The 121,896-nt window shown below is 42.2% G+C and overlaps 1 protein-coding gene across 1 annotated transcript; it reads right to left on the bottom strand.

The window, feature by feature from the left end:
- Window positions 1–7,593: 7,593 nt before the first annotated feature.
- Window positions 7,594–52,160, bottom strand: VPS4B (vacuolar protein sorting 4 homolog B). Its single transcript, XM_065398061.1, has 11 exons — window positions 52,020–52,160; window positions 46,229–46,340; window positions 42,041–42,191; window positions 39,767–39,834; window positions 34,347–34,466; window positions 33,651–33,807; window positions 31,344–31,492; window positions 31,089–31,170; window positions 28,182–28,401; window positions 18,838–18,978; window positions 7,594–9,178 (listed from the first exon to the last, which is right to left on the bottom strand). Exons 1-11 carry the CDS (start codon window positions 52,041–52,043, stop codon window positions 9,077–9,079), a joined length of 1,326 nt encoding a protein of 441 aa, XP_065254133.1. The 5' UTR covers window positions 52,044–52,160; the 3' UTR covers window positions 7,594–9,076.
- Window positions 52,161–121,896: the final 69,736 nt, after the last annotated feature.

The raw sequence follows: 121,896 nt of genomic DNA, 5'->3' as shown, positions 1-121,896 counted from the left end.
TTCTATCAAGTCCAGAAAAAAAAAACTCTTGTAAGTAAATATTATGCAGCCAAAGTCAATTCACATTTCAGTCTTTATTGCAAATATAGGGCTGAGTATCTTTCCCAGCCTCCATAGAAGCACTCCAGCTTCTAATGGTCTAATAGAACAATTTACCAAGGGTCATGGTGGATTCTCCATCCCTGAGAATTTTAAAATCAAGATTGGATGTTTTTTCTAAAAGATCTGCTCTAGGAATTATTTTGGGGAAGTTCTCTGTATGGGCTGTGTTATACACGAGGTCAGACTAGATGATCACAATGATCCCTTCTAGCCTTGAAATCTATGAATTCAAATGTTACCCTGTCCATATGTCCAAAAAATACAAGTTTTTATTTTGCAATTCAAGAATATTTAGGAGTACTGTGTAAAATTATATGATATGATGGTGGGTTTGTTTTATTTCTGTTCCCCACTCATGTACTCAACAGCAGGCATATTTTAGGATCAGCTTAATTATGAAGTTTTATGGGGATTTTATGTTTGTTTTCTCTAAGTTTCCCAAGTAAAGGCTGCATAACCAAAAACATCTTTGTAGGTGGATCTCTGATTTTTTTTAAACATTGATGTTTATCAGCAATATATTTTAAAAAAATCCATTCTAGAAATAGCTTAAAATACCAATAAACAATGTGGGGGTTGGTTTCTTTGGTTTTGTTTTTCACCTGAGGTCGAGTGTCTAGAATTTCTCTTACAACAGAATATAGGAAAATGTATTTGAAAATTTCCTTTCTTGGAGTAATGAAGTCCACAGATCTATGACATTGTGTACTCTGCTCCATGCAGCCCTGGAGGCAGATCAAACCTGTCAATCAGAGGCAGGGAGGTGTGGCTTCACCACTGAGAAACTGCCAGTTGAGACACTTCCATAGTTTATGAAAATTTAAGCGCGCTATATCAGTAAGGAAATTTAAGTATTAAGACTACATAGAACAACCCTTCTGCAGAGCAAGGAATTCAATTAAAAATTTGAGTGCCAATTAATAATTCAATATCTTTTCCCAGTTAACAGCCCATTCAGGGTGTGTTGGGTCTGTGAACCTCATTACTCCAAGAAAGAAAATGTTCAGATAATACACAGATACATTTTATTTTTCTTCGAAGTAAAGTCTACAGATCCATGACATTGGGATTTTTATAGCGGTGTCCACTTAGAGGGGAACTATATGCTGTTATGTATATGTGAAAGGGGATAACCCTTTCCTAATAGTTACTGGGACCCTACAGTGAGGGGCACCTGTCTAATGAAGGCAGCATCAGACTATGACTGGATGTCCAGCTTGTAGAATTTTGAAGGTGACATGAACAGGTGACCAGAGGTGGCTGCTTTACAGATTTTTTTTTCTTGTATGAGGCATGTGATCCTTCAAACTAGGGAAATGTGGTCTACAATAAATTATTATAAGGTGGGTGTACAACTGATTGAAAGACCACACTCAAAGAGTAGGTATCAACGGCTCACTGTCAAACTGGGAGGGCATATCTAGTGGGATCCTGCAGGGATGAGTCATGGGTCCAGTACTATTCAATATTTTCATTAATGATTTAGATAATGGAGTAGAGAGTATGCTTATAAAATTTACAGATGACACCAAGCTGGGACAGAATTGCAAGCACTTTAGAGGACAGGATTAGAATTCAAAATGACCTTGACAAACTAGAGAATAGGTCTGAAATCAACAAGATGAAATTCAATAGAAACAATGCAAAGTACTACACATAGGAAGGAAAAAAATAGATGCACAACTACAAATAACTTGCTAGGAGGTAGTACTGCTGAAAAGCATCTGGGAGTTATAGTGGATCACAAACTGAATATGAGACAACAATGTGATGCAGTTGTGAAAAAGGCTAATATTGTGGGGTGTATTCACAGGAGTGTTGTATAAAAAACAGGGGAGGTAACAGTCCCACTCTACTCAGCACTGGTGAGGCCTCAGCTGGAGTAACTTGTCCAATTCTGGGCACCACAGTTAAAGATGTGGACAAATTGGAGCAAGTCCAGAGAAGAGCAACCAAAACAATAAGTTTAGAAAACCTCACCTATGAAGAAAGGTTAAAAAACTGGTCATGTTTAATCTTGAGAAAAGAAAAGTAAGGGGAAGATAGACCTGATAATAGTCTTCAAATATGTTAAGGGTTATTATGAAGACAATGATCAATTGTTCTCCATTGTCCACTCAAGGTAGGACAAGAAGTAATGGGCTTAATCTGCAGCAAGGGAGATTTAGGTTAGATCTGAGGAAAAACTTCCTAGCTATAAGGGTGCTTAAGCTCTGGAATAATCTGTTAATGGAGGTTGAGGAATCCCCACCATTGGAGGCTTTTAAGAATAGGTTGGACACCTGTCAGGGATGGTCTACTTTTACGTTATCCTGCCTCAGTGCAGGGGGCTGGACTAGATGACCACTTGAGGTCCCTTCCATTCTTACACTGCTATGATTCCATGAAGCTGCCATGACTCTGAGGGAGCAAGCTCTGATATTGGAAGATGGAGTTACGCTTTTTGATTTGTATACTTTTGAGATACAATATCTCAGCTACCTGGAAATGGAGGATTTCAAAACCTTGTTTCCCTTTGATGCTGGATAATAAAGCATAAACAAAGCATTTGTTCTTGCGATCTGTGTTAATTATATACTTTGAGTGCATTGCAGCCATCCAAAACATGCCACAATTTCTCTCTGGAGTTTGATGGAGCTGGACAGAAGGATGGAAAACAAATTTCCTGTGCTCTCTGGAGCCTGGAGTTATTCTTTAGTATGAATAGAGGATTGGTTCTGAGTACCACATTAGCCTTAGGGAACATACAGTACTGAAGTTCCAGGAAAAGAGCTCCTAAGTCAAACACCCTGTGAACAGACATGATTGTCATTTAAAAAAAATGTTGAGCAAGTAGAGAAAGATTTTCATTAATGGTTCAACCGGAGGGCCTGTAATGGCACATTGGCACTAAAAACTAAGGCCCATAAAGGAACTTTATGCATGTCAGGATAATGTAGAAGCAATGCTTCTCTTGTAAGAAAAACACTGGACATCTGGGTGAGACTAAATTCGCTATTTGTTTACTGCACAAAAGATGCTAGACAAAGCAGCAACTTGATCTTTGAGAGTCTGAACTGCCAGGTCATTTTGAAGAAATTTGAGAATCAGTGGTACCAATGCACATGGGGAGTGGAGGAGGAAGGTGAAACCCTTGTCCTAGTACCAATGGTTAAAACTTGATCAGGCCTTTGAGTATGCTTAGGAGATTTATTTCTGGGAAGCTAAAATTGTGGATATTAACTCCCTGAATAACCTCTTTGCTTAAGAGACTGTTCAAGAACCAGGCAGCTAGGCTCAGACTGTCTGGATTTTGATGCATGACTGGCTCTTGTATTATCTTAGAGCTCTACCAAATTCACGGCCATGAAAAATGCATCACGGACCATGAAATCTGGTCTCCCCCTGTGAAATCTGGTCTTTTGTGTGCTTTTACCCTATCCTATACAGATTTCATGGGGAAGACCAGCGTTTCTCAAATTGAGGGGCCTGACCCAAAAGGGAGTTGCCGGGGTGGGGGTGGGGGTGTGTCACACTATGGCCACCCTTACTTCTCCGCTGCCTTCCGATCTGGGCAGCGGGAGAGCAATGGCTGTTACCAAGGCACCCCGCTCTGAAGATGGAGCCAGCAGCAGCGCAGAAGTAAGGGTAGCAATACCATACTGACACATTATATTCACACTCATTAGCATATTTTCATAAAATCATATGGAATGCAATGTAACTGGAATATGCTTCACGCAAAAGGTCTCTTGGAAGGTATCATTACAAAGCTTATAATCTACTGAGTGTGTTGATCCTATTTGTATGAATGTATCATTCTTGTATCTGAAACTAGGAATATAAAATATAACTCTGCGGTCCTATTGTAGTTATTCAAAGTGTGGGCCATTCTTGGTGGTTTAGAATCTTGATGGCTCCCATCAACTAGGACAACTGACTGTAGATGGCTCTGTTTACTTGCAAGCCTTCCTGTGAGTCAGGCCAGGAAGAATGAAGGCTTGGGTCTCACAGGACATGTGACCATGTCACCTGGTACTGGAATCCATTTTAAACCTGGTGCTTTTCCATTTGGAAGGAGGAGTGGGGACCCAAAGAGACAAAAGATTCCCACCTTGTGCCAAAGGTATATAAGGAGGTGGAACAGAACAAAGGGGCTGCAGTCATGAGAAATCCCCTAGCTACCACCTGAGCTGGAACAAGGACTGTACCGGGTAAAGGCGTCTAGTCTGTGAAAGAAGCTTATTGGAACATCTCTGAGGGTGATGTTTCATCTGTAATCAGTTTCTTAGTGTATTAGGCTTAGACTTGTATGTTTTTGTTTGATAATTTACTTTGTTCTCTCTGTTATTACTTGGAACCACTTAAATCCTAATTTTTATATTTAATAAAATCATTTTTGCTTATAAATTAACCCAATGTAATTAATTCCTGGGGGAGCAAACAGCTGTGCATATCTATCAGTGTTAGAGAGGGCAGACAATTTATGAGTTTACCCTGTATAAGCTTTATACAGAGTAAAACGGATTTATTTGGGACTTGGATCCCATTGGGAGCTGGGTGCTAGAGACAGAGCACTTCTTAAGCTGTTTTCAGTTAAGTCTGCAGCTTTTGGGGGACGTGGTTCAGACCTGGGTCTGTGTTTGCAGCAGGCTAGCGTGTCTGTCTCAGCAAGACAGGGTACTGAAATCCCAAGCTGGCAGGGAAAACGGGCTTAGAGGTAATCTCAGCACATCAGGTAGCAGTCCCAAGGGGTTTCTGTGACCCAACCCGTCACACGTACTATGCCACCCTTATTTCTGTGCTGATGCCTTCAGAGTTGGGTGGCTGGATAGTGGCGGCTGCTAAGGGCCCAGCTTGGCTGGCAACAGAAGTAAGGGTGGCAATACCATACCATACTTCTGCACTGCTGCTGGCAGCGGCTCTGCCTTCAGAGCTGGGGTCCCAGCCAGCAGCTGCCGCTCTCTGGCCGCCCTGCTGTTGCTAAACCAAAGGGCAAGGACCTGTATTGGAAATGTTTTGCTGCAAAATCAAAGTTTAGGAAGTATCTGGGAGACTGTTGAATTGGTGTATGGAGATTAGCATCATTCACATCTACTGATGTCCTGCAGTCCCTTTTATTGATGGCAGCTAGTGTGGATTTTAGTGTTTCCATCTTGAATTTTGATTTTTCTTTTCAATGGATCTGTTCATTTTCTTGATGTCAAGAAGCGCTCTGTAGCTTGAACTTTTTTTGGGGGTGGGGAATGGGAAAGAAGGAATAATATACAGCAAGGCCTGTTTTTCTTCTGAAGAGGTGGGACAGGTTCAGTTGCTCCCATTTATAGGAGATTTAGGATGGCTGTCTGCATGCCCCGATTCCTCCTCAGGCAGAAGCTCTTAAGCTGTGCAGTTTTTTTTTTTTTTTTTTAAAATAGGTTGAGCAAGACCATACTTGCAATACTGTCCGCCCACCTTATACTTGTGAAAGCATGGGGGGGCACTTAGGGTGTCAAATGACAATTCTCTCTTATTTACTTATTCTTGTTGGCTTGATGCCCTCAACAGTTTTCATGCCCAAAGGAGGGGGCTGCGCTTATGCCTGGCTGGAGTTGGCTACCTCTGAAAGGCCTTTATAGAGAGGAGGCCACTCTTTCAGGTAAAAAAAAAAAATTCTCAGTTAGAAATAAGTCCTTGACCAGTAGGGAAAAAGGCCTGTTTATCTTCAGTGGAGCCACCTGGATGAATTTTGATTGGTGCACAGTAAGGAACCTTCTGGTCTTATAGAATGGGATAGAAGAAAGAAGGGGCAGGCCAAGAGGTCCATCAGTGCCTGCCAGTTCTTCCAAGTCTGGACTGATGTCCTTCTTATTTCTCCATAGCTATCTGCTGTGGGAAGGACATAGTAATGAAGCATGGCAACCTGCAACAGAAGCTGAGAGCAATAACCAGGACATTAGGGCCAAGTGACCCACAGTGAGAGCTGGGAATGACAGCCCATTACCACATGGCAACCTGCTGCAGCAACTGAGGACAACAGCCCACTGCTTTCCCAATCTTTAGGTGTGGCACAATGTCCCAACCCCACTATTACAGGGTACATTGGGGATTATCTGCCCTGTTTCCTCTTACCTTCATAGAGTGTGTCTCCTGAATCAGACTCTTCAGAAGATGAATGGTGCTATGTTGGGGTGACTAGTGGGGTCTGAACATCTGTGAAACCTTTTTTATGCCTCATCTTGGTTCCTCCTCCTCAGGAGAAACATTTCAGACAGATGGTTCCCTGGAGGGAGGGGGATAGGGCCCTTGTGGTTTCTCTTTCCAGCAGCACTCTTGCCAGCATAAAACCCCTTTTTCTCAGGGCAAGGTTCCAGCTGGGGGCTTCCCAGGGTCCCATGCTTTGTGTAAAGGAGATCCCTGGACGTGGCCTGGAGCTAGGCTGACGCCACCTCAGGGACACCAAGCTGAGCCACTGCAGGGCTGGGCAAGGGGCCTGCTGTGCAATGGAGGAAGTGGGTGGCCTGCTCTCTTTGCTCTTTTTCTAGATCCCCAGTAGTAACTCCCAGCCCCTGAAGCCATGCGGCAACGGATCTGTGGTCAACAGACATGGCTATGGGCAAGAGCTCCAGGGGCTGGGCAGGAAGTTTCCCTGGCCCTTTGCTACTGTGCTTCAACCTACCCTCCCCCTCACAATGGGTAGGGGAGAGGGAAAGGAGGGATCAATTGCTTGCTGGTCCCAGGAGGGTTCCTGTCGTCTGTGCTAGGCACAGGGGATTTTTCTTACAACAGACCTGGCAATTAAGCCTTTTCTCCCTTCTTTTTCTTTAAAATTTGCTTTGAAGTGGGTATGGGGGAAACTGGACTGTCTGCCTGCAGCTGGAGAAACAGATGAAATTTGGCAATTTCTCAGAGATGGAGCCACACTTTCCCTGCCTCTGACTGACCAGTTTGGTCTGCCTCCAAGGCTGCATAGAGCACGCTACCCAATGTCATGGATCTGTGGACCTCATTACAAATAAGAAATGCAAATTGATAACACTATAGCAAAAGTATTGAACACAGAACACTTCCCACAACTAAACAAAGTTATTGATTCACATTTGAAATATGTCCAGCAGAACACACTTAATGAAGAGATTACAGAAAGGTGAATTGATGGTAACCCACAGTATGCTTAACACAGGTCTCTGCACTTCCAAGATACATCTCTGAGAATCACAAGATTGCACTAAAGTCTCTAGTTTGAATTTTGTCAGGTTTGTAAATATTTGGAATTATGCACACAGACTGCAATGTGAGACAAAGGCACAACTATTTCATTGACGTGAATGATGTAAAAAGGAATTTGGGTGTATACTATACAGTTAAAGGATACTGGAAAGGAAATGAAGTTTCAGTACTATGTGGATTATAAGAAATATCTGAAGATTGCTTCTGTGTAATAGTGCAAACTGTACCCATGAACTGCAGTAGAAAGTTTGTCCAGGACCCCCTTGAAAATACTGAAGGAATAAACTGAGTATAGTTGTTGTACTATGACATTTTACTTCATTTAAGTACAGCAAATTTCACCAGTGCTATGATTTATACAGTACACAAAATATGTACATAAAAGAAAACCAAACCCATCAAAAGGTGACCATAGAATATATCTACGAAATGTGCAAATTTCTTTTTTAATGCAAGTTTGTTTAAACAAAGCATATGCAGGGATAGAACTTTACAGTAATAATGGAATGTACAGTATTCTAAATACCTCAATGATCTTTCATATCTACTGTACAGTGCAAACTTACAAGGCACAAACTCAATGCTGACACTATAGTGTTGTAAGTTACATTCAGGCACATCTTAGAACCCATACTCCTTTAGAAAAAAATCACGGGAAGTAACATGATACTACTATTGTATTTTGTTTAGAGAGGTATTTTCAAAATCTTTAAGCATTACATTGATACATGCTATGCACTGTACTAAAGGAGGTACTTAGGACAATTTAGCCCATCATCTCAAAGTTGTAGTTTTTTACTACTCCCTCCCTAAATTTCCCAGGTTCTGAAAATAAGATCACAAGTTAGTTCCAGAAGTACCTCACTTACAATATTCAAAGACTGGTTATACCTTGCAGGCCTTCGATTATGTAATCTTATGCAAGTACTCTAAAACATTCTATATATTTGGTCAAAATTCCTGCTGAAAGTAAATCTGGATTAAAAAAAAAAAGTCAGTGAAGAACTTTCTTCCAAGATTCTTAAATTTAGTGAGTCTTTGCTAGATTGCACAGTGACAGATGTCTATCAGCTAATAGAATTAAAAAACAAAAGTTTGCTGTTTAAGGCAATAATTAAACACAGCATACCAGAAAAAGAGCCAAGTACCAGTTCAATATCCGTATTTATCATAAGTACTGGCCATTACATAAGTTCAAAATATTAGCCCCCATCACAGTGTTCTTTGCTTACCTATTTCACAGGACACGTACATCTGCAAAATCTGATTTATTAGCAAATTTTTATGTATTTATCTAACTGAAAAGAAAGCAATTAATGTGCAGGCTAATTGACTGACATTTAGAACACTTGACAGTTACACACGTCCTCTCCCACCCGCAAAAAGGTCATTTATTGTTGGGCCCAATGGGACTTCATAAATAATTTATAGCCAGGCCTACCAGATATAGCCTAAAATTTAACATTTAGTAAAACTTAACTAATCTTTTAAGAGATTTCTAATATTTAAATACAATTTACCACATCACTTTTGCTTTGCCATATGATCCTAAAATTATACTCTTAGTATTACCTCTCAGTAGAAGACATTTAATAGACATTTGAGGAAAACAATACAATACAAAAGCTCAAAGGGTCTTTGCAAAGATATCTTCTATTCCATGTGCAAAGTAAGAAGGAAGTGATTTTTTTTCCATTGGCAATTATTTGAAATGCCATCAATAAGGAGGCAAAAATACCTATGAAAGAGAAAACATAAGGTGGAGTGTTCCATGACTGTCTTTGGTTTAGCCTTCCTGACCAAAGTCTTTTGTAAACTTCGTTAATTTTTCCAGATCCTGTTCATTTACTGTTGGTTTTGTGCTAGCTAATGACCTTAGCATATCAGTCTGTCAGAGAAAAAAAATAGTACAGATGAATATATTAAGAACATCAGAAGTATTTTCATAAACATAATATTAGCAACAGTATCACATCCAATAATCTTGCTACTAATATGCACATTTGAAAAAAATCATCAACTGGGACAGCCATGAAACATGGAAGTAACAAGTTACATTTATAAAGTATAAATGACCAAAACATTTACGTGCATACTTTCCATAATATAAAATATGTGGTCAATGAATAAAGACAGAGGTATATCAGTGACATTTCTAACAGTGAAACCTTGGCCAGTAAAATTTTTAGGTTTAACCTGCTCCAGTAACCAGCACACAATTTGGTTCATCATTGCTTCGTGGAAGTGAAGAATAACTTCATATGATGGGTCTGTCCACTGTTGCTCACTATCATAAGTTTAACTACAATAATTTAATATAAGGGGGAAAAAAATCAGGCGTTCTCAAGTACATGCCATGGTAAATACAATAGAAGTTGAGTTGGTATATAAAGCTAATATTTTATAACTGATATCTAGCAAAGTTTAGCTATTCATGACTGATAGGCAAACCCTCTCCAATTACCAAAAACAGTTTTTACAAGTCTCAAAAGGCTAATATCTGTGGCATTTCAATTCAGCCAACCACCACTATAACACACTAGATTTTCCTAAACTTTTGCCCGTTTTTAGCAGCCTATATCTATGAAGCCAGAACCCTAGAAATAAAAACTACTTACTAATATTCAGGACAAAAAATTGTAGTTTCAATCCTACGTAGTACTGAATGACTGGAGTAGGTACATTACAAAACCGTACTATTAAAAAAAAAAAACCTGCCAAACACATGAAACATTAACAGGGCTATTTTTTAGACAATGATCACAAATGAACTGACAACAGATACTACTCTTTAAAAGGAATCAACGCCTGATCTGATTAACTAGAGCTGATTTCTAACACTGAAAGACAGAAACATTGGATTGTTGCCAGTGAAGAACTTGGGTTCCTTAAATATGTCCAGCAATACCAGCTGTAACAATCTGGGTCCAGAAACGCCAAGGGGAGAAAAGGAGGTTACTCACCCTGTGCAGTAACTGACGTTCTTCAAGATGAGTGTCCCTGTGGGTGCTCCACACCAGGTGTTGGTGCGTTCCTGCACCTTTGCTCTGAGATTGTTACAGCAGTACTTGTACCGGTCACGCACGTGCAGCGTCTGGCCCCCCCCCCCCACTCTGAGTGTACCTTAATAGTACGCATGCGCGACCGGTCTCCTCAGTTCCTTCTCTACAACGGAGGCTACCCCAACTCCAAAGTAGAGGGGAGGAGGGTGGGTAGTGGAGCACCCACAGGGACACTCATCTCAAAGAAGGTCAGTTACTGCACAGGGTGAGTAACCTCCTCCTCTTCTTTGAGAGATGCTCCTGTGGGTGCTCCACTCCAGGTGACTTAAAAGCAGTGTCTCTCAAGGGAGGTAGGGACTTCAGATTTGATAGGAATGCAGTAGAGAATACAGCTCTGCCTAATCGTGTATCAAAGAGAGGGCCTTGAATAAGGGCATAAAGCTTAACAAATGTGTGTTCAGAAGTCGAATGATGTCAGCCAGAGGAACTTTGCGTAGAAAAGCCACGGAGGTAGCCACAGATCTAGTGGTGTGAGTTCTGATGCCGGCTGGAGGCGTAACTTTCTTTATCTGATAGCACAGTCGGATACACTCAGAAATCCAGTTTGAAAGTCTCTGGGTAGAAATAGGTGTCCCTTTGGAGTGCTCCGCAATGGAGACAGTCTAGAAGAGTTCCTGAAGGGCTTGGTTCTATCCAAATAGAAGGACAAAGCCCTGCGTACATCTAACGTATGCATTGTGGATTAGGAAAGAAGGTTGGTAGGTGTATCGGCTCATTGATGTGGAATGATGAATGCACCTTTGGAAGAAATTTGGGGTGTAGTCGGAGGGTAACCTTGTCCTTAAAAAATAGTGTATAAGGTGGGTCTGCCATGAGAGCCTCTATTTCTCCTGCCCGTCTGGCGGAGGTGATTGCCACTAAGAATGCTGTTTTCATAGAGAGGTGTAAGAGGGAGCAAGTGACTAGAATCTCAAATGGTTGTTGAGTTAAGCAGGATAATACTAAATGAAAGTCCCACAGAGGGGTAGGAGGTTTAATGTCCGGGTATAGGGATTGGAGCCCTTTGAGAAAACGTTTGGTGATTGGATGAGCAAAAACAGAGGTATCGTCAATCTTTTCATGAAAAGTTGTAATAGCAGCTAAGTGGACTTTGATGGAGCTGAAAGAAAGGCCAGATTGCTTAAGATCTAATAAGTAGTCAAGTATGGGCAGAAGAGGTGCAGAAGTAGGAGGAAGTGGTTTAGTTGAGCACTACTGTGTGAATCGCTTCCACTTTTGGAGATATGTGGTGCGAGTAGATTGTGTTCTGCTATGTAGGAGCACTCTTTGAACCTGCTCAGAGCATGCTAGATGATTTTGGGAGAACCATGTAGGAACCAAGCTTTGAGATAAAGCATGGACAGAGGTTGGGGTGAAGAAATCAGCTGTGTTGCTGCGATACGAGGTTCGGAGTGAGGGGCAATGAAATCGGTGGGCGAATTGACATTCTGGTGAGGAACGGAAACCACGGTTGTCTGGGCCACAACGGGGCAATGAGAATTACCGTGGCATGATCTGTCCGCATCTTTGTCAGAACTCTGTGGAGAACTGGTACTGGGGGGGAAAGCATACATTAAGTGTTGAGCCCATGAGATCAGGAATGCATCTCCTAGGGAATGGTTGCCCAATCCCGCTCTGGAGCAAAATTCGGGACATTTCTTGTTCTTCACAGTCGCGAAGAGGCCCAGGGTTGGATAGCCCCAAACGCGGAATATATTGTGTATGATCGTGTTGTTTATCTCCCATTTGTGATCCCAGGGAAAATGTCTGCTTAGTTTGTCCGCGGTGGTATTCAGGGCCCCGGGAAGATAGGCGGCTGATATCCAGATGTTGTTCGCGAGGCACGCCAGAGCTTCATGGCTTCTGTGCAAAGCGAGTGAGATTGAGCCCTTCCCAGCCTGTTGACACAGAACATGCATGCGATGTTGTCTGTCATTATCTGAACATGTTGGTTCTGAATGAATGGGAGGAAGTGACGGCAGGCATTGCATATGGCTCGCAGTTCTAGGACGTTTATGTGTAGGGAGGCTTCGGTGGAAGACTATAGCCCCTGGGCTGTATGGTGGGACATGTGTGCTCCCCATCCCGTGAGGGATACATCAGTAGTCATTATGAGTGATGGGGAGTCCTGGAGAAAAGGGACTCCTGAGCAGAGGTTGGAGGGAACTGTCCACCATTGGAGGGAGTCTTTGACTCTGAAGGGTATGGACAGAGGCTTGTTTAGAGTGTATACGTTCAGTCTGTAAACCGTGGCCAACCAAGCTTGGAAGGCACCTCATGTATAGGTGTGCATTTTTGACCATGAAAGTACACGAGGCCATGTGGCCTAATAGTTTCAGGCAGTCTTGTGCAGTGACCTGGGGACTGTTGCGAAGTTTTGTAACCAGGAGTTTTATGGTGTTGAAATGATCAAGCAGGAGAGACACTATTCCCATTCTGGAATCGAGATGCGCTCCTATGAACTCCAGTTGTTGGGTAAGAGAGAAGATGGATTTGTTTTTATTTGTAGGCCAAGGGAAAGGAAGCAAGCGACGGTAAGCTGCGTGGATCGAAGAGCTTCGTCAAGTGTTGAGGCTTTGAGGAGACAATCGTCGAGGTAAGGAAATATTATAACCCCGTTTCCTGAGGTGGGCAGTAACCATGGCTAGGAGTTTGGAGAAAACTCGGGGGGCGGTAGATAGGCCGAAGGGCAACACTCTGTATTGAAAATGTGTCAAACCAAGAGTAAAACGAAGAAAACGTCTGTGGGAATAGTCACATGAAAATAGGCGGCCTGTAGGTCGAGGGCTGAAAACCAATCACCCTGCTCCAGTGCTGGGATTATGGTGGTGAGGGTAACCATTTTGAACTTTTGCTTTTTGATAAATTTGTTTAGCCACCTGAGGTTGAGGATCGGTCGCCATCCCCTGGTTTTCTTTTCTGTTAAGAAGTAACGGGAGTAGAAACCTTTCCCTCTGTGTTGTTCGGGCACGATTTCCACTGCCCCCAGTTGAAGGAGATGTTGCTCTTGAGAAGAGTCCCTGAACAGGGACAGGGAGGGTGGGTGGGAGAGAGGCAGGAAGAGGAAAGGGATGGAATAGCCAATTGTGACGACCTCTAAAGCCCACTTGTCGGTGGTAATATTTCACCATTGATGGGAGAATGGGCGTAGGCAATGACCAAAAATCGGGGCAGGCGGTGTAAGCACTGAAGTGGAAATATTGTTTTCTATACCCTCAACCAAGGCTTCAAATTCGCTTAATTAGTTGGAGGGAGTTGAGATGCTGCTGAGGAGTTGGGACGGCGGCGTTGGTATCTGGGTCTCTGGTGTTGCTGTTGCTCATGAGATCTATGGAATTGCTGGGTGTATGTGAGATAGCATGGTCGCTGATAAGGCTGATATCTATATTATTGCCTTCTAGTCGTAGGGGTTTGAATTTCTAGAGACCGGAGAGTTGCCCTGGAGTCCTTCATAGAGTGGAGTACGTGATTTGTGGTGGAGGCGAACAGTTTGTCACCGTCGAAGGGGAGATCCTCAATGGTACGCTGGACCTCCCGGGGAAAGGGAGAGGATGAGAGCCATGACCCTCAGCGCATCTTGACTGCTGTGGCTGTGGACTGTGCCGCAGTATTGGCCACATCAAGGGCAGCTTGGAGAGCAGTGCGGGAGAGGATTTGTCCCTCGGAAACTATGGCTGTAAATTGTTTCTTTTCTTCTGGAACGTGCTCAATAAAGTCCATGAATTTATTGTAATTTTTGTGGTCGTACTTTGCTAGTACAGCTGTATAATTAGCAATGCGAAACTGCAATGTGGAAGAAGCGTATACCTTATGTCCGAGCAGATCTACTCGCTTACTGTCCTTGTCGGAAGGGGTGGAGCGGGGAAACTGGTGTTTGTTCTTTTGATTAACTGCATCTACTACCAGCGAGTTTGGCGCTGGGTGAGTAAACAGGAATTCCGAGCCCTTGGAAGGAAAAAAGTACTTTCGGTCTGCTCTCTTACAGGTAGGCAGGCTTGCAGCCGGGGTTTGTCAAATTGTCTTGGCAGGTTCTAAAAGAGATGCGTAATGCAATTCTAGAAGAAGAAGAAGAGGGCTGCAGGATGTCAGTTAGCTCATGCTGCTGTTCAGGGACTTCCTCCAGGTTAATTCGTAGCTCATTGGCAATTCTTTTAAACAGGTCTTGAAATTTTGAGAAGTCGTCCGAAGACATCGGGGGGGAGGAGGAAACAATGCTTCATCAGGCGGAACAACTGGTTCTACCAGGTTAGAGACAGACTGTGCTTGCTCTTGCAGTTGTGACAGGGCTGCCTGGTGTCTGGAGTCAGTGGCAGGGTCATCAGCTGGTGGTACCAAGCCGGTCTCATGCCTAACTACAGTGGTATAATGAGTGTGGTCGCGAGTATAAGGAGCCCATGGAGCCCAATACTGCCACTGTGGTGGGAAGGACATGGGTAGTGCCATCCAGGGGTTCACGCCCCATGGGGCAGGACCCTCAGAGTAGGACCAGGCAGCTTTTCTATGACCTCTCTTGATTGGGGTCTGTGGACGGGAGATCTGATAAGGTGAAAATTCTCCCTGCAGCCCAGATTCCTCATCACTGGAGGAAAGCTGTGCGGACCTTGTCCAAGTGTCCGGAGAGAAGTAGGTGTTAAGCCGGGGTGACTGCAGGATAAGTGACACCAGGAGGTCCCTTGAGTGTGTGAATTGTGGTGCTGCAGCGCCTCTGTGAGTGGAGGGGTGTGCGAGAGGAATTTGTTGTGAGGAGGGATTCCTCTGCACCCGTGTCCTGAGCGTTCTGTCACTGCCGGCTAGCTCAAAGGCTGACGGTGCGAGAGTGAGAGGAGCCTGCAGGGGGGTCAGGCAGGCTAGTGTGCGTCGGCACTGCTTCCATTGCGGTGCCGAACGGTGCCGTGTGAGAGGCAAGCAACTGAAAGCCTGAAGCTTCAGCACCGGAGATTAGTGCGACCGTAACCACCGCAGCCGGAGGAGCCCGGCGCATCAAAGGTACTCAGCCGGGGGAGTGTGGGGAGGAAAGCAGTACCCGGAGAAGGCTTATCCCTGCCAATACCCTTTGCGGGTGAGAGAGACTGATGGGTTTTTTTTAAGTTTTCTTTTGTCTCTTTGTTGCGGTGTACAGCAGAGTCAGAGCCCGGGTCTGAGGGATTTTTGCAGCAGGAGTAGTTTTAACCGCAGGTCCCTGTCTTTGCTTGCCCTGGATTTCAACTTGCTGCAGTGGGCACATTTTTGGGGGATGTGGGACTCCCCCAAACATTTAATACATTTAGAGTGGCCATCTGAAAGAGGGATGGCATCATTACAGTTAGAGCAGCGCTTAAAACCTGGAGAGCCAGGCATGTCGGAAGCGGCTACGGTGACAGGAACAAAAAGGTTTTCTTTGTTTTTTTTAAGAAGAGAAGAGAAGGGAAAAGGATACCTAACTAATACTGGTAAGCTAAACTAAGAAAGAAAAAAGTTGAACAAGGGAGAGAAGAAATTCTCTAATGAGTCTGCTGAGCTCCATCTCAGGCCGGGGACGGTAGAGAAGGAACTGAGGAGACCGATCGCGCAGGCGTACTATTTAGGAACACTCAGAGCGGCCGGGGGAGGGGAGGGGGGCAGGCTCTGCGCGTGCGTGACTGGTACAAGTACTGCTGTAAAAATCTCTGAGCGAAGGTGCAGGGACACACCAACACCTGAAGTGGAGCACCCACAGGGACATCTCTCAAAGAAGAACAAAAGGTTTGAACCCTCAAAATAAGTAGTTAAATCAACTGATTGCATACAAATGTTACAGTACTATAAAAATATATCAAGGTCTTATGAAATCTTGTAATGTTCTAAACTAAATCATTAGGAGATACATACACATTTTCATGTATTTGTATATATAGAACACTGTGCTGCAACTTCAGCCACACTTTACAGTAGGGTGGTGAGCAGGCTTCAAGTAACTATCCGTTGTCCATCCCAGGAAAGGACAACAGTGGACCATTACAGTTAATGGAAAGTCTCTGAAATAACTCGAAGTTGAAAAGAACACAGTGGCTCCCCAACATCAAATCAGGAGGAAATTTCACAACTGTGATTAACCATGAATCATCACGGACTGAGAGAAAAAAAACAGAGAGAAAAGGAAAACCCTTTTATAAAACAGGCTTGGAACTGAGCTGAATCCAGAAGGTGGGGGACAGTCTCAAGGCAGGAGGCTGTTTGTGAATGCTGGATCCCTCCTATAGTTAGGGGGTATGCTGGGAAACTGTATTAAGGCAATAGGTAACTTGTATTAGAAAAGGGAATTTATCTGACTTAGAAGTGTAAAGGCTGAGGTTGTGTCATCATGTTTATTTTCTGTGTGAGTCAGATGTTTGCTTTCCCTTACTATTTCATCTTTGATCTGTGGATTTTCTATTAAATACAACTTTTTGTTCATTTTTGTCCCAAACAGGTCTCTGTTGGGCAAATTGTGTGGCATGTGTGCGCCATGGTGACCTGGTTTCACACCTTTGGGGGCAATGAACCACAGGGGAAAGGTTTAAGTGCCTGGGAGGACATATTTGGGGAGATGCAGGACTAGAAGGGTTGTTGGTGTCACCTTGCAAAAGAGTAAGTAGGCTAGTGAGAGCCAGGGTGACACCTTATGCTTGTGGGCTGACTACTGGTATCAGGGATCTGAACCATAGCTGCACAGTACAGAGGTCCCCCAAGTACTAAGGCAGGCGTGACAGAACCCTTTACAGGTCTGGGTAGTCTACAAAGTGTCACACCAGCTCTACATAGTACCCAAAAGGTAGACAAAAATCCTGTTAGACTATCAGATAGAGATGCAGGGCTAGACTTGCAAAATTGGGTGTGCACTCACATCTGTGTATGACTAACTTATGCAAATACCCTGAAGGGGCACAGATACAATATGGCTAGTGTTAATTTTTAGTTTTTGTTTGTTTTTGGAAAGGAGATGGAGAAGCATTGAAACCTAAGTAAAGAGCTAGTTTCTAAAAAAAGTTAATTCCAACTATAGAGGCTTTCAACACTAAAGAATTGTATCAGAATGGATGGCAAAATTAGACTGGTCAGTTTCACATAGAAGTTCTGATACAGACAGTAAAATGCAAGAAGTCAGACATCCATGGTGAAAAATAGTATAGAATATTTAAAAACAAACTAAGAGAGCAGGGTCAAACACACACCCAGAACCATATAAAGTTCTCTGTAAGTACAGCAAATAGACTCATGCTACAACTGGCTACTGCTTTCAGAACTCCCTAGTCATGCCAGAGATGCCATCTCAAAGGTGTCTGTCATTCAACTGACAGCTTATAAATGCGTGATTGCTTTATTTTTTTTCCCTATTTTTGAGATGAATGGGTAATCATAAGAACCTGAGGTGGCGTCCTGCCCAGTAGGCAACTGGTGCCTTGGGGCTAAATCCTATTTACTCTGAGATAAACCTACTACAAATTAAAAGTCCCCCAATGCAGATTACTTTTACTCTGAGTAAAAGTTGTAGCTAAGATACCCCAGTTAGTGCTTTTAAATTTCATGAGCACTGATGATCTGATAAAATCTTTCTTTCACTACTTGAATAGGTACAACATGGCCAGTGGCAGCTCAAATCTCTTCCCAACTCTCCCTCCAGCCAAATATACCTATATCCACTATTTTGTATAGATCTGGTCTTGCAATTCTTGGAAAAATATGGCAGCAATAAGTGTCCTGTAACAGATTTTGCTATATTGATTGAACTGAAATCGAGTGAGCCAAAGACTATGATCTGTTTTAGAAACAGGAGAGAATTGTTTCTCTACACATAATAAATGTATTGTATGCTCCAGACTAAAAAAAATAATTATTTTAAAGAGACGAGTATGGGGGGGGGGGGGGAGAGGAGAGGGGACCCTCACACACCTTTATGCAAAATCCACTGAAACTACCATTATATACATATATAATCACTTGTCACAAAATTGTATTTGGTAATAGGAGTTTTCAGCATTATTTTCAAACTGTAAACACCAGCCTGCAGTATAACAATTGACTATATTCTCTCAATACACCAATACAATCCTGAGATTCAGGGATGACAGTGATGGAAAAAATCAGTGATAACAGAGGTGAGGAAACGGGTGTTTGGGTGGTAGGGACCACTGAAAAGCAGGGATGAACAGTGGAGGAGCCACCTGGTAGGCTACCACACAATTAACAGCTGATAAGAGAAAGGTTCTAGCTGCATGTCAGCTGATGGGCAGGATGAATACAGGGAAGCTGTAAGTCAGGGTGGGGAGAGTTGGCTCTGTATAGCAAAAAGGGCTTACAATTGTTGAACAAACTGTACCAGACTCATGACTAAAATAGCATGCTGGGATTAACTGAGTGCTGATGGGTGTGCTCAGCCCTTCTGAAACCAGGCCACTAATTTAGGTGCCTAACTTCAAGCACCCACGTGTGGAAAACTTTGCTTTAAGATTATGATAAAGTTCTATGAAGCATGAAGAAACACATTTCGTAATAAAAACAAAATTCTGACCATGGAAACAACAGGCTCCAACAGCTTATCCCCTGGGACATCCATCCAGGTCATTTCAATGGCATTAGGATCACCTGGGGAGCACGGAGTAAGCATGTCTTCTACCAAAATATTTGGGTCAGTCAGCGATGGTGCTCTTACCTGGAAATAAAAAATAAATAAATAAATAAATAAAAAAATCATACAAGTGAAGCATTCTAGAAAAAAAAAACCTTATAGACCACAGACAGAAGATTAAAAAAAAAAAAACCAAATGCCAATCAATACATTATTTACTGCAGAAAGTAATTAATGTTGAGAGAACTTTTCACTATTTACTATGCAAGGAGTGGGAGAGGGGAAAGTTATTATATTCTCACCTTCCAAAAGGTTCTCTATTGGTAAACCACCTGTTAGGTCTTATGTTTTCAAAAAGTGTTAATATTTACTAACTACAGTTGACGCATATGAGATTCTTGACAATTGAAATAAATTTTGGCCTTATTTAAAAAGAGTGCCCTCTTTTTAGTCTGACTTCCCTCCCACTAGTAGGCTCCACTTTCTTGCTGAAGTCCTGTGAAACAGAAGCCAGATCTTTTTTGACCACAAGGGTGGTGGCAGCAACAGCTGAACATAAAGGTCACTTCACGGAAATCTTATCTGTGGCTTTTTTGGGGATTAAGGTCTAAGTTCTTGTAGATGACTAATCAGTGCCAAAGAAGTTGCTTCAAGCGCTTCTGAGAAGCAACTATACGAACCTATAAACTGGATTAGGGAAATGCTAAGAGTGCCAAGGGTTACAGCTAACACCCTTTCCACTTTCTGGTAATAGTAGGGGCAGATCACCCAGCACTATCAGCCTTCCCATAACATCTGGATAGTCATCCTAGAGTGCATAGCAGATAGGAAATCCCCACAGGTCCCTTGTAAACATTCAGCTACTGCTCCACAGAGTCTTCGGAGCCGCTTTCCAGCTCCTGCATTACAGAACTTGAGATGGAAAGTGGGGCCATCTAGTGGGAGAAAAAAAAGTAATCTTTAGAGGGAGCACTGATCCACAGCCCTAGTATAATTTTTCCCACCCTTGTGCGGAATGAATTTTGTTATGTGCACCAATGTGGAGGTGATGTGTGACGCATCACCTCCATACTGGTGCACATAACAAAATTCATGTGGCGGGGTGGGGCCAAGGGGTTTGGAGTGTGTGAGGGGGCTCAGGGCTGGGGAAGAAGGCTGGTGTGTGTATGGGGGGGAGGGCTCTAGGGTGGGGCTGGGGATGAGGGGCTCAGGGCTGGAGCAGAGGGTTGGGATGCGAGGGGGTGAGGGCGCTGGGTGGGGGTGCAGGCTGCCCTGCCCTGGGGCTACAGCGGGGGGGGGGGGGAGAAGAGAGAGAGAGCGCATTCCCCCCCAGCAGCACCTGGGCTGGGGGGGAGAGGCGCCTCTCCTCGCCGCAGCAGCTCCAGCAGGGCTGGGCTGGGGTAAGGGCTCCTCTCCTTGGCCACGGCAGCACCGGCAGGCCTGGGCTGGGGCACCTCTCCCCAACCACGGCAGTTCCAGTGGGCCTGGGGAGGGGCTCCTCTCCCGGGCAACTCTGGAGGGGCTGGGGGACCTGCGTGGTCCTAAATAGCCTGCTGCGCGGCTATGCAGCTTACAGGGCAACCAGCTGTCGATTACTCGCAGTTAACTCATGATTAACTCAAATTAATTGCAATTTTAAGCGCACTATTAAACAATAGAATACCGATTGATATTTATTAACTATTTTGGATGTTTTTCTACATTTTCAAATATATTGATTTCAATTACAACACAGAATACAAAGTATACACTGCTCACTTTATATTATTTTTCATTACAAATATGTGCACTGTAAAAATGATAAACAGAATGCAGTATTTCAATTTACTTCATACAAGTACTATAGTGCAATCTCTTTATCGTGAAAGTGCAACTTACAAATGTAGATTTTTTGTTGTTACATAACTGCACTCAAAAACAAAACAATGTAAACTTTTATAGCCTACAAGTCCACTCAGTCCTACTTCTCGTTCAGCCAATTGCTCAGACAAACAAGTTTGTTTACATTTATGGGAGATAATGCTGCCCACTTATTTCCAATGTCACCAGAAAGTGAGAACAGGCATTTGTATGGCACTTTTGTGCCAGCATTGCAAGGTATTTACATGCCAGATATGCTAAACATTTGTATGCCTCTTCATGGTTCGGCCACAATTCCAGAGGACATGCTTCCATGCTGATGACGCTCGTTAAAAAAAACAAACAAACAAATACGTGTTAATTAAATTTGTGACTGAACTCCTTGGGGGAGAATTGTATGTCTCCGGCTCTATTTTACCCGCATTCGGCCATGTATTTCATGTTATAGGAGTCTCGGATGATGACTCAGCACATGTTCATTTTAACAACGCTTTTGCTTCAGATTTGACAAAATGCAAAGAAGGTACTAATGTGAGATTTCTACAGCACTCGACCCAAGGTTTAAGAATTTGAAGTGCCTTCCAAAATCTGAGAGGGACAAGCTGTGGAGCATGCTTTCAGTAGTCTTAAAAGAGCAACACTCCGCTGCAGAAACTACTGAACCCGAACCACCAAAAAAAGAAAATCAACCTTCTGCTGGCGGCATCTGACTCAGATAATGAAAATGAACATTCGTCCGTCTGAACTAGTCATCAGCATAGACACATGTCCTCTGGAATGGTGGTTGAAGCATGAAGGGACATATGAATCTTCAGAGTATCTGGCATGTAAATATTTTGCAACGCCAGCTACAACAGTGCCATGAGACCAGCTGGTCTCACTTCCAGGTGACATTGTGAACAAGAAGCGGGTAGCATTATCTCCTGCAAATGTAAACAAACTTGTTTGAGTGATTGGCTGAACAAGAAATAGGACTGAGTGGACTTGTAGGCTCTAAAGTTTTACATTGTTTTATTTTTTAATGCAGTTTTTTTTTTACATAATTCAACATTTGTAAGTTCAACTTTCATGATAAAGTTTGCACTACAGTACTTGTATTAGGTGAATTGAAAAATACTATTTCTTTTGCTTTTTACAGTGCAAATATTTGTAATAAAAATAAATATAAAGTGAGCACTGTACACTTTGTATTGTGTTATAATTGAAACCAATATATTTGAAAATGTAGAAAACATCCAAAAATATTTAAATAAATGGTATTCTATTATTGTTTAACAGTGTGATTGATCACGATTAACTTTTTAAATCGCTTGATAGCCCTAGTTTATACATTATTTCCACAGTCATATATCCAAAATATATATGACCAAAGTTAACTTACTAGGTTTTTAAGTAGTGTAACTAGTGCTGACAATGCTATTTTACATTGTCATTTGTTATATTATACATCCTCAGTAATTCAGAATACATGCAAACTGCTTTTAAAGTTCAGGGATTTGGGGGGAATGTAACTAATGAGTCTTATACTTTTGACATATTTACCAAACAAAATATTCGTCTGCCTATACGTCTAAATAGACTGTACAATTTTCAGAGCAAGGAATGGTTTACTCTGCATTGGTACAGCACTTAGAACCTATAAGCCTTGATCAGAATCAGGGCCACACTGAGCTAATATAATACGAATAATTAATAAGGGTAAGCTTTTGACACCCATGATTAAGGTAACTGTATCCCAGAAGGCACAACAGAGCAGATAGGCTAAGCTTTTCCTGAAGCAGCACTCCAGAACACAGGTAAAACATTTGAATAGAAACAAGACTACAGGTCCTGACCATCTGCCATTGTGCTGCTCTATAAACTGCAACAGTACTGTATTATTCGATGGCTCTCTGGTACCCAAGTTAGAACAAAGTTGTAGATCTCTGTGACCACCTCAAGAAATCTTATTCTTTGTAGCTTGATGCTAACAAGATAAAAATGCTAAAGAGGGTCAAGTTTTAGTGCCTTTTTCTATGATATGATTGGATTGAAAGTTTATCCAAGATGTCATTTAAACACAAGTTAAGGTATATTTTAAAGTGTTCAGCAGATAATTTCAGACATCCCCACCAGACAAAAACCCTTGGGAGATTCTCAGACGGAAGGTGACTTTATGTAAAGTATAATACAGAGATTTTATGCTGCACCAGATAAGAGACTTGTTTTCTAAGAAACACAACTGTGGGACTGCTTTTATTGCTGCTTGACATCAAATTTCTAAATCTAGGGATTTAAGCTGAAACTACCAAGCCATCAACTAAGCTTCCTTTACCAGTATAAGAACTGTGAATAGTAAATAGTATACTCTGGACAGTTATTACCTAATTCCCTTCAAGGCTGTAGATTTTTTTTTTAAATCTCATACTGACTCAACCTGTTCAAGATTTGGAATAAATTATCCTCAGTATTCCCTTGTGCAGTTTCCTCGAGATGCCAGTGTAATTGATAGTTGGTCTACTGGATTTCTCTCTAGATCAAGGCATTTTGTGAATTAGGATCCCACAGGATTTTTCTTTTAAACCAGAGGTTACAATCAAACAAGGAGCAGTAGTAAAAATCCAGCAGAAAGACATTAGGCTTGCTGACAGATTATTAATATTTCCCTTCAGGAAGGCAATATACCAGTCAGTCTTAAAATAGATGGTGGATAAGTCCCTGCTTAAGAAACCTTTCCTGACACTGACAATATCACTAGTTATTCCCTCATTTCTACTCTTTTTAGGGAAGGCTATGGAGAACACCGGGATAAAGCAGAGTAGATCGGTAATTTAAATCACTGATTTAAATCACCAATTTTAATTATGATTTAAATCAGCAAGCAGGAAACCTTGATTTAAATAATGTTAGAAGTCTTGTTTTACATTTGTACTTTTTATTTTCCTAAGGAGAAGTTGATTCTCATTGGCTAGTGACCATTAAAACAAGTTGATTTACAACTAAATAGAGTATTTACACAACATTTTCTTTTTTTGCTAACCAGGATATACTATATATGGTTACTGAAGGAACTATATAGCTTTACTTACATTTTATTCAGATTCTTAACTTTGTACTTTTTTATTAGGCTAGAAAATGGTGACATGCATTTCTCATTTATTAGATTAATTTTTATGTTGTCAAGCTATATTTAGAAGTTGGATTTCAATTAAAAATGAACTCCGTATTTAATTTTAATAGTTAAATAAACCTACCTTAAATGTGCTTGATACATGAGAAAAAACAATTATTAAAACTTGTTTTGCATTTGAAACTAACATTCTGATTCCAGGTGCTTAACCAGTAACTTTCATCAGTTTTACTTTAAGCGGTACCTGCTGGAATCTTAATTTAAAATAAATAAATAAATAAATAAATTAGAGTGACAGTTTAGTTCTTAACATAGGTCATCATAATTTCACATTTAAAATAGTTTTGTTTTAAAAAGGTAAATGCACTTATGTAATTTATTTTTAAAATATCAATGTTTATCCACCATCAGGATAAGGCATTTCCAGTTAAAGCTGGAGTACAGCAGTCAGGCTGTATCACAAGAAAAAAAGCAGTTGATCCCTTAGGTTAGCAGTCTATCATGGTGATGGAATCTAAATAGGTTCTCCTGCTCATTGTCAGATCTGTTAGCAGCCTTTGGTACTACTGACCACTTAGCTGCTACCATTCCTGAAAGAACTAAATGTGGTTCTATTCAGGGTTTAAGGCTACTATAATGGTCACTGTTAGGCATGAACAAATAAGAGGTCAGGGATGAAGTGTGGTCTTTATTAGAGAAGGAATGGGAGTGGAGACCAGGGTTCTATTCCCATCTCTGCCTTACACTTCCTTTGTGACCTTGGGAAAATAATTTTGGGTCTGTTTACAATCCACTGTGTTACCTAGTTACAGCACAATTAAAATGTTTAGTGTGGCCTGGACCTAGTATGTTGCAATGGGTCACATAAATCAGTCTAAAATCATGTCTGAGGCCAGTGCATCTTACACATTTTAACTGTGTTCTAATTAGGTGAGGGACAACTGTGTCTTCAATACAATTTTTGTAGTGTACATAGAGCCTTAATAGCAGTGCTTCAATTTCTTCATCTGTAAAAACAGGAATATCTCTCTCCTTGCCATAGGTGTTGTGAGGCTGAATCTGTTACTTTGAAGGCGATATAGGAGGAGAACCCTAGCGTCAACCAAAAGTAATTGTAGGAGTTCAGTTTAATTTAGGCTCTACTAAGAAAACTCACCATGTGTGAATTAATTTCCATCTAATACACCTCTACCCCAATATAACGCGATATAAGGCGGGTTCGCATACAACATGGTAAAGCTCTGACACGCTGTTCTGAGCAGCGTGTTAAGGGTGCCGGGCCAGTCGGGGGCCGAGGAGTTGGATAAGGGGCAGAGGGTCTCGGGGGTGGTCAGGGGCTCCCCCCCAGGGTCTGGGGGGCAGGAGCTGTGGGAGGGCACTTTTGGGGGCCCCGCAGTCCCAGAGTGGCCCAGGGGATTAGCGGGGGACCGGGAACAGCCCGCTCTGCTTCCCTCGCCCCGGCCCCAGCCGTGTCGCTCGGGGGAGGAGGCTTGGGGGAAGGGATCCCCCCCGCACTCACCAGCAGCAGCGGAAGCAGAGCAGCCCTGCCCCAGCCCACTCCACTCCCAGCCGCAGCGCTCCGCTTCCCGACGCAGATGAGTACGGGTGGTGTCCTTTCCCCAACCTCCCCGCACTCACCGATGGCGGGAAGCGGAGCGCCATGGCTGGGAGCTGGCGGAGTGGAGCAGGCTGGGGCCAGGCTGCTCCGTTTCCTGCTGCTGCCAGTGAGTGCCTGTCAGGGGGTGGGGGTGTGGATAGGGGTCGGAGCAGTCAGGGGACGGGGAGGTTGGGTAGGGGGTGGGGTCTTGGGGGTGATTAGGGATGGGGGTCTCTGGAGGGGGCAGTCAGGGAACAAGGAACGGGGGATGGGGGCCAAAGCAAGTTTGATATAACACGGTCTCACCTATAACACTGAGATTTTTTTGTCTCCCGAGGACCGTGTTATATCGGGGTACAGGTGTAAAAGTTTTTCTAGTTTGAACAAAAGACACTACCCTCTAGGGTGACCATATTTCCCTATGCTGAATATGGGACACCTGGTAAAATTTCTCATATTCAAGCAAGTCCAACGTCAATCAATCAGAACTATGCAGTACAAACATTCAAATTAACATCAAATTAACAGAGCCCCTGTTAAAAAGAAATCCTGTGTACTTGGATTCTTTCTATTTAGCTTCATATCTTTAAGGCTTTAGGGTTCACATGGGGAGAGGTGACAAACACCCCCTCCCCCCCCACAGGGAGAGGTGACACACACATTCCTGTACAGAGCGTGAGTGTGTCCGAACCAACCCTCCCTGCCCAGCGCTCTCCATCCTCCATGCCTAGCTGGGCCCCTGGGACGGACCTACCTCTCCCGGTACCTGGTGCCGTGTCTTTCTGAGGCAACATGTGGAGGGGACATGCAAGGTCACATGCCCCCCTCACCAGATTTCTGCCAGGATTCACCCCAGAATGTGGCCAGCAGCAGCCTTTTTGCTCTGTGTAGGAGGGAAGGGACAGGAGCTGCTTCCAGCTGCAGGGGAGAAGGAGGGGGGGAAGGGATGACCTGGCACGTGTCCTTGCAGAGCTCATCTCTTCTATCCCCCTCCCCTGTGGCTGGAAGCAGCTTGTCCCTTCCTGCCTGCACAGTGTCAAAAGGCAGCTAACACTTCCAGGCTGCTGTGGGCCACCAACATAACCTAGTCGCCTCCTGTCCACCAGCTACAGTGCGGGCAGGAAGGGGTTAAGCCCTAAGGATGCATTGTTTAACATGACTGCTGGCGCTTCAGTGAACCCAGTCAGAGAGGTGGCTCAGCAGGGGAGGATGCCTAGAAGACAAAGCAGCCCCGTGCTCCCTGGGGGCAGGACCCAGGGCAGGTAAAGAGGGTGCTAAGCCCCTGCTCGGGGGGGGGGGGGGGGGGGAGATGCTGTGGAGCCTATAGGATCGGGGCGTGAACAGGCTGAAAAATCACTCCCCTCCACCACTCCAGAGTTAGTTGAGGAGCGGAGAGGCTTCCCTGTGCCAGCGCTGTGCAGGGCTTTGGCACATGCAGGGCTTGGCTCCTCCTGGCCAACGCCCTGGGCCGGAAGGTCTTGGGCTTTCCCGGGGTGCCAGCCCAGCCAGAGGCAGTGGGGGAAGGAAGGAGCCTGCCGGCCAGGCTGTTGGTAAGCTAAGCATTCCGACGAGGGGGTTTCCGCACAGCACTGGGAGCGGGATCCGCCCTGCCGGGGGGGGGATAGGGAGGAGCAACGGGGTTGGGACAGGGGGTGAAGAGGCAAAGCAGGGAGAGGACAGCGAGAGGGGGAGAACGTAAAGGGCCAATGGGTGGTCATCAGAGATGACACAACCGGCCATTGCCTGCCTGCACTCACCAGCCACCGCAGTGCACAGCCAGTGCCGGACAGAAACAGGATTGGGAGGGGTGGGACCCTGCTGGCAGAGAGCTGGCATGCAGCGGGGGCTGCACTGACAGACCAGCAGGGGGAGCAGCCGGCCTTGCACGCTGCAGCTTTGTTCCGCCACCAACCTTGCACACTCACCCCCCATCATCGGCCACTGGACCCTCCCACTCACCTCTGGTGTATTTGATATAGAAATCCTTGCAAGACAATACACATGGAATCCCATTGCAGTTTTTAAAGTTCTTTCATTGTACCGCTGCGTGTTAAGTGCTAAGACAGTAATCCACAAGATGTTAGGTGTTGTCCAAATAGTGAGATACAGTCCCTGCTCAGAGAGCTCAGGTGACGCCATCAACTTAAAAAAAAGTCACTCAAAATATTTTTATCCATTATTGTCCCAACTAACCCCTAAGATTGTCAGAGTTTAAAGATGGAGAAAAGCCTTTATTTTTTCCTGTTTATTTCCTTTGCAGATTTTTCAGCAATTGCCATCTGTATAGGTTTTTCTTATAGCAACAGGAAAGAGAAATACAATAGGAAAGTGCAAATATAAAAGCCTTTGCCAATTCTCATGGAGCTCAGGGAAGACGTTAACACCTGAAGTTAGCTACTTTTAACGTGGTTTTAAGTGGATGGTGTCCCTTTAAGCAGCAGTCAGAGGAAATTTGTCAGAGCCAGGAATACAAGTTACAGACTCCTGGATCCCTGTGCCATGCTCAGACCAGTTCTCTGAAACAGAGCTAAGAGAAAAGCTCTTTGTCCTAGCATGTACATTCTTTTCGTAGATTAAAAGCATATGAAAATTCACATACAAGTAACATTAACCAACCACAAGTTAAAAGCTCAATTGCCAGAAATCTCAAAATAAAAGGAGATTTGAACTCTAGAAACTAAGAATTGGAAATTCTGCAACTTATTTTTTTTACATACTTACTTTCTTAAAGTGAGTGGCTGATTGCACTTTCCTAACAGGCTGCATCAGTGCATCGCGGACAATGACGCTTATGTCAGCACCAGAATAGCCATCAGTTCTCTTTCCAAGCTCTCGATAGTCTGATTCTGTCAGGCTGTTTGGGGTACTCCCAAGGTGAAGCTTAAACATAGCAGTCCTACCGTGGTCCTCAGGCAAAGGAATATGAATACGCTTCTCAAACCTTAATTTAAAAAAGCCACAAACACTGACTCTTGCAGGTACTTGATGGAAAGCAGTTCATGCAAATCGACAAATGGTCTAACAGAACTAGAAAGAATAAGGAAGCAATCTGAGCATTATAGCTTTAAGAATGTGTGTGCATGTGAAGTGAGAGTGTGGAACATTAGCACTGTTTATTTTATAAGTATGCTAAAAAAAATACTGTAATATCCATAGTAGCAAACACTAATTAAAATTACATTCAGACTATTATAACCCCATTTCTTCATTTTCATGACTGAGAAATCTTCCCTTGGGTTTGAAATTATCCCATGCTTGCGGCATGTCTACATGGAGACTTAGTGCATGGCAAGTAGGGGTGTCAATCTACAGTGCACTAGCTTGCCACACACTAACTGGTCACATGGACCCTGCTACCATGTAGTAGAAGTTCCATAGTGTGCTTTATGTCTGAAACAGCAGTACATCAAAGCATATTATGTAACTTTTAGGCTCCAGCTACACAGCACAGATGTGATTCCCCTGCTCATGTACACATATTTGCACTAGCTCTCATCAAGCTAGCCTGACTATAAACAGCAGCGTAGCCATGGTAGCACGGGTAGCGGCAGTGGAGGCACAGCTTAGCCATGCAGCGTATGTACCCCACCTGAAACTGTAGGGTGAGTCCTCAGCACAGCTAAGCTGTGCCTCTGCTGCTGCTACCCATGCTACCATGGCTATCCTGCTGTTTATACTCGCACCAGCTTGGTGAGAGCATGTGTACACAAGCAGGGGAATCACACCCCTTGCCTGTAGAGCAGATGTGCCCATAATGCATGGTAGTAGGGTCCACACTGCCAGTTAGTAAGCTGTAGATTTACACCCTGGTTTGTTGCACACTAAATCTCCATGTAGACAAATCCTTAGTCACAGATGACAGATTTTGTTTCTAGAAGGAGCTCAAGGGACAAAAATCCCTTCAATATTTTTGAGGTATGGAGTGTTAAAACAGCTTTTTTGCTGAATTAACCAAAGTATGGCTGAACAACTTGACTCCCCTCTATTAATAACGTCTCTTAACTTTACAAAGCTATTTTAAATAAAGTTAATCAACTGAAATGTAACTTCAGGGCATGTTCAGTGAGACTCTGCTACAAATTTTAGTACCTCAATCAAGCCTTCTTCCTGATATGGTATTACTAGGAGGCTTTTAGAACTGCAGTTCTCCCTGACAAGCACAGTGACTATTGTTCTTAGACTGCTGGGATTATTTCCCCAAAATGCATGCATGCAAAGCACAAGGTATTCTCATTTTTCAATGCTGGAAAAGTTGCCACAAAATATTAGCTAGTGCAGTGGTTTTCAAACTTTCTTTCTGGCGACCCAGCTGAAGAAAATTGTTGATGCCCATGACCCAACGGAGCTGGGGATGAGGGGTTTGGGGTGTGGGAGGGGCTCAAGGCTGGGATAGAGAGTTGGAGTATGGGGGTGAAGGGTGCGGGGTGGGCCCAGGGATGAGGGTTTTGGGGTGCAGGAGGGGGCTCCGGGCAGGGTGCAAGCTCTGGTGTGGGGATGAGGGGTTTGGGTTGCAGGAGGGGGCAGGGCTCTGGGCTGGGGGTGCAGGCTCTAGTGTGGGGCTGGGGATGAGGGGTTTGGAGTGCAGGAGGGGGCTCCAGGTTTGGGGGGGAGGGCTGGGGCAGGGGATTGGGGCACAAGGTTACCTCAGGTGGCTCCTGGTTAGCGGCGCACTGGGGATGCTAAGGCAGGCTTCCTCCCTGTCCTGGCATCGTTGACTGCACTGCACCCCTCGAAGCGGCCAGCAGCAGGTCTGGCTCCTAGGTGGAGGCGTGCAAGCGGCTCCGCGTGGCTCTCGCCCGCAGGTACCGCCTCCTCCCCCCTGCTCCCATTGGCCAGGAACCGGCCAATGGGAGTGCAGAGCCGGTGCTCTGAGATGACGAGCCATGGGGCAGTGCACAGAGCCCCATGGCTCGTCATCTCCCCCTCCCCCCCACACCTAGGAGCTGGACCTGCTGCTGGCTGCTTCCGGGGTGCAGCGCAGTGTCAGAACAGGTAGAGACTAGCCTGCCTTAGCCGGGCAGCACCGCCAACGGGACTTTTAACGGCCCAGTTGGCAGTGCTGACCAGAGCCACCATGACCCAGTGCCTTACATTCTGTGACCCAATACTGGGTTGTGACTTGCAGTTTGAAAACCACTGAGCTAGGGGGTAGGTGGTGCAATAAGTCCATGCACCAGCTCTTTACCATACTTACAGAGACCAGAAAATTAGTTTCTCTATTGAATCCACTTCAGCCTAATTGCCATTCTTTGCTCAAAAAAACCTCAGGACTAGACTAAGTAGGTGTTTTCAACTGAGGTAAATCAGAACTCTGTGTATGTGCGAAGAGGGAGATAAAGGGGCAGAGACCTACATGGCACCTGCATATATTGCATGTAACCAAACACTGGCCTGACTGGTATTATTTAAGGTGACCACACATTCAGGATCTACTGTAAAGGAATTGGAGAGTTTTCCAGTGTACAGATATTCAGGTCTCCCATACAAGGTAGTTAAAGCAGGATTCCGAACATTCACAGATTAAGCCACCACCTAATCACTAGTGAATTGAAAAAAAACTAACGCTCTGTGCTGTATGGTGTGAAGTTGCATATTTTATAGGACAATACATGTTTTGTTATAAGTTACCTTCTCCTGATAGCAGAATCCAGAACCCAGGGTATGTTTGTAGCTCCCAAAACCAAGATTCCTTCATTGTCTACACCAACCCCTACACCAGAACAGGTAATATTTAATAATGTAAACACTTTTATAAAAGCATTTTAAAACATCTTGAAAAAACTACAAATTATCTTCAGTAATCTTATCCAAACTGTGTATCAAACAAGCCAAAATTGATATTAATTGCTTTAATTAACTGTTCCTTAAAGCCATTAATCTTACCTTGCATCTGAACTAGGAATTCTGTTTTAATTCGTCTAGCAGCCTCACTTTCATTCTCACTTCTTGATCCACACAGAGAATCTATCTCATCAATGAAGATAATAGAAGGTTTGTTTTCTCTGGCAAGCTGGAATAAGTTTTTCACTAATCTAGAAAAAAAATTAAGTTATCTTCCATGAGAAGACAGCAAGTCGATATTATTGTACTGCATCATATCAAGCTTACCACAGGATAAGGAATCAAGGTTCATAATCATGATTTTAAGTAAGCAGTTGAGGATCCTCAAGAGGCAAAGTTCTTTAGCTCTGTAAATGATGCTTCACTCTAATCAAAGTCATCTGGCAATGCTGGAGGGAAATGAGGACTATAAAGTATAGTGCTTCAGACATGTTCTAGCTAGTGAAAGATCTGTTTATGTTTGCTTTTGGTCCTTTACAAGCTGGGCAGAACACATGAAGAAACAAATTTATTGTTCTGTTACATATTAAATGTAATCTAACCAACTCAAGAGACTTTGAAAGAGTAAAACTGAATAATGACTTCTGTGTCTGGTAGCACATTAATTCTCTTTAGGTGAAGGAAGTAGCCAGAAGGGTTGATATGCCTGAGATATTACACATTTTCATATTTATTTGTTCAGGAAAAAATTTGATTAATATAAAAGTTGATGCCAATAATTTAAAACAGAGAAATCTTAGGGTACGTCTATACTTACTTCCTGGTCCGGATGTAAGCGATCGATCTTCTGGGATCGATTTATCGCCTCTTGTCTAGACATGATAAATCGATCCGGGATCGATCCCGGAAGTGCTTGCCGTCGACGCCGGTACTCCAGCTCGGCGAGAGGAGTACGCGGCATCGACGGGGGAGCCTGCCTGCAGCGTCTGGACCCACGGTAAGTTCGAACTAAGGTACTTCGAATTCAGCTACGTTATTAACGTAGCTGAATTTGCGTACCTTAGTTCGAAGTGGGGGGTTAGTGTGGACCAGGCCTCAGGTAAAGCTCTGAAAAGTGACTAAAAATGGTGTCAAATACCAGGTCTGTCTCTCAAATTTGTTCCGTTTACAAGTGAAAAAATGGTGTTTTCTAATTGCCAAATAAAAGTCAACCTGGGGTTTTTATATCTTTCCTGCTTTTCCATCGCCACCAGTAACCCTGACTCAACGGATATGAATTACAGGAATATTTAAAGTGCACCCCCCAAAGCGGCCAGCAGCAGGTCCAGCTCCAGTGTGGGGCTGGGGATGAAGGGTTTGGCGTGCAGGAGGGGGCTCAGGGCTGGGGGTGTACACCTTTAAGAAGCAAAAATAGTTGGCCAATATTTACCATTTTTCTCCTTTGAAGGTCACTTTTAATAAATCGCCCAAGTTTTGTTACAAGACAGGAGGGAGAAAAATGATCCTCATAATAAAGGATCCACACCAAGGACCACATATAGTGAAGACCCTCTTTTCATGCACAGCTGTAGAAGAGAGTCAAGGTTGATGTGGGGAAGAAACTAAGTTTCCTGTCCTTTTTCGGTTTATTTTAATGAGACATATATAATACAGCCTGCCAGAAATTTTCCAAGAAAAGTGCTGGTTTGTGAACCTGAGATGTTTCAGGAAAAGTTTGGGTTTTTACAAAACTTTCATCAAATGACTGGCAAGAACCTGACTGGCAGACTGCTGGGTTTGAGTCTGCAGCCCCATCATGTGGACTGCCCCCCCGCCTGGGGACCCCTGGCTCTAATTAGGGCTCAGCCCTGTAGCATGGAGCCTGGAAGCTCTGAGAGCCATGGCTCGAGCCAGTGCTCTCAGGGCTACCAGGTTCCCTGCCGCTGAGCCAAGAGCCTGGAAGACTCTCGGGGCATCTGGCTCCCCAGGCTGTGAAGTCAGGCTGCCCAGGAGCTGCCGATCCTGTAATCCCCAACAGCTCCAGAGCGAACTGGACAAGAATGATGTCTGTTCACTCGGGAGCTGCCAGTGATCTCTGGGAAAAAATATTTCATTACAAAAACACTACGTTTTGACATTTCCAAAGCAACATTTTTTTTTTAATTCCCCATTCATGGGAAATTTCAAAACACTGAAATTTTTCAAAAACCTGAAATTATGAGTTTCGGGCCAGCTCTAGTATACAAACTACCTCAAATTTTACCTACTTTTGAAAGCATCATGAAGTTGTGCAATTATTTGAAAAAAGAAAATAGTAGTGATTACATTCTTGAACCTCGGCTGACAGTAGATTGAAGTGTTTCAGAACCCAATAAAACCATTTAGTATTAAAAAAAAAAAAAAAAAAAAAAAATCAACTGAGCTACTTACTTTTCACTCTCTCCTAACCATTTTGAGACAAGGTCAGAGGAAGATATTGAGAAGAATGTAGAGTTGTTGGCCTCTGTTGCCACAGCTTTTGCCAAGTAAGATTTTCCTGTTCCTGGTGGCCCAAACAGAAGAATTCCTCTCCAAGGTGTTCTCTTTCCTAAGAGAGTTATATATATAAAATAAAATAAAAAGAAAAGGACTTGCCTGAAGAATTTTGATACAAGGATCAGTTTGGTATAGAACTTGGTAGAAAAATGAACCCTCATCCAAGCTTGTGAAATTCTTTATATATTTATTCACTTTTGCAGTTGAAAGAAGTTAGTATCTGTTGTATTTACATCATTTAGATTCATATATAACTTGTCGCTTTATTAATAAACGATACCAATCATCAGTTTTCCAACGTTAACAAATGTGTAATAGAAATGCAGCTTATAATATCACTGTATTTAAAGTTATCCTGTGAGATGAGTTGTTCTTGAACCAACCTCTCCTTTCTCCCAATACAATTCCCCCAACTGCTCCCACCATCTCAGCATATACAACCCACCGGACTATGGAACAGAAACTCTTAGAGGGCAGCTAGACATATATCACCATGATGACAGTGTAAAACACTTCTCACACCTCGCCAGCCACACCTCTCCCCCAAACTGCAACCATTAGGACCAAGAATGTATATTTAATTTATTTCACCTGTAAATAGATGAGGAAATTTAATGGGCAATATCACTGCCTCTTTAAGTGCTTCTTTGGCTCCTTCAAGACCAGCAACATCACTCCACTTTATATTTGGTCGCTCCATAACAATGGCACCTATAAAATAAGAGATCAGATAAACTAGGAAGGTACATTCCTTTCCAAAGAGCCTCTGCTGTCATAAACAAGAATTAAAATCTTGGATCCTGTTCACATATGAACTGCTGCTCGTCAATTCCAGCATGGCTTCCATGAACAGACTGCAGCATGTACAGATTTCAGCAATGTTTAACCACAATACTTAAGCAGGGTTCAAGTTCTGTTGTGGCTAACTAGAGTTAGACCAGGAATTGGCCAGCAAGTGCCAGTTTCCTAGGGACAGAACACTGCTCTTTAACATCATTTGGTTGTGTGTAAATAGGCATTGCCTGCCATAGTCCTCTAAATCAGCCCAGGTAGTTTCCGCAGAATTTAAGCTTCTATTTAAAATAAAATGGCTAGCCCTTATGTAAAGCAGTGTGGCCCAGGGGACAGAGCACTTAACTGGGATGACTCAGACATGGGTTTTATTCCTGGCTGTGCCATTGGTCTACTGGGTGACTGTGGGCAAGTTACTTCACCTCTCTGGGCCTCAGCGTTCTCATCTGTAAGATGTGAATAAAGCCTCCTTTGTAAAGCACTTTGAGGTCTACGTATGTAAGAGCATATTGGGGCCTTGCCTAGACTATAAAAAAAGATGATTTTTTCTCCCTCTCTCGAAGGATTAAATGGACTGGATTGATCAGGAAACAGTGAGTCCCAAAGGCCTTTAAGTGGGGCTTTTCCACTTAGGTGACCTAAAGACTGAAATTCACTGCTACCAGCCAGTCTGTATATTGATGACAATGCCCAGATTTGCTAAATCATATTGCTATTACATCTTGGATCCTGGTAAATATCCACAGGATTAGGGAAATCCCAAAGGCCAACATTAACTAACATAGATAAGAGAGCAAAGCTAACAGGAAATGCCTGTGGCAACACTGGTCGGTGGTGAACATGAAGATTAGCAATTTGAAGGATACCCAAGAGTCAAGATAAGAGTTTAGAGAAATGGCCTAGACAATGGTGTGAACTAACTGGGTTCTTTTGTTAGTTTGGTGAAAACCATAAAATCTGAAATAGGTCTCAAGTCCACAGATTTTTGGAGCAACAAAACAATTGAAAAGAATCCTCAAAACACAAGACTTGTGTTGACTCCCACAAAATAACAGGTGAGTCAACACAGAAGTGTCTGTTTGAGATATCCAGTTTCTTGAAATAATTACATTCATGTGGGCTGGAACTGAAACTCCATCATCAGTGGGCAAGGGTATAAAATACTAATAAACCCCAGACAGCAATCTCAAACATCCTGCAGTCATTTTCTCTCAAAATTTTAAAATATAAATAAAACCTCTGTTCCATAATGATATTATAAATGGGATTGGATCTGAATGTAAAAGGTACTAAAAGAGCATGATACTTGGTTGTAAATTGGGTAAAGTAGCTCTTGAAACTATACAGCTGAAAAATCTTTTAGGTGAGAGGATTTGACGTTTAAGCTCAAAAAGCAAACAGAAAAACCACGAAAGAGAAAGTCTTCTTAGATTCATAAACATCTTTATGTAGGGCAGCTCCAAATAATTGTGCATCATTGAAGAGTAATCTAACAACACTGGATTTGGAAGTTATATTAGTTTTCCTATTTTTTTCATTAATAACTGACATCTCTGGCAAAGAGGCTCAACTTATCCAGAGCAGGGTCACAAGATAGGCAAAATATTTTGCCTAAGGAGAACTCCTGGGGAATATATTTCAAAAGGTTCCTGAGATCCTTCTAAAAAGAATTTTTACCAAGAAGACCGAGTAAATGGAAGTATGAAGGACCTGATAGCTGTCGTAAAGAGTCTCAAACAGCCACTTCAGTTTTCCAATCTGCAGGTTCAATAGGAAAAATAAACACTACAGCTGAAAGGGTAGCTTTATGGAACAAAAAGGATATAGAGGATTCCACCTTGTGAGAGATGGCAGAGGGATACACCTTTTCCACAAAAGGTGTTAGAGATTTGGAAGTATCAAGCATATGAAATTCTCATCAATGAAAGACAAAGCTATTCAGAGCAGTTGCTGTAGCAGACACTTTTGGGGATCAATTTGATCTGGAAGAATATCCAGACTTTCTGTGAAGTAGATTGTGCAAAAACAGTCAAGGACAAACAGCCACAAGAGAACAGTAAAAAGACAGCTGCAGAAAACTCCCAAGGTAAACAATTGTCCACTGCTGCTGAAAACCTTACATGAAATAAAGCTAGGAATCAGAGCTTCCCATTTGCAGGAAAATAAGATATCCTACTATAAGAAAAAGAGGTGCAAGCAAATAAAGCTATTTCAAAAAGGAAAAAAATGGTCTCCCAAAACACCATACAGCAGTGCCAGGCCTCTCAGAGTTCAAGCATTTCCACAGGAAAGAGGGGCAGTTCAAGCTCTTCATGTCTACGTGCTCCACAAGGGCACAATCTGGAAGCTCTTGCAAGAATCCCTGGTGGCAGTACTCCCACCTCCAGATCACAACTTAAGAGCAGACAAATCTAGAGTTCCCACAGAACAAAAGACTGCTCAGAAGAGCTTCTTCTAGTTTTTCTAACCAAGCTCAGGAATTTCACAGACCTGACCTGCCTTGAAACTCTATGGGTCTGTCATAACTATAAAGGGAAGGGTAACAGCTCTCCTGTGTACAGTACTAAAATCCCTCCTGGCCAGAGACTCCAAAATCCTTTTACCTGTAAAGGGTTAAGAAGCTCAGGTAACCTGGCTGACACCTGACCCAAAGGGCCAATAAGGGGACAAGATACTTTCAAATCTTGGGGGGGGGGGGGGAAAGGCTTTTGTGTGTGCTCTTTGTTTTAAGGGGTTGTTCGCTCTTGGGACTGAGAGGGACCAGACATCAATCCAGGTTCTCCCCATCTTTCTAAACAAGTCTCTCTTATTTCAAACTTGTAAGTAAAAAGCCAGGCAAGGCGTCTTAGTTTTACTTTATTTTCTCAACTTGTAAATGTACCTTTTACTAGAGTGTTTATCTTTGTTTGCTATACTTTGAACCTAAGACAGAGGGGGGTCCTTTGAGCTCTTTAAGTTTGATTACCCTGTAAAGTTATTTTCCATACTGATTTTACAGAGATGATTTTTACCTTTTTCTTTAATTAAAAGCCTTCTTTTTAAGAACCTGATTGATTTCTCCTTGTCTTGAGATCCAAGGGGGTTTGGATCTGTATTCACCAGGAGTTGGTGGAAGGAAGGAGGGGGGAAGGGTCAATTTCTCCTTGTTTTAAGATCCAAGGAGTTTGGATCTGTATTCACCAGGAAATTGGTGAAAAGTTTCTAAAAGCTTCCCAGGGTAGGGAATGGTGGCAGCGGACCAGAACTAAGCTGGTAGTTAAGCTTAGAAGTCCTCATGCAGGCCCCTACATTTGTACCCTAAAGTTCAAAGTGGGGATACAGCCTTGACAGGGTCCTTCTTACATGTTTGGGACCCTCAGAATCTCTTAGTTTTCACCTGCCTCAGAGTATAAATTCTTCCACAGCATAACAACTATACAGGAGAAGAAGAAACAAAAACTGCATAAATGGACCAAGAGGCCAACTGCCAGGAATTAAAATGAAGTCTGTGCTAGACTATTCCATTGTGAACTGAGTGCTTAAAGTGTTTTAAACACTGTTGGGGGGAAAAAAGGGGGGGGGGGAGGGAGATCAGAGGGGTCTAGCACCGCAATGGATGAGATTATATTAAACCTACTCAGCACATTTAAAAGAGTTGCGCTGCTAAAAGGTAAAATAGGCCTGGGGTATATGGAAAGATTAATAAGTAGTCATGGATCATAGTTTTACAAGATTCACTAAGCCATTTAGAAACAAATCTCTCTGATTTGGTCACAATGATAGTACCACACAGTGCATTACAGTCTTGAATGACCAAAATGGATTAAACCCTTCAAAGAGAATCACTACTCACGTCAGCATGGAAAAATATAATCTTAAACTTTGAAACAATCATTACCCACATGTATTTTTTTTTCCATATTCAAAATGCCCTGGGTGCTCTTCATACCATCCTGGGCCAAAGAAATATCAAACAGCATACTGAATGTTCAACTTCAGATTATTATAAGTGCCTTGAATCACAACAGACTACCAGTGGTTATATAAACACAGACAGAGATTTAGTAGTACGTATGAATGGAAAGCCTATAATCAATACACAAAGATCCTTTGGGGCAGACTACATTATTAAATCTGACCAACAGCTATACTACACAACAATAAAAACCCTGAAGAATGCTACAGTCAGCTGATGACACATTGATTACAGGAAATCTGAATGCTAAAGTGATGATCAGAACATGACAAAATATGTGGATTAGGGAAGATCAGTGTCAAGGTCACTGGTTCTTTAACATTAAAATTTCTCTGCCAATGAATTTCTTCAATAATAAAAAATTCAGCTGGAATTCTCTAAATCAGCTACACAGAAAAGCCAAATCATTTTTCCACTGTGTACAAAGCTATTGTTTTCTGCTACATTGAATCACTGACTTCAAGCTCGATTTCAAAACATAGAAGACTCATCTCAGCCAATCAAGAATGATGTGCTGAGATAAGAGGAGAAACCCCAAATCACTATCCCCTCCCCTCCCAGATGGGCAGTGGGCAGAGCATGCCAAGAGAAAGGGAGAGAAGAGTGTCAACAACGGGACTATTAGCTGAACAAACACCAAGAAATACATAGGTAAAACACTGTCCTTTACATAAAAGTTTGAGAAGCAAGGGAAACTCGAACAGGAAGGAAAAGAGAAGTAGAGGATATATTCTGGCCAAACAAAAATCAAAACATCTCCCCTTGTGGTGGGGAGCATGGACTAAGTGGCTGGGGGAAAACTATTAGTGATCAGAAAGATCTAGGATCAGTAAATTAAGTCTTTCAGCTATCCTTTATCTATTTAGATTATAAACTTGTTGGGGCAGGGACTGTCTCATACTAAGTGCTTGTGCAATGTCTACCATGACCTGAGTCTCTAGGTACTAATGATAAAACTATAAATATTCGTTTGGCCTCAAGGAGCTTTTCCCCTTTGGATCAGTGTTCTCTCCGGGTGCATGCAGTAATTCCGTCGCATGTTAGAATGGGGATCGACGTAGACAGGGATTACGATACACAATTTAATAAAATCCAGACTATCCCAAAGATTAGTTTATAGAGGAATTTCTATGTATTTAAATACTCTGTGGCAAGTCAATCCACAGCTCTTTTGTAGACCAAAAAAAAAAAGGCAATTTTGATCTGTTGGTTAACAAGTCACTTGATACAATGATTTCTTTAAAAAAAAAAGTTTCAGAACTACCTTGAAGTTGATTCTGCAGTTTCTTTTTTTCAGGATCATCAGACTCTCCTTCCCCATCACTGTCAGTCCTAATTCAGACACAAGTAATAAGATGTTCAACTACAAAGAAAGCCACCTGTCTTACACAACAAGACAAACAATTTTGTAAATGGAAACTATAGTCTACCTCACACCTTCCATCATTTTGGTAGAGATATTCAGGGAAATGTGTTTTTTACGTTTTATAACAGAATTCTGTCGATTCTTTGAGGGCCCAACAGCCCTGTTGAATGAGGTCATTTTATTTTTAAAAATCACATGACAAAAATATAAAGCCAAGAAGTGTCATTCTAAGCTTCATATAAAATGTGATTTCTTCTTTAAAATATTTTTGACAATTGTAATGAAGTATGTTTTAATAAGTTTTCCTATGGAGTTTTTAATGTTTCCATGATTTTTAGAAAATATTTATGGCCTAAATTCCACTTTTACTGTTTTTAATTAGATTTATTACAGGTACAATTGTCCTTTTTTCAGTGCAGGCAGATCTAAGCAATCCTCTATATATTTGGAGCAGCAACTGGAGTTACTGGTCAGATCCAGCTAGTGCTATGTTCCTCTTTATGCTGCTCTGGCAGAAGAATTAAGAGAAGACGTAAGGGAAATCCATGGTTTGTGAAAATGCAGCATAGAGGGCATGCCATATGCATAACCTTACAGCCATCCTAATAAGCATGTGGAACATGGTGCAGCTCTGAGCTTTTACAAAATAAAAAAAATCCCAAACCAACTGTTGCTCAACTGACCAGTACTATAGCTAGAAAGGGTTCTGGCATGTGTGTATTGAGTTTCAGGGACAAGCTACATTCACTGAAAAAGCAAACTAGAAAGCTTGGCAACAAACTGTATGCAGTATAGTTGTAGCGAACAAAGCAATCACTAGGTCTAACCTATCAGTCCTCATTCTCAAAGGAAACCTGCACATTTTCAAAAGACAAGCCTGGGAGCTTAAATTCATAACACTGCTAGACACCAAAAATCATGGACAGAACAGAGACACTGGATTTATGGCTAATTACAACAATCTGTAACCCACTAATCCCTCTTTTTGTCCTATGACTGTGAGATGTTAATGGGCTACTCTACCTAAAATGGTCCCTTAGAACATGTGCTAACTACTTATGCTAAACAATCTGTTCCACCTTGCATTTAGCTGTGATGCCCAAACCTGAAGAAGAGATCTGTGTGGCTGGAAGGCTTGTCTCTCTCATCAACAGAAGTTGGTCCAATAAAAGATATTACCTCACGCACCTTGTCTCTCTTGCAAACAGTTTAATAACTGAACATAGTATCAGTCCATTTAGAAGACTTAAAAAATAACACTGAAAATAAGATTAGTTCCTCCTCCTTACCATCAGAGTTCAGGAGACATTTTTTTCCCTGCAAGTATTGAAAACATTAGGCATCTGAAGCAGAGCACTACACTGTCTGCTGCATTAGGGTCCCCTGAGGCCATCAACTTCTGCAGAAATAATAAGGATCCTTGGATTCTGATATGGGAGAAGTGACAGTAACTGATTTTCACATGTGATATACTGCAATGTGCAAACTGAATTTAGTTACCAATCTGAGTCAAGTACAACTTTAAACCCGCTCTACAGATCGATTACAAGCCACAAACGAGGAGTTTTTCCTGCAAATCACTTAAATTTTACTGCAGTTTTAAGATTCAACGAAGAAATAAAATATTAGGTATAATTGTAATTATCTAGATATCCAACAAATACTGTTGCCAATAACAAGAATTGGGTGAATAGAAATATGTCTAGATGGTGCAATGGATTGGGAACGTGATATAGAGCTTCGACCTCTCGAGCACATGTTCAAAACTGGCCCAAGTTATCAGTGGTTTAAATCTAGTCACTGGTGCTCTGAAGATCTAGATTTTAAGTAGGTAGGTGTCCATGTCATAGGCCACCACAGTTGTCATCCAGCAGAAAGGCTAATGACCTGCTAGACATGAGTTAATTTACTTGCATGAGAGTTACTGCAAGTGGATCTTCCATGGTAGGGCTAAGGCATATTGGTAAAGAAACATAGGAAAGCTTGTAGTATTAGTATGCATGCTGTCCATATTGTTTGGTTAGTTATTGTACTTCAGTATTGCTCATCTGATACATTTTACACGCATTAAACTTACTTAAAATGTTCTTTCAAATATTTAACTTTCGTTTCAGCTGAGTTTGGAACATGAAAAATATTGCATTTTGCTTTACCGTCTCCAAAAAAACATACCCTTTTTCATCAGATGGACCAGACTCTTTCACTGGCTTTGCTGGAGCTTTCTCTTTCTTTTTCAAATACTCCTTCAGTTTTTCTGCTCTGTCCAGATATTCTGTACACTTCGTTCTGATACTTTGTTTTGCTTTATCACCCTGTGCTTCATCTAAAAAAATTGAAAAAACGGTTATGCTTTACTGGAAGCCAAAATACCACATAAATCAAACAGAAAAGGGTCATAATTCTGTCCCAATTTTAATACTAAATTTAATAGAATAAGTAAGAAAATAGTGTGTAGTAGTTTCTCCAGTCTCAATGAAGAAAAAGTAAACTGAAAACCTCCGACCTGCAAGAATCCATTATGTACTTAGTGAATGCTTCAAGAGGCATTTAGATGCTTATATTGCCAATATCCACCATATTATCTGAGCAACAGCCAACTATTTCAAGACAGCTATTTCCTTCTCCTGTAGGAGAGAAAACTTGATTAAGCTAACAGGTTTTTGCTTAAGATCCACTTTGAACTGGACTCTCTATTGAATGGGAAGCCAATGCAAAGAGCAGAGCTCCATGGTGATATGTTCATTGTGATTTGTGTTGCTAAGCAGATGGGCTACTGTGGTTTGTATCAGGTGGAGCTTTTTCAAAGCGTGTGGCTTCACTCCTAGTTATGAGCTGCAATAATCAAGCCTGCAGATCACAAGTGTGGCGGTCACTATGACCAGATTTGTACTGATAGGATGGGGTGCAACTTTAGGGCCAGTTGTGGGTGTTTTGGATCCCATAAGTATACGATTATCCAACAGCACTGAGATTAAAGGACAGGGTTATAGACAGAACGGAGGGAAAATGCATCTGATAATGGAGAAGTGTTAGGAGGCGGCAAGTTCTTCAAAGCTCTTCCTTCTTCCTACCAAAATCACCTCAGTTTTACCTGGGTTCAACTGTAGCAAGATGCTTTCATTCAGGTGCTGATTTCACCCAGGTATTGAAGTTGATGGTACTCTTAACAGCAAAAGTACACGAGATGTTGTACTGTGCATTGTCTAATGTTAACCTACCAGCTATCCCAAAAGCTTCAGACAGATGTTGAATAATATAGTGGAAAGTGACTGAGCCTTGTGGGATTCCACAGGTGGGGGTTTTAGAAGTACAGGATCAGTTGACTAGGACAACATTATGGATTTGGTGTGAAAGGATCCAAGCCATTTCAGGGTAGTTCTGTTCATCTCAAAGCTTCTTGTAAGCAAGCCAGGAGTACTTGGTGATCAACGGTATCAGAAGGCCATCAAGATTAAGATGGATGCCTCTGGCTTGGCTATCAGCAGGAGGCAGCCATCTCTGCATCATTACTTGACCTAAAGCCTGATTGATTGATAAGGATCAAGGATACTGGTAGATGGATAGCTTCTTGATTAGCTTGCTTAAAAAATGGATGTTACTGGGCAGTAGTTTAAGAGATCACTAGTGTTAAGCAGTGGTTTTTGTTTATTTACATTGTATGTTCTCAGCCCCCTTCTGCAATCTTCCAGTTTCTTAAAAAAAGTTGTTGTTCACATTGAAAAGGAGATAGGCATAAAATCTGACCAATCTTTGCTCTGTGTAAGCTCGAAAGCTTGTCTCTCACCAACAGAAGCTGGCCCAGTAAAAGATATTACAGTAACTCCTCACTTAACGTTGTAGTTATGTTCCTGAAAAATGCGACTTTAAGCGAAACGATGTTAAGCGAATCCAATTTCCCCATAAGAATTAATGTACATGAGTGGGTTAGGTTCCAGGGAACATTTTTTCACCAGACAAAAGACTATATTTTATATAGATATAGATACACACACACACACAATAAGTTTTAAACAATTTAATACTGGTACACAGTGATGATGATTGTGAAGTTTGGTTGAAGTGGAAGAGTCAGAGGGTGGGATATCTCCCTTACTGCTAAATGATGAACTAGCAATTGGCTGAGCCCTCAAGGGTTAACTCTCTCTCTACACAAGGCAGCAGGAATGGAGGGAGATATGCACATTTCCCTTAAGTACACTGCCTTGTTAATTAGATCAGCTTGCTGATAGGCAGCTGCTGCAAGCTCCCTCCCTCCTGGTCTGTCCCCCCTGCTCTATGGAAGATGGGGTAAGCGGGGTGCAGGAGCAGGGGAGAGGGGGACACCCTGACATTAGCCCTCCCTCTTCCTTCCCTCCCCCGCACAGCAAGCAGGAGTCTCGGGGAGCAGCTCCAAGGCAGAGGGCAGGAGCAGCACATGGCAGTGGGGGGAGAGACACAGCTGAACTGCAGGCAGCTACTGCACAGGGAACTTAGGGGAGCGGGGAGCTGATAGGGGGAGCTGATAGGGGGCTGCTAGTCCACCCTGGTTCCAAGCCCCCACCAGCTAGCTGCAACGGGCTGCTCTTCCTGCAAGCAGTAGACAAAGCAGGTGGCTGCCAAACGACATTAGAAGGGAGCATTACACAACTTTAAACAAGCATGTTCCCTAATTGATCAGCAACGTAACAACGAAACAACATTAACCAGGACGACTTTAACTGAAGAGTTACTGTACCTCACCAACCTTGTCAACCTTAGATGGCACATTAATAGTTATTATTGTCCTCCTTTTCTCTAATCTATTAAAAAGCATTTCAGGCTACACAACAAGAGGCATGCACACTTTACTCTATGTATTAATTCCCAAAAGCGTGCCCAGCATTGCAGAAGACACATTCTCTTGCCCCACAGAGCATAAATTATAGACAGACACAAAAGACAAACAAAACCCACACACAAACTGCCCTGAATGATCAAAGGGAAGTTATTTTATATTTTAAAATTATTGTATATGTAATAAGTATCAGGGGGTAGCCGTGTTAGTCTGTATCTACAAAAACAACAAGGAGTCTGGTGGCACCTTAAAGACTAACAGATTTATTTGGGCATAAGCTTTCGTGGGTAAAAACCTCGTTTTTACCCACGAAAGCTTATGCCCAAATAAATCTGTTAGTCTTTAAGGTGCCACCAGACTCCGTGTTGTTTTTGTATATGTAATAGTACATCTAACGTGGAGTGAGTTTGCATTGGTAGACTTGGCAGAAATAACACATTTTAAGGTGGAATTTAACTTAAAGGCATTTCCTTGCACATCAAAGGCAAAGGCAAGAATTCAAGCATAAGAAGCAACAGAGAAGGAAGCATGAAGACAACAGTGAAGGAAGGCTGTAAAGGGAACTGTAGACAAGGTATTAGCAGAAGAAAAATGAGAGCATAAATATCGGCCTAAACTACACATCAGGGGTTGGCAACCTTTCAGAAGTGGTGTGCCGAGTCTTCATTTATTCATTCTAATTTAAGGTTTCGCGTGCCAGTAATACATTTTAACGTTTTTAGAAGGTCTCTTTCTATAAGTCTATAATATATAACTAAACTATTGTTTTATGTAAAGTAAATAAGGTTTTTAAAATGTTTAAGAAGCTTCATTTCTTCATTGGTCCTGCTTTGAGCAGGGGGTTGGACTAGATGACCTCCTGAGGTCCCTTCCAACCCTGATATTCTATGATTTAAAATTAAATTAAAATGCAGAGCTCCCCGGACCAGTGGCCAGGACCCGGGCAGTGTGAGTGCCACTGAAAATCAGCTCGCGTGCCGCCTTCGGCACGCGTGCCATAGGTTGCCTACCCCGCTACACATGTTCATTTGTGCAGAACCTTTAAGATAAGCATAAGCAGCTTGAATTTGATAGAGAAATTGTTTCACCAGCAAGAAGAGACAGTAACTTCTGTGGGGTCACTACACAAAGATTGGCTTTCCAGATACCACCTGACTTTCCCTACATAAAAAAGGAAATACTTAACCCTTCCCTCCCTCCACTGGTCCCCCCTACACTGCAGCCATCTTGGAACTTTCTGAAGAAATCTTGCATTTGTAGCAGGATTCCTTTCTAAATAGCAACAAAGTGGACTATTTACAAGATTGGAGCAATTGGCGAGCATGTGCATGGTGGAAGAGACACAATATGTGCCCTTAAATAAAAGTATAGCTGGCAACTCTCATTTGACTGTTTGAGAGATTTAGTATCTTTAGACAAAATACTTATGGATGCTTAACATGGTGAATATTTTGCATTTTGGTTCTATCAGGTAGACTGCTATAATTTTATATAATGTAGCTTTTAAAAAATTGCAGCAAATAGCTAGCTAATATACCAAGTCTTACATTTAACTACATGGAGAAAATACTGCACAGCATGTTGGTACAAGCGGAGTGCTTCCTCATAGTTTCCTGCTTTGTCTTCTTGCGCTGCCTTGCTAGCAAGATCTATTGCTTTCTGTAAAGCAAAAAAAAAAAAAAAAAAAGTGATGTGATTAAAATGACAACTATTATGCAAGAGTACTGCAACATCAGAGTGATAATTTAAGCTGTTGCACTGAAAGTTGATGCCTCACCTTTACAATACTATGCAAACAAGTTGAAGGTAATTGATTATAAATTCATTGGGACTGTCCTTGTACAGCCCTGAACATAGAATAATTAAAAATTGCTAAAATATTATTAAATTGTGAATATTATGTAACTAATCTGCCAGGAAACAGGATCTCTTTTCATTTTGTGGTAATGAGACCTATTTCTAGAAGTATTGAAATAAAACTCACTGAATACATATGACCACCTGATGGTCACATTCATCAAAGGAACTCATGCTCATCTTCACTGATAATATGCAACCAGTCTTCTTGTAAACCCCAGAAGAAGTAATTAACCCAAAACAATACCAGAGGTACAATTATTAGTAGACATGTTAAATTTATATATAATACCAAAAAACAGTTCTACTGCAGATTGAATAAAACTATCGTGCATTGAATTGAGTGTACTCTTCCATTACCAAATGAAAGAAAACATACTAAGGAGAAAAAAAATCAAGGCTCCTGGCAGCAGCTGGGCGATACAGGTCTTACCAAGATTTTTATTTTGCTTAACTATATCATGTGACTAAGTAGAATTATGCTTTCTGTAATGGTAAGTCTAAATGAGTTTTAGCTGATATTTATTGTTTTATTCTGTGCTGTTTTCTTTTGTATGCCAAACAAATGTTTGCTTTTAAAATATAAATTGTAGTAACTTATTACACGAGCATGGCCTAAGCTCCACATAGGACTCCTCCATGCACTTATTGCTCACTGTGGAACCAGGGTCTTAAGTTGGAGCAACTGCTGTTGGGCGTCTCAGGGAGAAGGACTGAATTCAGAGTGGACTTGGAAAATATCAAGGACACAAAGCTTTGTGTGAGAGTTGGCTGAGATCAGTGCGGACACAGAGCCAAGTGACCCGAGTTCCCAAGTCTGGATATATTACAAAAGTGATTAAAAATAACCCCCACACACAAAATGAAACCACCAAATGAAACAAAACATTATGCCAATTTATTTAAACAATATATTCTAGGTGGAACAGTAGTGACACAGAGTTAAAGGCACTGAAGCATTTCTACTCTAAATCAGTTTTCAACTGCCTGCTGCTTGAGGAAGTTTGACCTAAGAACCTGATATTAAGATCTGATTGGAGTACATTCCTATTTTTTTAGTCTGAGCTAAAACAATTCACTTGTCTCAAAACATGAAAAACATTTCCTTTTATTAAGAATGAATGCAACCTTTTAAAATGCTCTAATGCTGACATAGCTGGGGTAGGAAGAAGAAATCTGACAAGAATAGTTCTTACTGATAAGAACTTTTCAGTGTTCTGCAAAGTCATACTTCACATGAACACAATTCAAGGTTTTGCAGTTAAACACTTTAAAAGCAACATTAGAAACAATAGTAAGCTGGCACGTGCTGAGATTGTGACAAAGCTCTTCTCTTAAGCTATTAAGGGTGTACCAAGCCATTCATCAATTTCATGTACACTTTGCAGAGTTTGCACTATATGTGACAGTGACACACTAAAAAGGAAAGAGTGCAACTCCTGAGGATCCAGGAGAAGGACTCTCCTATGAACTTTTTAAGGTGCATGAGTTAGGAGGCATTCTAGTGGGGTCTAGATCTTTTCCTGTTTAAAGAGCAAAAAATCAATTAAAAAGTCTATTTTAAATTAATGTTATAGTTACACAGGTAAGCTCTTAAGGAATGAAATGCCAAAGCTGAAGTTGCATGCGCTACCATAACTCTGCTTCCCTTGTGCATGTGTTGCAAGACAGTTTATTACATATTCACAGTATTGTCTACAGCTAAGTAAAATGCTTCTTGCTAGGTGTGCAGTCAATGATGGAGGACTCCACCCATCTCACTTCCTCATAGATCTTTCACAGAAATGCACTCCATGAGTTGTTTATACAAGATGCCATACATACATACTTAAAATTATAAAATATAATTTGAGAAATACTGTGTGCATATGATAGTATGTTCATAAGGAGCAGAATCAAGGTTGCACATACAACCTTACCAAAGAAATGTCAAAGTTAAGGAGGGCTGGATTCTACAAACATGCATGAATAAACTTTATTCATACAAGTCATCCCATTAATATCAATGTCACTACCTGCTTGAATAAAAACTAACTCACATTTAAGAGTTTGGAGAATTTGGCTGTAAGAGCTTACTGGTGCAACTTTTAGGCCCTTTTCCTGCAAAGACTTATGTGCTTATCTATATGTACTGTGAGTAGTCCCTATTAAAGTTAATTGGACTATTCACAGTAGCAAAGCTAAGAATGTGCATAAGTCTTTTCAGGATCAGGATCTTATTTTCTTTTAATGTAGTTTGGCAGAATACAGAATGAGTTTAAAATCTATTCTACTAGGGTGCCCTAGTACAAGACGTCCTAATTCTTTCCAACATATTAAAATACAAAAGTTGTGAAAATAAAAAAAGCTCCTTATTTTTAAATGAGCTGAAAAAATAATCTAATAGAGAATTGTAGATACAGCAACAAACTGCAAATTCATGTCTTCATCTGAACAGATATTAGCAGTAAAAAATATTTTTGCACTAGGCAACAATCAGTATCTGTCTACAGTACTTCTACAGCTAACTTGAAACCAACATGGCTACAACAACACTGCATACAACTTGAAATCAGTCAATTTAGAAGCATTTTTATTAGTATTTATATTGCAGTAGCACCTAGAGGGTAACAAGGTCAGAACCCCTTTGTGCTGAGTGTTGTACTCATATAGAGGAAGTCAACAGTGTACCTTCAATATATATCTGTAGTACATAAACCAGAAGTGACAGGCAGAATCCAGCACTTCCAAATTTTTATTAGAGATCTCTTATGTTAATTGAAAAGATGTATGGAGAATCCACACCATTCTCAAATTTAATTTTATCTTCATAGCTTAAAAATTTCTCAGGATACACTATCGAAGTCAACTGTTACTAAAAATCTTTGGTGAGGCTCCAACATGATTGAGCCACTGCAATACAAATAACTGATAAAACCTGCATTATGATTTGAGATTAGTTCTGGGGAAAAAAGATGTAATGTAGCAGTGCCAAATATTTATAACCAGAAGTTTAGAGTTCAAGTAAACATAACTCTTTAGTAGCAACAATTCTGTATTTCAAGGATTCTGAATGTGGTTCTCACCTCTTATAAAAAGGTTACTTGAAGTGGGAAAGAAGTATGGCTTTGTGCCATTCTTTATGCATGAAAAACTTTTCAGGCACTTTTTACTTTTCTTCCCTATTTGTGTTTTTTACTTCAGAAACAAAAGGGGGAGATTTGCTTTTGAATATCTCCCCCAGTAAGAAATTTGCTGGAAGTCTATCTTGGAGGACTCAGTTGTAGACTGGAAGCTCTTTCAGTACAAAACCTCAAAAAGTTGTAAACAGTCTGAATGACAGTAATTACGCCTCAATTAATCCAGTTTCATATCCTTAGTATCTCAAGAGTGTCTTCCAGGAAAAAAGGGCAAACAAGGACTGAATTCCTAACAAACAAGGAGGAAGTGGCCTTCAAACATTAGAAAGTTGTATAAAAGGGCATTTTTTTTGTCCTTTCCAGATTACCTAACAGCTATCATTATATTTGTGCATGGAGAAGGGGAACAGATTATTGGATGATTTTACATTTCTAAGTATTTAGAATTTGATTTTATTTGGCTCACATCAATATAAAAATGTAACCACTGAACCGCTAACAATTTACTTAGAGTAACTATACACCTATACAGTAAATGTTACTATATTCAGTTCTCTCATACACAGTTATTTCTTCTGCTAACTGTACTAACAATGCGATCACACTGATCATGGAAACTCAGCAACAAGGCTGTTTCTAGCAGTTTCAAATACAGTATGCACTTGTCCTTGGTCTCTTGTGAATACATCCATGTCAGGATTTGGGCTCTCTCTAACATATCAGACAAAACAAAGCGGATACACAGCAGCAGCACCAGTAGGGATCTGAAGAGAAGTAGCACAGTATCTTTATTGTTTGGCTTGGTTTTGACTCAATGGCACTGGAGCAAAGACCTTTTGGTTTCAGGTAGATTAAACTAAAATGAGCTTGTTTCAAAAGGGAGACCTTTTAAATGGTGAGCCACCAGGTGTGAGAAAATTTTTGAATCTTTGTCTCATTAAAACCATGAGCAAAATCTTCCATTCTGGGGGGGTATGTGAAAAGACCATCTGTTAAAGCAGATCCCCAGCCAGAGATGAGGTTGTGTTACACTCCTGTCCTGCTCCTATCAAACAAACAAAAATCTACACACTTCATTGGCCACTTCTGAAACCCACTTAAATTAGCCTGAAACTCTGACAATGGGCCTATGCCTCCCCTTTTATAAACACAGGAAAATAATACAGAAACATCATGTTAGACTGCTGGAGAGTCCAGAACATCAATTTCATTGTGGCAAGGAAGGCTTCTACAAAATATTCTCTTAAGTGCTATGATAATACAAATAATAGTGAATCAGGAAAAAAAAAAGTCTGTGGCAGTGGGGGAGGGGAGAACCTAGGGCCTGATCTGCAGCCAGTTTTGTCACAGTGTAACTATTTCAGTGACAGGTGTGATTTTTTTTAAACCAAAAAAATAACAGGAGTACTTGTGGCACCTTAGAGACTAACAAATTTATTAGAGCATAAGCTTTCGTGGGCTACAACCCACTTCTTCGGATGCATAACCAAAACCACCTTTATAACTGATCTAGCATGAAAGCAGTTATAAGTGTGTTTGTTACCACTTTAACAATACCAGTACTACTTTTGTGAGAAGACAAGGAGAAAGGAAGCATAGTGCAAAAATAAATAAAATAAAAAAGTGACTGTGCAGCCAACAGAGCAGAGGGGATATTAACAATTACAGATCTCTCCTACTCCAATCTCAAATATATGGTAGCATGTGGGATATATGCTTCTACAAGTTATGAGAAACAACTTAAGACTTAATTGAAAAGTGAGGAGGTAAATAAACCTATGTGCTACCCTGGGAGTATGGTAAGAGATGACAGTGAACATCAGTGTACGTAGCCACTGAACCAGGACACTAATGAAAAATGGACAGAGGGGATAAACCCCCAACCAGAGCAGACATATTATAACTGCTTTTGACAATTTGTTTAAACTCTGACAGAGGGTGCATTTTAAAAACAAATAAACCAAGGTATTTTAAAGTCTTAATGTAGACAGGACAAGAGATGCTTTAACATATGTTGGCTGGATGAAGATCGCCCTGGCCACCTACCAAGTGTAAATTGCCCCTTCTAACTGTAGGGATTGACGAGAGGTTGGGTAAAGCGACACAGTTTAAAGTAAACCCCACGCTTTTTATCCGACTCGAGACAAACCTCAAGATACACGACAGAAGCCGCCCCAACGGGTGCCGGGAGCCCCGGGCATTTGACGGACGCACTAGGGAAGCTCCAGCACCCAGGGGCCGCACCCCACTTCCTCTCCCCCCCACCCCAGACAAACCCCTCGCTTCCCCTCACCCACCCGAAACACCGCCCCCCCCCGCAGCAGGACGCTCTGGGCGGGGCCCCGGCTCCGCCTGTCTCCACCTGCAGGTTGGATGTCGCGGCCATGGTGGGGGACGCCGCTGTGTCCGGTCTCTGGAGCTGCTCCCCGCTGCGGAACCCACTGCCCGGACCCCGCGCTACTTCCGTGTCCAAAACGCCGCCGGGACTCCGCTCCGCTTCCGCTTCCGTCCAGCGCCCGCGTGACTGCGCGTGACGTCACGCAGCCTCTCCCTGGGCGGAGGCTGGCAAGGCGGTGGGAAGGGCCGGGGGGACCTTGTGCGCAGGAGCAGCCCCTCCCCCACGCCAGTTCCATGAGTCGCTCCCCGCCGGCAGTGGGAGCGCCGAGGTGCGGCGGGCCGGAGCCGGCTGCCTGCCTGTCAATCAGGGCCGCGCGCCGGCCGCCTCACGGTCCCCGCTTAAGGGGCCTAGTAATGGCCCCTCCCTATATGTCACCTGCCCCCTGGGTATGGGCCCCTGGGCCCTGGACTGCCTTCTGCTTGCACGCACAGCGCCATGCACAGCCGTGGCTGGGGCACTGGGAGCGTCCCGCTCTTTCGACCCTTTTGTGACCCCCCCCCCCCCAGTCACCCGATGTTTAAAACTGGACTGTAAACCACTTCCAAGCTGGCCACAGGGTTTTCTGTTTGGACGTACAGTGCCTAGCACAGTGGTGGGTGCTATGAAATCTTAGTGCTTAAATGGGGCTTTTGTCTAGGCTCATGGATCAGTAATCAAACTGACCCATCTGCACTCCAAGTTCCTGCTAAACTGAGAGAGGCTAGGGTTGCCAGTTTTTCTTGGAGGTATTCCTGGAGGTTTCATCACATGACATAATCTTCAATTAAAGATTAATATTTAATTCCTGGAGATTCCAGGACATGCCTGGAAGGCTGGCAATCCTAAGAGAGGCTCACATCCCCACAGGTATTTGGGTGCCCAACTCCCATTGAAATCAGTGCGTGCCTGAATACCTTTGAGGATCTGGGCTATGGAGACCAGGCTAGACCCCTGCCTCTCTGAACTCCCAGTCTCAGTAGCCCATAAGGAAACAAGCTTTTCTGTATATGACAGAGGAATTGTGGCTTAGTGGCAGTACTTCCGTAGTACGCTGTCAGCTGTGAATTTTTATGCAGTGTTATAGCCGTGTAGCTCCCAGCATATTGCAGAGACAAGGTGAATGAGGTAATGTCTTTTATGGTCCAGTAAAATATATTATCTCACACACCTGATCTCTGTGTTTCCTTGATCCAACATGGCTACACTACTACTGCATACAACAATGGAGATAATGAACCTTATCATCTACCATGGAAATGCCACAACATGAAGAAAAAAGAAGCAAAACTTAACTGACATCTACTTCCTGAGCAAATGCAAGAAACAAAACATCCTCAGTGGTCTCACCATCTATAGCCCTCTGATCTTTACATACAACCAGAAGCTAGTCCAATAAATAATATTACCTCATCCACCTTGTCTATCTGTGAATTTGGGCAGAAATTGTCAGTATCAAAGGGTGTGAAAAATGAAGCATTGAGTCAGTATAATACTATTTGAAAACCTGAGGTTGAATCCTCAAACTTTTCTCAGGCAGAACTCATTCACATTCAGTGGGATTTGTATCCACATGAGAACATAGTAAAAACATAAGGGTTTCACAGCTGATTTTTAAATTATTTGAATTTATACAAATTTTAAATTATGATTGCCAGACTCTTGCCATAGAATCCCATGTTTAGCAGCTAGTGCACTATTAGTTTTGATTTAAGGAAACTCCTTCCTTTCCCCCCAAAAAAGCTTTAATTTTTTTTGGAAGGATTGCCTCTGGCTTTCACATCATCTGATTTGTATGTACCATGAGTGATTAATGCTGTTTATTTACAAAACCAGTTCTTGATGAATTCTGTTTTGGTTGGGAGCAGTCACTTCCCTGAGCTGTACTAATGAAATAGAAGCTAATATGGTATTCCTCATATTAGAGGAAATGACTCATAGCAAGTTTCAAATTATAAACCAGTTTTGAAACGTCAACCTACTAGTGCTAAATTAGTGTCATATTTTATCTTTCCTGATATTAGTATAATTGCATTCATTAATGTCACAATGAGTATTTCAAGAACTGTTCAGTTAATTCATAGCTCCCCTCTCCCCACCTCATAGTAATTTAAACAAAATTATTAGGTGATTTTCTAAAGTTTGAGAATACCAAATGTATAATTTTACAACAAGCAATTTTTCTGTCTTCAAATAGTATCCCAATTATTGAGATATTTATTTAACTGCTACCTTTATGATAGTAATGCCAAAAACTATTGCTGGTTAGTATTTATTTATAGAGTGCTTGATGTGTACATAGAACTTTACAAGTATGAAAAAAACATGGTTCTCTGGGCCAACGGTATCTAATTGAGATAATTACAAATAAAAAAAGGTAAATGCAAAAGTGGGAAGAGGAGACAGCACTGGCAGGCTAAGATAAAGAAGTGGGTTTTAAAGACATATTTGAAAGAGGAGAGAGGTCATTTGACACCTAGGAAAACATAAATGGTGGTACAAATAATGAATATTATATTGACTGAGCAAAGGAGGCAAAGTTTCTGCTTAGAGGAGCGTTTGAGCAGACAGCAGGGTTGGAAGGATGGGGGAAGTATAGTTGTTAAGGGTATATTAACACTTCAGTAACAAAAATGACTGAAACACCCCTGACCAAATGAATAACTGCACTGACCACCTGCAATGGAATCCACTGTCTAGTTTTTAAACCAGCAGCATGATAACTTTGAAGGTGTGGAGTGTAAAGGTGTGAGATGTGATGGGGCTGAGAAGAGATTTGATGGAGAAAAAAATCCTGTGGTTTAATTTATATTGTCCATTTCTAGCTCATACCTGAAACCACACAGTCATTTTTACTTTATGTCCTCTCCACCAGGGAATACCTCAAGGCTATGTTTTTGGCCCTCTTCTCTTCACATATCTTTTTCATTCAGAATAGTTCATTCAGTTCGGACCTTGCTTCTATGTAGATGATACACATCCTATCATATCCCTCATCTCTCACTCTTCGCCCCTCCCCCATCCCTGTATCTCCTGTTTGTATGGCTCTGACTGTCAGATACTACTTAGATCATTACTACTTCCAGTGGAATGTTTCTGTCACTAAAGCCCCTAGTTGTTTCATCTGTACCTATGATTTTAAAATTTGTATTTGTAACATTCTAATTAGCTATTAGGTATTTCACTCAATCATAGGTCTAAAACATTTGGGGAAGTCATGACACACACAGGCATGTAAGTGATAATTGTCTCTCCAGTCATAGCAGACATTCATGTGCAGCCCTGGAAAGACAATCAGCTTCCACAGATTTGATCCATAGCATACACAAACACCTCCAGAAAGACCAGTAAGCCTCTTAAAGATCTTCCTCATCTTCCCTTTTCCCAGCTAGCTGGGGTTGGGTCACTGGATCAGTCTTTTCCTGGCTTGACAGTCTAAGACTCATTCCATATTCACTCTGTCCTCCTTTACACAGTCTATCACCATTTTCTTGGCCATCCCTTTGTTTTCCATCTGTGAACTCTAGTCTCAAATGCCTCCCTAATAAGATTTCCTTCATCTGTCCATACCATCTGAGCCTCCTCTCTTGTACCATCTAAAGGATACTGCAAACCTTGGTCTCACTCCTGATGACATCATTCTGCATATGGTCCAGTACAGTCACTCCCTCACTGCTCTCAAACATCTAATTTCAATGGCTTCTGGTTGTCTCAAGTGCCTCTTTGGTTGACCATGTTGTTAATCCATACAGAAGAGCTGGTCATATCATGGTTTTGTATAGTTGTCCCTTAAGTAGTCTGGGCATCAGTTTATCTTCCATCACTCTACTTACCTTGCACCAGACTTCCCCTGTGCTCAGCAGCCTTACTTGCAGTTGTTTGTCAATTTCTGCTTTTGCAGCTAGCAAGCCCCCAAGGTACTTAAACTCAGAAACCTGATTTAGGTGCTGGCCTTTGATGTTGATATTAATCTGTCTTGGTTTTGCACTAGTCTCCCATATGACTTTAGGTTTCTTTTTGAGGCCATAGTTTATTAGTTCCCTGTTCGAGGCATCAGTCGCCTGGACCAAATCTTCCTCACTATCAGCCCTAGTGCACAGATCAACTTCATACCACCTTTCATTAGGATTTGCTTACTTATGAAGTCCAGCACAATTATGAATAATAATGGACTAAGCGCTGATCCCTGGTGGAGCCCAACCTTTACCTTGAAACCCTCCATTTCACCGTAGGGCATCCCCACTTTTATCATGGAACCATCACACAAACCATCTGGACAAGGTCCTCCAGTACCTCACAGAATTGTAACAGAGGCACTAGCAGTTACCTAAGTACCTTGTAAAATGTCAATTCTCCAAACTGAGGAAAGCTTGACATTTCACTCCAGCTTCTTTTTTTACCATCTGTCTAGCGATGAACGTACTGTCGGTTGTCCTTTTCTAAATCCAAACTGCTCCTTTCCTAAAATAGGTTCCACTATTTGGTGAAGTCAATTATCTATGATTCTCATTAACAGTTTCATGGAATGGGACAGCAGCTTAATTCCTCAGTACTTCAAAAACTCATGTATTTTCTCCATTCTCCATTCTCTTGGGATTTCCTTCTCTTTCCAGTCTTCACACTTGACTCAGATGAGCCAGCATACACCAACCTCTCTCTAGGCTTTGATAATTTCCTCTGTGACTTTATCCGGACCTGCTGCTTTTCCAGGTGCCATCTTCAGCAGCACTGCCTTGACGTCTGCCTCTGACAGATCATCAACATCTTAATTATTGGTTCACATGATGGTAGTGTAGCATATAAACGGCCTAATTAAATAGACCCTCATAGCATTTTCACCATTAGTTTCATACCATGTCTCCTGTTACAAGCAGTCTGCCCCTGCATCATTTACAAATGGTAGGTTCGTGCCATCTTCTTTCCTTTTGTTTTTTGGATGTAAAATTGCATATATTTTCATTTTGGAAAGTTGAGGGCAGTTGTTCAACTCATATACAGCTCATCTAAAGCTAGATTTCTTTTAAAGATAATGGGCAAAATGTAGATCTTCCTTGCTGGGTCTGATGATTGACTGGCTGGTGGAGAACTTTGGTTTTGCTGATGTTCAGTGTTCGCCCTAGGCTTTTGTAAGCTTCAGAGAAGCAATTAAGGGCTGTTTGTAGATCCTCCTTTGAGTGTGCAACTACAGCATATCATTTGCTTACTGGAGTTTGGTTATTGTTGCCGATATTACTTTAGTTCTGGCATGGAAAATGTAGAATACTTTGCCTATCTTGGCAGTCATCTCTCACAGAGGGCAGACATAGATGTCGAGATTCAGTACAGAATCCACTGCGCCAGCCTTGCCTTTGGCAGACTGTCTCACCTGTCTGCCTTTGGCAGACTGTCTCACACACATTAGACTTTTAGTTTATAAAGCGGTGGTAATCCCAACTCTCCTCTACAGCTGTGAGACTTGGGTGACCTATAGAAAACACCTGAAAAACCTTGAACGCCAGCACCAGCACTTTCTTCGGAAGATCCTCTATATAAAGTGGGAGGATCATCGCACTAATGTCAGTATGGGCTGGATGAATGGACTATAAGGTGGATAGAAAGCTGGCTAGATCGTCAGGCTCAACGGGTAGTGATCAATGGCTCCATGTCTAGTTGGCAGCCGGTATCAAGCGGAGTGCCCCAAGGGTTGATCCTGGGGCCGGTTTTGTTCAATATCTTCATGAATGATCTGGAGGATGGCGTGGACTGCACTCTCAGCAAGTCTGCAGATGACACTAAACGGGAGGAGTGGTAGATACGCTGGTGGGTAGGGATAAGATACAGAGGAACCTAGACAAATTAGAGGATTGGGCCAAAAGAAACCTGATGAGGTTCAACAAGGACAAGTGCAGAGTCCTGCATTTAGGACGGAAGAATCCCATGCACTACTACAGACTAGGGACTGAATGGCTAGGCAGCAGTTCTGCAGAAAAGGACCTAGGGGTTACAGTGGAAGAGAAGCTGGATATGAGTCAACAGTGTGCCCTTGTTGCCAAGAAGGCTAATGGCATTTGGGGCTGTATAAGTAGGGGCATTGCCAGCAGATCGAGGGATGTGATCATTTCTCTCTATACAACATTGGTGAGGCCTCATCTGGAGTACTGTGTCCAGTTTTGGGTCCCACACTACAAGAAGGATGTGGAAAAATTGGAAAGAGTCCAGCGGAGGGCAACAAAAATGATTAGGGGCCTGGAGCACATGACTTATGAGGAGAGGCTGAAGGAACTGGGATTGTTTAATCTGCAGAAGAGAAGAATGAGGGGGGATTTGATAGCTGATTTCATGTCCTGAAAGGGGGTTCCGAAGAGGATGGATCTAGACTGATCTCAGTGTTACCAGATGACAGAACAAGGAGTAATGGTCTCAAGTTGCAGTGGGGGAGGTTTAGGTTGGATATTAGGAAAAACTTTTTTACTAGGAGGGTGTTGAAGCACTGGAATGGGTTACCTAGGGAGGTGGTGGAATCTCCTTCCTTAGAGGTTTTTAAGGTCAGGCTTGACAAAGCCCTGGCTGGGATGATTTAGTTGGGAATTGGTCATGCTTTGAGCAGGGGCTTGGACTAGATGACCTCCTGAGGTCCCTTCCAATCCTGATATTTTATGATTCAGTGTCCTCACAGAAGCCAACATCTTCAGTGTTGATGCCCTGATTATCCAGCACCAGCTGAGGTGGAGTGGGTACTGTGTGCGCATGCCTGATAGACGCTTACCAAAACAACTGGTGTACGTCCAACTCACCAAAGGAGAAAGGAAACGTGGAGGCCAAAAGAAACGCTTTAAAGACACCCTCAAGATAACATCAAGAGATGTGGCATCGACAGCACACACTGGGAGACAGCAGCCCAGGATAGAGATGATTGGCAAAGACTTGTCAGAGAGGGAACGTCCACTTTTGAGAAAAATCGCCTTGCCCTGGTCACAGAAAAAGGTCAGAGAAGAAAGGAAAGATAAGTCACGCAGTGATCGCGGCCCAACCCTGTCTTCCAACACCAGCTGCAATGTCTGCCAACGAGCCTGTGGCTCAAGGATCGGACTCCTCAGTCACCAAAGGACCCATGAAAAATAAAACCCGTGAAAGAGATCATCCTCAACCTTGAGGGATTGCCGATGATGAATGGGCCAAATCCGGAAGTCCTTAGTCAGTTATTACGCATTGAAAACTCTCATTGAAGTCATGAGTTGGTTTGCCTGAGTAAGGACTGAGGGAACACTGGTTTTGGGTCACCAGTTCCAGGGAGCTTAGAGCATCTGATTCAGCATATGTCAAAAGACAAAGGTGCTCATTTGGCGTGAGACATAAGTACAATACATGGTTATTGAGCAGATCCCATTATTCAAGTTCACATGTTATCACACTCTTCTCAGAGTCCATATTAATATAGTTAATATTTAAAATTAATTGTATGTTTATTATTATTTATTGGGGTATTACCATAACAACTAGTGGTGTCAGCTGAGACCATGGCCTCATTGTGTTAGGCACTATACAAACACATTGTTGAGGCCGGTGTTACAAGGTGGCACTGTTACATGTAGACTTCCAAGTTTCTTAGTGTGTAAGTAAATGATCAGTCTATTTAGTTGTTAATTTTTATTATGCAAGGTTCTGTGCAGAGGCAGTGGCCCTTGGAGAGGGATAGGAGTTGTGAAAGCAGCAGGGAGTTGGCTCTCTGTCTTGATCTCTGATTGGAGTCAATCCTTGAGGCAGAGTTGCTGTCTGGGAACCAGGCATTAGTGTTGAGCTGAGATTCAGGAAACAAGGGACTGCCTGCATGCTGTTTGACCACCTTTGTTCCTGGACTGGTGTATATGTATAAATAAAACAAGTTACACTTACAACATACCCAGTATCTGTGTCACTGATTTTTCCTCCACTGTGAAGCTGACCTGCAAGGGCCCAGACACCTGCTGCCAGCAGGTAGAGGGAGATGGTGTGAGAATGGGACACTGGTGTGATATGAAGGGGCAACAACACAGTAAGAGACAATTCTTGCCCTGACTAACTTGCACTATAAATTGGCATGACGGAAAGAACATGGGAAAAAGAAACAATGTTCTCCGTTTTATAGATGATGAACTGAGGCACAGAAAGTCACACAGGAAATCAGTGGCAAAATTACCATACCTTAATCACCAGACCTCCCTTCCTTCCCTCTAACTTAAATTGTGGTTCACTGGAGGAGGGATGTTGACTCCTCACTGGTCTGTAATCACCACCCATGTCCTTGGAGATAAATAATAATAAAGAAGTAGTTGGGGTAGATTGTGCCTGATAGCAGGGGTGAAAGTAATATTAAATTCTTACCGGTATAGGGGCATGACTCTGGGCCCCCGGAAGGGGCGGGGGCCTTGGGCGAAAGGGGCGGGGTGTTGGGCAGAAGAGGTGGGGATGGGGGTCAGCCTCCCCCAGCCAACCCATCCGCGCTGCCTGGCCTGTTCCGGCCGGGGCTCCAGTGGTGATTTTAAAGGGCCAGGGGCTCCAGCCACTGCTGCGGTAGCGGCGGCGTCCGGGAGCCCCGGGCCCTTTTAAATTGCTGGCCCTGGGGCAGCTGCCCCTTTTACTCCCCCCTGTCGGCGGCCGGGGGCGGCGGGGGGGCAAAAGGGGCAATGATGTTAAAGCACTGCCACGGCAGCGCTTTAACGTCCCTGCCCCTTTTGCCCCTCCCCCTTGGTCGGCGGCCCTGCCAGTAGGGTCCCTACTGACAGGGCCGCCGACAGGGGCAGCACTTTAAAGTCAGCTGCATATGGGCCGGTACTGGCTTCTTACCGGTATGCCGTACCGGCCCACTTTCACCCCTGCCTGACCAACATTTGTGGTGGGGTGGAGCCTGAGAGGCACAATCCCACCCACAGCTCCCTGTACAGAAGGAACGTGTGCTTGCTGCACCATCCCTGCTCTTCTACCTGCCTTCTTAGGACATTTTCAGTGTTACTAACTCTTGCAATTTTATCACAATTATTAATTATTATTAATTATTATTTATTTTAAACAGCTTATCATGGTCTCCAGATGTCTGACAGCATTCTTGCAAACTTTTGCCCTTTGTCAAAACAGGTTCTATCTCCCATTACTTTCTAAAGCCGCAAGCCACCCTCAGCAAACATGTGCAGAATCAAAACCAAATCTGGGCCAAAATAATGTTGAGTTGCTTCTATAGGAGCACTAGGGGCCTAAGGACCCTTTGAAGACACTATTAAAGCATGGAAGGGCCACTTTCCCAAGAGCCGTCTGATCCTGTAGGCACATCTCCTGCCATACGGGTGGCAGAAATGCCAACTTTGCTCTGAGATTTTTAGGGATGTTTATGAAAAAGCTTAGGAAGGAATTAGAGGTTGCCTGGACCTCTCTCTCACCCCCTCTCCTCCTCATCCCTCCATTCTCCCCACACAAATTGAGACCTCTCCCTCCTCCCCTCCCCTCTCTGTCTATGGCCAAAGGCAGGAGAACTGGGCCCTCTGGGCTCTCCCCTCATTGCACTCATGATCCTCTCACACCCACCCCCAAACAGGGAAAAAGGGAGGATTGGCTCTAGGAAAGATGCCCTTCTATGCTGCATAGGACCCTTATTTGCCTTGGCCAGTCCAGCAGGATCCACATGGGGCAGTTAGAGCATAACACCCAGCCTGTGGTTTGGGCAGCACCCCAGCCCATTCAAAATCACAGCAGCTTTCCTCCTATCAGATCCTCACTGTGCAGTCTGCATGTGTGCCACGGGCCAGTGGAGAAAAATGCCTCCTCAGCCACAGTGCTATTTGCTGTGTTCGTTGGACCCAAGTGATGGTGAGTGACCAGATCATATATATGTGATACATGTGTGCTTTTAAAATTAATAGATTTAAGCCTGAATTGGTAATTTCATAATTACGTGGAAAATCGGCTTAATTACGGATAATTAAGGACGGTTGGCATCTCAGGGATGGGGAGGTTCCCCAGTGACTGTGAGCTTCATGATGGGGCTCAGGAAGCTCTGATTTCTTGTGGATCAGCCAGTAGATTCATCATCCAAAGGGTGTTCAGATGTCCTGTTGCATCCCAGCTCTGGCCTGCTCATGCCACTTTCAAAGGCTTGTTTCTAGGGTATTAATGCCAAGTAATACCTGGTACAATTGGGGGGATATGATCTTGATCTCAATAGTGTCCTTTGTCTTTGAGTCCCCTTCCTGGGCAGCAAAAAGCAAACTAGGGAGCTGTTTTAAAACAAAGAAAATATATATTATAAAAACCTCGCCCCACGGTTTGACTAGTACTCATTCCTGGACAATAGGAGCTGGGGCGGGAAGGGGGGGGGAGAGGCGGTGCCTGCAGGTGACAGCCACGCGGAGCCGCTTGTGCGCCTCCACCTAGGAGCTGGACCTGCTGCTGGCTACTTTGGGGGGGGGGGGGGTGCAGCACGGTCCGTGGTGCCAGGACAGGCAGGAAGCCTGCCTCTGCACCCCAGCTGCACCGCTGACCGGGAGCCACCCGAGGTAAGCCCATGCCCCAACCCCGCACCCCAGTCCCCTGCCCCAACCCTGAGACCCCCCAAACCCAGAGACCTCTCCTGCACCCCAAACCCCTCATTCCCAGCTCCATTGGGTCTCGGGCATCAACTGGGTCACCAGAAAAAAAGTTTGAAAACCACTGCTCTAGGGAGTGAGGTTTGGCAGGTGGGAGTGGAGAATTTCTAATACAAAAGCTACAGACTTTCATTCCAGGCTAAAGAAACTACGCTCATAACAGAGAGTGAGATGTTGGTTTTAGGCAGTGAAAACAGGGACCGTTTAACACTTAGGGCAACATTTTCAAAGGACCTAAACTGATCTCTAAGTTATACACAATCACTGGTGCAAGCCAGTGATCGACTCTGTAGCTACAAATGGCATTGGTCTTTCATTTGCACACATATATCCCGTTTTCAGATATGGAGTCTATCATTTGCACATAGCAATGACTCTGCCTGCAGAATCATTCATGCAAAATTAGAGGGCTTGTTTTGAAAATGTGGTTGTCAGTGTGCATTTTCCCTGTGCATTTTTAAAAATAATTTCCTACACATCCATGTATTAACGTATTTCAGAGCCTTAAAAATTCAGTAACAAATACACATTTAAAATAATTTTGCATTTAAATAGTTTTAGAGTATTTATTTCATCCACAAACATCAGATTTTGTTTTATTCACTCCGCTGCAGTATTTTTGTAAATGTGCCTATGGATCATTACTTCTTATTCCTTTGCCATTGTTGAGCCAAATCCTGACATCCTTATTTTTTACTCAGTCCTTATTTAGGCAACCTCCCATTGACCCAGTAAGTACTGAGTAAAAATAAAGTAAGGACCTCAGGATATGGCTGGTTGCTTCAGATAGATCAAGTCTTATTATCATATACTGTTTTTTAAAGCAATCAGATATCTTTCCCTCTATGCCTCTTGTATTGTAACGATGCCATCTTGTGGTCAAACACCATCATATTTTGCTGTTCATTTTATATACGTATATATCACACAGTGGGCCAGGCTCATCAATATTTTGATTTTTAAAAAGCCGTTTGATCACCTTCTACTTTTGTACCTTAATATCATGAAGAATCTTTAAAATAAATTCTGTCAAGCCCTAAATCTATTGTGCAAAAAAGAAAAAAGTGAGACAGCAAGAGGAGGCTGCAACATGTCATGCATCTTGTGTGACAGTTGTTTTTTTCACTGGACAATGCTGATTTGTCAAACTATTCGTGGGAAAAGATTGGTTTCAACGAATCTTCCACTATAAATTTTTTTGAAAAAAAAAAAAGTTTAGAAACGGTTGAAACAAGGCCAACATTTTCAAAATGAAAAGTTTGTTTTCCAGTTCAAAATGAAATTTTTGTTTAAAATTTTAATTAATGTATACTAAAGAAAACGTTAAAGTTTTTAAAAAAGGTCAAAATCAAAACAAATTGAAACAAACTGTTTTGATTCATCCAATCTGATTTTTTTTTCCAGATTCTTGGTTTGCAAAAATTTTTGAGATTTCAACTTGTCGTCCCAGTTCAGGACAGGAAAAGATTTCAAAATCTTGTAAACTCTCATGGCACGGGAACACTATTTCCCACCCAGCTCTAACAGTTACACATCTGGTTCTATCACATCCAGCTGAACTTCAGAAAATCAACAGCCATTCGCCTGCAATTATGCCTTCCCACTGTGTGAAGCTGGAGTGACACCTACTGAGCAAGCAGCTCTCTGCCTTTTCTCTGGCTGCTCCCACAGCTGGATCACAGCCAGGAGAAGATGGAGGTGATGGAGGTAGCAATGGCAGTGGCAACACCAGAATCTGCACCATCAGAGGAATGGCCCAGTACTGATCTTGGTCTCTCTCATCCCTCCTGTCAGCCCCCATCAAGCACCCACCCATGTGCCTAGGTGCCCCATATGCTGCAGTCCTCATCCACCCACCAGCAGTCCCAGGCACACAGCAAACATACTTAATAAAGTTCCCACCATTCCTTGCTACTCAAGCACCCTTCTAGCCAAACTTCCCTGCACCCAGAACCCTCCAGTACCCCTCCAGACCCTCTTACCTCCCCTACCGACAGGGGTCAAGATTTGTCCTATTTTTACCAATATAAGCTGATGGTTATGGTTATCTGAACATTATCCCATTAAATGTTTTGCATGTAATGTACAGGGGGAGCCGCCCAAAGCCTGGCAGCTGTTGTGGCCATTTGGAATTTGTTAAGAGCCACTTGGTGGTGATCATACACCTGCATGCAAGCAAGTGAGCTAACTGAACTTCATCTGTGCCCCAATTCGAAAGTCAGATGATACCATGACAATTTACAGTGGCCACCGGTGTCTAACACAGTGCAGCATTTCCCTATTCTTAGAATATAAAATAACTGTTATCTTAGATACCACAGTGTAGTTGAGGCTGAAAGTCAATCAGGAACTCCTGAGTTCTAACTTCAGCTCTGACACTGACTTGCTCTAAGGTCTTGGGCAAGACCTGCGGCTAACAACATGCTGATACCCAACTGTATATCACGTTCTCCACCGATGCAACCACTGCCACTAAAAAGATGCTAGAATAGCTGAATCTAAAAGTCTGTCTTTAGAAGATACTAAAAAAACCTTCCTCTTTGGCAAAACTTTTACACCATAACAAGAACGATGCTCACATTAATACCTCTTCTACCTGCCCGCAACAACACCACATTTAATCCCTGCCAAACCAACCCACCACCAACCTTACTCCAAACCTTATACCTTAAAAAGAGAGTACAGACAAAGATTCCATGAAGTCTGTTAAAGACTTTGCTGCAGTGCTGCTAATCCATGTTACTTGGGCTATGGCTACACTACAGAGCTTAGAGTGGCGCAGCTGCACGTCTGTGGTGCTGCTAGTGCAGATGCTCTAAGTCAATGGGAGAGAACTCTACCACTGACTTAATTATTCCATCCCCTGCAAGCGATGGTAGCTATGTTGGCGGGAAAAACTCTCCTGCCGACATAGCGCTGTCCACCCCAGCGCTTAGGTCGGTGTAACTTGCGTAGGTGGGTGGCTTATTCACCCCCCCCGAGAGACATAATTTATACCAACGTAAGCTGTAGTGTGTACATAGCCTTGGAAAGCACTCAATACTGTGGTGATAGGTGGCAGTATAAAACCTTAAAATAGCCATACAGATGTCTTCCACTACTATTACAATAGGCCCCATAGTGTCTATACAATGAAGGTGTTATTTCCTACATTTTGGTGTGAATTGTGCATTTCTTTGGCTTTGTCACTGCCTTATCAGTGTTTAGATGAGTTGTGTTTGTATTTTGAATGTACTAATACTTGAACTTTTTTTGTTTGTAATAGAGCTAGGTGACATTTTTTGGCAAATATTTTATTAATTGAAAAATGCAGTTTTGGGTCAACTGAAACTGTTCATGAGTTCAGGTAGAATTCAGTAAGAAGTTCGGACAGAAAAAAAATGGATTTTTTTTCTGGGAAATTTTCTAAATGAAACATTTTTACTTTTCATTTTGAAATGACTTTTTTTGGTGGTTTCACTGGAAGTGAAATGTTTCATTTGACCTGCAACAATTTTTATTTTTTTTTCCCTTTAGGTGAGTAAAAAGAGAAAAACTGCCATTTTGGGTTGACAGCACACACTTTTTTTCTGGACTTTTGGGTTCAGCTACTGCTCTAGCATATAAACACAGGGAGGCCAAAATATGAAAATGTTTCAGCAAATGGGTGTGATGAGAAACAGCCCTTGTAATACTATACCTTTGACTCGAAAATACAAGATTTGGCAGCTATTGTAGGATAACAGTACCACTGTATGTCAATATAACTTGAAAAAAGCATAGTAAATCTTTGTAGGTAGTAAATCAATGTTACCTGACGGTGAGAAAGAAAAAAGAATCAAAGATACAAACAAGTGAAATTAACCCCTTTCTTTAGTAAGTTTAAACAAGTGTCAGTGGGTCAAATTCATCCCTGATATAACACCAGTGAAATTATACCAGTATAAATTCTGAGAATCTCCACTACAGTTAATGGAGTTTTACACAGATGTAATTAAGAACTGAATTTAGTCCAGAACATCAGTAAAAGAGGTTGAATAGATAAATACAAAGCAGGAGTTAAGGAATGTTGTGCAGATGTTCACATGATCTTTTGACAGAATGCAGCCACAAAAAGGTTAGCTCTTTTGGTTTAGCTTGTAAACTCCATAGGCCAGGACTTTCCTGCACGTTTGTACAGTGCCTAGTGCAATAGGGGCCTGAATCTGACTGGAGCCTTTTTTATTTTTTTACACTATGCTACTTGAATACAAATAAAATAAAATCACTGTTAAGAATTTAAATAAAATTTACTACCTGATAGTTGTTTGGCCTATATGAAGTGAGTTTGGTGATCTGTAACCAATTCCTCATCACAAATTTGTCTCACAGTTGGCACTAATTGGCACCCTTATTGGCAGTGCCAGTACTAGCCCATTGGGGCCCTAATCAGGAATATTTTTGGGCCCCCTCCCACACAACACATAATAAAAAGCGAATAGCCGTCTCCCCCAAGCTGCTCGTGGCACTAAGCAATTGCATAGTCTGTTTAGGCCTAGCGCTGGCTCTGCTCAGTGGCAATCTTTATAGAAAGGCCAAGAACAAAACTGGGATAGAGACTGAACTTTCTGGTTGCCCTGAGGGGTAGTTCCTCTAGAAATGTGAGGAGGCACATTGTTTGGAGAGAATCATGTTTTCTGGAGTTCCATTCTTTCTTTCTGCAGTTCTCACTAGATTCACTTAAAAAAATTAATCCAAGCCTCCTTTTCATACTGCTTCATACAAATAATCTAAACATCTCAGTACAATTGAGTTGAATAGTAGGATTCTTATATTTTGTGGTGACACTGCTAATGCATACTTGAGTAAGCAAACATGACTGGAGGTGTGAGTTGATTCATTGTTGCTCATTTGGGATATTCAGTTAGAAAGATTTTGTCAAACACAGCTGCTGACTCCTCCACCATGTGGATTCTGTAGTGTACATTGTTCAGTTAAGTGCAGTAGTCTGTTTTTCTTCTTGTCTCTTTTTCTTTTAAAATATCTTTACTAGCATCTCTTATTCAGTTGGGAGCACTTCACAGAGACTAAAAGTCAGTCTTCAGTTTCTACAAAAAGCATTTTTTCTGTTTTAAAATGCATATTTATAAAACCTGTTTCATATTACCCTCATTTAATATTTTGATGACCTGTAGAACCATTGGAAACACTTATCTAGGGACATGGTGGATTCTCTGTCACTTGCAGTCAAGACTTTATATCTTTCTAAAAGCTCAAACAGAAATTCTGGGCTTGATGCAGAAATTACTGGGTAAGATTCTGTGACTGGTGTTATGCAGGAGGTCAGATTAGATGATTATAATGATATTTTCTGACCTTAAAATCTACGAATCTATAGAGCTAGGAAAATCTTATTTGTGGGGTTCTGCCTTCAGCACAAACCAGGGTCCACATTCTTATCATAATACCACGACCTTAAGATGTACAGGAATACAGCTGCAAACAGAAAGACAGTCATGTCCACTTAGTCTTTCCATAAATAGGTAACCAAATCCCTCTAGACAAATTATGGAAGAAAAATTGTACCATTGAAGCATGCAGTGGAATAACTACCTAAGCTGTTTTAGAACAAAGAGTCCCTTTGAGCCGGTAGGAGGTGGCACACTGTCCTAACACTGCTCTGCTACCTCATCAGTTTCTGCAGAATTTAAATTTTAATTAAAAAACCCCAAAACATTTCTAACCTTTCTGACTGCAAAGAAAACCCTTTGGAATGACTGAGTTGGGAATAAATGGGAAAAGAAATGAACCAGATGCTTGGCTCTACTATGAACCCTTTGAACCATTTTTCTTTCAAACTAGTACATATTGTGTTGATTCCTTGGATCAGGTATCTTAAGGAATAAGGGCCTAAATCTGCCCTCCGCTCTATGCGTGCAAAAGGCCCTAAGTACAGTTTGGGTATCTGTGGGGAAGTGTGTAAACATGGAGAGGCCATGAGGGTCTCTGCAAGCCAATGCAGTGCTTCTCTCCACAGTACTGGAGTAGTAGGGGTGTATCATCATGGGTAGGGCCCTACCAAATTCAGGGTCCATTTTGGTCAATTTCACAGTCATGGGATTTTTAAAATAATAAATTTCATGATTTCAGCTATTAAAAATCTGAATTTCACGGTGTTGTAATTGTAGGGATCTTGACCCAAAAAGGAGTTGTGCGGTTGTCACAGGGGTATTGTAGGGAGGGTTGCAGTACTGCTACCCTTACTTCTGCATTGCTGCTGGCGGCGGCACAGCCTTCAGAGCTGGCCAGTAGCTGCTGGCCAGGAGCCCAGCTCTGACGGCAGAGCCGCCACCAGCAGCAGTGCAGACGTAAGGATGGCATGGTATGGTATTGCCACTCTTACTTCTGCACTGCTGCCAGCAGAGCTGGGCCCTCAGTCAGCAGCTGCCACTCTCCGGCTGCCCAGCAATGAAGGCAGCAGCACAGAAGTAAGGGTGGCATGGCATGGTATTGCCACCCTTATTTCTGTGCTGCTGCTGATGGGGCGCTGCCTTCAGAGCTGGGCACCCAGCCAACAGTCGCCACTCTCTGGCCACCCAGCTCTGAAGGTAGCGCAGAAGTAAGGGTGTCAATACTGCAATCCCGCACCCCAAAATAACCTTGAAACCCCCTTGCAATACCCTTTTGGGTCAAGAACCCCAATTTGAGAAACACTGGTCTCCCCCCATGAAATCTGTATAGTATAAGGTAAAAGCACACAAAAGACCAGATTTCATGGGGGGGAGACCAAATTTCATGGTCTGTGACGTGTTTTTCATGGCCATGAATTTGGTAGGGCTGACTGAGTAGGTAAGTGATGAGCAAGTTGCTACTCCAGCTACTACTTTGCAGATCCATGTGCCCAAACCCCCTCTAGGAGGCACACAGAGGCCCCATTTCTGTAGTAAGATTATTAGTATCTACTCAACCAAACACTTGTGTAGGAGCAGGATTTTATAATGTCCCATAAGAATTAATGTATGATTTGATTTCATCTTGTCAGCCACCCTTTTTGAATAGCAGAAAGGAATGACAGACCAGAACAATCCTTATGACTGATTATGGTCACCTTTTTGTTTTAGGATAAGTTATAATGTCTGCTATGGTTTCCTATATGTATTACAAATTAGGCACTCTAGTTAAATATACATTTCTTTGTTTTAAGGTTTTAGTAAGTAAGAGACAGGATCTTGTATTGTATCTGTGTTAAGGAGATTAGAGGAAAGTTGAGGGCCTGAAGCCCCAATGTGAATTGTTTTAGTTATAAGATTTAGCAAGGCTTGATTTACAATGTATTCTGCTAAATATACAATACTGCTGTCTGTATACCTTTGATGGTCCTGTGATGGTGTTGCTGGTGTAGATATGTGGGCAGAGTTGGCATCGAGGTTTGTTGCATGGGTTGGTTCCTGAGTTAGAGTTGTTATGGTGCGGTGCGTGATTGCTGGTGAGAATATGCTTAACGTTGGCGGGTTGTCTGTGGGCGAGGACTGGCCTGCCTCCCAAGGTCTGTGAAAGTGTGGGATCATTGTACAGGATGGGTTGTAGATCACTGATGATGCGTTGGAGAGGTTTAAGCTGAGGACTGTAGGTGATGGCCAGCAACACCATCACAGGACCTAACCAGATCAGCTACAACATCACCGGCTCATTCACCTGCACGTCCACCAATGTTATATATGCCATCATGTGCCAGCAATGCCCCTCTGCTATGTACATTGGCCAAACTGGACAGTCACTACGCAAGAGGATAAATGGACATAAGTCAGATATCAGGAATGGCAATATACAAAAACCTGTAGGAGAACACTTCAACCTCCCTGGCCACACAATAGCAGATGTAAAGGTAGCCATCTTACAGCAAAAAAAACTTCAGGACCAGACTCCAAAGAGAAACTGCTGAGCTCCAGTTCATTTGCAAATTTGACACCATCAGATCAGGATTAAACAAAGACTGTGAATGGCTATCCAACTACAGAAGCAGTTTCTCCTCCCTTGGTGTTCACACCTCAACTGCTAGCAGAGCACCTCACCCTCCCTGATTGAACTAACCTCGTTATCTCCATACTGATTTTACCTGCCTCTGGAGATTTCCATTACTTGCATCTGAAGAAGTGAGGTTCTTACCCACGAAAGCTTAAGAAGAAGTGAGAAACTTGGAAAGACCAGGAGACAATCAGAAAACATCCATTGTATCCGATGCTAAACATGTTAGCAGCATTGACGACCTCAGAGGTGAGGCAGGCACCCCTGAAGGCAAGACAGCAAATAGGAGATAACGATGGGAAGCTCGACAATAACCATCAAATGATAACACCACTTAAGGACTAATGATTACAGGATGACATTGCAAAATGCATGGACTCAAATGGGAATTTACAACTATAAAGCTGGGGTGTTTTGCCATGGAACTCTGGGTTCAGTCCTGCAAAGCCTCGGAGCATCGGATCGCGACCGACAAGAGCCCAGCTCCACACTCGTGCTCAATCTAACTGGCCATTAGATTGACTCGAGCTACAACAGACTGGTAACTATAAACATCACTGGCAGGACTCTGTGTGTGTGTGTATGTGTATGTGTGTGTGACTGAAAAGCATATGCTAACTGTTGTATTTTCCATAAATGCTGTGTATTTGCCTTCCTGTATAAAGTTCCCGTGTGCTTTGTATGAGCATAACACTTGGTCTGGAAAAGGGAAGATTTCTTCTTCCCTCCCAATCCCTCTTTGATCTTCTGCTCAAAGCCCTTTTAATTGAGTTTTACATGGGGACTGGGAGGTGCCTGAATTTGGGACTAGTAGTCCTTTTCTCTCTCTCATTAGTCAGAACATTCTTAGGAAAAAAATCTTCATCTAAAGCAGGAGAACTTTTAAACGAGGTTCAGTAACACTTTCCATGTCATTTTAGCAAATCTATAATCCAAATACAGATACGCTACAACCTCTTCCTCATTCAATACACTTCTCACTGGCAGTAGGTAGGCAACACATCCCTGCTCATTATTTCATCTCCTTGCATGTAGAGTCACAAATCACTAGCAGCCTGATCCAAAGGCCCTTAAAGCCAATAGGAATCTTTCTATTTTACATTGAATTAAAAATCGACTTCTCTCATGAGTTCTTGTAGACCCAATCTCACACTTCCTAGCTCCTCTTTTCAAGGTATCACTTTTTAAATGTTACTGTAAAATATGTTAATTCACTGTGCAGTACCTTAAATGTCTTCAGAAGGTTTCCCAAAAAACAGTAACAGGGCTTGTTGCAATGCAGAAGAAATGAAGACAGACCTGTATCAATAGTTTATCCACCTACTGAGTAAATGCTATTGGGGGTGGGGAAAAAACCCTGTCCAGAAAACATTTGTTATCTAGATCCATCACCAATTCCTTGTGCTGTCTTTTATAAAATTATGGAATGGCAATGTCCTATAATGGCTAATATAATACTATTTCAAGTACATTTTGTGGTGGAAATTTAGAGATGCTGGGATGATTGGGTAAGATCCTCAGCTGGTATAAATTGGTATAGCTCCATTGACTTCAAGGGAGCTACACCAATTTACATCAGCTGAGGATTTGGCCCCTTATTTATAAATCTTATAAATCTGGGAATCAAGAATAGGTTCCATGCATAACTTTTAAATCTGCTGAGTATCTGATTATATAAAGGTGAATGCATAGGGTGTGTTCCTTAAAGTAAAACTTCAAAGGACAGAGTGTGATTTTTGTTGCCCTTAACAGACTTGTCAAGTACCAACTGCAGAAGCAAGAAACAACATGCACACACCTAGCCCTGCCTGCATTCCTAAAACGCAAATTCAAATGAGAAGTTATTTGATTTTTTTAGTTGGTACCTTTTGTAGAGAAAAATTACAAGTTTATTTTCCATTTAATTGACAGAGGAAAGCCTTATGACTAGAAATGAAATCTAAGCAGATTTTGATGTTATAGTATGTGACTATCAATTGTTTCTTGTATAAGAATTTATGCAAAGCAATTGTGATAATCAATCCAGTAACACCATCTGAAAAATCAGATACTGTAAGATCTTTGAATAAAATAAAATACTGTACCATTTTTTTGTGAAATGTAGACATGGCCTTAAATTGGAGTGTTGGCTCCAAATAATGCCTGCCCTTCCAAATATACACACTCAGCAAGAGAAAACTGAACTCCAGATTCAGACCAGAACTTTGTGATTCAGGCCCATTTTTAGTGAAACATTTAATAAATATTGATGCTAAAGAGTTGTGTTTTTTTTAAATTACAGATATTCTGGAAACAAAATTATACCAGAATTTGTTGATTCCCCCCCCCCCACACACACACAAAAAACCCAACAAACAACAACTACTTGGGAAGGTGTATTTCTACATCTAGGTTAATCACTCAGACATACTGTAACTGCCTGGATTTTGGACTAAACTGACTCATCAGTCCATAGCTTTGCTGATGACATTGGATAAAAGAGAGGGGGGGAAAAACCCCAAACCCAGAGCATACTAAAGAGAGAAGTGAGGGAATTTGGATGTTAACTCCTGTGGACTGTCTTCTAATACATCTATCAACTCATCTTACCTCAGACTATTTAGTAACTTATTCTGAAAATGGGTCAGCGATGCCTCACCAACAGCTGTAATTTTCTGGTATGCATATGTTCAATTCATGGCTTGAATAATAAATATTTAACAAGGGGTGGGGCAGATGAGACTTTTCTTTCCCTTCTGTCCTTGCTTCTACATATTGTATATTAAATTAGTTTCTACAGTTCAGGTTTAGCTCCCACTAGTTTCCCTCTTTACTAGTTCAGAATGGTATTGTTGCTAAGGCACAAGATTGGGACTCAGGAAATAGGGTTCACTTCCTAGCTCTGCCATAGACTTTCTGTGTCACTTTAGACACGTCATTTATGGCCTAATTTACAAAAGAGCTCAGCTCCCATTTAGACACCTAAATGCAGTGGCTAGATTTCCAAAAGTGTTCAGCATGCAGTAACTCCCATTGTTCTCAAACGAAGCTGCTTGATCTTGGCTCTGGAGAATCTAGCCTCAATTGTGGCTATTGAGCACAGTTGAACATCTGTCCCCTAATTTCTCTGTGCCTCAGTTAGCCACCAATAAACTGGGGAAAACACTAGCTCCTGTCTCTCACCTTTTGTCCTTCTTATCTGCTTAGAGTGCATGATCTTCAAGACAGGCACTATCTCCTCTCTTACTGTGTGTATGGACAGTGCCTAGTACAATGAGGCCAAGATGTTAGGGCTTGTGGATGCTACTATGGTACAATAATAATAATCAGCTATTAATATTTATAAAGTGGCATGTGCCCATTGCCTGAGCCTCAAGGCACTTACAAAAATTAAGAATACAATCCTATATTTATTATTATGCTGCCAATCTAATCTCTCATATTTACCACCACCACCAACAGAGTAAAATGCATACACCCAGAGATAACACACTAAAGAATAATGTGGCCACTCTTAACCATAGAACCTTCCCTACCAGCCTGTCTCAGGCAAAGTCCTGAATGAATAGAAAAGCTTTTCATGACACTCATGATCTTCAAGACAGCCCCTCACAGAGTGCATTGCTTTAGTCCTATGTCATAACAGCATGGATAACAAGCCAAGGTCCACATCAGAAAGCAGAGACTGCAGTCACCCTGGTAAAAAAAGCATAGATGGATCAAAATACTCATGGCACTGAAACCATACATGAGTCCAAGGCAAAGAAAGAACCAAAAGTAACAACATTTAATACCTCCTTAATAAAACTTGTGTGGAATAGGAATTAACCCTGCTTCACTCTTACATTATTCTCTCCAAATATCACCTACCTTTTTTCTGGACGTAGTAGACAGTTTGCTCTCATCTAAGTCCCCATTTTAGCCTGACACTACAAGTTCAAGGTTCATTTCCTTCTGGAATTAGGAGGACATGTCTTAGTGCTCAGTGCCTCTCCTGATTGAAGACATCTATTTGCAGCTTGTTCTGATATCTCTTTCATAGTTTTAGCAGCTTGTATAGTGGAGGAAGAGATTAATACCAAGTTTATGTGACAGGGAATTTTTATCTTGTAGATATGCGCTATTTTCCTTTATATTTTGATTTCCAGGTCAAATTGCTGTACTACTTCCGCATGCCCTTCCAAATTATTAGTCACCTCTGTCATTTTATCAAAGCACCTAATTTAGTGACTGACTTACATAGTGTAACCCACACACCTCCTGGGTCTAGTGTTCTGTCCCATCTAGTGGCACCAAGACCACTTAGAGAGAGATTAATGAGTCTGCTCTACAGCCTTAACTAAGAGCCTTATGGTTTTTAGCTCATGCAGTAGAGGCTCATGCATTGAGCTCCAGAGGTCTGAGGTTCGATCCCGCCCGCTGAGACCAGGTTCTGTCGGTGTTACAATAGCACCAAATGTGTGCTAGGTACTTAGACTACCAAATGAAGAGGATTCAGTCTTTGGACAAATGTTTAGATTGATTTTTGCATGTGGAACCATTTGCCTCCAGTTTGCCAGATCAAAGTTTGGTTCTGATTAAAAGTTGTTGCCATTCAATAGCTCTTTGGTGTCCGGTGTGCAAGAAGTTTCAATCCTATTCTTATTAGAGGCATGTCTTCCTCACAATACAATCACAACTGGCAGTCTCAGCAGAGGCATCAAAGCTGAATGGGCATGAATGCTAAGAGCTCACAAGAAATTTTTTGGTGGCCTCAGAGTGCGGCCACCAACACTTGTGGTGGCCACTCTGACAATTTTTCCTAAAATACTTAATTAACTTTAGGAAAAACAAATAAATACACACATACACATGTCCAAATCATAATTTATTTATGTAGGTTTTTATTGCAGACTCAATAATAAAAATAATGTACAATTGTCTCTATTCTTTACTGGACCTAACCAGAACAGAAACAAATACGGTGTTTTGCATGTTCTTGTCTTGTTGTTGTTGTTGTTTCTTTTGCTCTTTTGGTTACTTTTTTAAAGACTTGCTAACTAGTAAGTCTGTTTCTGTGAAAAGAGATATTTGTATGTTCGTTAACACTGCTTTGCTCCCACTCTCCCCACAATCACTGTCCAGGAGGCTGTGGCCGCACGAAAAGCCCCTGGTGGCTGCATGCGGCATGGTGGCTGCATTTGAGAAACACTGCACTAAACTATCCTCCTGTTCTTAAAGGTAGTCATTCCAGAACAGTGCTTGGACATCAAAAGGCAGGTTTGTAAAAATCTAATTGCTACCCTCCATATTATATTTGTCTGTGGCTAGAGGACTTCAATCTACATGGCCATAGGTGGGCAAACTAAGTGTCCAGCCCATCAGACCCTTTAATCCGGCCCTCGTGCTCCCACTGGGGAGCGAGGGTCGGGGGCTTGCCCTGCTCCATGCCTGCTGTGGCTCCACGCGGCTCCCAGGAGTAGCGACATGTCCCCCCTCTGGCTCCTAGGCATAGGGGCAGCCAGGGGGCTCTGCACGCTGCCCCTGCCCCAACCGGTGGCTCTGCAGCTCCCATTGGCCGGGAACTGTGACCAATGGGAGATGCAGGGGCGGCGCCTGCGGATGGGCCAATGTGCAGAGCCACCTGGCCGCGCCTCCGCATAGGAGCCGGAGTGGGGACATGCTGCTACTTCTGGGATCTGCTTGAGGTAGGCGCCGCCCGGAGCCTGCACCCGTGAGTCACCCCCCCCATGCCCCAACCTCTTGCCCCAGCCCCAATCCCCTTCCCACCCTATGAACACCTCGGTCCCAGCCCGGAGAACCGTCCTGCACCGCAAACTCCTCATCCCCAGCACCTGCACCGCCAGCCAGAGCCCTCACCCCCTCCTGGACCCCAATCCCCAATTTCGTGAGCCTTCATGGCCCGCCATACAATTTCCATACCCAGATGTGGCCCTCAGGCCATAGGTGCTAACAGTTTAGGAAGAAGAGAGAAAAATAAGAGGGTTAACTGTTTACTATCATGTTTATGTCCTTTTCAATGCAGCTGTAGGTATAATACTTATAGGAGATATTAACATTAAACAGGGATCAGCACCCTTGTTATTTGAGGAATACAAACCACATGCACAACTGGAGATTTAAACCCCCCTTCCCCCGCTATTTTTCTTATAGACGTATTTTTTAAATTTAGTTAAAAAAACAAAAAGCTGGCAAATCAAAGTAAAACTGTAAAAATCATTTTGTATAAAACTGACTTCCTTGCAGCACCCTTTTAGACAAAAGTCCCAATTGGATTACAAGACACTTTACATTTCAGGATGGGCTGTACTAAAGTGTACACTAAATTGTTTTATTTGCTCATCAGTTCAGTTCATGGGTGAGTTATCCTGTACCTAAGCCCAGCTATCATTAATAGGGGTCAGGCATGCTAATCCCCTGAACATCAGTGGGAGAAAAAATGCCCCCTAAGAATTGATACTAATAATATTTCACATATACAGAATACTTTCCATCTTCAAAGCATTTTACAAATATAAAGGAGTGAATCTTCATAACATCCTGTGCAGCAGGTATACACAGTATTATCATCTCCATTTTACTAATGGACTATGTTTCAGAATTGTCTGAAGATTTTGCTGAAGTAAGGGTTGGAGAGAAAAAAGTTTTTTTGTCACAGCATGTTGGAACAAAGCTCTCATGAGGTGTTCTGAGGGAGTGGCAGGGAGGGTCTGTCAAGAGATCACTAGACTGGAAAGCTGAGTAAATAAATGAGCAAACAGTTATAAGGTTACTTCTTACATGCAATGAAAAATACCCCATCTACCACTTTATTAAATAAACCTATATACCCCTTGTGTGTATCTGTTGACTATTAGTTCCCAATGAAGCATCAGCTCATGCTCTTGAAAAAACTCCATGGAGGAGTGCTCAATGGCTATGTATTAAGCCTATCAGCTATCTCAAACACATCATTTGGTAAGTGATGACAAAGTGAAAGTGGAAAAAAAACATAATTGTAAAATAACTTTGGGGTGAAGAAGGTGTGTGCCACTGTACATTTTAAAAATATGGTAGAACTGTTTCTAAAATGAAAACTTTTGGGCTATTAAAGGTGGGAAAATTACCTGGAAAAAAGACTCATCGGAATATGACAACAAATTATAATTCTAGTCTATGCTAAGTTTTAGACTTTATGTTTAAAATGGTTTCACATGACATTTCCACTCCTCCAGTGCCACCCAGTTTCTTTCAAATTGTGTTTTTTTCCTTGTCAAAGGAGTTAAATATGAGCTCTCGAATTCATTTGTGGTGGTGTTGTAGCCATGTTAGTTCCAGGATATGAGCGAGAGAGAGCGAGAGAGAGAGAGAGGGTAGATGAGGCAATAGCTTTTATTGGACCAACCTCTGTTGGTGGAAGGCACAAGCTTTCAAACTTCACAAAGCTCTTCTTCAGGTTGGGGGAAAGGAAACCAGAGTGTCTGAGCTAAATACAAGTTGGGATATATTGTTAAGCATGAGGGGGCTGTCCCAACTTGTATGTATCTCAGACACACTGGTTTCCTTCCCCAGACCTGAAGAAAAGCTCTGTGCAGCTCAAAAGCTTGTGCCTTCCATCAACAGAGGTTGGTCCAATAAAAGATATTACCTCATCTACCTGTGGTAGTTGTAGAAGGTGGTGGAACCAACCATTCAGTCAACAGAGTGAGAAAATTTGCTAAGAAAGAGCCAGCAAATTTTAGTTGGTGTCCCCTGCAAAGATCAAGTAAAGATTTCATGCTAGTTTCTCTTGCTTTTTCCCTTCTCCCTGACAGAGCAACATTTAAGGCTATTCAAACCCTGCTCCTGAAACCACATATTATTAATATGAAGGTGCCAGAATTTCACTGCCATGCTAGCACTAGCACTCATATCATGGAAGCTCTGCATATCCATAGGAGGGAGAGGGGGATATTCCACCTAACCCATGTGATATCAGCACTAGTGTCATATGATTACATCTGTAGATTCACAGGCACCATAATCCCAGTACAGCCTGTTGGTATCATAGTAATTGCAAACATAGTAAATTCCTCATTATTATTAAATGTATGCTAAATAACTTATGTATTGATTCTGCTAACTTTAGAGGGTTTTGCCAGGGTTTTGAAGTGGATGTGAGTTTTGCTGTTGATTTCAATGGAATCAAGATATGGTGCATGGAGCCTCTCATCCGGAAAGCTTCCAAACTCCTTCAAAATGGACCACATTCTATAGTCTTTGGAAGTTTTGCCTTAATAAAGACTGCAAGCTTTGGCCTTGGATCACTTGTGCACTCTCTGAGTGGAACCCAGTACCTACTGCCTGCAGCAGGCAAGACTATATTCTAATTTCGCAATAATTTCTCCAATGGAAACTACAAATAGATATGTAATGATATTATACTGGCTAGATCACCAAGTTTACTATGGAGAATGTATATTTTAGTACAGGGGTGCAGTTGTCTTTAATTTATGATAATGCATTAAGTGTTTGCTATGTTTTTCCATACACACAGAGCAAATGTATTTGCAGTCAGAATGCCTTTTATTTTACATTAGGAAAAACAAGAAAAGGAGCAAAGCTTTGAGAGAGCATGACTATGTTTATGTGTTTGTGGGTGCTGCAACAAGTCTGAGAGCAAAATGACTGTTGTCTTCACACAAGGGGAAAACAAAGCAAAGGTTCCATAGCTTCGTACAGCATGTTTGACTGGCAGGACCTTTTAATTAGCTTCTTTAAATACACGACTTACTTTTTCTCTGTTATGAAGTCACCTGTCATTGCAAAGTGAAAACACTTTCCATTTCAATCTCTGGGTAAGTGACGGAAAACAAATCCCTTGTCACTTTATGGAATTCAACAGGATTTCATTTGGAGGGTTTGGGTTCCAAGAGCCTCTTTGGGAGCAAGTATTGCTAATTAGGAGTTCACAGTGTAGGCTGTTAATCAGAGCAATGTGAAAAATGAAATGTGAAACGGCAGCTTCATAATGTTCCTCTCAGCTTTCAAATTCCGATTGTGTCTGAGTACATATAACATTTGAAGTGAATGGAAAGAAGTTCTCCTTTTTCCTATTCCTTCCCTTTAGACCAGTGGTTATCAAGCTTTTGTACTGGTGACCCCTTTCACATAGCAAGCCTCTGAGTGCGACCCCCCCTTATAAATAAAAACACTTTTAAATATATTTAACACCATTACAAATGCAGGAGGCAAAGCAGGGTTTGAAGTGGAGGCTGACAGCTCACGACCCCCCATGTAATAACCCCGCGACCCCCTGACCCCCAGTTTGAGAACCCCTGCTTTAGACAACTCTAAATGTCAGAGTTTCAAGTCTGAAAATAGACTTTAATAATTATTTTTAGTCATTTTTTCTATTGCAATAGCACCCAATGGTCCCTGTACATATGGCCACATTGTGCTATTAAGGTACTAACCTGTACTGGAGGTGATGTGGAGCTCCACTGCCTCAAAAGAAGCTTAGCCATTGTACCACAGAAATACATGATGTATCCAGGAGCTCCTGGGAAGCACAGGTGCATATGCTCCCCTCTGCGGGCAGCTAGATCTGCTGGTCATTGCAAAGGTGTTGGGGAAAGGGACCCAGGCTTTGCCTCCAGAGGCGTAGCGAGGGCCCTCCGACCGGAGGGGGCCCCGCAAGGAAGAGGGCCCCTAAAAGTGGCAAAATAAATACTGCATTCCAGTTTCTGCATTGTAAGGGACCCCGCCCGGACATATGTCCGGAGGGGGCCACGTTCGGAGGGGGCCACGTTCTTTGTTGCTACGGCCCTGGTTTTCCCTTTAAAAAGGTGATCAAAGTTTATGTGAACCCCTCCAGGTATTCAATAATTTCAGAAAGCCTGATTCTAGTATCACTTATACGTATAAATCTGATATTACTCTAAACGAGTCAATGGTTTTATAATGGGGTAACTAAAAAATAACAAAACAAAACAAAACAAAAAGAACAAAACAAAAAGAAAAACCAGGCCCATAGGCCTTACCCTTCATGTGTAATGGATTAAATTTTTCTGTCATGAGTTTGTTCTTTTTTCTGTTTTCACAAAACATGCAATACACATCAACTTCACTATGGGAAAAATGTTCCTGAACTTCAATCTATTGGGGAAATGCCTGAAAAAAACACAGAAATCACCTCCCAGAATCTACACGATTTAGACATTTATGCTCTAATACGTCTGTTGTCTATAAGGTGGCACAGGATTCTTTGTCGCTTTTTACAGATCCAGACTAACACGGCTACCCCTCTGATACTTGACACCATTTAGACAATTTCTGATGTAAATTTCTTAATGAAATGATTGAGTTCTATCTTTCTAGGCTTTTATACAATATGATCAATGCAGCTACCTGACCAACTGAATGATCCCTTAAAATTGTAGGATAGTAAAAGAGGAAATTAATTCACAAAAGAAGACCAGGCATTTTAACTGCTTTTATTAGACCATATTGATGCATTTAAAAAGAGCCTTGCAATCAAGTTAATGTCATTTCTCCCAAATCTGGGGTGGCAGTCTCCCCTTTGCTCTGTTCTCACTTAACAGGGACAGGAGCAGGGGCAATCCTTCTCTTGATGGCTCTCCTGCCATTCCTCTTCTTGGAAGGTAAAACCACAGGCTGATTTAAGTGCAGGACTCCGCCCTGAGAGATGGTGACACCTCCCAGCAGTTTCTTGAGCTCTGAGTCGCAGTGAATGGCCAGCTGCAAGTGCCGTGGGGAAATTCGACGCTTCTAGCTGCGTGCAGCGACTTCCCCAGTGATATCCACAATCTCATGAGTCACTTATTGAAGCACCGCGGCCATATATACTGGGGCTCCAGCTCCAATACGGTCTGCAAATTGTCCTTTGCGGAGCAATCTGTCTATGCGACTGACAGAGAACTGCAGCCCAGCCCGGGAAGAACGGGTGATTTTGGCCTTAGGGTCTTTTGCGGTTGAGGTCTCACCAGAGTGCTCAGACTCAGACTCAGACTCAGTCTCAGACATGCTGCAGACTTCTAGTGTTCCAGCAACACTTGGCTTGACTTTCTTGGCTTTCTTTTGTTTTCTCTGCTTGGTTTACCTGAGTCTTTACTCAGGAATTGGCCTGCCTAGCTTTTTTCTTGACTTGCTTGGCTTCAGTGGATGTTTCCTTGCTTGGTTCCACTTGCCTGTGTCTTTCTTTGCTTGGCTTGCCTGACTCTCTTTCCTTCTGTTCCTGGCTCTGTTCACTTGGTTTTCTCTCTCTTATTTTGCCTTCTTTGATTTCTTCCTGGTCTGGCCTGATTATGACTGGCCTGACAAAGTGTGGCTTGGCTAAGCCACCTCTTGAAATCACCACAGTAGTATGCTGACCCTGTCTGAGCCTGCAGCCTTTTATAACCTCAGTGCAGACAGAGAAAACATACTTTCTGATTGGTTGTCTGAGAACCAATGGGCAGCTACTTCATTTGTTACCCAAGCCAGAGGGGATATGTCATCCTTTTATGACATCATTCCCATTGATTCACCGTTTGTGTTGGATTTTTAGTCAGTGATATCTGCTATTAGCAAAACTCATCCTGTAACGGCATGAAATAGGCTTTGGTTACATTTTGAAAATTAGATGCCTTAAATTAGGCACCTAAATAACTTATAAGTGGCCTGATTTGAAGAGGAGCTGAGCACCCACAGCTCCTGTAGATTTCACTAGGAGTTTTGAGTGCTCAGCACCTATGGAAATCAGGTCACTTTTAGTTAGTTGCTTAAAAGTGGGTTTAGGGGCTGAAATTGAGGCATCCTAAAGTTTGAAAATATTGGCCAGTTTCTCTGGAGCCCTTAACTTGGTGATGCTTCCCGTCTCTTAGAGAACCCTCATGGCACCCAAGCCCATGGTAAGGGTTCTTTGCCATTCCAGAAACCCAAGTGTTCACCATTTGTCACTCTCAGGTTTGATTAGCCGCTTCTCTTGTTCGTGAGCTATTTTCTGAGACCGGTTTAAAAACAGCATCTGGAGAGAACCCCTCACATCAGGCCAAATCCATTGTGTGATGTTGCACTCTATATGATTTTATGAAAATATGCTAATGAGTTAAATATAATGTAACTGGAATATGCTTCATGCAAAAGGTCTCTTGTAAGGTATCATTACAAAGCTTATAATCTACTGCGTGTGGTCATCCTATATGTATAAATGTACCACTCATGTATCTGAAACTAGAAATATGAAATCTAACTCTGAGGGCCTATTGTAATTATGCAAAGTGTGGGCCATTAATGGTGGTTTGGAATCTTGATGACTCCCATTAACCAGGACAATCGTCTGCAGATGGCTCTCTTTTACTTGTAAGTCTCCCTGTATACCTGTGTGCTGGCAAGTGGGTAATGTTTTCCCTTTCAAAAGGTGATCAAAGTTTATGTGAACCCCTCCAGGTATTTAATAATTTCAGAAAGCCTGATTCTAGTATCACTTATACTGTATAAATCTGATCTTACTCTAAACGAGTCAATGGTTTTATAATGGGGTAACTAAAAAATAACAAAAGAAACCAAACCAAAAAGAACAAAACAAAAAGAAAAACCAGGCCCATAGGCCTTACCCTTCATGTGTAATGGATTAAATTTTTCTGTCATGAGTTTGTTCTTTTTTCTGTTTTCACAAAACATGCAATACACATCAACTTCACTATGGGAAAAATGTTCCTGATCTTCAATCTATTGGGGAAATGCCTGAAAAAAACACAGAAATCACCTCCCAGAATCTACACGATTTAGACATTTATGCTCCAATACGTCTGTTGGTCTATAAGGTGCCCCAGGACTCTTTGTCGCTTTTTACAGATCCAGACTAACACGGCTACCCCTCTGATACTTGACACCATTTAGACAATTTCTGATGTAAATTTCTTAATGAAATGATTGAGTTCTATCTTTCTAGGCTTTTATACCATATGATCAATGCAGCTACCTGACCAACTGAATGATCCCTTAAAATTGTAGGATAGTAAAAGAGGAAATTAATTCACAAAAGAAGACCAGGCATTTTAACTGCTTTTATTAGACCATACTGATGCATTTGAAAAGAGCCTTGCAATCAAGTTAATGTCATTTCTCCCAAATCTGGGGTGGCAGTCTCCCCTTTGCTCTGTTCTCACTTAACAGGGACAGGAGCAGGGGCAATCCTTCTCTTGATGGCTCTCCTGCCATTCCTCTTCTTGGAAGGTAAAACCACAGGCTGATTTAAGTGCAGGACTCCGCCCTGAGAGATGGTGACACCTCCCAGCAGTTTCTTGAGCTCTGAGTCGCTGTGAATGGCCAGCTGCAAGTGCCGTGGGGAAATCCGACGCTTCTTGCTGCGTGCAGCGACTTCCCCAGCGATATCCACAATCTCATGAGTCACTTATTGAAGCACCGCGGCCATATATACTGGGGCTCCAGCTCCAATACGGTCTGCAAATTGTCCTTTGCGGAGCAAGCTGTCTATGCGACTGACAGAGAACTGCAGCCCAGCCCGGGAAGAACGGGTGATTTTGGCCTTAGGGTCTTTTGCGGTTGAGGTCTCACCAGAGTGCTCAGACTCAGACTCAGACTCAGTCTCAGACATGTTGCAGACTTCTAGTGTTCCAGCAACACTTGGCTTGACTTTCTTGGCTTTCTTTTGTTTTCTCTGCTTGGTTTACCTGAGTCTTTACTCAGGAATTGGCCTGCCTAGCTTTTTTCTTGACTTGCTTGGCTTCAGTGGATGTTTCCTTGCTTGGCTCCACTTGCCTGTGTCTTACTTTGCTTGGCTTGCCTGACTCTCTTTCCTTCTGTTCCTGGCTCTGTTCACTTGGTTTTCTCTCTCTTATTTTGCCTTCTTTGATTTCTTCCTGGTCTGGCCTGATTATGACTGGCCTGACAAAGTGTGGCTTGGCTAAGCCACCTCTTGAAATCACCACAGTAGTATGCTGACCCTGTCTGAGCCTGCAGCCTTTTATAACCTCAGTGCAGACAGAGAAAACATACTTTCTGATTGGTTGTCTGAGAACCAATGGGCAGCTACTTCATTTGTTACCCAAGCCAGAGGGGATATGTCATCCTTTTATGACATCATTCCCATTGATTCACCGTTTGTGTTGGATTTTTAGTCAGTGATATCTGCTATTAGCAAAACTCATCCTGTAACGGCATGAAATAGGCTTTGGTTACATTTTGAAAATTAGATGCCTTAAATTAGGCACCTAAATAACTTATAAGTGGCCTGATTTGAAGAGGAGCTGAGCACCCACAGCTCCTGTAGATTTCACTAGGAGTTTTGAGTGCTCAGCACCTATGGAAATCAGGTCACTTTTAGTTAGTTGCTTAAAAGTGGGTTTAGGGGCTGAAATTGAGGCATCCTAAAGTTTGAAAATATTGGCCAGTTTCTCTGGAGCCCTTAACTTGGTGATGCTTCCCGTCTCTTAGAGAACCCTCATGGCACCCAAGCCCATGGTAAGGGTTCTTTGCCATTCCAGAAACCCAAGTGTTCACCATTTGTCACTCTCAGGTTTGATTAGCCGCTTCTCTTGTTCGTGAGCTATTTTCTGAGACCGGTTTAAAAACAGCATCTGGAGAGAACCCCTCACATCAGGCCGAATCCATTGTGTGATGTTGCACTCTATATGATTTTATGAAAATATGCTAATGAGTTAAATATAATGTAACTGGAATATGCTTCATGCAAAAGGTCTCTTGTAAGGTATCATTACAAAGCTTATAATCTACTGAGTGTGGTCATCCTATTTGTATAAATGTACCACTCATGTATCTGAAACTAGAAATATGAAATCTAACTCTGAGGGCCTATTGTAATTGTGCAAAGTGTGGGCCATTAATGGTGGTTTGGAATCTTGGTGACTCCCATTAACCAGGACAATCGTCTGCAGATGGCTCTGTTTTACTTGTAAATCTCCCTGTATACCTGTGTGCTGGCAAGTGGGTAATGTTTTCCCTTTCAAAAGGTGATCAAAGTTTATGTGAACCCCTCCAGGTATTTAATAATTTCAGAAAGCCTGATTCTAGTATCACTTATACTGTATAAATCTGATATTACTCTAAACGAGTCAATGGTTTTATAATGGGGTAACTAAAAAATAACAAAACAAAACAAAACAAAAAGAAAAACCAGGCCCATAGGCTTTATCCTTCATGTGTAATGGATTAAATTTTTCTGTCATGAGTTTGTTCTTTTTTCTGTTTTCACAAAACATGCAATACACATCAACTTCACTATGGGAAAAATGTTCCTGATCTTCAATCTATTGGGGAAATGCCTGAAAAAAACACAGAAATCACCTCCCAGAATCTACACGATTTAGACATTTATGCTCCAATACGTCTGTTGGTCTATAAGGTGCCCCAGGACTCTTTGTCGCTTTTTACAGATCCAGACTAACACGGCTACCCCTCTGATACTTGACACCATTTAGACAATTTCTGATGTAAATTTCTTAATGAAATGATTGAGTTCTATCTTTCTAGGCTTTTATACCATATGATCAATGCAGCTACCTGACCAACTGAATGATCCCTTAAAATTGTAGGATAGTAAAAGAGGAAATTAATTCACAAAAGAAGACCAGGCATTTTAACTGCTTTTATTAGACCATACTGATGCATTTGAAAAGAGCCTTGCAATCAAGTTAATGTCATTTCTCCCAAATCTGGGGTGGCAGTCTCCCCTTTGCTCTGTTCTCACTTAACAGGGACAGGAGCAGGGGCAATCCTTCTCTTGATGGCTCTCCTGCCATTCCTCTTCTTGGAAGGTAAAACCACAGGCTGATTTAAGTGCAGGACTCCGCCCTGAGAGATGGTGACACCTCCCAGCAGTTTCTTGAGCTCTGAGTCGCTGTGAATGGCCAGCTGCAAGTGCCGTGGGGAAATCCGACGCTTCTTGCTGCGTGCAGCGACTTCCCCAGCGATATCCACAATCTCATGAGTCACTTATTGAAGCACCGCGGCCATATATACTGGGGCTCCAGCTCCAATACGGTCTGCAAATTGTCCTTTGCGGAGCAAGCTGTCTATGCGACTGACAGAGAACTGCAGCCCAGCCCGGGAAGAACGGGTGATTTTGGCCTTAGGGTCTTTTGCGGTTGAGGTCTCACCAGAGTGCTCAGACTCAGACTCAGACTCAGTCTCAGACATGTTGCAGACTTCTAGTGTTCCAGCAACACTTGGCTTGACTTTCTTGGCTTTCTTTTGTTTTCTCTGCTTGGTTTACCTGAGTCTTTACTCAGGAATTGGCCTGCCTAGCTTTTTTCTTGACTTGCTTGGCTTCAGTGGATGTTTCCTTGCTTGGCTCCACTTGCCTGTGTCTTTCTTTGCTTGGCTTGCCTGACTCTCTTTCCTTCTGTTCCTGGCTCTGTTCACTTGGTTTTCTCTCTCTTATTTTGCCTTCTTTGATTTCTTCCTGGTCTGGCCTGATTATGACTGGCCTGACAAAGTGTGGCTTGGCTAAGCCACCTCTTGAAATCACCACAGTAGTATGCTGACCCTGTCTGAGCCTGCAGCCTTTTATAACCTCAGTGCAGACAGAGAAAACATACTTTCTGATTGGTTGTCTGAGAACCAATGGGCAGCTACTTCATTTGTTACCCAAGCCAGAGGGGATATGTCATCCTTTTATGACATCATTCCCATTGATTCACCGTTTGTGTTGGATTTTTAGTCAGTGATATCTGCTATTAGCAAAACTCATCCTGTAACGGCATGAAATAGGCTTTGGTTACATTTTGAAAATTAGATGCCTTAAATTAGGCACCTAAATAACTTATAAGTGGCCTGATTTGAAGAGGAGCTGAGCACCCACAGCTCCTGTAGATTTCACTAGGAGTTTTGAGTGCTCAGCACCTATGGAAATCAGGTCACTTTTAGTTAGTTGCTTAAAAGTGGGTTTAGGGGCTGAAATTGAGGCATCCTAAAGTTTGAAAATATTGGCCAGTTTCTCTGGAGCCCTTAACTTGGTGATGCTTCCCGTCTCTTAGAGAACCCTCATGGCACCCAAGCCCATGGTAAGGGTTCTTTGCCATTCCAGAAACCCAAGTGTTCACCATTTGTCACTCTCAGGTTTGATTAGCCGCTTCTCTTGTTCGTGAGCTATTTTCTGAGACCGGTTTAAAAACAGCATCTGGAGAGAACCCCTCACATCAGGCCGAATCCATTGTGTGATGTTGCACTCTATATGATTTTATGAAAATATGCTAATGAGTTAAATATAATGTAACTGGAATATGCTTCATGCAAAAGGTCTCTTGTAAGGTATCATTACAAAGCTTATAATCTACTGAGTGTGGTCATCCTATTTGTATAAATGTACCACTCATGTATCTGAAACTAGAAATATGAAATCTAACTCTGAGGGCCTATTGTAATTGTGCAAAGTGTGGGCCATTAATGGTGGTTTGGAATCTTGGTGACTCCCATTAACCAGGACAATCGTCTGCAGATGGCTCTGTTTTACTTGTAAATCTCCCTGTATACCTGTGTGCTGGCAAGTGGGTAATGTTTTCCCTTTCAAAAGGTGATCAAAGTTTATGTGAACCCCTCCAGGTATTTAATAATTTCAGAAAGCCTGATTCTAGTATCACTTATACTGTATAAATCTGATATTACTCTAAACGAGTCAATGGTTTTATAATGGGGTAACTAAAAAATAACAAAACAAAACAAAACAAAAAGAAAAACCAGGCCCATAGGCTTTATCCTTCATGTGTAATGGATTAAATTTTTCTGTCATGAGTTTGTTCTTTTTTCTGTTTTCACAAAACATGCAATACACATCAACTTCACTATGGGAAAAATGTTCCTGATCTTCAATCTATTGGGGAAATGCCTGAAAAAAACACAGAAATCACCTCCCAGAATCTACACGATTTAGACATTTATGCTCCAATACGTCTGTTGGTCTATAAGGTGCCCCAGGACTCTTTGTCGCTTTTTACAGATCCAGACTAACACGGCTACCCCTCTGATACTTGACACCATTTAGACAATTTCTGATGTAAATTTCTTAATGAAATGATTGAGTTCTATCTTTCTAGGCTTTTATACCATATGATCAATGCAGCTACCTGACCAACTGAATGATCCCTTAAAATTGTAGGATAGTAAAAGAGGAAATTAATTCACAAAAGAAGACCAGGCATTTTAACTGCTTTTATTAGACCATACTGATGCATTTGAAAAGAGCCTTGCAATCAAGTTAATGTCATTTCTCCCAAATCTGGGGTGGCAGTCTCCCCTTTGCTCTGTTCTCACTTAACAGGGACAGGAGCAGGGGCAATCCTTCTCTTGATGGCTCTCCTGCCATTCCTCTTCTTGGAAGGTAAAACCACAGGCTGATTTAAGTGCAGGACTCCGCCCTGAGAGATGGTGACACCTCCCAGCAGTTTCTTGAGCTCTGAGTCGCTGTGAATGGCCAGCTGCAAGTGCCGTGGGGAAATCCGACGCTTCTTGCTGCGTGCAGCGACTTCCCCAGCGATATCCACAATCTCATGAGTCACTTATTGAAGCACCGCGGCCATATATACTGGGGCTCCAGCTCCAATACGGTCTGCAAATTGTCCTTTGCGGAGCAAGCTGTCTATGCGACTGACAGAGAACTGCAGCCCAGCCCGGGAAGAACGGGTGATTTTGGCCTTAGGGTCTTTTGCGGTTGAGGTCTCACCAGAGTGCTCAGACTCAGACTCAGACTCAGTCTCAGACATGTTGCAGACTTCTAGTGTTCCAGCAACACTTGGCTTGACTTTCTTGGCTTTCTTTTGTTTTCTCTGCTTGGTTTACCTGAGTCTTTACTCAGGAATTGGCCTGCCTAGCTTTTTTCTTGACTTGCTTGGCTTCAGTGGATGTTTCCTTGCTTGGCTCCACTTGCCTGTGTCTTTCTTTGCTTGGCTTGCCTGACTCTCTTTCCTTCTGTTCCTGGCTCTGTTCACTTGGTTTTCTCTCTCTTATTTTGCCTTCTTTGATTTCTTCCTGGTCTGGCCTGATTATGACTGGCCTGACAAAGTGTGGCTTGGCTAAGCCACCTCTTGAAATCACCACAGTAGTATGCTGACCCTGTCTGAGCCTGCAGCCTTTTATAACCTCAGTGCAGACAGAGAAAACATACTTTCTGATTGGTTGTCTGAGAACCAATGGGCAGCTACTTCATTTGTTACCCAAGCCAGAGGGGATATGTCATCCTTTTATGACATCATTCCCATTGATTCACCGTTTGTGTTGGATTTTTAGTCAGTGATATCTGCTATTAGCAAAACTCATCCTGTAACGGCATGAAATAGGCTTTGGTTACATTTTGAAAATTAGATGCCTTAAATTAGGCACCTAAATAACTTATAAGTGGCCTGATTTGAAGAGGAGCTGAGCACCCACAGCTCCTGTAGATTTCACTAGGAGTTTTGAGTGCTCAGCACCTATGGAAATCAGGTCACTTTTAGTTAGTTGCTTAAAAGTGGGTTTAGGGGCTGAAATTGAGGCATCCTAAAGTTTGAAAATATTGGCCAGTTTCTCTGGAGCCCTTAACTTGGTGATGCTTCCCGTCTCTTAGAGAACCCTCATGGCACCCAAGCCCATGGTAAGGGTTCTTTGCCATTCCAGAAACCCAAGTGTTCACCATTTGTCACTCTCAGGTTTGATTAGCCGCTTCTCTTGTTCGTGAGCTATTTTCTGAGACCGGTTTAAAAACAGCATCTGGAGAGAACCCCTCACATCAGGCCGAATCCATTGTGTGATGTTGCACTCTATATGATTTTATGAAAATATGCTAATGAGTTAAATATAATGTAACTGGAATATGCTTCATGCAAAAGGTCTCTTGTAAGGTATCATTACAAAGCTTATAATCTACTGAGTGTGGTCATCCTATTTGTATAAATGTACCACTCATGTATCTGAAACTAGAAATATGAAATCTAACTCTGAGGGCCTATTGTAATTGTGCAAAGTGTGGGCCATTAATGGTGGTTTGGAATCTTGGTGACTCCCATTAACCAGGACAATCGTCTGCAGATGGCTCTGTTTTACTTGTAAATCTCCCTGTATACCTGTGTGCTGGCAAGTGGGTAATGTTTTCCCTTTCAAAAGGTGATCAAAGTTTATGTGAACCCCTCCAGGTATTTAATAATTTCAGAAAGCCTGATTCTAGTATCACTTATACTGTATAAATCTGATATTACTCTAAACGAGTCAATGGTTTTATAATGGGGTAACTAAAAAATAACAAAACAAAACAAAACAAAACAAAAAGAAAAACCAGGCCCATAGGCTTTATCCTTCATGTGTAATGGATTAAATTTTTCTGTCATGAGTTTGTTCTTTTTTCTGTTTTCACAAAACATGCAATACACATCAACTTCACTATGGGAAAAATGTTCCTGATCTTCAATCTATTGGGGAAATGCCTGAAAAAAACACAGAAATCACCTCCCAGAATCTACACGATTTAGACATTTATGCTCCAATACGTCTGTTGGTCTATAAGGTGCCCCAGGACTCTTTGTCGCTTTTTACAGATCCAGACTAACACGGCTACCCCTCTGATACTTGACACCATTTAGACAATTTCTGATGTAAATTTCTTAATGAAATGATTGAGTTCTATCTTTCTAGGCTTTTATACCATATGATCAATGCAGCTACCTGACCAACTGAATGATCCCTTAAAATTGTAGGATAGTAAAAGAGGAAATTAATTCACAAAAGAAGACCAGGCATTTTAACTGCTTTTATTAGACCATACTGATGCATTTGAAAAGAGCCTTGCAATCAAGTTAATGTCATTTCTCCCAAATCTGGGGTGGCAGTCTCCCCTTTGCTCTGTTCTCACTTAACAGGGACAGGAGCAGGGGCAATCCTTCTCTTGATGGCTCTCCTGCCATTCCTCTTCTTGGAAGGTAAAACCACAGGCTGATTTAAGTGCAGGACTCCGCCCTGAGAGATGGTGACACCTCCCAGCAGTTTCTTGAGCTCTGAGTCGCTGTGAATGGCCAGCTGCAAGTGCCGTGGGGAAATCCGACGCTTCTTGCTGCGTGCAGCGACTTCCCCAGCGATATCCACAATCTCATGAGTCACTTATTGAAGCACCGCGGCCATATATACTGGGGCTCCAGCTCCAATACGGTCTGCAAATTGTCCTTTGCGGAGCAAGCTGTCTATGCGACTGACAGAGAACTGCAGCCCAGCCCGGGAAGAACGGGTGATTTTGGCCTTAGGGTCTTTTGCGGTTGAGGTCTCACCAGAGTGCTCAGACTCAGACTCAGACTCAGTCTCAGACATGTTGCAGACTTCTAGTGTTCCAGCAACACTTGGCTTGACTTTCTTGGCTTTCTTTTGTTTTCTCTGCTTGGTTTACCTGAGTCTTTACTCAGGAATTGGCCTGCCTAGCTTTTTTCTTGACTTGCTTGGCTTCAGTGGATGTTTCCTTGCTTGGCTCCACTTGCCTGTGTCTTTCTTTGCTTGGCTTGCCTGACTCTCTTTCCTTCTGTTCCTGGCTCTGTTCACTTGGTTTTCTCTCTCTTATTTTGCCTTCTTTGATTTCTTCCTGGTCTGGCCTGATTATGACTGGCCTGACAAAGTGTGGCTTGGCTAAGCCACCTCTTGAAATCACCACAGTAGTATGCTGACCCTGTCTGAGCCTGCAGCCTTTTATAACCTCAGTGCAGACAGAGAAAACATACTTTCTGATTGGTTGTCTGAGAACCAATGGGCAGCTACTTCATTTGTTACCCAAGCCAGAGGGGATATGTCATCCTTTTATGACATCATTCCCATTGATTCACCGTTTGTGTTGGATTTTTAGTCAGTGATATCTGCTATTAGCAAAACTCATCCTGTAACGGCATGAAATAGGCTTTGGTTACATTTTGAAAATTAGATGCCTTAAATTAGGCACCTAAATAACTTATAAGTGGCCTGATTTGAAGAGGAGCTGAGCACCCACAGCTCCTGTAGATTTCACTAGGAGTTTTGAGTGCTCAGCACCTATGGAAATCAGGTCACTTTTAGTTAGTTGCTTAAAAGTGGGTTTAGGGGCTGAAATTGAGGCATCCTAAAGTTTGAAAATATTGGCCAGTTTCTCTGGAGCCCTTAACTTGGTGATGCTTCCCGTCTCTTAGAGAACCCTCATGGCACCCAAGCCCATGGTAAGGGTTCTTTGCCATTCCAGAAACCCAAGTGTTCACCATTTGTCACTCTCAGGTTTGATTAGCCGCTTCTCTTGTTCGTGAGCTATTTTCTGAGACCGGTTTAAAAACAGCATCTGGAGAGAACCCCTCACATCAGGCCGAATCCATTGTGTGATGTTGCACTCTATATGATTTTATGAAAATATGCTAATGAGTTAAATATAATGTAACTGGAATATGCTTCATGCAAAAGGTCTCTTGTAAGGTATCATTACAAAGCTTATAATCTACTGAGTGTGGTCATCCTATTTGTATAAATGTACCACTCATGTATCTGAAACTAGAAATATGAAATCTAACTCTGAGGGCCTATTGTAATTGTGCAAAGTGTGGGCCATTAATGGTGGTTTGGAATCTTGGTGACTCCCATTAACCAGGACAATCGTCTGCAGATGGCTCTGTTTTACTTGTAAATCTCCCTGTATACCTGTGTGCTGGCAAGTGGGTAATGTTTTCCCTTTCAAAAGGTGATCAAAGTTTATGTGAACCCCTCCAGGTATTTAATAATTTCAGAAAGCCTGATTCTAGTATCACTTATACTGTATAAATCTGATATTACTCTAAACGAGTCAATGGTTTTATAATGGGGTAACTAAAAAATAACAAAACAAAACAAAACAAAAAGAAAAACCAGGCCCATAGGCTTTATCCTTCATGTGTAATGGATTAAATTTTTCTGTCATGAGTTTGTTCTTTTTTCTGTTTTCACAAAACATGCAATACACATCAACTTCACTATGGGAAAAATGTTCCTGATCTTCAATCTATTGGGGAAATGCCTGAAAAAAACACAGAAATCACCTCCCAGAATCTACACGATTTAGACATTTATGCTCCAATACGTCTGTTGGTCTATAAGGTGCCCCAGGACTCTTTGTCGCTTTTTACAGATCCAGACTAACACGGCTACCCCTCTGATACTTGACACCATTTAGACAATTTCTGATGTAAATTTCTTAATGAAATGATTGAGTTCTATCTTTCTAGGCTTTTATACCATATGATCAATGCAGCTACCTGACCAACTGAATGATCCCTTAAAATTGTAGGATAGTAAAAGAGGAAATTAATTCACAAAAGAAGACCAGGCATTTTAACTGCTTTTATTAGACCATACTGATGCATTTGAAAAGAGCCTTGCAATCAAGTTAATGTCATTTCTCCCAAATCTGGGGTGGCAGTCTCCCCTTTGCTCTGTTCTCACTTAACAGGGACAGGAGCAGGGGCAATCCTTCTCTTGATGGCTCTCCTGCCATTCCTCTTCTTGGAAGGTAAAACCACAGGCTGATTTAAGTGCAGGACTCCGCCCTGAGAGATGGTGACACCTCCCAGCAGTTTCTTGAGCTCTGAGTCGCTGTGAATGGCCAGCTGCAAGTGCCGTGGGGAAATCCGACGCTTCTTGCTGCGTGCAGCGACTTCCCCAGCGATATCCACAATCTCATGAGTCACTTATTGAAGCACCGCGGCCATATATACTGGGGCTCCAGCTCCAATACGGTCTGCAAATTGTCCTTTGCGGAGCAAGCTGTCTATGCGACTGACAGAGAACTGCAGCCCAGCCCGGGAAGAACGGGTGATTTTGGCCTTAGGGTCTTTTGCGGTTGAGGTCTCACCAGAGTGCTCAGACTCAGACTCAGACTCAGTCTCAGACATGTTGCAGACTTCTAGTGTTCCAGCAACACTTGGCTTGACTTTCTTGGCTTTCTTTTGTTTTCTCTGCTTGGTTTACCTGAGTCTTTACTCAGGAATTGGCCTGCCTAGCTTTTTTCTTGACTTGCTTGGCTTCAGTGGATGTTTCCTTGCTTGGCTCCACTTGCCTGTGTCTTTCTTTGCTTGGCTTGCCTGACTCTCTTTCCTTCTGTTCCTGGCTCTGTTCACTTGGTTTTCTCTCTCTTATTTTGCCTTCTTTGATTTCTTCCTGGTCTGGCCTGATTATGACTGGCCTGACAAAGTGTGGCTTGGCTAAGCCACCTCTTGAAATCACCACAGTAGTATGCTGACCCTGTCTGAGCCTGCAGCCTTTTATAACCTCAGTGCAGACAGAGAAAACATACTTTCTGATTGGTTGTCTGAGAACCAATGGGCAGCTACTTCATTTGTTACCCAAGCCAGAGGGGATATGTCATCCTTTTATGACATCATTCCCATTGATTCACCGTTTGTGTTGGATTTTTAGTCAGTGATATCTGCTATTAGCAAAACTCATCCTGTAACGGCATGAAATAGGCTTTGGTTACATTTTGAAAATTAGATGCCTTAAATTAGGCACCTAAATAACTTATAAGTGGCCTGATTTGAAGAGGAGCTGAGCACCCACAGCTCCTGTAGATTTCACTAGGAGTTTTGAGTGCTCAGCACCTATGGAAATCAGGTCACTTTTAGTTAGTTGCTTAAAAGTGGGTTTAGGGGCTGAAATTGAGGCATCCTAAAGTTTGAAAATATTGGCCAGTTTCTCTGGAGCCCTTAACTTGGTGATGCTTCCCGTCTCTTAGAGAACCCTCATGGCACCCAAGCCCATGGTAAGGGTTCTTTGCCATTCCAGAAACCCAAGTGTTCACCATTTGTCACTCTCAGGTTTGATTAGCCGCTTCTCTTGTTCGTGAGCTATTTTCTGAGACCGGTTTAAAAACAGCATCTGGAGAGAACCCCTCACATCAGGCCGAATCCATTGTGTGATGTTGCACTCTATATGATTTTATGAAAATATGCTAATGAGTTAAATATAATGTAACTGGAATATGCTTCATGCAAAAGGTCTCTTGTAAGGTATCATTACAAAGCTTATAATCTACTGAGTGTGGTCATCCTATTTGTATAAATGTACCACTCATGTATCTGAAACTAGAAATATGAAATCTAACTCTGAGGGCCTATTGTAATTGTGCAAAGTGTGGGCCATTAATGGTGGTTTGGAATCTTGGTGACTCCCATTAACCAGGACAATCGTCTGCAGATGGCTCTGTTTTACTTGTAAATCTCCCTGTATACCTGTGTGCTGGCAAGTGGGTAATGTTTTCCCTTTCAAAAGGTGATCAAAGTTTATGTGAACCCCTCCAGGTATTTAATAATTTCAGAAAGCCTGATTCTAGTATCACTTATACTGTATAAATCTGATATTACTCTAAACGAGTCAATGGTTTTATAATGGGGTAACTAAAAAATAACAAAACAAAACAAAACAAAACAAAAAGAAAAACCAGGCCCATAGGCTTTATCCTTCATGTGTAATGGATTAAATTTTTCTGTCATGAGTTTGTTCTTTTTTCTGTTTTCACAAAACATGCAATACACATCAACTTCACTATGGGAAAAATGTTCCTGATCTTCAATCTATTGGGGAAATGCCTGAAAAAAACACAGAAATCACCTCCCAGAATCTACACGATTTAGACATTTATGCTCCAATACGTCTGTTGGTCTATAAGGTGCCCCAGGACTCTTTGTCGCTTTTTACAGATCCAGACTAACACGGCTACCCCTCTGATACTTGACACCATTTAGACAATTTCTGATGTAAATTTCTTAATGAAATGATTGAGTTCTATCTTTCTAGGCTTTTATACCATATGATCAATGCAGCTACCTGACCAACTGAATGATCCCTTAAAATTGTAGGATAGTAAAAGAGGAAATTAATTCACAAAAGAAGACCAGGCATTTTAACTGCTTTTATTAGACCATACTGATGCATTTGAAAAGAGCCTTGCAATCAAGTTAATGTCATTTCTCCCAAATCTGGGGTGGCAGTCTCCCCTTTGCTCTGTTCTCACTTAACAGGGACAGGAGCAGGGGCAATCCTTCTCTTGATGGCTCTCCTGCCATTCCTCTTCTTGGAAGGTAAAACCACAGGCTGATTTAAGTGCAGGACTCCGCCCTGAGAGATGGTGACACCTCCCAGCAGTTTCTTGAGCTCTGAGTCGCTGTGAATGGCCAGCTGCAAGTGCCGTGGGGAAATCCGACGCTTCTTGCTGCGTGCAGCGACTTCCCCAGCGATATCCACAATCTCATGAGTCACTTATTGAAGCACCGCGGCCATATATACTGGGGCTCCAGCTCCAATACGGTCTGCAAATTGTCCTTTGCGGAGCAATCTGTCTATGCGACTGACAGAGAACTGCAGCCCAGCCCGGGAAGAACGGGTGATTTTGGCCTTAGGGTCTTTTGCGGTTGAGGTCTCACCAGAGTGCTCAGACTCAGACTCAGACTCAGTCTCAGACATGTTGCAGACTTCTAGTGTTCCAGCAACACTTGGCTTGACTTTCTTGGCTTTCTTTTGTTTTCTCTGCTTGGTTTACCTGAGTCTTTACTCAGGAATTGGCCTGCCTAGCTTTTTTCTTGACTTGCTTGGCTTCAGTGGATGTTTCCTTGCTTGGCTCCACTTGCCTGTGTCTTTCTTTGCTTGGCTTGCCTGACTCTCTTTCCTTCTGTTCCTGGCTCTGTTCACTTGGTTTTCTCTCTCTTATTTTGCCTTCTTTGATTTCTTCCTGGTCTGGCCTGATTATGACTGGCCTGACAAAGTGTGGCTTGGCTAAGCCACCTCTTGAAATCACCACAGTAGTATGCTGACCCTGTCTGAGCCTGCAGCCTTTTATAACCTCAGTGCAGACAGAGAAAACATACTTTCTGATTGGTTGTCTGAGAACCAATGGGCAGCTACTTCATTTGTTACCCAAGCCAGAGGGGATATGTCATCCTTTTATGACATCATTCCCATTGATTCACCGTTTGTGTTGGATTTTTAGTCAGTGATATCTGCTATTAGCAAAACTCATCCTGTAACGGCATGAAATAGGCTTTGGTTACATTTTGAAAATTAGATGCCTTAAATTAGGCACCTAAATAACTTATAAGTGGCCTGATTTGAAGAGGAGCTGAGCACCCACAGCTCCTGTAGATTTCACTAGGAGTTTTGAGTGCTCAGCACCTATGGAAATCAGGTCACTTTTAGTTAGTTGCTTAAAAGTGGGTTTAGGGGCTGAAATTGAGGCATCCTAAAGTTTGAAAATATTGGCCAGTTTCTCTGGAGCCCTTAACTTGGTGATGCTTCCCGTCTCTTAGAGAACCCTCATGGCACCCAAGCCCATGGTAAGGGTTCTTTGCCATTCCAGAAACCCAAGTGTTCACCATTTGTCACTCTCAGGTTTGATTAGCCGCTTCTCTTGTTCGTGAGCTATTTTCTGAGACCGGTTTAAAAACAGCATCTGGAGAGAACCCCTCACATCAGGCCGAATCCATTGTGTGATGTTGCACTCTATATGATTTTATGAAAATATGCTAATGAGTTAAATATAATGTAACTGGAATATGCTTCATGCAAAAGGTCTCTTGTAAGGTATCATTACAAAGCTTATAATCTACTGAGTGTGGTCATCCTATATGTATAAATGTACCACTCATGTATCTGAAACTAGAAATATGAAATCTAACTCTGAGGGCCTATTGTAATTATGCAAAGTGTGGGCCATTAATGGTGGTTTGGAATCTTGATGACTCCCATTAACCAGGACAATCGTCTGCAGATGGCTCTGTTTTAGTTGTAAGTCTCCCTGTATACCTGTGTGCTGGCAAGTGGGTAATGTTTTCCCTTTCAAAAGGTGATCAAAGTTTATGTGAACCCCTCCAGGTATTTAATAATTTCAGAAAGCCTGATTCTAGTATCACTTATACTGTATAAATCTGATATTACTCTAAACAAGTCAATGGTTTTATAATGGGGTAACTAAAAAATAACAAAACAAAACAAAACAAAAAGAACAAAACAAAAAGAAAAACCAGGCCCATAGGCCTAACCCTTCATGTGTAATGGATTAAATTTTTCTGTTATGAGTTTGTTCTTTTTTCTGTTTTCACAAAACATGCAATACACATCAACTTCACTATGGGAAAAATGTTCCTGATCTTCAATCTATTGGGGAAATGCCTGAAAAAAACACAGAAATCACCTCCCAGAATCTACACGATTTAGACATTTATGCTCCAATACGTCTGTTGGTCTATAAGGTGCCCCAGGACTCTTTGTCGCTTTTTACAGATCCAGACTAACACGGCTACCCCTCTGATACTTGACACCATTTAGACAATTTCTGATGTAAATTTCTTAATGAAATGATTGAGTTCTATCTTTCTAGGCTTTTATACCATATGATCAATGCAGCTACCTGACCAACTGAATGATCCCTTAAAATTGTAGGATAGTAAAAGAGGAAATTAATTCACAAAAGAAGACCAGGCATTTTAACTGCTTTTATTAGACCATACTGATGCATTTGAAAAGAGCCTTGCAATCAAGTTAATGTCATTTCTCCCAAATCTGGGGTGGCAGTCTCCCCTTTGCTCTGTTCTCACTTAACAGGGACAGGAGCAGGGGCAATCCTTCTCTTGATGGCTCTCCTGCCATTCCTCTTCTTGGAAGGTAAAACCACAGGCTGATTTAAGTGCAGGACTCCGCCCTGAGAGATGGTGACACCTCCCAGCAGTTTCTTGAGCTCTGAGTCGCTGTGAATGGCCAGCTGCAAGTGCCGTGGGGAAATCCGACGCTTCTTGCTGCGTGCAGCGACTTCCCCAGCGATATCCACAATCTCATGAGTCACTTATTGAAGCACCGCGGCCATATATACTGGGGCTCCAGCTCCAATACGGTCTGCAAATTGTCCTTTGCGGAGCAATCTGTCTATGCGACTGACAGAGAACTGCAGCCCAGCCCGGGAAGAACGGGTGATTTTGGCCTTACGGTCTTTTGCGGTTGAGGTCTCACCAGAGTGCTCAGACTCAGACTCAGACTCAGTCTCAGACATGTTGCAGACTTCTAGTGTTCCAGCAACACTTGGCTTGACTTTCTTGGCTTTCTTTTGTTTTCTCTGCTTGGTTTACCTGAGTCTTTACTCAGGAATTGGCCTGCCTAGCTTTTTTCTTGACTTGCTTGGCTTCAGTGGATGTTTCCTTGCTTGGCTCCACTTGCCTGTGTCTTTCTTTGCTTGGCTTGCCTGACTCTCTTTCCTTCTGTTCCTGGCTCTGTTCACTTGGTTTTCTCTCTCTTATTTTGCCTTCTTTGATTTCTTCCTGGTCTGGCCTGATTATGACTGGCCTGACAAAGTGTGGCTTGGCTAAGCCACCTCTTGAAATCACCACAGTAGTATGCTGACCCTGTCTGAGCCTGCAGCCTTTTATAACCTCAGTGCAGACAGAGAAAACATACTTTCTGATTGGTTGTCTGAGAACCAATGGGCAGCTACTTCATTTGTTACCCAAGCCAGAGGGGATATGTCATCCTTTTATGACATCATTCCCATTGATTCACCGTTTGTGTTGGATTTTTAGTCAGTGATATCTGCTATTAGCAAAACTCATCCTGTAACGGCATGAAATAGGCTTTGGTTACATTTTGAAAATTAGATGCCTTAAATTAGGCACCTAAATAACTTATAAGTGGCCTGATTTGAAGAGGAGCTGAGCACCCACAGCTCCTGTAGATTTCACTAGGAGTTTTGAGTGCTCAGCACCTATGGAAATCAGGTCACTTTTAGTTAGTTGCTTAAAAGTGGGTTTAGGGGCTGAAATTGAGGCATCCTAAAGTTTGAAAATATTGGCCAGTTTCTCTGGAGCCCTTAACTTGGTGATGCTTCCCGTCTCTTAGAGAACCCTCATGGCACCCAAGCCCATGGTAAGGGTTCTTTGCCATTCCAGAAACCCAAGTGTTCACCATTTGTCACTCTCAGGTTTGATTAGCCGCTTCTCTTGTTCGTGAGCTATTTTCTGAGACCGGTTTAAAAACAGCATCTGGAGAGAACCCCTCACATCAGGCCGAATCCATTGTGTGATGTTGCACTCTATATGATTTTATGAAAATATGCTAATGAGTTAAATATAATGTAACTGGAATATGCTTCATGCAAAAGGTCTCTTGTAAGGTATCATTACAAAGCTTATAATCTACTGAGTGTGGTCATCCTATTTGTATAAATGTACCACTCATGTATCTGAAACTAGAAATATGAAATCTAACTCTGAGGGCCTATTGTAATTATGCAACGTGTGGGCCATTAATCGTGGTTTGGAATCTTGAAGACTCCCATTAACCAGGACAATCGTCTGCAGATGGCTCTGTTTTACTTGTAAATCTCCCTGTATACCTGTGTGCTGGCAAGTGGGTAATGTTTTCCCTTTCAAAAGGTGATCAAAGTTTATGTGAACCCCTCCAGGTATTTAATAATTTCAGAAAGCCTGATTCTAGTATCACTTATACTGTATAAATCTGATATTACTCTAAACGAGTCAATGGTTTTATAATGGGGTAACTAAAAAATAACAAAACAAAACAAAACAAAACAAAAAGAAAAACCAGGCCCATAGGCTTTATCCTTCATGTGTAATGGATTAAATTTTTCTGTCATGAGTTTGTTCTTTTTTCTGTTTTCACAAAACATGCAATACACATCAACTTCACTATGAGAAAAATGTTCCTGATCTTCAATCTATTGGGGAAATGCCTGAAAAAAACACAGAAATCACCTCCCAGAATCTACACGATTTAGACATTTATGCTCCAATACGTCTGTTGGTCTATAAGGTGCCCCAGGACTCTTTGTCGCTTTTTACAGATCCAGACTAACACGGCTACCCCTCTGATACTTGACACCATTTAGACAATTTCTGATGTAAATTTCTTAATGAAATGATTGAGTTCTATCTTTCTAGGCTTTTATACCATATGATCAATGCAGCTACCTGACCAACTGAATGATCCCTTAAAATTGTAGGATAGTAAAAGAGGAAATTAATTCACAAAAGAAGACCAGGCATTTTAACTGCTTTTATTAGACCATACTGATGCATTTGAAAAGAGCCTTGCAATCAAGTTAATGTCATTTCTCCCAAATCTGGGGTGGCAGTCTCCCCTTTGCTCTGTTCTCACTTAACAGGGACAGGAGCAGGGGCAATCCTTCTCTTGATGGCTCTCCTGCCATTCCTCTTCTTGGAAGGTAAAACCACAGGCTGATTTAAGTGCAGGACTCCGCCCTGAGAGATGGTGACACCTCCCAGCAGTTTCTTGAGCTCTGAGTCGCTGTGAATGGCCAGCTGCAAGTGCCGTGGGGAAATCCGACGCTTCTTGCTGCGTGCAGCGACTTCCCCAGCGATATCCACAATCTCATGAGTCACTTATTGAAGCACCGCGGCCATATATACTGGGGCTCCAGCTCCAATACGGTCTGCAAATTGTCCTTTGCGGAGCAATCTGTCTATGCGACTGACAGAGAACTGCAGCCCAGCCCGGGAAGAACGGGTGATTTTGGCCTTACGGTCTTTTGCGGTTGAGGTCTCACCAGAGTGCTCAGACTCAGACTCAGACTCAGTCTCAGACATGTTGCAGACTTCTAGTGTTCCAGCAACACTTGGCTTGACTTTCTTGGCTTTCTTTTGTTTTCTCTGCTTGGTTTACCTGAGTCTTTACTCAGGAATTGGCCTGCCTAGCTTTTTTCTTGACTTGCTTGGCTTCAGTGGATGTTTCCTTGCTTGGCTCCACTTGCCTGTGTCTTTCTTTGCTTGGCTTGCCTGACTCTCTTTCCTTCTGTTCCTGGCTCTGTTCACTTGGTTTTCTCTCTCTTATTTTGCCTTCTTTGATTTCTTCCTGGTCTGGCCTGATTATGACTGGCCTGACAAAGTGTGGCTTGGCTAAGCCACCTCTTGAAATCACCACAGTAGTATGCTGACCCTGTCTGAGCCTGCAGCCTTTTATAACCTCAGTGCAGACAGAGAAAACATACTTTCTGATTGGTTGTCTGAGAACCAATGGGCAGCTACTTCATTTGTTACCCAAGCCAGAGGGGATATGTCATCCTTTTATGACATCATTCCCATTGATTCACCGTTTGTGTTGGATTTTTAGTCAGTGATATCTGCTATTAGCAAAACTCATCCTGTAACGGCATGAAATAGGCTTTGGTTACATTTTGAAAATTAGATGCCTTAAATTAGGCACCTAAATAACTTATAAGTGTCCTGATTTGAAGAGGAGCTGAGCACCCACAGCTCCTGTAGATTTCACTAGGAGTTTTGAGTGCTCAGCACCTATGGAAATCAGGTCACTTTTAGTTAGTTGCTTAAAAGTGGGTTTAGGGGCTGAAATTGAGGCATCCTAAAGTTTGAAAATATTGGCCAGTTTCTCTGGAGCCCTTAACTTGGTGATGCTTCCCGTCTCTTAGAGAACCCTCATGGCACCCAAGCCCATGGTAAGGGTTCTTTGCCATTCCAGAAACCCAAGTGTTCACCATTTGTCACTCTCAGGTTTGATTAGCCGCTTCTCTTGTTCGTGAGCTATTTTCTGAGACCGGTTTAAAAACAGCATCTGGAGAGAACCCCTCACATCAGGCCGAATCCATTGTGTGATGTTGCACTCTATATGATTTTATGAAAATATGCTAATGAGTTAAATATAATGTAACTGGAATATGCTTCATGCAAAAGGTCTCTTGTAAGGTATCATTACAAAGCTTATAATCTACTGAGTGTGGTCATCCTATATGTATAAATGTACCACTCATGTATCTGAAACTAGAAATATGAAATCTAACTCTGAGGGCCTATTGTAATTATGCAAAGTGTGGGCCATTAATGGTGGTTTGGAATCTTGATGACTCCCATTAACCAGGACAATCGTCTGCAGATGGCTCTGTTTTACTTGTAAATCTCCCTGTATACCTGTGTGCTGGCAAGTGGGTAATGTTTTCCCTTTCAAAAGGTGATCAAAGTTTATGTGAACCCCTCCAGGTATTTAATAATTTCAGAAAGCCTGATTCTAGTATCACTTATACTGTATAAATCTGATATTACTCTAAACAAGTCAATGGTTTTATAATGGGGTAACTAAAAAATAACAAAACAAAACAAAACAAAAAGAACAAAACAAAAAGAAAAACCAGGCCCATAGGCCTAACCCTTCATGTGTAATGGATTAAATTTTTCTGTCATGAGTTTGTTCTTTTTTCTGTTTTCACAAAACATGCAATACACATCAACTTCACTATGGGAAAAATGTTCCTGAACTTCAATCTATTGGGGAAATGCCTGAAAAAAACACAGAAATCACCTCCCAGAATCTACACGATTTAGACATTTATGCTCCAATACGTCTGTTGGTCTATAAGGTGGCACAGGACTCTTTGTCGCTTTTTACAGATCCAGACTAACACGGCTACCCCTCTGATACTTGACACCATTTAGACAATTTCTGATGTAAATTTCTTAATGAAATGATTGAGTTCTATCTTTCTAGGCTTTTATACCATATGATCAATGCAGCTACCTGACCAACTGAATGATCCCTTAAAATTGTAGGATAGTAAAAGAGGAAATTAATTCACAAAAAAAGACCAGGCATTTTAACTGCTTTTATTAGACCATATTTATGCATTTGAAAAGAGCCTTGCAATCAAGTTAATGTCATTTCTCCCAAATCTGGGGTGGCAGTCTCCCCTTTGCTCTGTTCTCACTTAACAGGGACAGGAGCAGGGGCAATCCTTCTCTTGATGGCTCTCCTGCCATTCCTCTTCTTGGAAGGTAAAACCACAGGCTGATTTAAGTGCAGGACTCCACCCTGAGAGATGGTGACACCTCCCAGCAGTTTCTTGAGCTCTGAGTCGCTGTGAATGGCCAGCTGCAAGTGCCGTGGGGAAATCCGACGCTTCTTGCTGCGTGCAGCCACTTCCCCAGTGATATCCACAATCTCATGAGTCACTTATTGAAGCACCGCGGCCATATATACTGGGGCTCCAGCTCCAATACGGTCTGCAAATTGTCCTTTGCGGAGCAATCTGTCTATGTGACTGACAGAGAACTGCAGCCCAGCCCGGGAAGAACGGGTGATTTTGGCCTTAGGGTCTTTTGCGGTTGAGGGCTCACCAGAGTGCTCAGACTCAGACTCAGACGCAGTCTCAGACATGTTGCAGACTTCTAGTGTTCCAGCAACACTTGGCTTGACTTTCTTGGCTTTCTTTTGTTTTCTCTGCTTGGTTTACCTGAGTCTTTACTCAGGAATTGGCCTGCCTAGCTTTTTTCTTGACTTGCTTGGCTTCAGTGGATGTTTCCTTGCTTGGCTCCACTTGCCTGTGTCTTTCTTTGCTTGGCTTGCCTGACTCTCTTTCCTTCTGTTCCTGGCTCTGTTCACTTGGTTTTCTCTCTCTTATTTTGCCTTCTTTGATTTCTTCCTGGTCTGGCCTGATTATGACTGGCCTGACAAAGTGTGGCTTGGCTAAGCCACCTCTTGAAATCACCACAGTAGTATGCTGACCCTGTCTGAGCCTGCAGCCTTTTATAACCTCAGTGCAGACAGAGAAAACATACTTTCTGATTGGTTGTCTGAGAACCAATGGGCAGCTACTTCATTTGCAATCAAGAGCTATTTTCTGAGACGGGTTTAAAAACATCATCCGGAGAGAACCCCTGACATCACGCCAAATCCACTGTGTGATGTTGCACTCTATATGATTTTATGAAAATATGCTAATGAGTTAAATATAACGTAACTGGAATATGCTTCATGCAAAAGGTCTCTTGTAAGGTATCATTACAAAGCTTATAATCTACTGAGTGTGGTCATCATATTTGTATAAATGTACCACTCATGTATCTGAAACTAGAAATATGAAATCTCCCTGTATACCTGTGTGCTGGCAAGTGGGTAATGTTTTCCCTTTCAAAAGGTGATCAAAGTTTATGTGAACCCCTCCAGGTATTTAATAATTTCAGAAAGCCTGATTCTAGTATCACTTATACTGTATAAATCTGATATTACTCTAAACGAGTCAATGGTTTTATAATGGGGTAACTAAAAAATAACAAACCAAAACAAACCAAACCAAAAAGAACAAAACAAAAAGAAAAACCAGGCCCACAGGCTTTATCCTTCATGTGTAATGGATTAAATTTTTCTGTCATGAGTTTGTTCTTTTTTCTGTTTTCACAAAACATGCAATACACATCAACTTCACTATGGGAAAATTATTCCTAATCTTCAATCTATTGGGGAAATGCCTGAAAAAAACACAGAAATCACCTCCCAGAATCTACACGATTTAGACATTTATGCTCCAATACGTCTGTTGGTCTATAAGGTGCCCCAGGACTCTTTGTCGCTTTTTACAGATCCAGACTAACACGGCTACCCCTCTGATACTTGACACCATTTAGACAATTTCTGATGTAAATTTCTTAATGAAATGATTGAGTTCTATCTTTCTAGGCTTTTATACCATATGATCAATGCAGCTACCTGACCAACTGAATGATCCCTTAAAATTGTAGGATAGTAAAAGAGGAAATTAATTCACAAAAGAAGACCAGGCATTTTAACTGCTTTTATTAGACCATACTGATGCATTTGAAAAGAGCCTTGCAATCAAGTTAATGTCATTTCTCCCAAATCTGGGGTGGCAGTCTCCCCTTTGCTCTGTTCTCACTTAACAGGGACAGGAGCAGGGGCAATCCTTCTCTTGATGGCTCTCCTGCCATTCCTCTTCTTGGAAGGTAAAACCACAGGCTGATTTAAGTGCAGGACTCCGCCCTGAGAGATGGTGACACCTCCCAGCAGTTTCTTGAGCTCTGAGTCGCTGTGAATGGCCAGCTGCAAGTGCCGTGGGGAAATCCGACGCTTCTTGCTGCGTGCAGCGACTTCCCCAGCGATATCCACAATCTCATGAGTCACTTATTGAAGCACCGCGGCCATATATACTGGGGCTCCAGCTCCAATACGGTCTGCAAATTGTCCTTTGCGGAGCAATCTGTCTATGCGACTGACAGAGAACTGCAGCCCAGCCCGGGAAGAACGGGTGATTTTGGCCTTAGGGTCTTTTGCGGTTGAGGTCTCACCAGAGTGCTCAGACTCAGACTCAGACTCAGTCTCAGACATGTTGCAGACTTCTAGTGTTCCAGCAACACTTGGCTTGACTTTCTTGGCTTTCTTTTGTTTTCTCTGCTTGGTTTACCTGAGTCTTTACTCAGGAATTGGCCTGCCTAGCTTTTTTCTTGACTTGCTTGGCTTCAGTGGATGTTTCCTTGCTTGGCTCCACTTGCCTGTGTCTTTCTTTGCTTGGCTTGCCTGACTCTCTTTCCTTCTGTTCCTGGCTCTGTTCACTTGGTTTTCTCTCTCTTATTTTGCCTTCTTTGATTTCTTCCTGGTCTGGCCTGATTATGACTGGCCTGACAAAGTGTGGCTTGGCTAAGCCACCTCTTGAAATCACCACAGTAGTATGCTGACCCTGTCTGAGCCTGCAGCCTTTTATAACCTCAGTGCAGACAGAGAAAACATACTTTCTGATTGGTTGTCTGAGAACCAATGGGCAGCTACTTCATTTGTTACCCAAGCCAGAGGGGATATGTCATCCTTTTATGACATCATTCCCATTGATTCACCGTTTGTGTTGGATTTTTAGTCAGTGATATCTGCTATTAGCAAAACTCATCCTGTAACGGCATGAAATAGGCTTTGGTTACATTTTGAAAATTAGATGCCTTAAATTAGGCACCTAAATAACTTATAAGTGTCCTGATTTGAAGAGGAGCTGAGCACCCACAGCTCCTGTAGATTTCACTAGGAGTTTTGAGTGCTCAGCACCTATGGAAATCAGGTCACTTTTAGTTAGTTGCTTAAAAGTGGGTTTAGGGGCTGAAATTGAGGCATCCTAAAGTTTGAAAATATTGGCCAGTTTCTCTGGAGCCCTTAACTTGGTGATGCTTCCCGTCTCTTAGAGAACCCTCATGGCACCCAAGCCCATGGTAAGGGTTCTTTGCCATTCCAGAAACCCAAGTGTTCACCATTTGTCACTCTCAGGTTTGATTAGCCGCTTCTCTTGTTCGTGAGCTATTTTCTGAGACCGGTTTAAAAACAGCATCTGGAGAGAACCCCTCACATCAGGCCGAATCCATTGTGTGATGTTGCACTCTATATGATTTTATGAAAATATGCTAATGAGTTAAATATAATGTAACTGGAATATGCTTCATGCAAAAGGTCTCTTGTAAGGTATCATTACAAAGCTTATAATCTACTGAGTGTGGTCATCCTATTTGTATAAATGTACCACTCATGTATCTGAAACTAGAAATATGAAATCTAACTCTGAGGGCCTATTGTAATTATGCAACGTGTGGGCCATTAATCGTGGTTTGGAATCTTGAAGACTCCCATTAACCAGGACAATCGTCTGCAGATGGCTCTGTTTTACTTGTAAATCTCCCTGTATACCTGTGTGCTGGCAAGTGGGTAATGTTTTCCCTTTCAAAAGGTGATCAAAGTTTATGTGAACCCCTCCAGGTATTTAATAATTTCAGAAAGCCTGATTCTAGTATCACTTATACTGTATAAATCTGATATTACTCTAAACGAGTCAATGGATTTATAATGGGGTAACTAAAAAATAACAAAACAAAACAAAACAAAAAGAACAAAACAAAAAGAAAAACCAGGCCCATAGGCCTTACCCTTCATGTGTAATGGATTAAATTTTTCTGTCATGAGTTTGTTCTTTTTTCTGTTTTCACAAAACATGCAATACACATCAACTTCACTATGGGAAAAATGTTCCTGAACTTCAATCTATTGGGGAAATGCCTGAAAAAAACACAGAAATCACCTCCCAGAATCTACACGATTTAGACATTTATGCTCCAATACGTCTGTTGGTCTATAAGGTGCCCCAGGACTCTTTGTCGCTTTTTACAGATCCAGACTAACACGGCTACCCCTCTGATACTTGACACCATTTAGACAATTTCTGATGTAAATTTCTTAATGAAATGATTGAGTTCTATCTTTCTAGGCTTTTATACCATATGATCAATGCAGCTACCTGACCAACTGAATGATCCCTTAAAATTGTAGGATAGTAAAAGAGGAAATTAATTCACAAAAAAAGACCAGGCATTTTAACTGCTTTTATTAGACCATATTGATGCATTTGAAAAGAGCCTTGCAATCAAGTTAATGTCATTTCTCCCAAATCTGGGGTGGCAGTCTCCCCTTTGCTCTGTTCTCACTTAACAGGGACAGGAGCAGGGGCAATCCTTCTCTTGATGGCTCTCCTGCCATTCCTCTTCTTGGAAGGTAAAACCACAGGCTGATTTAAGTGCAGGACTCCGCCCTGAGAGATGGTGACACCTCCCAGCAGTTTCTTGAGCTCTGAGTCGCTGTGAATGGCCAGCTGCAAGTGCTGTGGGGAAATCCGACGCTTCTTCCTGCGTGCAGCGACTTCCCCAGCGATATCCACAATCTCATGAGTCACTTATTGAAGCACCGCGGCCATATATACTGGGGCTCCAGCTCCAATACGGTCTGCAAATTGTCCTTTGCGGAGCAATCTGTCTATGCGACTGACAGAGAACTGCAGCCCAGCCCGGGAAGAACGGGTGATTTTGGCCTTAGGGTCTTTTGCGGTTGAGGTCTCACCAGAGTGCTCAGACTCAGACTCAGACTCAGTCTCAGACATGCTGCAGACTTCTAGTGTTCCAGCAACACTTGGCTTGACTTTCTTGGCTTTCTTTTGTTTTCTCTGCTTGGTTTACCTGAGTCTTTACTCAGGAATTGGCCTGCCTAGCTTTTTTCTTGACTTGCTTGGCTTCAGTGGATGTTTCCTTGCTTGGCTCCACTTGCCTGTGTCTTTCTTTGCTTGGCTTGCCTGACTCTCTTTCCTTCTGTTCCTGGCTCTGTTCACTTGGTTTTCTCTCTCTTATTTTGCCTTCTTTGATTTCTTCCTGGTCTGGCCTGATTATGACTGGCCTGACAAAGTGTGGCTTGGCTAAGCCACCTCTTGAAATCACCACAGTAGTATGCTGACCCTGTCTGAGCCTGCAGCCTTTTATAACCTCAGTGCAGACAGAGAAAACATACTTTCTGATTGGTTGTCTGAGAACCAATGGGCAGCTACTTCATTTGCAATCAAGAGCTATTTTCTGAGACGGGTTTAAAAACATCATCCGGAGAGAACCCCTGACATCACGCCAAATCCACTGTGTGATGTTGCACTCTATATGATTTTATGAAAATATGCTAATGAGTTAAATATAACGTAACTGGAATATGCTTCATGCAAAAGGTCTCTTGTAAGGTATCATTACAAAGCTTATAATCTACTGAGTGTGGTCATCATATTTGTATAAATGTACCACTCATGTATCTGAAACTAGAAATATGAAATCTCCCTGTATACCTGTGTGCTGGCAAGTGGGTAATGTTTTCCCTTTCAAAAGGTGATCAAAGTTTATGTGAACCCCTCCAGGTATTTAATAATTTCAGAAAGCCTGATTCTAGTATCACTTATACTGTATAAATCTGATATTACTCTAAACGAGTCAATGGTTTTATAATGGGGTAACTAAAAAATAACAAACCAAAACAAACCAAACCAAAAAGAACAAAACAAAAAGAAAAACCAGGCCCACAGGCTTTATCCTTCATGTGTAATGGATTAAATTTTTCTGTCATGAGTTTGTTCTTTTTTCTGTTTTCACAAAACATGCAATACACATCAACTTCACTATGGGAAAATTATTCCTAATCTTCAATCTATTGGGGAAATGCCTGAAAAAAACACAGAAATCACCTCCCAGAATCTACACGATTTAGACATTTATGCTCCAATACGTCTGTTGGTCTATAAGGTGCCCCAGGACTCTTTGTCGCTTTTTACAGATCCAGACTAACACGGCTACCCCTCTGATACTTGACACCATTTAGACAATTTCTGATGTAAATTTCTTAATGAAATGATTGAGTTCTATCTTTCTAGGCTTTTATACCATATGATCAATGCAGCTACCTGACCAACTGAATGATCCCTTAAAATTGTAGGATAGTAAAAGAGGAAATTAATTCACAAAAGAAGACCAGGCATTTTAACTGCTTTTATTAGACCATACTGATGCATTTGAAAAGAGCCTTGCAATCAAGTTAATGTCATTTCTCCCAAATCTGGGGTGGCAGTCTCCCCTTTGCTCTGTTCTCACTTAACAGGGACAGGAGCAGGGGCAATCCTTCTCTTGATGGCTCTCCTGCCATTCCTCTTCTTGGAAGGTAAAACCACAGGCTGATTTAAGTGCAGGACTCCGCCCTGAGAGATGGTGACACCTCCCAGCAGTTTCTTGAGCTCTGAGTCGCTGTGAATGGCCAGCTGCAAGTGCCGTGGGGAAATCCGACGCTTCTTGCTGCGTGCAGCGACTTCCCCAGCGATATCCACAATCTCATGAGTCACTTATTGAAGCACCGCGGCCATATATACTGGGGCTCCAGCTCCAATACGGTCTGCAAATTGTCCTTTGCGGAGCAATCTGTCTATGCGACTGACAGAGAACTGCAGCCCAGCCCGGGAAGAACGGGTGATTTTGGCCTTAGGGTCTTTTGCGGTTGAGGTCTCACCAGAGTGCTCAGACTCAGACTCAGACTCAGTCTCAGACATGTTGCAGACTTCTAGTGTTCCAGCAACACTTGGCTTGACTTTCTTGGCTTTCTTTTGTTTTCTCTGCTTGGTTTACCTGAGTCTTTACTCAGGAATTGGCCTGCCTAGCTTTTTTCTTGACTTGCTTGGCTTCAGTGGATGTTTCCTTGCTTGGCTCCACTTGCCTGTGTCTTTCTTTGCTTGGCTTGCCTGACTCTCTTTCCTTCTGTTCCTGGCTCTGTTCACTTGGTTTTCTCTCTCTTATTTTGCCTTCTTTGATTTCTTCCTGGTCTGGCCTGATTATGACTGGCCTGACAAAGTGTGGCTTGGCTAAGCCACCTCTTGAAATCACCACAGTAGTATGCTGACCCTGTCTGAGCCTGCAGCCTTTTATAACCTCAGTGCAGACAGAGAAAACATACTTTCTGATTGGTTGTCTGAGAACCAATGGGCAGCTACTTCATTTGTTACCCAAGCCAGAGGGGATATGTCATCCTTTTATGACATCATTCCCATTGATTCACCGTTTGTGTTGGATTTTTAGTCAGTGATATCTGCTATTAGCAAAACTCATCCTGTAACGGCATGAAATAGGCTTTGGTTACATTTTGAAAATTAGATGCCTTAAATTAGGCACCTAAATAACTTATAAGTGTCCTGATTTGAAGAGGAGCTGAGCACCCACAGCTCCTGTAGATTTCACTAGGAGTTTTGAGTGCTCAGCACCTATGGAAATCAGGTCACTTTTAGTTAGTTGCTTAAAAGTGGGTTTAGGGGCTGAAATTGAGGCATCCTAAAGTTTGAAAATATTGGCCAGTTTCTCTGGAGCCCTTAACTTGGTGATGCTTCCCGTCTCTTAGAGAACCCTCATGGCACCCAAGCCCATGGTAAGGGTTCTTTGCCATTCCAGAAACCCAAGTGTTCACCATTTGTCACTCTCAGGTTTGATTAGCCGCTTCTCTTGTTCGTGAGCTATTTTCTGAGACCGGTTTAAAAACAGCATCTGGAGAGAACCCCTCACATCAGGCCGAATCCATTGTGTGATGTTGCACTCTATATGATTTTATGAAAATATGCTAATGAGTTAAATATAATGTAACTGGAATATGCTTCATGCAAAAGGTCTCTTGTAAGGTATCATTACAAAGCTTATAATCTACTGAGTGTGGTCATCCTATTTGTATAAATGTACCACTCATGTATCTGAAACTAGAAATATGAAATCTAACTCTGAGGGCCTATTGTAATTATGCAACGTGTGGGCCATTAATCGTGGTTTGGAATCTTGAAGACTCCCATTAACCAGGACAATCGTCTGCAGATGGCTCTGTTTTACTTGTAAATCTCCCTGTATACCTGTGTGCTGGCAAGTGGGTAATGTTTTCCCTTTCAAAAGGTGATCAAAGTTTATGTGAACCCCTCCAGGTATTTAATAATTTCAGAAAGCCTGATTCTAGTATCACTTATACTGTATAAATCTGATATTACTCTAAACGAGTCAATGGATTTATAATGGGGTAACTAAAAAATAACAAAACAAAACAAAACAAAAAGAACAAAACAAAAAGAAAAACCAGGCCCATAGGCCTTACCCTTCATGTGTAATGGATTAAATTTTTCTGTCATGAGTTTGTTCTTTTTTCTGTTTTCACAAAACATGCAATACACATCAACTTCACTATGGGAAAAATGTTCCTGAACTTCAATCTATTGGGGAAATGCCTGAAAAAAACACAGAAATCACCTCCCAGAATCTACACGATTTAGACATTTATGCTCCAATACGTCTGTTGGTCTATAAGGTGCCCCAGGACTCTTTGTCGCTTTTTACAGATCCAGACTAACACGGCTACCCCTCTGATACTTGACACCATTTAGACAATTTCTGATGTAAATTTCTTAATGAAATGATTGAGTTCTATCTTTCTAGGCTTTTATACCATATGATCAATGCAGCTACCTGACCAACTGAATGATCCCTTAAAATTGTAGGATAGTAAAAGAGGAAATTAATTCACAAAAAAAGACCAGGCATTTTAACTGCTTTTATTAGACCATATTGATGCATTTGAAAAGAGCCTTGCAATCAAGTTAATGTCATTTCTCCCAAATCTGGGGTGGCAGTCTCCCCTTTGCTCTGTTCTCACTTAACAGGGACAGGAGCAGGGGCAATCCTTCTCTTGATGGCTCTCCTGCCATTCCTCTTCTTGGAAGGTAAAACCACAGGCTGATTTAAGTGCAGGACTCCGCCCTGAGAGATGGTGACACCTCCCAGCAGTTTCTTGAGCTCTGAGTCGCTGTGAATGGCCAGCTGCAAGTGCTGTGGGGAAATCCGACGCTTCTTCCTGCGTGCAGCGACTTCCCCAGCGATATCCACAATCTCATGAGTCACTTATTGAAGCACCGCGGCCATATATACTGGGGCTCCAGCTCCAATACGGTCTGCAAATTGTCCTTTGCGGAGCAATCTGTCTATGCGACTGACAGAGAACTGCAGCCCAGCCCGGGAAGAACGGGTGATTTTGGCCTTAGGGTCTTTTGCGGTTGAGGTCTCACCAGAGTGCTCAGACTCAGACTCAGACTCAGTCTCAGACATGCTGCAGACTTCTAGTGTTCCAGCAACACTTGGCTTGACTTTCTTGGCTTTCTTTTGTTTTCTCTGCTTGGTTTACCTGAGTCTTTACTCAGGAATTGGCCTGCCTAGCTTTTTTCTTGACTTGCTTGGCTTCAGTGGATGTTTCCTTGCTTGGCTCCACTTGCCTGTGTCTTTCTTTGCTTGGCTTGCCTGACTCTCTTTCCTTCTGTTCCTGGCTCTGTTCACTTGGTTTTCTCTCTCTTATTTTGCCTTCTTTGATTTCTTCCTGGTCTGGCCTGATTATGACTGGCCTGACAAAGTGTGGCTTGGCTAAGCCACCTCTTGAAATCACCACAGTAGTATGCTGACCCTGTCTGAGCCTGCAGCCTTTTATAACCTCAGTGCAGACAGAGAAAACATACTTTCTGATTGGTTGTCTGAGAACCAATGGGCAGCTACTTCATTTGTTACCCAAGCCAGAGGGGATATGTCATCCTTTTATGACATCATTCCCATTGATTCACCGTTTGTGTTGGATTTTTAGTCAGTGATATCTGCTATTAGCAAAACTCATCCTGTAACGGCATGAAATAGGCTTTGGTTACATTTTGAAAATTAGATGCCTTAAATTAGGCACCTAAATAACTTATAAGTGTCCTGATTTGAAGAGGAGCTGAGCACCCACAGCTCCTGTAGATTTCACTAGGAGTTTTGAGTGCTCAGCACCTATGGAAATCAGGTCACTTTTAGTTAGTTGCTTAAAAGTGGGTTTAGGGGCTGAAATTGAGGCATCCTAAAGTTTGAAAATATTGGCCAGTTTCTCTGGAGCCCTTAACTTGGTGATGCTTCCCGTCTCTTAGAGAACCCTCATGGCACCCAAGCCCATGGTAAGGGTTCTTTGCCATTCCAGAAACCCAAGTGTTCACCATTTGTCACTCTCAGGTTTGATTAGCCGCTTCTCTTGTTCGTGAGCTATTTTCTGAGACCGGTTTAAAAACAGCATCTGGAGAGAACCCCTCACATCAGGCCAAATCCATTGTGTGATGTTGCACTCTATATGATTTTATGAAAATATGCTAATGAGTTAAATATAATGTAACTGGAATATGCTTCATGCAAAAGGTCTCTTGTAAGGTATCATTACAAAGCTTATAATCTACTGAGTGTGGTCATCCTATTTGTATAAATGTACCACTCATGTATCTGAAACTAGAAATATGAAATCTAACTCTGAGGGCCTATTGTAATTGTGCAAAGTGTGGGCCATTAATGGTGGTTTGGAATCTTGATGACTCCCATTAACCAGGACAATCGTCTGCAGATGGCTCTCTTTTACTTGTAAGTCTCCCTGTATACCTGTGTGCTGGCAAGTGGGTAATGTTTTCCCTTTCAAAAGGTGATCAAAGTTTATGTGAACCCCTCCAGGTATTTAATAATTTCAGAAAGCCTGATTCTAGTATCACTTATACTGTATAAATCTGATATTACTCTAAACGAGTCAATGGATTTATAATGGGGTAACTAAAAAATAACAAAACAAAACAAAACAAAAAGAACAAAACAAAAAGAAAAACCAGGCCCATAGGCCTTACCCTTCATGTGTAATGGATTAAATTTTTCTGTCATGAGTTTGTTCTTTTTTCTGTTTTCACAAAACATGCAATACACATCAACTTCACTATGGGAAAAATGTTCCTGAACTTCAATCTATTGGGGAAATGCCTGAAAAAAACACAGAAATCACCTCCCAGAATCTACACGATTTAGACATTTATGCTCCAATACGTCTGTTGGTCTATAAGGTGCCCCAGGACTCTTTGTCGCTTTTTACAGATCCAGACTAACACGGCTACCCCTCTGATACTTGACACCATTTAGACAATTTCTGATGTAAATTTCTTAATGAAATGATTGAGTTCTATCTTTCTAGGCTTTTATACCATATGATCAATGCAGCTACCTGACCAACTGAATGATCCCTTAAAATTGTAGGATAGTAAAAGAGGAAATTAATTCACAAAAAAAGACCAGGCATTTTAACTGCTTTTATTAGACCATATTGATGCATTTGAAAAGAGCCTTGCAATCAAGTTAATGTCATTTCTCCCAAATCTGGGGTGGCAGTCTCCCCTTTGCTCTGTTCTCACTTAACAGGGACAGGAGCAGGGGCAATCCTTCTCTTGATGGCTCTCCTGCCATTCCTCTTCTTGGAAGGTAAAACCACAGGCTGATTTAAGTGCAGGACTCCGCCCTGAGAGATGGTGACACCTCCCAGCAGTTTCTTGAGCTCTGAGTCGCTGTGAATGGCCAGCTGCAAGTGCTGTGGGGAAATCCGACGCTTCTTCCTGCGTGCAGCGACTTCCCCAGCGATATCCACAATCTCATGAGTCACTTATTGAAGCACCGCGGCCATATATACTGGGGCTCCAGCTCCAATACGGTCTGCAAATTGTCCTTTGCGGAGCAATCTGTCTATGCGACTGACAGAGAACTGCAGCCCAGCCCGGGAAGAACGGGTGATTTTGGCCTTAGGGTCTTTTGCGGTTGAGGTCTCACCAGAGTGCTCAGACTCAGACTCAGACTCAGTCTCAGACATGCTGCAGACTTCTAGTGTTCCAGCAACACTTGGCTTGACTTTCTTGGCTTTCTTTTGTTTTCTCTGCTTGGTTTACCTGAGTCTTTACTCAGGAATTGGCCTGCCTAGCTTTTTTCTTGACTTGCTTGGCTTCAGTGGATGTTTCCTTGCTTGGCTCCACTTGCCTGTGTCTTTCTTTGCTTGGCTTGCCTGACTCTCTTTCCTTCTGTTCCTGGCTCTGTTCACTTGGTTTTCTCTCTCTTATTTTGCCTTCTTTGATTTCTTCCTGGTCTGGCCTGATTATGACTGGCCTGACAAAGTGTGGCTTGGCTAAGCCACCTCTTGAAATCACCACAGTAGTATGCTGACCCTGTCTGAGCCTGCAGCCTTTTATAACCTCAGTGCAGACAGAGAAAACATACTTTCTGATTGGTTGTCTGAGAACCAATGGGCAGCTACTTCATTTGTTACCCAAGCCAGAGGGGATATGTCATCCTTTTATGACATCATTCCCATTGATTCACCGTTTGTGTTGGATTTTTAGTCAGTGATATCTGCTATTAGCAAAACTCATCCTGTAACGGCATGAAATAGGCTTTGGTTACATTTTGAAAATTAGATGCCTTAAATTAGGCACCTAAATAACTTATAAGTGTCCTGATTTGAAGAGGAGCTGAGCACCCACAGCTCCTGTAGATTTCACTAGGAGTTTTGAGTGCTCAGCACCTATGGAAATCAGGTCACTTTTAGTTAGTTGCTTAAAAGTGGGTTTAGGGGCTGAAATTGAGGCATCCTAAAGTTTGAAAATATTGGCCAGTTTCTCTGGAGCCCTTAACTTGGTGATGCTTCCCGTCTCTTAGAGAACCCTCATGGCACCCAAGCCCATGGTAAGGGTTCTTTGCCATTCCAGAAACCCAAGTGTTCACCATTTGTCACTCTCAGGTTTGATTAGCCGCTTCTCTTGTTCGTGAGCTATTTTCTGAGACCGGTTTAAAAACAGCATCTGGAGAGAACCCCTCACATCAGGCCGAATCCATTGTGTGATGTTGCACTCTATATGATTTTATGAAAATATGCTAATGAGTTAAATATAATGTAACTGGAATATGCTTCATGCAAAAGGTCTCTTGTAAGGTATCATTACAAAGCTTATAATCTACTGAGTGTGGTCATCCTATTTGTATAAATGTACCACTCATGTATCTGAAACTAGAAATATGAAATCTAACTCTGAGGGCCTATTGTAATTATGCAACGTGTGGGCCATTAATGGTGGTTTGGAATCTTGATGACTCCCATTAACCAGGACAATCGTCTGCAGATGGCTCTCTTTTACTTGTAAGTCTCCCTGTATACCTGTGTGCTGGCAAGTGGGTAATGTTTTCCCTTTCAAAAGGTGATCAAAGTTTATGTGAACCCCTCCAGGTATTTAATAATTTCAGAAAGCCTGATTCTAGTATCACTTATACTGTATAAATCTGATATTACTCTAAACGAGTCAATGGATTTATAATGGGGTAACTAAAAAATAACAAAACAAAACAAAACAAAACAAAAACAAAACAAAAAGAAAAACCAGGCCCATAGGCTTTATCCTTCATGTGTAATGGATTAAATTTTTCTGTCATGAGTTTGTTCTTTTTTCTATTTTCACAAAACATGCAATACACATCAACTTCACTATGGGAAAAATGTTCCTAATCTTCAATCTATTGGGGAAATGCCTGAAAAAAACACAGAAATCACCTCCCAGAATCTACATGATTTAGACATTTATGCTCCAATACGTCTGTTGGTCTATAAGGTGCCCCAGGACTCTTTGTCGCTTTTTACAGATCCAGACTAACACGGCTACCCCTCTGATACTTGACACCATTTAGACAATTTCTGATGTAAATTTCTTAATGAAATGATTGAGTTCTATCTTTCTAGGCTTTTATACCATATGATCAATGCAGCTACCTGACCAACTGAATGATCCCTTAAAATTGTAGGATAGTAAAAGAGGAAATTAATTCACAAAAGTAGACCAGGCATTTTAACTGCTTTTATTAGACCATATTGATGCATTTGAAAAGAGCCTTGCAATCAAGTTAATGTCATTTCTCCCAAATCTGGGGTGGCAGTCTCCCCTTTGCTCTGTTCTCACTTAACAGGGACAGGAGCAGGGGCAATCCTTCTCTTGATGGCTCTCCTGTCATTCCTCTTCTTGGAAGGTAAAACCACAGGCTGATTTAAGTGCAGGACTCCGCCCTGAGAGATGGTGACACCTCCCAGCAGTTTCTTGAGCTCTGAGTCGCTGTGAATGGCCAGCTGCAAGTGCCGTGGGGAAATCCGACGCTTCTTGCTGCGTGCAGCGACTTCCCCAGCCAGGGCCGAAGCATCAAAGAACGTGGCCCCCTCCGAACGGTGGCCCCCTCCGAACATATGTCCGGGCGGGGCCCCTTACAATGCAGAAACTGGAATGCGGTATTTATTTTTTCACTTTTAGGGTCCGCCTTTCTTGCTGGGCCCCCTCCGGTCGGAGGGTACCGAGGGCGCTCGCTACGCCTCTGTTTGCCTCCTGGGTACCTAGTGTCCCAGTGGGCAGTGCAGTCCTTGCATTCACAAGAGCATGGTATGTAGTTTCAGTAAACCCTTATGCTAGAGGTGCAAGAAGAGGTGTGCAACTGGTTCTCTCCCCTATGTACCTGCACAGAGACCACTCTCAATCTGGCCATGTGCTTTTTAAGAAGAAAGTCAAATGCACACAGGGGCCAATCTAAAATAGTAAAACATTACTTGGGAGCTAAAAAATGGAAAGGATTTAAAGTGGCCATGAGCACACATGGAATTTGCTTATTTTTCTGTCATTTTCCCAAGTGGCATGAGTTTACATGTATCCTGGAGCACTGGTTTTGGTGAGAAGATCGTTTAATTGCTCATTCACTCCTATTTTCTACCTTTTAGACTCTTCCCCCCACTCCTGTGCTCTTGTAATCTGAAGGCAACATCCAAAGACTGCTGTTGCCTGCTAGAGCATGTTGTCATTTATGAGAGGTGTGCAAGCAACAGCAGCACCAGTCTGAATCATTATTTTCCTACTATGTGTGAGTTGCCAAGAAGGATGATTAAGGGAAAAAGAAAAAAAAGAGAGAGAGTCTATGCACAAATTAAGATTGGGAAAGTGGGAGTGGCATTACTTGTCAGGTGAGTTAATAGATTCTTTCTGCTCTGTGGCGTGGCACCACAAACACTTATTTCTTTCTGCTGTGCCGATTTAATTTTTGTCTCTTCATTTACCAGGATTATTGCCTAGCAAGGTAAGTGCAGATCAAAATTGTTTACTCACCTCTAACTAATATCCATTGTAAAATATCAGCAAGTGGGATAGCAAGGCTGATAAGAAAAAAATTAATATTTTAAACTGCTGCATGTATTTCTTTTGTTTCATTCAGTAGAACTTTTCAGTTCCATCCAAAGCCAATTGCTTTTCCTAAGTTACTTTCCTCTCCACGGAAACGGTGTATCATAAATAGTGAATAAGATCAGGCAGCCGTGGTTGTAAAGAGTAGGAATGATTAAAATCTTCATACTTTCTGTTGTAGAAATTACTTTCCCTGTGTTACAACAGACTGATTGTGTCAAGGCACCCTTCATGTGTGTTTTAGGATTTAGACTGTTAGATTGTTGTAAGAGCCTCTGCTGCAGAAGGAATTTTCCTGTCAGTTTCTATATGGGTGTGTACACGCTGCTCTGCTTTCTGTGTACTATGACTAATCCTGACTAGGTTGCGCTGTGGGGCTGGGACGTTAACCTAATAATCATTTTGATTTTCAACCAGGCTGTTTAGTCTCCTTAATTCACTCCTTATATACTAGGCACAGTAAATTTTTTGGTTCAATTTGTCTCCTTTTCCCAAAGTTTCTTTCTCTTTCATATCCTCTGACACAGGACCGTATCCTTCTTCCAATAAAATCAATGTAAAACTCTTTGCTCACACTGAAGTCAACAGAGCAGGCCTGTACTTTGCACAATTTAAAGAAATGACAGTTCAGAGGAGATCATATCTTTCACATGTTGTCCTTTATACATCACTGGATGATCTGCCAATAGGAGAACCAGTCTTAGAATCATAGAATCATAGAATCATAAAATCTTATTTTCTTCTTCTTTTGAAAAGGACACACAAAAGCCTTCTAGTTCTTTTATAGCTTTCTTCCTTAATATAAACCAGTTAAGGGTTGAACTGAGCTCATTTTAGTTTTAAAGGTCAATGTCCTACATGTCAAGCATGGACATGGGAGGTTGACACTATTTACTCTGCTCACTGAAAACTTCCATTCAGTTTCAGTCTTGAAGTGAACATATTGGTCATATTGACAGCTCCAGAAATTCAAGTCCAATCATTATTCCCAGGATTGTGTAGATAGCAGCAACACAGGGTTCCACCCACTGCCCACACAAGGGTGCCCCATGCTTCTTTTGGGGGACTGCGTCTCAGAATAGATGGTCCTTCTCCATGACTGATATAACTGCTTCTCCTCTACTTAGACGGCCAAAAGGTATGTCTATTTGGTAGTTATTGTATTGTAGTTTACTGTCTTTTAGAAACTGGCCTGAGACCAAAGTCATTTCCCACAGAGCACTTTCACAACATTGCTTATTGCTGAGTCTGATTCAGCTGGATTCAAAACAGGAGATGCAGAGATTAAGAGCTTCCTACCAGTCCTCTGAACCATCCAGGTCTCAACACGAATATCAATATTCTCCTGATTATTATCTATTGTAATGGGGTATGCTACGTGTATTTGCTCTGATTAGGTTTGCTTTTTCTTTACTATCTGTGAAGATTTTTGTTGCATTCAGGAATGAAGTTAAAACTATGTATTGCACCGAGAAACTTCTTTCACTCAGGAGTCCTCAAACTTGTTCTAAAACCTTCCAGCTATTTTTGGTATTTGAAGCTTTTCTATAATGTCTTGTCCTACCATTTAAAAAAAAAAAAAATCAAATTCAGGGTCACAAGCTGACTGTGCTTAAAAGATGCCATTATGCCTTGGGCAGCTGTACAAGTGCTGACCTATTATTTCTGTAGGGTGGGGAAGGAAGGATGCAGCAGGAGTCTATGCTGCAGTTTTTAAAATTCCCATTCAATTTTTTCTTGACTCCTCCCTGTGATTAATGGCTCAACAGCTGGGGCTCTCTATAGTTTGCTTCTTTTAGAAATGTACCAGTGTACATTTTCTAGGTCTGCTAATGGGCTTTCCCTTAGTAGATGTCCCAAACTTCCTCTCTTTAGCTATTCCTGTTCCCAAGGCTTTAATGGCAGGGAAATGAGGGACATGGCCCAAGGCTCTCCAACCTTTAAAGGGCCCCGATATTCCATAATATTTAATACAGTAGCTTCCTTTCAAACATTAGATATCAAGTCAAAGCCTCTAAATCTCATACATCTCTGATAGGAGAACCTCATTCACCCGTAATCTGACCATGGCTGTTCTGTGTGAAAGGATATTTAAAACCAGGGACCTGAAGGTATGGGTAGAGTTTGAAGCTGGTTCTGCGTGATGCTGAAATGATTTTGT

This window comes from Emys orbicularis, chromosome 2, assembly GCF_028017835.1.
Source record: "Emys orbicularis isolate rEmyOrb1 chromosome 2, rEmyOrb1.hap1, whole genome shotgun sequence".
In the NCBI taxonomy this organism is placed as follows: domain Eukaryota; kingdom Metazoa; phylum Chordata; order Testudines; family Emydidae; genus Emys; species Emys orbicularis.
The sequence above is the reverse complement of the archived record's forward strand: the minus strand, read 5'-3'. Positions and strand labels throughout refer to the sequence as shown.

Excerpts from the sequence above, each read along its gene's own strand:
- VPS4B (XM_065398061.1), bottom strand. The coding sequence starts at position 52,043 with ATGGCCGCGACATCCAACCTGCAG. Across the intron at positions 33,808-34,346 it reads ATTTCCTCATCTATTTACAG|GAAAGAGAACACCTTGGAGA; the intron begins GTGAAATAAATT and ends TAACTCTCTTAG. Across the intron at positions 31,493-33,650 it reads TGGTTAGGAGAGAGTGAAAA|ATTAGTGAAAAACTTATTCC; the intron begins GTAAGTAGCTCA and ends TTTTTTTTCTAG.